This window comes from Zingiber officinale, chromosome 9B (genome assembly GCF_018446385.1).
Source record: "Zingiber officinale cultivar Zhangliang chromosome 9B, Zo_v1.1, whole genome shotgun sequence".
Lineage (NCBI taxonomy): Eukaryota > Viridiplantae > Streptophyta > Magnoliopsida > Zingiberales > Zingiberaceae > Zingiber > Zingiber officinale.
Genome location: NC_056003.1, coordinates 39,865,056 through 40,009,234, shown reverse-complemented (window position 1 = coordinate 40,009,234; position 144,179 = coordinate 39,865,056). Strand labels below are relative to the sequence as shown.

The window sequence follows — 144,179 nt, the reverse complement described above, 5'->3', positions numbered from 1 at the left end:
CAAAACCAATAAATGTTTTAACTTATTGTCATATTGTTATTATCTTTCTTATATCTTAACTTATATGTTACTCCATCAAATCAATGACATTTCCAACTCTCGCCTCTACCTTACAATGTACTCAAAGGAGTGTAGTCAACTCCTAAAAGGGTAAATCAACTACCTGAAGATGTGTGTTAACTAAGTTTGACAACTACGCGTCAAAGATGATGACATAACTATTCAAAGGGGTGCATTTAATAATTAAAGAGTCATCAACTACCCAAAGGTGTATCTTTATATCGAAGGGGTGCGTCTGCACAAAGTGGTGCCTACTCTACCCTAAAGGGGTGCCTAGATTACCCAAAGAGGTGTCTCTACCCAAAGGATGTCTTGACTACTGAAAGGGTGTTTGTACTACCTAAAAGGATGTCTTAATTATCTAAAGTTGTATGTCAATTTGATGGGATGCCTTAACTATTAGAAGGGGTAGGTGTACGTCAATTTGATGGGATGCTTTAACTACAGAAAGGGGTCAGTCTTCAAATTGAAGAATCATGATCAATGTTGCCAACCCATCAACCCATTATTCCAAGACATCGACAAGATAATGAGCTCACCATTTGAAGGAGTTAAACTACATAGATACAACTACTCAAAATACGATAAAAATTCTTTTCTCGTAACTCATCCTTTGATTTCATCTATTGGTCACATGAAGGAAATGACACCCTATAAAAGAAAGGGAGGGGAAACATCAATTGAAGCACCAGCAAAGAAGAGTAATGTTAAACTTAGAGAAATTTTTATAAATATGTTTATTCTATTTCCAACTATGCCACTGCAAATCCAACTCCCATGGTTCACTTAGAAATGTTTATGGAATTGTAGAGTAATTAGTTCAGATATAAGATGTTTTTGGAGCATTATTTAATCTACATCTTAAAAAAATTATGGGTTCATCGCACTAACATGCTACATAGTGATGATACAAAGAAGGGCAAAACTCAAAAGGGCGCCATTTTTTATTGGAATCGTCAAAGGGGAGCCTTTTTTGATTTATTATCAAAAGGGCGTCCGATCTCACCTCTATACACTTTACTTTCCAAAACTGCTCTTATTTTTTGTGCTATTGTAGCAGCTACAAGATCATATCTATTACGCAATTATAGCATCTGCGATTCCATAGCTACTACACAATTATAGCAGTTATGATCTCTTAGCAACTACAACTGCACAGTTATAGCAACTATGATCCTATAGTTGCTACAATATAATATTGATCGGTATTGATTAGAAATAATCTTTATATGTTGTAGTAGCTATAATTTGTAACTGCTATAATATGATGTTGACCTATGCTGATTAAGTTGTCCAGAAATGAAGCGTATATATTATAAGAGCTATGAATTGTAGTTGCTACAATAGTGTCATTAGTGTCGATCAGATTCGAAGTGTTGTTATAACATAATATTTACCAATGTTGACCAGATGAAGTATTGATACAATACAGTTTATTAGTATTGACTAGAGTTGAAGTGTTTGTCGTAGCTATTAACTATAACTGCTACAACACAATTTTTTTTTTGTTGATCAAAGTTGAAGTGTCCATGTTGTAGCAGCTATAAACTTGTAGCTGCTATAATAACGTCAAAAATAAAAGAAATTTAGTGTACAAAGGCGGAATGGGGCGTCCTTTTGATAATAAATCAAAAAAAGGTGTCCCTTTGACGTTTCTCGTAAAAAGGGGCATCCTTTTGATTTTTACCCAAGAAGTAATGTTTTTATGTGATGCACAATACTTATTTTATATTATTAAGTTCCAATCATAACTCTGATAATTGTTATATTTTTATAACTTAATTATTATCACCTGCTTAGATAAGAAAAACTGGCTCATCAACTTTTAAGGCTTAAGAAGGAATCTAAAATTGCTAATCTAAGCTTATAAAAGTTTCTTTATTAGTACACCATCCACCGTACAAAACTAATCATGCTGAGTTTCAACATTGAAACAATAGCATACAATTCCGACCAAAGACCAACGTGGAAGGATGCCTTGATAATTAGATTTCACTTAAAAGAAAAGTTGAAGAAGCATTGACTGGACTTTTGCAATGGGTGAGGTGTCGACATACTTTACAGTTTTTCTTAAAAGAAAATAGTATACTGCAAATTTTAGATAACCAAGTAACATGTGCAAAATTTTCAAGGCACATTAGGAAGTAAAAATATTCAAGCTGAATAAAGGCAAGCAACCACTACAGCAAACATGAAAAATATTGCTATGCTAACAAGAGCAGGTAGCATATAAGACAAAATTTCTTGCTTGTGTACCTGGATTAAATGCTTGACTATTGCTTAAGATGCCTGAAAAAGCAAGTTGTGTAGCCATTTGTTTGGAAGAGCCTAAACGGGTATTCTTTCGTGCTAGACAAGTGGTTAAATTGTTGCACCATCCTCCTCCCTGAAAATTAGAAGAGAATCTTTTATGGTCTCAAGAATGAAAAGTATTCCTTTGATAACAAGATAAATTTACTTACAAAAAAACATTGCTTGTTACTGAACAAGATTACTTTGTGTTTGGTCTATATGCTTATTTTATTAACTTGAAGTCAAGATTATGACGGCATTACGAAATACAAAGATAATGTAAAGTATGAAGTCCAAGGAATTTTCTAATTCAGATAAGCATACTTTTAGCTAGTAGTCTTATAAATATTAGCGTAAGGTGTTATGGCATACCTCAAAATGGACCAACCAACTATTGTTTCCTGATCCAGAACCTCTAGACAGATGATAAGCTGGGGGACTTCCATCCAAACATACTACAAAAATATATCATAGTGAATAATAGATGAGACCTAACTGCTCGATCTCGTATGTGATGGCAGATTGAATGATGTGAACTGCACACAAATAAAGAGGAAGTCCAAGATGCTCTCACCTGCACCTGCAGCTTTGGCTACACCACTTTCGACATATGTAATATTTACAAACTCTGCTTCTGCTTTAAATGGTATCAGTACAGCAACCATGCAAATCCAACCATATAATATAACATTTAACATCTACAAAACAAAATAGATTTATCATCACAACATATACCCTGCTTTCGTAATTGGTTCAACAATTTTTCTAGAAAACATCACAAATCCAATATAGCTAGATAATAATTATTCAGATGGGTTGAAAAAATTGGTATGAAATAGTTCCTAAACCTGAGATCAAACTGAAACGATACAGTTACACTGAAGGGCTTTTGAGTATAATTTTACATGTCACTTGGCTGATATAGGCTTAGAAAAAATCAAAATCTTACATGATAATGAAAATCTTACTTAAATACCTTGCAAAGGTTTGATTTAATCCAACTTGCCAGGAAGAGAAAATCTATCTGAACCAAAGAATTTGATGGATACGAAATCAGATTTCTAGAATCAAGTGGTAAGTTGTAACATTGAAATGTATGATTATCTAATAATAAGTATGGTGCATAACTAGGCGGGAAAAGAAAGGAAAAGGGGGATAAAATCCTACTCATTGAGAAGGAAGGGAAGTTAATTCAGTCCAATTTCTTCATTTTATCTTCCTTTGAATCCCAGCGATATATAAAGTAATTCCTTTCTTTCCTTTTCCTACTTCCTTCTGATTAAACACAGAAGCAAATAAAGTAAGAACTTTAACTCAAACTCCAACACACAATTTCCTAGCCGACAGCTATAGTCAGTGTGTAAGAAAGCAAGTTTCTACTTTAAAGAAAATTTCATTTTACTCCTTATAGATTAGTGCCTTTTCCTAAATGCCTCCTGCACTTTTAAAGTTATCATTTTACCACTTATACTTTGAAATTCTCATCGAAATGTCTCATAATTCATTAACTTTAACCAAAGCTGACAGTTTGCACATGACAGAATGTACAGCAAGTTGATTTGAAAATAAGTTTGCTAAGGAATTTTTATTAAAATATTTTTTTTTGGAATGAAAAATATTAGTATATTTTTCAAGTGGAGTTAACAACCTTAAACTAGCTAAAACTGTTGATTTTTAAATCAATTTACACCATAAAAAATCGAGCTAATATGACTTATTAGTGGTATCGAAAAGCTCAAAGTGGCCAAAATATTTAATTTTTAGGCCACACATTAATTTTTCAAATCAGCTTGCACCATTATAAATTTCATCACAAACTATTCTGCAAAGCAACTAACAAGGAAATTAACTTTTTTCGAGTAAATAAAATTCTAAATATGTCCTGTACGTTGATTTAGCTTATTCTTAAACCGACTTGCAGTATATTCTGTCACGTGTAGTGTATACGATAGCTCAGTTTTAAATTCTACGGCATAAAATAACAATTTTGAAAGTACAGGGACATTTTTAAAAAGTAAGCAAACTACAGGTGGTAAAATGGCAATTTCTTTAACAAGGAAGGAAAACAAATTTTCTTTTCTTCCTCAATAGAGATTCTAATACAATCAGAGAAGAAAGGAAAACAAATTTAGCAGAAAAGCATGAAATCTTAGCGTTGAATGCTAAATATCTCAGATAAACATCGAATAGTTTCACCCAAAACAAGGGCAAAAGATCTGCATTCACATTTTCTTCCTCAATCAAGCAGCAGATAGAGAGTCAGAAATCACCTGAAAATGGCGGAGTATGCCGTGCCCCTTGTGGAAATCCGCAAGGCGTTACTTCCGATATAACTATGAATGAATCTCCAACCCAAGGAATCCAAACAACAACAGCAAGGAGACAAACAAACAAGTAAAAAATTGGATCTTTGAAGAAGACGTTTTGTTTGCAGGCAGCACAGAACAGGTGTAGTGTTAGGTATTCGATGAACAACAATGGGAAGCCAGAGAGCTGCCGGTCCTTTCTCGGGTCTCGCGAGTTTCAGCAGCAAACACAGCGAGTCGTGATAAAGAGCAATCTGGGGGAAAAAAATGCAAAGAGTAAATTTTGATTAGACAAATTTTATAATATTTTATTATTATTAATTAAATCTAGAATATTTTTGATGAAAATTATTATAACATCACTAAATAATGATATTATTTCTTTAAAAAAATAGATATGTGTTCTTTGATATTGTTTAAACATACAGTGTGCTTTTGATAATAATAATAAAAATAATGATAAATAATATTTTTTAATTGATAAACAATTAAAAGAATGTTTTTAATTATCTATATTGTTAAAAGATATCTTTTTAAAAAATTATCAAAATAACATTTAATCTATAATTTTTTTCAAATTAAAATTATTCTAAATTTGTCATGTTAATAATTTGTTTTCCTAATTAAGAATAAAAAATATATTGATGGATATTATTTTGATAATTTTTAAAAGATATACTTTATTGACAATATAAATAATTAAGACATTTTTATCTTTTTTTATTTTTACTCGACTAATTTTAAATACTTAAAGGCAAAATACAAGTGCATTAAACGGGAAAAGGCCAGAAATTGTTTGGAGAACACTGTATTTAAAATCGATATTTTTTTTTTTTGCCTTGACATTGGTATAAAATTTGATCGTTCAGCTAAATCGGTCCGATCTCTGCTTCATAGATTGACCGCTATAAATTAATAGTTAGATCCTAACTTTATGTAGATCTTGATCTAATACTACATTTGGAAATACATATATTGTAACACTAAGGGTGAGAACTCTCATTCTAAAGCCCCTCTAAGGTTATTCACGGAGGATTTTGTTTAAGTCAGATAATCCGTAATACATTTCGCACATACTGAAATTCGATATTATAATCTATTACAATAACGTCACATGCAAGTAACTGTATCAGCCTGTGGGAGCTAGAAATATATATAAAGAGTTTTATTACCCTATACATTTATCTATGTGCAATCTATAAACATCTAATATTAAATTTTTTTAAAAAATCACTTCTTTTAGTCCAAACCCTAAATTCTAAATCCTACATCATAAATCTTACTCTAAAAAAAAAAAAATGAGGTGCTCATGGTTTGTTCATAGATGGGTGCGCAGAGTAACAAAACTATGAGTTTTGTTACCATGTACACTCGTTTACAAGTAACCCGTGAGCACCTAGTATTAATTTTTTTAAAAAAATCATTTCCTTTAGCCTAAACACTAAACTCTAAATCTTAAATCATAAATCTTAAACTCCAAACTAAAAAAAAAAAAAAATGAATAATAGGTGCTCATGAATTGTCCATAGATGAATGTGTATGATAACAAAACAATAGAGAGAGAGGGTGCGTGAAAGAAAGGTTACACTGTGCGCCTGAGTGCATGTGGGGTGCCCAGATCAGTTCCAGGCACCCTACATGCACTCAAGCGCCCATGCAGGGTGCGCACACAGGGTGCCCAGCAAATCATCTGCTTATATAAGGTGGCGCACAGTGCGATCCTGTGTGCGATTATGCATCGCCAGTTTTTTTCTTTTTTTTTTAGTTTATTTATTTTTCTTGCACTTAAGCCATTTAGGTGTAGGGAGATTGTTGGTTCAATTGTTTTCAGGTCAAGGTTGACCAATTTGACTAAGCTCGAGTTGATTCGAGCTTGAGTTTCGATCTTTAGACAATATATTTAAAAAATATTTGAAAAGGTCAAGTAGGTCAAGGTAGACCGGATACTTGACGATATGTGAGAAGAAAGTCAAGTAGGTTGTGGAGGATCGGATACTTGATTGATAAAGTTCTAACTAGAGGTTAGACAAGGCAAAGTAATAACTCGAGGATTAGGCAAGGGCAAAATCCTAAATGAAGGTTAGGGAAGGTAAAGTCCAAGTATGTCAAGGAGGATCGCACGTTGGCAAAGAAAAGTTCTAATTATGGTTAGGCAAAAGAAAGTCCAAGTGGGTCAAGGAGGACCATATGTTGGAAAGTAAGTCCTAACTACGGTTACCGCACGCTGTCAAGAGAAAAGTATTAACTACGGTTAGGCAAGAGGAAAAATCCAAGTGGATCAAGGAGGACTGCACTTGGTGATCAGAAGTCCTACGGGAAGTTGGCAAATTCCAAGTGGGTCAAAGGTTACACTTGGTGAGGAAGTCCCAACAAGTCACGGTTGACGAGATGTTGGATAATGGAACCCTAGACTTGGATCAAGCAAGTTAGGGTTAGACAATCAATTAGGACAATAGATTAGGTTGAGTCTCATCGATTAAGGTCGATCCAATCAATTAGGATGTATTTCTAATCGATTGGGAGCTTCGCGAAGAGAAATCATGAAAATAATGGTTGGATCGATTGACCCAATAGATTTAGCCACTACTAATCAATTGAGTCAATCGATTAGGTAGCATTTTATCGCGAGAAGGAATAATCGATTGAGACAATCGATTAAGAAGTCTTAATCTATTGGGCTAATCGATTAAGACATTCTTGCCAGTGAAAAAAGAGTTACAGAATCGGTTGGGTAATTGATTAAGGCTCTCTGAATCGATTGAGATGTTTGGCAATCGATTAGGGTTCGAAAAAAGAGTTGTTCTACAGGTTGAATAGGTATATCTTACGTGGTAATCGATTAGGAGTGAGCCTAATTGATTTGGAGACGTCGAAGAACCCTAGAAAAGAGTTTTCATGGATATTTTGAACCAATTCCTTCACACACACACTCTCTATCAATTCTTGAGCAAGTGTTGTTGCACTTTTCAAGATTCAAGAGGCATCTACAAGCAACAAGAGATCAAGCAAGTAAGGTTTTCATTGTATTGTGTATTACTTTCTTGTTTTCTTTATATTCTTGTTGTGAGCTTGTATAAGGCTTCTCCATCTCTAGTTTGTTTCCAAGAAGTGATTTCATAGTGGATGAGATTGTGATGAGAGCAGACTCTTGGATTAGTCACCTTAAGAAGATGGATACCAAGTAAAATCCAAGTGTTAGCATTGGTGAGTCTTCACTTCAAGATATCTACTGTAAATCATCATCGATGAATCAATTGAAGTTATTCCCCCCCCCCCCCCCCCACTCGAGCTCCCAAACTATTTTAACAAGTGGTATCCGAGCGAGGTCGCTCTTCATTGGACTAATCACCAAGAGAGCAACGAGTTAGAGGAAGAAGAAGACATTAAAGCTTGAAGCCCTAATTTCAAAGTCAAGAAATTATCATTTAAGAAACTCAAGTTCAAAAATAGAGTGTCAAGATGGATTCGGATGTGATATCCGAGCACCTCCACCATTCGGAATTGAAACCTTCAATCTTTGGAAATCAAGGGTCAAAAATTTCTTTATGATGGAGATAGAGCAATGGTTTGCTCTAATAAAGGAATTTCAAGCTCTAATAGATAGCAAAGGGAAGCTCCTTTAGAAAAGAAAATAGACCAAGGAGTAACTAAGAAAATATGAGGCAAATGATAAAGTAACCAAAGTTTTGGTTAATTTATTGTCTAACAATATTTTATGTAAAATAGGATATTACAAGAGCGCAAATGAATTGTGGAGCAAATTGACCAAGCTCCATAAAAATCCCTCCACTTTGTCAAATGAAGACAAATTCAAAGAGGGAGACTCTTTAAATAAAGAACAAGAGGATTCAAAAGTTGAAAGGTGCTCAACATTCGAGAAGAAAAGTAAAGAAGCGTGCACCACAAGAATTGAGGGGAGGGGGGGGGGGGGGGGGGGACAGATCATTGACATTGGAACTAGAAAAAGCACCATCATCATCCAAAGTCAATGAGGAGGAAGAAAGTGGCAACCCTACAACCATAACTTGTGAAGGTATATCAATTCAAATTGCAAAAATAAAAATCACATTACATGCTTTAAGTGTAGGGAAAAATGACATTATAAGAGCAAATATCCAAAATTGATTAAGAAAAAGGGTCAAGTGGTATCCAAGGGTAAGGAGAAGCCAAAAGAGGTTCGCTCCATGGTATGAAAAGGTAAGAAGCACATTGTATACTTTTTTTGAAATTAGAAGAGATATTATCAGAACCAATATCCAAAGGGAATAATTTCAGCCAAGAAGAAAGGAGGAAGCTTAAATCAAGGGGGAGCTTCCAAGGGCAAAACTAAGGTATCATTAGCTAATGATACTTATTTATATAATGATAAAAAGTATGCTAGAAATAATTTCTATCATTTTAATGTTATTTATCATGAAAATAGAAAACATGAAAAATCTAAGGATAATTACAAGTCATTTTATGCTAGGACTAGCATACCTAAGGGTAGGAAGGTAGATAACAGTTTAGGCAAGAAACCGCAACAAGTTAAATATGTGCCTAAATAGAAAAGTGTCCAAGAAAATAATAGAAAATCCACATTTGAGGATTTAAGGATAGAAAATCAAGTTTTGAAGTCAAGGATTAATAAATTAGAGAATACCCTTAAGAAAATGACAATTAGTGTCCAAGGGTCTGAGAGGCAAAACCTAGGTTTAGGAAAACAAGAGTCTTTCAATGGCAAAAGAGGTTTGGGATGCACACCAAAAGCCAAGGAGAATGTGCCTTTGTACTATAGAGTTTCATATGGTTATGGAACTAATCATAGGTCTAAGAGTCAAGCCAAGGTTATAAGGGAGGTTACCCCTAGAGTTATACTTAAGGAGATTAGTGTAACCAAGGCTTCTAAGAAGCCTAGGAGGGTCATTAGGAAGGTATTAAAGGAAGTTATCCCTAGCAAATATCTAGAATACTCAAAGAGCACCAATGGATTTTAGGTTCTTAAAAGTGTGTTCTCTATACCCTATATGAGTTTAGAAAGTGTTAACTCTACATGAAAGGGTGGTTAACCCAACCATGGTAAAATTGGCACTTTAGGATATTTTTAAGGTAATGTTAAACCTTGAAAATGAAGGTTTAATTTTTTACTCTTGAAAGGGTAAGAATGTGCCAATAAATTTGAGGAATTGATGATTAAATTAGCATAATTAGGAGAGAAGTTGAAGAAACATTAAGTTGGGATTTTTCACATTGAGAAAAATGACAAACTTAGGCTTATTTTAAATTTTACAATTAGTTAGTGATACTTGGATAGAACATCAAGATATTTTGGGTATATGTTCTCATGACTTTGTTCTTGGGCTCTACCCAAAAGGCTTCATTCCAATAGAGATACCTTATATTCTTTTAAACTTATGATCTTTTCTATATCTTTCTAATGTGGAACTTTAATGTAAAATGCAACACCTAAATAATAATTAAATAATAAGGTTAATGGGCGAATAACCTTATTGGAATTTTTAGGAATTTTTAGAAATTTTTCGAGATTTAATTGGAGCTCGTATGACGTAGTTAGAGGGGATGCATTAATGGGCTTGAGAAAAGCCGGTTTGGAATACCCGGAGGTGGGAGTTGATTGAGAAATTGATCTAGGGTTTGATTGAAAATCCCTAAGTCATAAAAACACATCCCGTACCCTAGTAATTCCACCATCGATCCTCTCCTCCTCACGCGAACACCTCGCGACGTCGTCTCCCTTCCTTCACCGAAACCCTTCCTCCCCTCTTCCCATCGCCGACCGACTTCTCCTCTTCCCTCCTCGAGCCACACGCCGCCCGGTCTCCTCTTCTCTCCCGAGTTGCACCGTCGAGCTCTCCTTATTCCCCCTCTCATCTTTTCCGCAAACCTGCTTCACCCGGTCGCCACGGCCGACGCCAACGAATGAGAGCCACCCAAGCGCCACCGAGGGTTGTCTCTCCGGTCTTCTTCCTCCTTCCTCCACGTGCCTCTGCCTTAGTGCGATCGCTGCCTTCTCATCCCCGCCCCCGATCTCCTCTTCCCTCTCGAGCCGCACATCACCGCCACCCTCTCCGACCACCATCTAGTGTCGAGCCTTCCTCTCCCGATACTCTCGATTTCTTCTCGCCTCACACCGTCGATCCTCCCTTTGCTGAGTTCAACAGCTGTGTGACTTAAGCTCTGTTGGAGAGGGAACTGCCAATTTGGGTAAGTTTAGTTTAAAGGTTGTTGAATTCATTTTTGATTTGGATTACAAGGCCAATTATGGATTCCGTATTTGGATTGTTAGGGTTACAGGAGAAGTAGAGGATAGTTGTAGATTGTCGTTGTTGGCTGTAAGCCACTTCCAGTGCTACCTTGTTGCCAAATTTGGGGTAAGACATGTTGAGATTTGATTTTATTTATGCATTAGGTTCGCTAATTAGTTGATGATGATTAATGGATGGATTTGATGAGTATGTGGATAATCCATTATAAATTGGGTATGTTGGATTGTTAGTTCATGTCCTTCTTGGATTAGATTGAAGCATGTGAAGGAAGAGTTTGAAACGGTTTAGATTGATTAATAGTTGATACATTGATTATAGATTCTTAGTTTTGTCCTGTATCTTGTATTTATAGGATTTGAGTTGGATGTGATCTTTTGGATCTTGTTGAAGATGGTTGACACGAGCTACGTATAAAGGCGGGTACTTCTTGCTTTGTTTCTTTTAGTACTTTGACCTTGGTGCATGAGCTATTTTTGGATAAGGATTGCTTTACCTTGACTCCATTCGTATTTTTCTTATGCTTGATACTTCCACTCAAACCTTTGAGTTATTTGTTTCTATATCCATATAGTCTCTTATTATCATCTATGATATTTAGCAGATATTAGATACCAACCTTGTATACTTTGATGGTTATTTATTTATATACCGTATTGAGCATGCTGGCTTCATATAACATACCTGATTCCTGTTTATATATATATAATGACTGTTGTATTTGCGCATCATATCATTACATGCATGTCAACGATAAATTCTCCCTTGCGGTCAATAGAGTCGTTGACTAGGGCAGCACGCTCGACCACTCGAGAGAGTGGTAGCTGGAGCAGATGTCGTTTGTCCTGTCGTGCCCCCACTCACTTACTCATGAGTAGAGGAAGCTGGAGTTGTGAGCAGCAGGGACCCCCATCACAGATGTAGCTAGTTAGCTACTATGCAACTGTTCACTCGACCACTCGAGAGACTAGTAGTTGGAGTGTAGTATAGTTTGTCACTGACCCGACCTCTTGACCATACAGGGGTCATGGTGCAGAGGGGTGGACGGGAGTGATCATCAGTGCATATGTTGTTATTATTATTATACCTGCCTATGCTGTTGTTGCCTATGCTGTTGCTTTCTTATATTTACAGTTGTTCGTTTTGCCATGTGATGCATTTATACTTGTTGAGCTATATATGCATTGATCGTATGTTGTTCGACTCCGGTTTACTTATTGATAGAATGTCTTTACCTCACATGATACCTTTGTAGTGATGAACAGTTCAATAGTCGATCGATATTACTTCTGATCTTCTATTACCTAGCCTAGGATATGGTTTCAGGTATGAGCATATATTATGGTTCTATTTTAGTATCTGCTATTTTCCTTATGAGACTGTATACTATTAGCACTCTCTATTTGTATATTATGTTCATGCACTATCTTTCCTTTACCCACTGAGTCCCAGTACTCACCACCCCACCAATTGGTTTTTTCCTTCGCCAAGTAGCAGGTACATGAATCGAGGATGCTTGGAGAGTCCTGGCTGCCAGTTCCGCGTCACATTCGAGGGCAGTTTTCTTTTTGGTCTTATTTCCATTTGGATGGTATATTGATTTTGCGTATTTGCTTTTTAACCAATTGATGTGGATTTTAGAGTCTAGTCTGGTGATTTCAGGTATTTTGGTTAATGACCTTGTTGGTCTTACATTCGATTTTCCCTTGGAGTTTATTATGTGGAGTTTGTATTTGTGTTGTTGTGGTTGTGGTATAAAGCCTAGCCGGCTAGAAGTGTGTTATTTTGGTTTGTATGGGCTCCCTTTATCATTTTTCCGTTGTGTTGGTTTTTAGTACAGCCGAGTGAGCTGTTTATAACTGTGTCGTTGTGTTTATTTTATTCCAGCCAAGTGAGCTGAGTATATAACTACGTGGTTGTGTGTAAATCCAGCCGTGTGGGCGGATGATTATTTTTCTTATTTTGAGTGTTGATATATATGCTTATATGGTTATGTATGTATGATTTAGATTGTCACTAATACAGGGGAGATGCTGCTAGATTTTCGTCTGGCAGGGACTCCTCTGGGGCATGACAATTTATTGGTATCAAAGCATGGTTCGAGTCAAATGCTGGATTTTGTGTTTTTGGGATTTCGATCTTGTTTTGATTTACGATTTTTTTGAGTTTTGGGACCAGGCAACGACAGGATTTCTCCAAGCTATAGGAGGTATGTTTATGTACTGTTATCATACACTTCTGTTGGTACTTGTCTCGTTATTTGTAGTATATATGACATGTGTGAGTCAGCCACTGTTTAGGTCTATCAGTTCCTACTAGAGATTAGGGATTACATTCTCATGGGAATTCTTTTACCTTACCACCAGTACTACTAGTTCCTGCTATTACTATTTGGGTAGTGGATAGTATCTACTAAATATCATGTTGACTCGGTCAGTAGAGTATCGATTTACTCGTGTTGGTTCGGTTAGTAGAGAACCGATTTATCTTTGTTGGTTTGGTTAGTAGATGATTGATTTACTCTTATTAGCTCGATCAGTAGGAGACCGACATATTCTTTTATGGATCTAAGGCTCTTTGTGTATAGCAATTATGGAATGGGATTGAGTCGTTCTGAGATGTACATGCCTTCTAAATAAGAACTGTTGGTAATGTTAGTTGTCATTCTAAAAATAAATTTAAATATGAAGAGGTCATCGTTAATTTGATCTTGAGTAGCCTTGGTTTTTATAAAGTGAGTTTATCTCTTATTCAAATTTTCTATGAGTTGACCGTGGGCCTTGACTTTGCATAAACTGAAGAAACAAGCATTACTCATGTTATAAGATAGAATGGTGAAGGTAGATAAATACATAATCAAGATTCTCATGATACACCGTCAATATAAATTTGCAGCTTTCTGTATGAGATTGCTTGAAAAAATTGTTCATGGCGTGGATCAATGTGATGGCATATGCATACAACCTTGGTTGAACAATCAATTAGCCAGCGCTCCTATCTTATTTCTCTTGTTTTGATTGGATGTTGAGATTTGGATTCACAAATTAGAGACTATCATATATATGATTATGGGCTTAAGTAGGAAATGCTAACACGTGGTAAGGCTAGTGGTATACCTCATGTATGGACCTCCTCCTATGTTGTCTTAGTTTGCTTTAGTTAAGGATGATTTTGTTTAGCCATCATGAGGATGTAAATCTTTGTAGGTGGAATATAGTGACATCCAAATATAGTGCCTCATTAGAAGCAGGAAAATATGTTTTTTAGCTTGATGATTTGTTAGCATTTTGCACATGGTTCTGTTGGTGCGGTTAGCACTAACGGTCTAACTCAAGTTTTGATAAATGACAAATTAGGTTAAGTTAGGTTTGTCGTTGTCTAACACTCTGATCGAGTGTGCAGGCGAAGTCCAGATAGGTCAACGGGCTGACCGGATGTCTGGCACGAAGCCCAGCTAGGTCAACGGGCTGACCGGATAGCTGGCGAGAAGTCCAAGCGGGTCGACGGGCTGATCGGACGCTTGACACGAAGTCCAGCTAGGTCGACGGGCTGACCGGATAGCTGGCGAGAAGTCCAAACGGGTCAAAGGGCTGACCGGACGTCTGGTAGGTGAGTAAAGGTAAGTAACTAGAAGGGAGTGACTGTGAGGACGCATTCCCGGGAAGGGAACTTAGGCGCCGATCTGACTTAGAACCATTTCGAAACTCTAAGTCGAGATCTTGACTAGATTCCGGTCTCGGAAAGACGGAATCTAAGTCATACTCTTTATGTCAAATTATAAACTGTGCTAACACTTTGTTTTGCAGGATATACATTGTCTCGAACTAACCTTGTCTTGCAAGAACAGGAGCTTCTGGAGAAAGGGGGTCCGGGCGCTCGGAGGGGATCCGAGCGCCCTGAGGTCCAGGCGCCCAGAAGGGATCCGGGCGCCCAGAGGCAAGTTTATCCAAGACGCGGCGTCGACACGTGGAGCTCGCTGGTTAGGACTGCTACATCACACCAGGGCGCTCGGAAGGGATCCAGGCGCCCCGAGCATCCTATAAAAGGAGGGTCAATGGCGGAGCTCAACACACAACTCAGAATTGACGATATGCTCTCCTGTGCTCCTGCGACGTTGCGACACTACTCCGACAAAGCTCTGTTCCTTTCTATTGTTTTATATTTGTCGGTATTTTCTTTCTATCAATTCCTGTACTTTAATCTTGTAATTCTATTTTCGAATTGATAGTGATTGCCCATCGAAAGCACCCTCGTGTGTGGGCCTTGGAGTAGGAGTCGCCAAAGGCTCCGAACCAAGTAAATCCTTGTGTTATCTTTGACTTATTCTTTCTTTTCCGCTGTGCTTACTCGCCTTCGAATGTTTTTCGATATTCACCCTCCTCTATCGATTCTTCACGATCCAACAAGTGGTATCAGAGCAGGTACCGCTCTGATTTGGTGCAACCACCAATCAGACAAAGGGAGCATCTGTTTTAAATTTTTTTCTTCTTCTTCTTCTTTTCTTCCTCTTTCGGCTTTCAGTTTTTTTTGTATAATTCCAAACTGGTATTATTACCTTTTTAGAAGTTTTTTTCGTTGCAGTTAATCTAAATTGGTGCAACACCAATTTAGTTTTCTTTATTAATTCTATTCCCTCCCGCACTACTAAATCCAAGACCAAGTCTTGGAATTTTTTGTCGCTACTCTCTTGTATGTAGAATGTCTCAGATCGAAGGCTTCAGCACAGTGCGACCTCCCCTATTCAACGGGGATGATTTCCCGTACTGGAAGAAGCGAATGGAAGTGTATCTCAAGACGGATTTCGACCAGTGGCTTAGCATCACAAAAGCTTACAAACCGCCAGTTGACAACTCCAGAAATCTGCTTGATCCAGAACAATGGAAAGCAGACATAAAGAAGAAGGCGTCAACGGAGAACAAGGCGATCAATACATTACAATGCGGATTAACAAGAGAAGAGCTGAACCGGGTCGGACCGCATCAGAACACTAAAGAGCTATGGGATAAATTGATCGAGCTGTACGAAGGAACTAGCGACGCTAAGGTAACAAAAAGGGATTTATTATTAAATAAAATATTTAATATAAAAATGTAGGAAGGAGAAACAGCGAGTCAGCTGCACACGAGGATCGAGGATATCCTCGACGGGCTCCACATGATAGGCCACCGGATGGACAACAGAGACCTAATCAGGTATGCATTAAACGTGTTTCCACGCAATAGTTTGTGGGCATCCATCGTGGATGGCTACAAAATTTCTAAGAATTTAATTAAACTTAAATTAGATGAATTGTTTTGTGAATTGGAGTTACATGAGCAGGCTAACGCCGGAGCCGAGAAAGGTGTTGCTTTATATACAGGTTCCTCTAAGAAGAAAAAGCCTGAATCCGAAAAAGACTCTGACCAGAGCTCTGAAGATGAAGAGCACCTGGTGAACCTGGTAAGGAAGATGTTCACCAGGAGGAAGAGAAGATTCAACAAGAAGGATCTACAAAAGATCAGTTCCAGAATGCAACAAAAAGGGGCACTACAAGAACGAGTGTCCAAAACTAACCTATCCGGAAGGGTAACTCAAACTAATCTACTCGGCAGGGTACTCAAGGACTAATTAGGAAGGGGACTCAAGTTTAACTTGAAAAATGGTACTGGTGAAATTTTGGATGATAGTACATTAGGGAAGCTTAATCTATGCATGTCTAGGAAGATATGACTTCGACCTGGTGCATTTGGCTAAGTAGAACTGACCGAAGCTACCCTTTATGGATCCTAACCAGTTATACAAAGATTTTGTACTAAGTCCAATGGATAGGATTATTTGGAAAACTTCGAAGGCATAGTTACTTTAATGATATCCAAGTGACTCACCATAGCCCATAAGTTTATCCAGAGAACGCCTATTTGTTGAACCTAAAGCTAAACCTGAATCTAACACAAGTTAAAAACAAACCCTAAAATTGAACCTAATTCATCTCACAAAATTATAGGATTCCCTGATTGAAAACATAGATCGGGTGAGATGACTAAGAACATAAAATAAAATGAAATTAATTTAAATTAAATTAATTAAAATTAAAATTAAATTAATTAAATTAAAACTAAATTAAATTAATTAAATTTAAGTTAGTTAAAATTAAATTAATTAATTAAAATGAAATTAATTAAAATTAAATTAAATTAATTAAATTAAGTTAAAATTAAATTAAATTAATTAAATTAAAATTAAAATTAAATTAAATTAATTAAATTTAAATTAAAACTAAATTAAATTAATTAAATTAAAATTAAATTAAATTAATAAAATTAAATTAAAATTAAATTAAATTAAATTAAATTAAATTAAATTAAATTAACATTTTAAAATTAAAATTAAATTTTTTTTAACTTAAAAATTTTACATTAAAATTAATTTTTGTTAACTTAAAAATTTTACTTTAAAATTAATTTTTTTTCAACTTAAAGATTTATTTAAAAATTAAACTTAAATTAATTTTTTTAACTTAAAAATTTATTTAAAAAAAACAAAATTAAACTTAAATTTTTTTAACTTAAAAATTTATTTTAAAAATTAAAATTAATTTTTTTTACTTAAAAATTTATTTTAAAATTTTAACTTAAATTTTTTTTAACTTAAAAATTTATTTTAAAAATTAAACTTAAATTTTTTAAAAATTTATTTTTAAAAATTAAACTTAAATTTTTTTAAAATTTATTTTTAAAAATTAAACTTAAAATTTTTTAACTTAAAAATTTTCTTTAAAAATTAACTTAAATTTTTTTAATTTAAAAAATTTATTTTAAACTTAAAAAAAAAATTTATTCAACTTGCTCTTATCAAATCTAAAGAATGTCTATAAGTCCAAAATTTAGACTAACCCCAAAATTCCTACCTATTGTAGGAAACTAAGTGGATCTTGGACAGTGGATGCTTCAAACATATGACTGGAGATCACACCAAATTCACTCAAGTTACCTACAAAAGCCTAGGAACAATTACTTTTGGAAACAACGTCAAACTCAAGGTAATTGGTATAGGTAATATCGAACTAAAAATTGACTTTATTATCACAAATGTTTTACTTGTTGAAAATTTCAAGTATAATCTCCTAAGCATTAGTCAATTGTGTGATACTAGATATAAGGTTAGGTTTTTATCTACAGAATACCTAATCAAACACCTAGACAACCCTAACATAAGCCTAAAAGGGTTTAGAAAAGACAACATCTATGCAATCAACCTAACCACTTCTTCAATTAAGTGTTACTTAACACAAAAAGAAGAAACCTGGTTATGGCATAGAAGAATGTCATACACGAACTTCAGAAACATAAGCAGACTAAATGGATTAGTTAGAGGACTACCAAAATTATCTAACTTAGATTCAACGATATGTAATGCTTGTCAATAAGGTAAATAAACAAAATATACCCACAAACCAACTAATCAATCACAAACTAATCCAATATTAGAACTTTTACACTTAGACCTATTTGACTCCCACGGAGTCAAATCAATAAATGGAAACTTATATTGTCTAGTAATATTAGATGACTATTCTACGTTCACTTGGGTCAAATTCTTAAAAAATAAAGATGAAACCTTTGAAATATTTATAAATTTTTGTAAACAAATTGAGAATGAAAAAGATATTAAAAATAAAAGAATTAGAAGTGACAATGGGGGAGAATTTAAAAACCATAATTTTAGTAAATTTTGTCTTGAAAACGGATATCATCACGAATTTTCGTGTCCGAAAACCCCCCAACAAAATGGAATTGTAGAAAGAAAAAATAGAACTCTACTTGAAGCTTCCAGAACGATGCTAAATAAGTATAATCTACCTAAGTATTTTTGGGCAGAAGCTGTTAGTACAACCTGCTATGTGTAAAATAGAACAACACTAAATAAAACTCACAATAAAACCCCTTTTGAAATTTACTATAATAAACAACCCAATATAAAATATTTTAGAGTATTTGGGTGCCCAGTCTTCATCCTAAACACAAGAGAACATTTAAGAAAATTCACTTCTAAAGTCAAAAATGGAATCTTTATAGGCTACTCCCTAAATAGTAGGGGCTACAGAGTTTATAATAAGGTTACCTTAAGAATTGAAGAGACTACCAATGTGAAATTTGAAGAATCTAATCCAAACCTAGAACAAACTCAACTACAACAAATTGAATTTATTCAAGAAAACAATTCTGAAGGAAACAACTAACCCCGAAGTCATGAAGAAGAAGATCAACCTCAAGAAAATCAACACCCTAGAACTATAAGAGTCAACCCTAATCATCCAACTAATCAAATAATTGGTGACCCAGACCTAAGGGTTCAAACTAGGTCATCCTTTAGAAATCTAAGCCAAATATCCTTAATCTCAAAAATTCAACCCAAAACCATAGCTGAATCCCTACTTGACCCAGACTGGGTCATAGCCATGCAATAAGAGCTAGCTCAATTTGAAAGAAATGAAGTTTGGGATTTAGTGCCACCACCCAAAGATAAAAAGATAATAGAAACAAAATGGGTATTTAGAAATAAATTAAGTGAAAATGGGGAAATCACAAGAAATAAAGCTAGATTAGTGGCTAAAGGGTTCAGTCAAGTAGAGGGACTTGACTATGATGAAACTTATGCCCCAGTGGCTAGACTAGAGTCCATTAGAATGCTACTTAGTTATGCAACCCACAAAGGATTCAGACTCTACCAAATGGACGTTAAGTCAGCCTTCCTAAATGGACTAATAAAAGAAGAAGTCTACGTAGGACAACCACCTGGGTTTGAAAATCTAGAACACCCTGACCATGTCTATAAATTAAAAAAGGCCTTATATGGACTTAAGCAAGCACCTAGGGCATGGTATGAAAGACTTACGTCGTACCTAATTTCTAAAGGGTTCAACTAAGGTCAAATTGACCCAACCTTATTTGTTAAGTCGATACAAAAAGATATTTTCATAGCCTAAATTTATGTGGATGACATAATTTTTGGGTCAACAAATTTAGAATTTTTAAATGAATTTACAAGCCTAATGGAACACGAGTTTAAAATGAGTCTAGTAGGTAAATTAACCTATTTTTTAGGATTACAAATCAAACAAACGAATGAGGGAAATTACATTTATCAACAAAAATATACTAAAGAATTACTCAAGAGATTTGGAATGGAAAATACTAAAGAAACAAAAATACTCATGGCAGTAAACACAATCTTAGATGATGACCCCAATGGAAAACCAGTTGATTTAAAATACTATAGGAGTGTCATAGGTAGCCTACTATACCTAACTGCAAGTCGACCAGATATCTTATTTGCAATTAGTATATGTGCTAGATACCAAATCTGTGCTAAAGAATCTCATTTGACTCAAGTCAAAAGAATCTTTAGATACCTTAAAAGAATAACAAATGTAGGAATTTGGTATCCCAGAACCAATAATTTTGAACTTATAGGATATTCTGACTCAGACTATGTCGGATGCAAATTAGACCGCAAAAGCACAAGTGGTGGATGTCAACTATTGGATCCATCGCTTGTCAGCTGGTTCAGTAGAAAGTAACACTGTGTTACTCTATCCACAACTGAGTCAGAATACATAATTATAGGAGAGGGTGTTGCACAACTATTATGGATGATGCACACCCTAAAAGATTTTAACTTGAACCTTACAAATGTGAAAGTTTTAATTGATAATATTAGTTCAATTAACCTAACAAAAAATCCAGTGCAGCATTCCAGAACTAAACACATTGAAATTAGGCATCACTTTATCAGGGATCATGTTACTAAAGGAGACATTGAACTCAAATACATTGAGTCCAAGTCTAATTTAGCTGACATATTCACAAAACCACTCCCTGAAAGTGAATTTAGCAATCTGCGTAGAAAATTAGGGATGTGTTTAATAGGCTAGGATTTTCAAAATTCAAAACTATCTTCAAAAATGATTGTTTTAAATTCTAAGGCAAAATACTTTTATGTTTTCAAAATTTCCTATTTTTAGAATTTCAAAACAATTTTAGCCTTAGACTAGGTCAATCCCTTAGAAATCATGTTCCCTTAGGACTAGTACTTGAGCATCTCACCAACACCCTAGGTTTACCTTGCTTGTGATTGACAAACATAGAAAGGGGTGAGATGCATAAGCAGATTGCCTGAACTTAAGATGCTTATTTCAATGCATCGACATAAGTTTGGGCGTTAAATACCAAACAGACATTGATCAAGTTAAAGTTATTCAGTTTAGTCAAACGCTAACTGGTTACAATACACTTAACTTGACTAACCAAGTGAAAGCTACTATCTTCTGATAGTTAGTAAGTACCTAATTGGTTAGACAGCTATTTTGAATGCCAAGTTTAGGGGGAGGATTAAATCATCTTTTTACACTTAGCACCAAAATTATTTTCTCAGCTTTAAAAATAATGTCTTCTCTTAAAATTTCTTTCTGATCTTAAAATTTTGGTTTTGAAAAACTCATGTTTGAAAAGTATTTCAAAGTTGACACTTATTTTGAAAATTTAAAACCTTGATCTTAAAATTTTGGTTTTGAAAAACTCATGTTTGACAAATGTTTCAGGGTTGAAACTTATTTTAAAAATTCAACTTGATCTTGAACTTTTGAACTTATACACTTATGTTTAAAACTTAAACTTGAAAATTAGCTTTTTAATTGTTTTCAAGATTGCAAATTCACTTTGAAGATTAAACTAATTTGGCAATAATTATCTTTCAAAACGCATTAAGTTATCTTGCAACAATTAGCTACTTCTCAAAAACTTAGTTATTTTCTAAAGGCTAAAAGCTAATGCTTTAAACAAGTTTTCAACAGTTTAAACTCCCCTGAGTTAACTTGACTTCATTTCTCAATTTTTATTTTTTTTTCTCTGTATTCTGTACTTAACCTATGTTCCTATTTGATGAATGCCAAAGGGGGAGGGATAGGTGGTTAAGTTAGAGCAACAAAAAGACAAACTTAAAAACTAACTTAAACCTTAAATATCATGCTTGCTTTTTTTTTGCATATTTTTTTCACTAACTTAACCAGGTTGTCATTCCATCAAAAAGGGGAAGATTGTTGGTGCGGTTAGCACTGACGGTCTAACTCAGGTTTTGATGAATGACAAATTAGGTTAAGTTAGGTTTGTCGTTGTCTAACACTCTGATCGAGTGTGCAGGCGAAGTCCAGACAGGTCGACAGGCTGACCGGATGTCTAGCACAAAGCCCAGCTAGGTCAACGGGCCGACCAGATAGCTGGCGAGAAGTCCAAGCGGGTCGATGGGCTGACTGGACGCTTGGCACGAAGTCCAGTTAGGTCGACGGGCTGACCGAATAGCTGGCGAGAAGTCCAGAAGGGTCGAAGGGCTGACCGGACGTCTGGCAGGTGAGTAAAGGTAAGTCACTGAAAGGGAGTGACCATGAGGACGCATTCCCGAGAAGGGAACTTAGGCGCCAATCCGACTTACAACCATTTTGGAACTCTAAGTCGAGATCTTAACTAGATTCTGGTTTCGGAAAGATGGAATCTAAGTCATACTCTTTATGTCAAATTATAAACTATGCTAACACTTTATTTTGCAGGATATAAATTGCCTCAGACTAACCTTGTCTTGCAGGAAAAGGAGCTTTTGGAGAAAGGGGGTCCGGGGGCCCGGAGGGGATCCGGGCGCCCAGAGGCAAGTTTTATCCAAGACGCGGTGTCGACACATGGAGCTCGCTGGTTGGGATTGTTACGTCACACCAGGGTGCCCGAAAGGGATCCAGGCACCCCGAACATCCTATAAAAGGAGGGTCAAAGGCGAAGTTCAACACACAACTCAGAATTGACGATCTGCTCTCCTATGCTCCTACGACGTTGCGACGCTACTCCTTCAAAGCTTTGTTCCTTTCTATTGTTTTATATTTGTCGGTATTTTCTTTCTATCAATTCTTGTACTTTAATCTTGTAATTATATTTTCGAATTGATAGTGCTTGCCCATCGAAAGCACCCTCGTGTGTGGGTCTTGGAGTAGGAGTCGCCAAAGGCTCCGAACCAAGTAAATCCTTGTGTTCTCTTTGGCTTATTCTTTTTTTTCCGCTGTGCTTACTCACCTTCGAACGTTTTTCGATATTCACCCCTCTCTATCGATTCTTCATGATCCAACAGGTTCTAGACTATTCTTTAGAATGTTTCTATTTTCTTGTCTACTTTAGTTGTGAATTGTGACATTGGATGTCTAAAAGCTTACCATCTTTGTAGATGTAGACAGTAGGCAAATGTAGAAGACGTTGGAACATTTTGATTGATATGAATCTCTTGTTTTCTTGGCTTCTTAAGCTACATATGATAGATTGTTTATATTTGGGATTGGACCAGTTTCAATTTGTCATATTGGTTCAAGGCAAATTATTACTTGTTGCATTGGGGTGTCTGGCAAAGTAATTTTTTTAGCACATTAATGCGGTAACATAAGAAATTGATCAAGAATAGATTTCTAGAAAGGGAACATAACATTGGAGACATAGAGAGGGAAGGATGGGTTACCTTGACCAAGCGAGAGTAGGATATAATAAATTTTGTTGTGGGATTACCTAGGATATGGAGAGGATATGATGCTTTGGGTAATCATTGTTGGGTTGACGAATTTACTCTTTAACTATCGATTCGTAGGACGGATTCTTTGGATTGAGTAGCAGAGTTATATTGTAGAGAGATTACCCCACCTTAGGGTATATCTTTGAATATTGTATCGGATGGAGATCCGCGATTTCACATCATGGTTTTGACCTTAGGTAGGTTGTGCCTAGTTAGAAAACTTGGAGGGCAAATTTGAGTACATGATTTGTATAGATATAGACACGGTTGAATTAACTGCATATTATTTACGGAATTAGGTCGTACTTGAGGAAAATTGTCGAAGATGATATTGTGAACTTTGAAGTCCGATTCTTTGTGTGTTGACAAGTGAAGGCAGAGTATTAGAGTGGTGTAGCGGAAGTGTGGATGACCCATAACCCACGAGGAGCGTCAAAGACTAGCATAATACGATGATCTTTGGAGGGTTTATGATTTGATTTGGATGATTATTGATCGATTAACCAAGTTCATCCATTTTTCTACTGACATGCTAAATGAGTACTCTTCGGATCACTTGGCAGAGTTTCCAACGAGTCATGTGAACAGAACTTTATTTGTGCAGGATGTTAGACAGACAGATGGAGCACACCATTTACTAATTGGAGGACTTACTTCGAGCATGCAAGACAGACATCGAAGGCGGCGAAAAGATTATTCATACCTAGTGGATTTTATCCACAATGGTTAGCTTGATGGTAATGTGAGTGTAGCTACAGCAGATGAGCTCGTAACCCATAGATTCATCCCTTACGGTTAGAAATTTATTCATGATACTTGGATGGAGTGGTATATGAGTATATTGCATGGTGGTTATCTTTGGATGAGGATCCCTAAGTGAGAAGTAAATTTAGGGATCAAATTTTAATTAGTGAGGGAAGAATGTAAAATACGACACCCAAATAATAATTAAATAATAAAGTTAATGGGCGAATAACCTTATTGGAATTTTTAGAAATTTTTAAAAATTTTCTGATATTTAATTGGAGCTCGTATGACGTAGTCAGAGGAGATGCATTAATGGGCTTAAGAAAAGTCTGTTTGGAATACCCGGAAGTGGGAGTTGATTGAGAAATTGATCTAGAATTTGATTGAAAATCCCTAAGTTATAAAAACACATCTCGTGCTCTAGCAATTCCATCGCCGATCCTCTCCTCCTCACACGAACACCTCGCGACACCATCTCCCTTCCTTCGCCGAAACCCTTTCTCCCTTCTTCCCATCGTCGGTCGTCTTCTCCTCTTCCCTCCCCGAGTCGTATGCCGCCCGGTCTCCTCTTCTCTCCCAAGCCACACCGCCGAGCTCTCCTTCTTTCCCCTCTCATCTTTTTTGCAAGCCTACTTCACCCGATCGCCATGGCCGACGCCAGCGGACGATAGCCACCCGAGCACCACCGAGGGTCGTCTCTCCAGTCTTCTTCCTCCTTCCTCCTTCCTCCTTCCTCCTTCCTCCGTGTGCCTTTGCCCTAGTTCGATCGCTGCCTTCTCATCGCCACCCTTATCTCCTCTTCCCTCCCGAGCCGCACACCGCCGCCTGACGCAGTCAGCCTCTCCGACCACCATCCAGTGTCGAGGCTTCCTCTCCCGATGCTCTTGGTTTCTTCGCTCCTCACACCGTCGATCCTCCCTTTGCTGAATTCAACAGCCGCATGACCTAAGCTCTGTCGGAGAGGGAACTTCCAATTTGGGTAAGTTTAGTTTAAAGGTTGTTGAATTCAGTTTTGATTTGGATTATAAGGCTAATTAATGGATTCAATATTTGAATTGTTAGGATTACAGGAGAAGTAGAGGATAGTTGTAGATTGTTGTCATTGGTTGTAAGCCACTTCCAGTGCTACCTTGTTGCCAAATTTGGGGTAAGACATGTTGAGATTTGATTTTATTTATGCATTGGGTTCGCTAATTAGTTGATGATGATTAATGGATAGATTTGATGAGTATGTGGATAATCCATTATAAATTGGGTATGTTGGATTGTTAGTTCATGTCCTTCTTGGATTAGATTGAAGCATGTGAATTGTCTTGTATCTTGTATTTGTAGGATTTGAGTTGGATGTGATCATTTGGATCTTGTTGAAGATGGTTGACACGAGCTACGTATAAAGGCGGGTACTTCTTGCTTTGTTTATTTTAGTACTTTGACCTTGGTGCATGAGCCATTTTTGGATAAGGAATGTTTTACCTTGACTCCACTCGTATTTTTCTTATGCTTGATACTTCCACTCAAATCTTTGAGTTATTTGTTTCTATATCTATACAGTCTCTTGTTGTCATCTATGATATTGAGCAGATATTAGATACCAACCTTGTATACTTTGATGGTTGTTTATTTATATACCGTATTGAGCATGCTGGCTTCATATAACATATCTGATTCCTGTTTATATGTATATAATGACTGTTGTATTTGCGTATCATATCATTACATGCATGCCAACGACGAATTCTCCCTTGCAGTCGAGAGAGTTGTTGACCAGGGTCGCACGCTCGGCCACTCGAGAGAGTGGTAGCTGAAGCAGATGTCGTTTGTCCTATCGTGCCCCCACTCGCTTACTCATGAGTAGAGGAAGCTGGAGTTGCGAGCAGCAGGGACCCCCATCGCAGATGTAGCTAGTTAGCTACTATGCAACTATTCACTCGACCACTTGACAGACTGGTAGCTGGAGTGTAGTACAGTTTATCACTGACCCGACCTCTCGACCATACAGGGGTCATGGTGCAGAGGGGTGGGCGGGAGTGATCATCAGTGCATATGTTGTTATTATTATTATACCTACCTCTGTTGTTGTTGCCTATGCTGTTGCTTTCTTATATTTATAGTTGTTCGTTTTGCCATGTGATGCATTTATACTTGTTGAGCTATATATGCATTGATCGCATGTTGTTCGACTCCAGTTTACTTATTGATAGAATGTCTTTACCTCACATGATACCTTCGTAGTGATGAATAGTTCAATAGTTGATCGATATTACTTCTGATCTTCTATTACCTAGCCTAGGATATAGTTTCATATATGAGCATATATTATGGTTCTATTTTAGTATCTGCTATTTTCCTTATGAGATTGTATACTGTTAGCACTCTCTATTTGTATATTATGTTCATGCACTATCTTTCCTTTACCCACTGAGTCCCTGTACTCACCACCCCACCAATTGGTTTTTTCCTTCACTAGGTAGCAGGTACATGAATTGAGGATGCTTGGAGAGTCCTGGCTGCCAGTCCCGCGTCACATTCGAGGGAAATTTTCTTTTTGGTCTTATTTCCGTTTGGATGGTATATTGATTTTGCGTATTTGCTTTTTAACTAGTTGGTGTGGATTTTGGAGTCTAGTCTGGTGATTTCAAGTATTTTGGTTAATGACCTTGTTGGTCTTACATTCAATTTTCCCTTAGAGTTTATTATGTGGAGTTTGTATTTGTGTTGTTGTGGTATAAAGCATAGCCGGCTAGAAGTGTGTTATTTTGGTTTGTATGGGCTCCCTTTATCATTTTTTCGTTATGTTGGTTTTTAGTACAGTCAAGTGGGTTGTTTATAACTGTGTGGTTGTGTTTATTTTGTTCCAGCCGAGTGGGCTGAGTATATAACTGCGTGGTTGTGTGTAAATCCAGTCGTGTGGGCGGATGATTATTTTTCTTATTTTGTGTGTTGATGTATATGGTTATATGGTTATGTATGTATGCTTCAGATTGTCACTAATACAGGGGAGATGTTGCCAGATTTTCGTTTGGCAGGGACTCCTTTGGGGCGTGACATTTATTGTATCCCAACAATCCTCCCGTCAAATGAAGGACCACAATTACTCTCGTGGTTCGAGCATCCGGTCACTCTTAACCTTCTTCGAGTCTTCCCTGCGAGCATCCAGTCACCCTTGACCTGCCTTGGGCCTCCCTGCGAGTATCCGGTCACCCTGACCTTCTCCGGGCCTCCCTGCGAGTATTCTGCGTCCGATCATCCTAACCTGCTCGGGCCTCCCCGCAAGCATTTGTTGGAACCTCAGGGTGTTTTAATGTGATCAAACGAGTTAAGTTAGGTCCTGTTTTGTCTAACCCTTGTGTCTAAGTGTACAGGAGCTTAGGAACACAGGAAGTCGAGCGGAAGACACGGTTAGCGAGAAGGACGGTACGGGAGAGAGCCGACGGGCTCGGTACGTCCGAGGGACGCGGTGACCGTGGAAGAGTACACCGGCGGACGAGAAGAATGTACGCGACGTTCGAGGGACGAGAAACCAGGAAGGAAGGCTACTCGAGGAGAAGGTCGGAACTTGGGTTCGGGTGAGCCCTATTCCGAATGGTCGAGATCACCCAAGCTAGCGGAGCCGAAGCGAAAAGACCCGGACCGAGACGAGCTAAACCGGAGAAGAAAAAAAGTCAATTCCTGTTGACTTTAGGGCTTCAGGTGCCCGGAACCATTCCGAGCGTCTGGAACAGCCCGGGGCACCTGGAACCCTTTCGGGCGCCCGAACCAAAGATATTGACCAGATCGAGTCAAACTCGATCTGAACGTTGGGGGATAAAGTTTTATCCCCCCAGGGCACCCGAAACCCCTTCGGGGTGCCCCGACCAGTGCTATAAATATAGCACTGATCTGCACAGCTTATTAATTCAACTTGTAATCAGTCTCTTAGTGCTTTACTTTTCTGTCTGTACTCTCAACGTTGTAAAGAGGCTACTCCGCCCGAAGGAGATCGTCAGATAGTGCAACGTATTCGTCTTGGATTAGCAATCCTCTGATTGCAAACCAAGTAAATCTTTTATGTCTGATTTATTTATTTAGTCTCTGTTTCTTTTATTACAAATGTCTGTTATTAAGTTGAAAATCTAAGAAAGGTTTGTGTTTATTTTTGAAGGGCAATTCACCTCTCCCCTCTTGCCGGCCTCCAAAGGGACCAACAACATCTGGTCACCTTGACCTACTCCGGGCCCTCTCTCAACTTCGTTCAAGGCCACTCCACATGGCATCTGGTTTGAACCATGACTCTGATCTCATTAATTGTGCCCAAAGGATGTTCACATATCTCTACAACGGCATGATATTATCCACTTTGGGCATAGACTCTCATGACTTTCCTTTTGGGCTCTACCCAAAGGGCCTCATTCTAATGGAGATATCTTATATGCTTTTATACCTATGATCTTTTTCATATATTTTCAATATGTGACTTTGATTGTATCCCAACAAATTGGGCATGAAGTCCTGGTCAAGGGAATTGGGTACGATGTTCTGGTTGAGTGGACTGAGCAAAAGACTTGGCTAATCAAGGACATCGAGCAGAAGTCCTAGGAGTAGCAAACATCAGGCAGAAGTCTAGGCAGGTTAAGGATCGGACTTCTAGCGGAAGTCCTAGAGTTAAGGTTGGAGTTGAGCAAAAGCCAAACAGATGTTTGGTAAAGATAATCTCTCCTGAGAGGAGTAATTGAGGATACAACAATAGACATTGGTTCAACCTAGGATTTCAGTGAAATCTAAAGTCAAAACCAGACAGTCCCGAGACTGTGAAAATTATTATATTATGTATGTTTTTTCTAACTTTGTGGTGCAGGAAATTGAACATGAAAGTTGCCCAAAAAAGGGATGTCTAGGCCTCCGGGAAGGGTCCAGATGCCCGAATTAGATCCAGATGCCTGGATTGGCTGAACCCAGGCACCCAAGTATAGGAGTCGACACATGTTGATTGGCCAGCATAAGTCAGAATCCAGGCAGCCAGATCGGGTCCGGGCACCAAGAGATAGATAAACTTTGGCGGATAGACCTTCATTGAGGTCACTCCACGTTAGCTTGATGGGGGGTGCCCAGACAAGGTTATGAAAAGAGGATTTGACCAGAACCTAGAACACATCATTCCAAATGACTTCCATGCTTGTGTGCTACTCTAAAAAGCTCTCCATGATACTGAGACGTTCCTCCGACGATGGCAATTAATCTTCTATTCTAAAGTCATCAGTATATTTATTTTTATTACTTTCACTTTAAATTCTGAATTCTCTTGTAATATTCAAGCTATTAGTGGATTTACCATCAAAAGCTCACCCCCCCCGGCACTAGCGTGCTTTTACGATTCTACAATTGGTATCAGAGTGGGGACGCTCTGAATTGGTGCAACCACCATAAGAGCATTTAGTTGCTTTTTTGAATTTTTTAAAAACAAAGAATATATTTCATTTATTTTTGTTTTACGAGAATGATTATATGAAATGACTCATCAAGAAGGCTACAATACCGCTCGTCCGTCTCTTTTCTCCTGCGAGGACTTTGGCTACTAGAAGAGTTGAATGAAGTACTATCTGCAGACCCAAGTTAAAATATGGAGCATCATTTAAATATGCTTTTCACTACTAGTCGATGGTATTGGAACATCGATGGCAAGCTAAAACTAGGACCCACACATGATAAAGAAGGTCAAGGTTGATGATAAAGTTACTCAGACCCTATAGTATGACTTAACCAAAGAAGAGCTAAACTGGGTCAGTCCTTTCAACTTCGCTAAGGAACTATGGGAGAAAATGATTAAGTTGCATGAGGGAACCTCTGACACTAAGGTATCAAAAAGAGATTTAATTTTAAATAAATTATATAATATTAAAATATAGGAAGTAGAATCGACAAGTTAGCTGCATACCCAGATTCAGGATTTGCTTAACAACCTCCACTCTATTGGTCAAAAGATAGAGAACCATGACATCATAAGGTACACTTTGAATGTTTTTCTAAGGAATACTTTGTGGGCATACATGTAGATGCCTACAAAATTTCTGAGGATCTTTCTTTAATTAGATTAGATGAATTATTTTTTGAGTTTGAACTTCATAAATAATCTAATGCTACTCCGATTGAGAAAGGTATTGCCTTGCTTACAAGAAAATTTAAAACTAAGGAGTCGGAGCCTAAAATCCGACCCAAACCCCAATCCAAAGATGAATCGAATTCTAACAATGACGAGATCATCGTTGAACTAGTAAGTCTAGTTTAAGAATTGTGCAAAATGAAGAAAGAATTTACCAAACACGAGATAAAAAAGGTGATCCAAACAAAAGATAAGAAGTCAAGTCTGAATACAAGTGAAGAAGGCAAATCAGACGTAATATGCTACCATTATAACTAGAAAGGGCACTTCAAGTCAACATGTCTGAACCTAAAAGGAGAAAAGAAGTAGAGGAGAAAGAAGGTCTTGAAGTCTACATGGGATGAATCATCATCAAAAGAATCAGAAGAAGAGGAACAAGCCCAAGTGAGCTTTCTTGCACTACAAACACGTCAACAAGTAATTAACTCCGAGTCTGAGATTGAAACTAAAGTCGAGTCCAAGTCAGAAGCCGAGTCTGAGAGAAGTCACAGATTTGTGTCTGTTTTCGAAGGGCCAAGCAACACTATAAGTTCTCCTCTAGTAGATAAGTTGTATAGTTTAATAAATTGTTTAATGCGCAAATTAGCTATGTCACGCCCCGAGAGTATACTTGTCCTCCAAAGTGGACGGTACCTCCTAGTGATAATATATGAAATAATCGATATCAAATCACTTAAAGACAACACAACAAGCTAAAAATGATAATGCGTGTATGTATGCATGTACCTATGACTATACTCAAAATTCGATATAGAAAGAAACTACAATCATAAGCAACAAGAACAATAAAATGAAGCAACTCAATGGAAAACCAACTCAAGCGAGACTGGCAGCCAGGACATCTGAGCGACACACATCCTTTATCTACTAACCTGAAAGTTAAGGAAAAGTAAAGGGTAGTGAGTACAATAACTCAGTATATAGAAGAAGATAGTGCATAAATAATATACTATCAAGAGATCAAAGGATGCAGTCTTAGGTAAAATACTTACTAACCAATGAAGATGCCCCAACATAATCACCAGCTAACCAAAAGTATAATCAATAACATAGCACTTCACTAACCTGCTCAACCAAGTGTAACTAACAAATTGGGAGTACATACAGTACATCCAAACCTGCACGAACAAATACAGGACCGACATATAGCAAGTATATAACAAGCACTAACTGTAAGAGAATGCTCTACCACGGATGATCCCATGGAAAATCAGGGTAAACAAACAGTCACTGTATGCAAGCGAACTCGCTATCACAAATGAACTCGTGGGCAGACAGGATAAGTAAACAGTCACTATCTACGGGAGAACTTGCTACCACGAATGGTCTCGTGAGCATACAGGGTCTAGACGTAGCTGTCTTGCTATGGACTGCATATAAACTTGCTACCACGAATAGTCTCATGGGTAGTCGTATATATCATGATTGCTGACGACTCTCTCAACTATGAATGAGAAACAATGGTCGACAGGAAATATTAACGGTCATTGACGACTCTCTCAACCACGAATGGGAGATAATACTCAAAATATTACACTATGATATTATCTTACTAATGTATAGACATGAGCCTATATAACAAGTAAGGGTCTACTTGGATACTCAGTATCCTATACAACGATATAATCCTACTAAAATATAGGTAGAAAATAGACAAACAAGTTCTCAAGATACTAGTCAACCAATCTCATCAAGAGAATACTAGTCATCTTAGATTAATATCTCAACTAATTCTATGGTATCATCACACATATAATAACCAACGGGATCAAGATCAAGTAATCATAGGGGTTGATTCGAAGGGAAAAGCCTAGTGAAATACGCTACCCCTCTGCTAGGGAGTGATTTTTATCAAATATAGGTCAGCTCCATCTCACTAATATATATGCCCTCACAAATATACAACTATACTACATATAATATCAATACCTTGCAGGCACGAGCCTAAGTATAATTATACTATAATATAAATGCACGAACATAAGCCTACAACTAGACTATGGTATGATACTATCATGCATATATATATAAACTGAATCATACTGCATAGCTATCAACAATAGATCAAAGTATAAGGACAAACAATAAGATATCTAGCTTAGGAGCAATATTAAACAGATTTAAGGTAAGCGAATAAATGCGACATAATTAAAATATGTTAGTAAACAATCATGCACTATAATCAAAATTCGTAAAAGACAAATAGAATCTACCCACCTTTATCGTATACCATCTTATCTTTAAGTCAAGGGTCTGCATCGAACTTGAATCCTACATGTATCGAAAACGAAGCCCAATCTGAGCACTAGAGTAATCCTAGTAATAAAATCAAATTAGTTTATCAACTTGTTGATTAGCATATATGTTAATCCACTTAATCAATTGATTACTAATTAATCCATATTAATAAATCAACATAATAAGAAGGTTTTCTAATTAGCTAATTGCCAACCTTCTTATCAATTAATTAACCAGTGCATTAATTACTAATTAATCCAGCGACTACTCAAATTAAGGCACTCAATCATATATACAATTAATCACTTCATAATTACATAACGTTGCTTAATCCTCTACCAATCATACTAACGAGTAAATAAATTCATAATGAATTTATTTACTTAATCCTATTAATTGAATCTGCTAATAATTTTATTAGTCAATTAATCGACCTATACTTGTTAATAACCAATTAATCCATTAATTAATCCACTACTGATTAATTAACCCTTAAACATGTTCTTACTTAATTACCTATCATGAAACACAGTTAATTTAATTATCTTAATAATCGTGGTGACATTGAGGCCATTGGTCGACGGGAGCAAAGCGGTGGTTGATGGACGTCACGTGATGGATTATTGCTTCCTCTCCGATGACGACTCACGATGGCGACTAGCCATCAGTGGTACACGGTTGGTGATAGGAGATGGGGTCGATCGGGGGCTGCAACAGTGGTGGTGGGCGACGCGCACTAGGCAAACGGAGCAAGTGGATTGCGATAGGCAGTGGCGAAGGCGGCGATGGCGACGTCGACAACACTATGGACCTGTGAGCATGGAATAGGAAGTCAAATGTCGAAGGAGTCATTATCCGGGTAGCCGTGTGTTGAGCGCTTAGGCACGGACAGGCGGCGATGATGGGCTGCAACAGCAACGCTCGCAGCTGCTCATGGAGGAGGGGAGGAGACAGGGCGATGACTGATGATCCAAGAGACAGGCAATCGGTGTGGCGATCTGGTCACGGTGGGAAGAAAGGCGGCTTGCACCGTTGATCTCTCACGACAAGGATTGTCGTTGGTCATTCTTGGCAACGGAGGAGGGGTTCTCCGATGGTCGGGGAAGGACATGGACACGACACCAACATTCTTGCCTGTGAAATTCTTACTATAGCTTGATTGTAAGTTTCTTTCGACTTGAGGTATACAAGTCATCTTGGTCATGGAGACTTATACTTTACCATCTTAAGTAAACATCTCTTGTAGGTGTGGACCCAAGATGATTAGGTATAAGTTAAAGTGCCCGAAGGTATTTGGATAGCCCACAGAGGATTCACCACTCCTTGCGAGGAGACGTATACCCTATAATCACTCGTTAGGATTATTACTCAAAGTCTTTGGCCAAAGTATCACATGTTAAGAGTATAAGACTCTTGTACACATGTGTGAGTAATTTGAATCTGTAGAATGAGGAAGTATTACTTATGCTAGGTGTGATGTAGTTAACCTAGTGGGGGCAGACACATAGACCATGTCTTGAACCAAGTGGTATAAGACGAGCGAAAGGAATGAGGCACGACTAACTGTAGTTGCTGAAGGGTTCAAAATTAGTTCTGAGATCAACTATGATTTTTTGGTTAATTGGAGATCATGATGTATTACTAGGTGTCACTCATGATCATTCCATAATTAAGTAGTTAATTACAGACGGTCAAGATATGCCGAGACCACTATGAATCTCTAAAAGATGTAAAACAAGTTAGATAATAGGATTCTCATATCAAGAGATAAATATTTGGTTGGACCATACATAAAATAAATATGTAAATATTTGTCGGAACGAAAGCATAGATGGGTCACATCTCTTATGAAAGAGTTGAACCCTATTTGGATTAGTTATGAACCAATTTGGTTTAGTCATGAACTAACTTCATTTAGTTGTGAACCAAACTAAGGGGTTAATGTGCTAATTTTTTGTTAAGGCATAATGATTAGATTTGAGCTTTTTAATTCAACTCATTAAAGAGAGCTATATATTGATATGGTTAAGAGAGAATTAATAGACAAATCATTATTGTCTTGATTAGCTTTTGAAAATCTAAATTCAATACCTCTCGCTCCTTCTCTCTTGCCACCGACCACAACAAGAGGCTCCTCTTGTTACCGTGAGCCACCCAAAGGAAGAAGATCTTCCTTTTGCTTTTTCTTTCTCTTTTTGATCCTTTTCCTTTACTCATGGCTAGTACCTTCTAAAGGCGAAGCTTGTTCTCTTGGAGTTATCTTGAAGAGCTCAGCGTGGATATGAATAGAGGTGAGGTTCGATAACGTTGCAAAAGGTTGATGCCCTTCTCATTATAGGTCATCCGTAAGGTATACCTAAAATAATTGTTATTCAATTTAGTTTTATTTTATGATCTTGTCTGCGTGATTGTATTTTGCATGCATGTGGTGTGTGTGATGTAATAAATCAGTTTATTTATCGTTAAGTCTTTTGCTGTGCATGTTTACAAAATGTATTTTTAGCATACCACATTGGGCATATCCTAATAAAACGTTCCTCCAATGACGACGCTCAATCTTCTACTCTAAAGTCGTAGGTATATTTGTTTTTATTACTTGCACTTTAAAATTTTGAATTCTCTTGCAATATTCGAGCTATTAGTGGATTGCCCATCGAAAGCACTCAATGAGTACAGGTTTTGGAGTAGAAGTTGTCACAGACTTCGAACCAAGTAAAAAAATATGTTAGTGATTATTTTTTCTTTTTCTTTATTTTCTACTACATATTCTCTATTTTCCCAAAAAATGAAAAAATGACTCATGCTATTCATCCCCACCCTTCTAGCGCACTTTTACGATCCTATAACTTCCACCACCTAGCTTCACTCACTAGGGCATGACTTCACTCACCAAGACTTCCACCACCTAACTTCACTCACTAGGGTCTGACTTCAATCACCAGGACTTTCACCACCTAGCTTCACTCACTAGGGTATGACTTCACTCACTAGGACTTCCTCTTGCCATATTTTTAGTTAAGACTAGTCACTCAGTAGACTTCTTACCTGCCTAACCTCCAGTTAGGACTAATCACTTAGTAGACTTCTCACCTGCCTAACTTTTGGTTAATACTTACCTTTGTTAGTCATCCTGGTTAGATTAACTCTTAGTTAACCTGACGCAATATTAGTATATTATCAAACAACAAAATCCTAAAGGTTGATTATATCAACAATAATTTTATATCTAATGATAAATTTATAAGCTTTCATTTTTGTTTGTTTGAATTCAGTTGATTTATGAAATATTACACTCTCGACATAACACATCACAAAAAAACATAATCTAACCTATAAGATAAAGTTTTTTTAACTTGTAAGAATCTAGTTGCAATTAGGAATATGACACATAAACAAATACTTACCATTTAACTTCTTTGGAGTCATTTACTTAAGTCGATTTAAACTCTCTTGAGGAAATATGTGCTAACCCTTGATGTTAGATGTGAAAGTATGGCCAGTTTAAACTCTTAAAAAATGGCACATGCACGTAAATGACATTAGTAATCAATACATATCAAAAGCTTATTATATAGAATATAGAACTCAATACTTACATTTCTCAAACATAAAAGTGTAATTTTCTATGGCGCCAAGAAAGTTATAATGAAAAAATTGACTTTTCTTAAGGTCTATGACCAATGGATGTCATTGATTATTTTTATTATTAAAATGATAGAAGATATATCTCATAGTTTTATCTTTGTCTTCACATTTTGTTGAAATGCTTAATTATGCATCATTGAAAACCTATCCCGTGTAAAGAAGAGCAATTATTAGTAGAATATATGCAAGAAAAAATAACATTAGTTCAATTAGTTAAATATTTACAACAAACCTAACTCCGCAAAATATGGATGAATACTATTGTGTGACGGATGTTTTGACTTCATTTGTTATAATTATAAAATAGACATTTATACAATTACCACGTGTGTATTGAGTCTAATCAAATACTGTTATGAAATACTACATATTTAATGCAAAAGGAGAGTTGGACCATACTAGAAGTAGCATAACCATACATAAACAAACAAAAATATTATGATAAATTATAAAATAAAGAAGAAAACTATCACTATTATTATTATTGAATAATATTTACAATTGCTACATTTGTAGCAGCTACAAAAATTATATATGATATAGTAACTTCTAAACATATAGGTGGTTTTAGTAGGTTTTTAATGTTGATAGTAAAATTTAACATTCAAATGTATTATTCTCAATACAATGTTACGATACCATAAGTTCACTGTTTCATCATTAGTAATAAAAGATATCTAACCCACAGGGACTGGTTATAAGTACTAACGATGTCTCACGAAGAATTAGCTAAATGGTTGTCTAAAATAAGAAGGGTACTAAGTAAAGAAACAAGACTTAGAATAAGAAAAGTAAATGAGGAGCTTGGTTTTTGTGAGAGTTCTAGGAGTTCAGTTTCATTATGATATTCATCAATATAGCATGGTTCACCAATTCATATCCTCAATCTACATGCATATATAGGAAGTTGTCGGTTCTCCCCTGCAGAGGACAACCAGCAAGGGACTTAGATCAACATCACTATCAATCAAATATGTATGATTCTTATAAAGTTCGTTAGTGGGATCTGCCTGTCATTAGCATTCCTCGGTCATACAACACAGAAACACATGCACTACTCAATGTACATAGAGATGAAGGTGATAATTGCATTCAACCATCCCACTTCCTTGTGGAGACCTACTTCACCTTTCAAGATGACATCCTAGATGTCCATTAGTGGAATCTGCCTATTACTAGCGTCCCTCGGTTATACGATCTAGGTCATTCCTCTACAGGATCCATAAGCACACACAAACATTCAATCAAACATGATAATTGAGTTCAAACACATGAATTCACATAAGATCAAATAGATACAAAATATGCTAACATCATTTAGATAGGAAATTGACATATCCATGAGTTTTCACATCAAATCACATCACAATTACTCCCTTAATCCTAGAACAAAAGATCTACTCCATGACACTAAGATAGAGATCCAAAGACATAAAGATCACAAGTATTCAAATTCCAAATTGAAGAGAAGAGAAAAGAAATGCTTATCCAATGGCGTTGAGTGATCTTTGGATCCAATCCTGAGCTTTCGGAGTTAATGCGGAGATGGAGATGGCCTCAGATCATCGGATAAAGGTCGGAGAGGGTGAAGATTGGCACCAAGATGGATCTCCCAAAGGGAGAGCCTTCCTCCCTTAGAAAGGGGAAGAAATCCCCTATTATAGAGCAGGGCACTAGCACCACATGACCTCCTTCTTCTTGTTCTTAGCCAGGGTGACACGGCTGTGTGGGTTTGCACTGCCGTGTTCTTCTTTGGCTCTGGATGGGCTACACGACCATGTGGATTCACACGATCGTGCTCTTCTTCTCTTCTGCTTGGCCGCACGACCATGTGGATCACACAACCAAGGGATTCTTGCTCTCTGGAAATGTTGCACGGTCATGTGGGTCCACATGGTCATGCTCTTTGCATGACCACACCTTACTCCTTCTCTAGTGAAGCCACACGGTCATGTGGCTTCACACGACCAGAGTCATCCTCCTCCTTCCTTTTTTGACACAACCGTGTAGGGTCACACGACTAGGGTCATTTGCTTTCATTTACTGTCCGGATCGACCACAAACGTCGTTTTCTCTTCAAATTTGACTCCTATCAATAGAAAATGCACAAAGAGTAAATCTCCGAACAAAAAAAAGTAATTATGCTGAAAGTAAGACAAGGGGTATAAAAATACATAGATAAAACATGCATAAAATATGTGAATGTGCATCAAAACATACATAAAAGTGAATATAATCTACGCACATCATACAACATGACGTACATGAAAACATATTATTCTTATTTTAATATTACACTTATTGAGACTTCAACAAATTACTCATCATTGTCGTAACAATACATACTTATGTAATTGCGCTACCAAGCAATTTACTTTAATTAACTGAGCTTCAATAATGCATCTGCTACCACAACTTTTTTATTCTTCTTAAAGCATGCTTTCACTTGTTGAACAAATATAACATGCCATTGAGGAAAATACAACAAAAAGAATTAACTAGTCAACCATACCTTCAAGACTTTGGATTTTTCATTGTCAATCTTAGCATAATGTTATTGATTTGATGAGACTGTGATAGATTTGTCTGATGGGACAGGGACTTCTACATCTTCATACTGAACAATCTCTTTCCCTTTCTCTTTCCCCTTAGTTGTCATTTCTGTAGGCATAGGTATTGTAATTGTTTGTTTACTACTAGTTCTCTTTCTTTTAGGGACTAGTTCAAATTTATGAGTCAGTAGTGGTCACAAACTCTTTCTAGTACACCTTTTTATCCTTGTATTTGTTGGCGGATTAGGCTCTATGATCTCTTTATTTGGGGTAGGGGGTGCACGTGGCTCTTTTGATACCTAGCTCTGTAGACTTTGGAGCTCTGCTATTTTAATTTCTTGTTTAGCTATGATTCTATCTTTTACGATTAATATTTTATCCTTTTCACCTATAGTCTTGTCCTTCTTAATAATGCTAATTTCAAAATTGCTAGCACTCCTATCCAGTAAAGCAACAAGTTCCTTTTTTTTTTGTCTCCTCTTAAATACCCTTACTCAACTCAGCAACCAAAATTTGTATCTAAACAAGTTTATCATCTTTTACTTTGCAACATTAACATTTAACTTGCTCTTGAACATCCTCTATAGCTTGATCCAAAATATCTTCTTCTACATGCTCTTGAACTTCCTCTACTACATGCTCTTGAACATCCTCTTCTTGCTCAAGAAAAGGCATAGTGACAAAGTTTTGTGCAATTTGATCATTAATTTACTCTACAACATATGCTAGGAAATTAGTTGATAGCAAATCTTCCACTAAATCTGATGAAATTAAATTAACTTTTATTTTTTATGAAGGTTTAGGGTTGTCCACTTCCATCTACATATTCTTGGAATGACAAAGTTCTTGCATGACTCTATGATTCTAACATGTTCACACATCCAAATCTGTAATACAATAAGTATGATTATAAATTTTGAATCAATGAAGTTGCAGTAACATTTAACAACTTACAACAAGTAGGTGTGCAAATCCTTTTAGCATTAGAGTTTGATTTCCCTCAAGGCCCATTGCTTAGGTTTCTATGAGAGCATCACACCAATGACTTCCATCTGTGGGGTCATATAGTCATATACAATCTTACACCAATTATATCTATCTAAATTTTTAAAGTCAACTACATAATCAAGTAGTGATTATATTGGTAGTCTAAATATACTGCTAGTAGTAGTAAATAACATGCAAATACAAAAAATACAAAATAACAAGTTAACAAAACAAAAATCAGATTCAGGAGATGGTTGTTTGCTGATGTTGATTAGCTTGTTCTCTACTTCATTCTTTGAACAATCACGATCCATGAAATGTTGAATGTAGAGTGAGTTGGAGGCGATATCCAAATTCAAGAGAACTTCATCGTCATGATCTGGAAGTTGGAAGTCCTAGAATCAGTGCAAAATCTTTTTTTTTTGTAAATCTAATCTTCTAATTTTGAAAGATGAAACACTTAGCATGATGATCCCAATTGTCAAACGTATTTTGTACAAGGCCTCTGATGTTTGCATTATGTGATATGTTTAGGGCCTAGCCAAATAAGCTTCTACTTCATTTGATTGTATTGATGATATGAAAGACTTAAACTGAACGATGTTACTTTTTATTGTATTTTCTTACGATATGTATGAGAAGTAGAGCTTCTGTGGGAGGTTGAAGCATTAGACACCATTTAATTCAGTAAAACAAATACTTAATATTTTAGTGATATATTACAATGTTAATTTTGAACAATAAAATGATATTTCAGCTAGTTTTGACTTGAACATTATAGCAGCTACAAAATCATAATTACTATGAAATTGTAGCTACTACAATATGGTAAGATCAGAATGTTGTAGCAATTACGTTTTTGTATCTTCTATTGAAGGATTGAAATAGCGATAGAGGGGGGAGGGGATGTGAATATCACTCATTAAAAATCTTTTTTGTTTTGTAAAACTAAATCAAAGTATAGCAGTAGAAAATAAGATAGCAAAAGAAATACTCAAAAGACATAGATGGTTACTTGGTTTGGAGTCTATGTTAACTCCTACTCCAAAACCCACGACCCTTAATCACACCATTGGATAATTTACTAAAATTTCTCTTTATGAAATATTTGGAAAAGAGGTAATTTATACAATGAGATTTATAAAGAATTATGCAAGCTAAGTAAATATACCGACAATGAAGATATAAAATGAAGAATTATTGGAGCTCTTCGATGTTGTAGCTTTCACACAAAGTTGAAGCGTAGAGCAGTAGCAACATGAACATAGAGGAAGAAGATAAGAAGGTTGCACAAGAATTGTTGTCGTCGGCTTGGATCTCGAGGTCTTTTATAAGCTATGCTCGATCGACTGAAAAAGCCTTTGGTTGACTGATTCTTTTGGTCGATTGATCTCCCTATCAATTGACTAATCACACAAAATTCCTTCTTTGTCAAGATCTGATCGTTGCTTCATTAATATCATTTATTGTTCGATCAACTGATCATGCTCATCGGTCGATCGATCTGGCTGATTTCCTTATTCACTAAGATTTGATCTTATTCATCATTAATGCCTTTTAATGTTCGATCGACCGATCCCTGGGTTTGGTCGATCGATCCGCTTGACTTCCAAGTTTTGCTCTACGCGATCTGAACCATGCCACATCAACTAGGTTTAGTCGATTGAACCTCCTATTTGATCGACCGATCCATTCAGCTTCTGTAAAATAGAGTTAGTTCTATAGTATAAAAAATATCCCTACAACACAAAGTTAGCACAATAGTATAATGTTGTATGAGTAAGAAAAGATAGCAAGATTTATCTTGATCTCAACTTGGAAACCTCCTAATTTTTCAATTGGACCAACAACCTAGGGTTTGTCCCTTCCCAGGACATGACCTCCCCGTCTCTCCACTCTAGTTGCTTAGCTCAACCTACCTGCCAAACATCTGGTCATCTAGACCTGTTTAGACTTCGGCTTAGCTTCAGATCGGCTACTAGTGTAACGCCCGAAAATTCTCAAAACTATATTAGAAATATGGTATGATTTTTCTGGAATTTTTAGGTATTTTTCCGAAATTTTTAGAGTAGCGGAAGTGGCAAAAACAAATAGAAAACAAAAACGGCCTAAGCGGGAATTGAACCCGAGACCTACGGTTTACGGATAATGTTAGTAACCAGTTGAACCCAACAGGGTCGTGCTGAAAGGAAAGGGAGGCAATTAAATTTATATTAGAGTTGGGCTAAAATTACCCACTTAATATAAATAGAAATTTAAGTGGGGTTTGGTTTATTTTTAATTGGATCGGCAACTTTCCTCTCCTCACCCTAACTCACGCCGACCCCCCCTCTCCTCCTTCCTTCTTTCGGCGCCAACACCCAAGCAAGCCGAGGGTTTCATCCCTAGGGCCAAAGGAGTGCCTTCCGGTGACATCTCGGACACAAGGACGTTCCCCTCCGCGGGTAGAACACGTGGACGTGAGCGAATCGTCGAGAAGTCGTCTCCACCGGAATTTCTAGCGATTAGATTTGTAAGAAATCTAGCACACAAGGTAAGAAACCCCTCACCTGCAGTATAAGTAGCTTCCGTTTGGTTTTCTATGCATTAGTTTAGTTATATGCAGAGTTTTCGGACACATAGGGTGTATTTAACCCTCCTCGCAGGTTTAGAGATTTAGTGAGTACCTTTGGATGGGCCGGACACGTCTTTCCCTTCAGTTGGAGGTTTAGATGTTGTCGGGTGCCTAGAGGTAGTCTCCCTAATAGAGGGGAGAGTTTAAGCACACTAGATGTTCGATTAAATGATTAGCTCAGTAAAATGCAACTTAAGTATTTTTAATAACTCAGTAAATGCAATAGAAGCATTTGAAATAGCTTAGTTAGCCTTACTACAGCTTACATGGGACTACGGTCCAATGGGTGGGCTCCCACAGTCGCCTCTGGGTTCAGACAACCTAGTTCTAGGTTCAGATAACCTAGACTCAACAAAATAGTAATAGCTATTTCAGTATTTTATTTTCAGTGGCACTGTACTGGATCAGATATCCATTGGGTTGGACTCCCACAGTCTTCCCTAGGTTTAGATAACCTAGTTAACCCTACTAAATTCGGGACTTGCAAACCCGGGTCTAGTTAGGGATGCGCGCACAGCAAGTACAATTGCCGGGCCCAAACAGAATGTTTAGTATTTTCACTTACTATATGTATATGGTTTTCAACCTTTCACCAAGTAGTTCGTGAATTCAGTACAGTCCTAGCAGTAGCTCAGTTTTAGTATCAGCTTAGTTTTTATTGATACCATGTGATTGATATCATGTTCAGCTTTAGATATGCCATGATTGTATGCTTATATGTCATGCCATGTTTAGTTTATTCAGTATACTTAGCATATCCTTTCAAACAGCATGATTTAAAATCATATTTGCATCGTATGCATGTTTTAGTGAGGTAGATGGTTTCTTACTAAGCTTTTTAGCTTATAGATACTATTTTCCTTATACTGCAGATACAGGTAAAAGGAAAATGGACTAGCAGAGGAAGCTGGAGGCCAATGCAGAGATGATGTGTGCAGCTGGAACTGGAATAAAAGATTCTTAGGGGACTTAGCAAGTTTAAACCGTAGAACTCTTTAGTGTTTTACTTTCATGCACGTTTAGTTGTGTAATGCTATGAATCAGTGAACTATGTGTCAGGTTAAGTTTAGAATACTAGTTTTATGTTATTAGAATGTTTCTCATGTAGTGTATAACTCATATGTGAGATTTTGGCACGCCCAAGTGCTGAAATCAGAGTTTCAGGCTGAAATCATAGCTTAACAGCAAAAATCAGAAACCCCAATCGATCGGTGGATCGATTGGGGGGTCCCAATCGATCAGCGGATCGATCGGGCAAATTACTCCGCGAACAGTAAGTTTCTGGATCGATCCAGCGATCGATCCAGCAATTTCTGTCGCGAACAGAAGGTTCAGGGATCGATCACTGGATCGATTGGTCGGTCTGGATCGATCAGCCGATCGATCCAGAATATCGTCCCGAGCACAGTAGCGTGCTGGATCGATCACTGAATCGATCCAACCTATGTCCCGCATACAGTAGCCGGCTGAATCGATCCCTGGATCGATCCGACATTCCAATCGATCAATGGATCGATTGGGAGGTCTGATAACAGCTGGAAAACATTTATTTCAGTTCCTTGACCATAGGGGATGTAGTATATGCTAGGTATACTTTAGATTACACCCTTTAGCATGTACAGAATCAAGAAATGTTAGCAGCTTAGAAAATTTTAAATTAGTACAGCTTTCGCACCTAGATTTTATGATGGTCAGGGAGTAGTTAGCACAGCATAACTGTAGCGATCGGCCTTACAGCCTAGTTAGTAGAAGGCGGGTCGTTACAGAGTGGTATCAGAGCAGTGTTCCATACTTCCTACACACACATCAGCATTGAACCTACAGCTTCCAAGTAAGAATACCTCTACTTTATTTATGTTTCTTGCTTTCTTGTTATAGCTCATGTTTATAGATAAATTGATGCATGATAGTATGTGATAGTAAATAACATGATAACGATAGTTATACAATTATGATTGTAATAGTTATTCATGTTCTGTCCTCTATGTCTTTAGCAATGGCACGAGGACGCCCAGCTAAAAGGGCACTAGCTACTGAGCCCCAGCAAGAGGCAGGCAGTTCAGTGCCTCCTCCCCTCAGTTACAGCAGCAGCTAGCTGAACAGCGACAGGAAATAGTCACCTTAAAGGCTAATCAGCAGAGTACCCCCACAGTCACCCCGGAACCGAACTTGACGACTCCAGAAGTCTTAGAGGTTCCACCAGCCCAGCCTGCAGCGCCAGCACCAGCAGTCCCAGCAGCTGAGCCAAGAAAGGAAGCCTATCTGATCCAGTGGCAGCGAGTCAAGCCAGAGAACTTCTCAGGCACTAATGAACCATGGGATGCACAAGCCTGGTTCAAAACACTGGAGAGCACGATGGAGCTTCTGGACTGGCCAGAACACGAGAAGGTGAAGTGTGCCTCCTTCTGTCTGACAGGAGACGCACGCATGTGGTGGGAAAGAATCAGAACGAAGCGCCCAGTGAACCAGATGTCATGGGCTGATTTCGAGAAGGAATTCTTCGAGGAGTTCTTTCACATACGGGTTACAAACCGCCACTACGATGAGTTCACTGAGTTTCGTCAGGGCAACCTTTCAGTTGAGGAAGCCGTGAAGAAATTCAGCAGGTTGGCTCGTCTATGTCCAGAGCTAGTCAGCACAGAGAAGGAACGAATCCGGTTAATGCTCAAGATGCTGAGGCCAGAGATAGCAGTGAACGTGGCTGGTGGCATACATAGGCCACAAACCACAGAGGAGTTGGTGAGCAGTGTCTTGACCACAGAGCATTACCAGAACAGCATAAAGCAGCAGAAGCAAGTCTCCTCAGAGTCCAAGGGCCAAGGAAACTCTCACACTCAAAAACAGCAAGGCCACATCTCTAACTGGAAAGGGAACTCTAACAACAAGCGCAAATCAGGGAGTGACCCAAAAGGAGGACCATCTAGCAAGCGACCCAGTTATCCAAAGTGTGCTACTTGTGGGAAATTCCACCCAGGGGTTTGTCGCAAGGGCACACGAGGATTATTTGAATGTGGACAAGAAGGGCACATGGCCAAGTAGTGCCCGAACAAGACCGATCTTCCTCAGCCACAGCAGATTCAGTATGCAGGACAGCCAGCTCAGTTATATCAGATGCAGGCCGCTCTAGAAGTTCCACTTATCAGCCAGGGCAGATTAGAAGCCCCTCCAGCGACGGCGAATGCGAGGATCTACTCACTAACCAGAGAGGACGTAGCCAATGCCTCGACAGTTGTCACAGGTCAGATTAGCATTTTACAGTATAGTGCTACTGTTCTATTTGATATTGGGGCAACCCATTCATATATAGCCAGGATGTTCTCCGAAAAATTAGAAATACCCTCAGAGGTACTCAGTGGTCAGTTTTTGACGGCACTACCTTCAGGAGGGATCATGGCATCCACGCACTAGCTCAGAGCAGTGCCGGTCATTATAGAAGACAGAGAGCTCTTTTGTCATCTGATAGTGCTAGAGATGACCGACTATGACGTTATCCTTGGAATGGACTTTCTGATCAGATACAGCGCTACCATAGAGTGCCGTAAACAGAAAGTCATCTTCCAACCCGAAGCGGCAGTGCAATTCGAATACAGCGGGGAACCAAAGTTCTCTCAGCTATGAAAGCACAGAAGCTACTGGATTCAGGATGTACAGGATTCCTAGCACACGTAGTCAACGCCAGCCAGGACAAGAACCAACAGCTAGCCGAGGTTCGAGTCGTATGTGACTACCCAGCAGTCTTCCCTGAAGAGTTACCAGGCTTAGCACTAGACACGGAGATTGACTTTGAGATAGAGCTCATTCCCGGTACAAACCCTATCTCCAAAGCGCCTTATCGCATGGCTCCAGCAGAACTGAAGGAACTTCAGGAGCAACTACAGGAGCTGTTTGACAAGGGTTTCATACGCCCAAGTCATTCACCATGGGGAGCGCCTGTATTGTTCGTGAAGAAGAAGGATGGAAGCATGCGACTGTGCATAGACAACAGATCACTGAACCAAGTCACGATCAAGAACAGGTATCCCCTTCCCAGAATCGATGACCTGTCCAAAGGGAGCAGCAGTGTTCTCTAAGATAGATCTCGGATCAGGTTATCATCAGGTGAAGGTTAAAGAAGGGATATACCCAAGACAACATTCGGAAATGGACACTACGAGTTCGTAGTCATGCCCTTTGGCGTGACCAATGCTCCAGCTACATTCATGGATCTCATGAACAGAGTATTCAGGGAGTATTTAGATAAGTTTGTTATTTTGTTTATCGATGACATTCTTATCTATTCAGGAACTCAGGAAGAACATTCAGAGCACCTGAAACTAGTGTTGCAGACCCTTCAGCAAAACCAGCTATACGCCAAGTTCACGAAATGTGAATTTTGGCTAGATCAGGTGTCCTTCCTAGGTCACATCATCTCAAAGGATGGTATCATGGTAGATCCCAGCAAGATAGAAGCAGTAAGTAACTGGAAGAGACCTAAGAACGCCAGCGAAATCAGGAGCTTTCTGGGATTAGCAGGATATTACAGAAAATTTGTAGAGGACTTCTCCAGGATAGCCTCCCCACTGACAGCTCTTACCAGAAAGAACAGGAAATTTCAGTGGACAGCTTCAGCGAGCTAAAAAGGAGATTGACCAGTGCTCCCATTTTGGCTCTACCAGACAACACCAGCAGCTTTGACATCTATAGTGATGCCTCTAAGTTGGGACTAGGAGCAGTACTGATGCAAAACGGCAAGTTGATCGCCTATGCCTCCAGACAACTCAAGGATTATGAGAAGAATTACCCTACTCATGACCTTGAGCTTGCAGCAGTAGTGTTCGCTCTCAAAATTTGGAGACATTACTTATATGGAGCTTAGTGTAGAGTGTATACAGATCATCAGAGTCTGAAGTACTTCTTCACTCAGAAGGATCTGAACATGCGACATCGCAGATGACTTGAGCTGGTCAAAGACTACGATATAGACATCCTCTACCATCCAGGGAAAGCCAATAAGGTAGCCGACGCACTTAGCAGAAAATCCAGTGCTACCTTATTATCTCTTACAGCCATGTCACTGCCCCTATAGAAGGAGATCGTAGATTTCGGTCTCGAACTCATTGTTGGACAGCTCTCTACTATGACCTTAGAGTCTACCTTGCTTGGTGATATTCAGTCAGCTCAGGAGCAGGACCCTGAAATTCAGAAAATCAAGCAAGGGCTAGCAGAATCAGAAAGTAGAGAATTTAGAGTGTCCGATAACGGGGTGTTGTATTTTGGTGACAGACTCTGTGTTCCAGGTCAGGAGGAGCTACGGAGACGGATTTTAGATGAGGCTCACAAGACTCCCTATGCGATGCATCCAGGTTCCACCAAAATGTATCAAGACCTGAAGAACCATTTTTGGTGGCCCGGGATGAAGCGAGACATCGCCAGATATGTTAGCATCTGCCTCACCTGTCAGAGGGTCAAGGCAGAACATCAGCGACCAGGAGGAGTCCTGCAGCCTATACAGATTCCAGAATGGAAGTGGGAGGATATCTCTATGGATTTCATAGTGGGACTGCCCAGAACCACGAATGGTTTTGACGCCATCTGGGTAATAGTCGACAGGTTGACTAAATCAGCCCACTTCTTAGCTATCAAGATATCCTACTCCATGGAGAAGCTAGCTCAGTTGTATCTCCAGGAGATCGTCAGACTACATGGAGTCCCACAAACCATCATTTCAGACAGAGACAGCAGATTCACATCACACTTCTGGGAGTGTGTACAGTCAGCGTTGGGCACTAAGTTAAAGTTCAGCACAACATTCCATCCTCAGACAGATGGTCAGACGGAGTGAATCAGGTACTCGAAGATATGCTCCGAGCGTGTGCCCTAGACTTCAAGGGAAGTTGGTGCAAATATCTGAGCTTAGCAGAATTTGCATACAACAACAGCTATCAGGCCACTATCGGCATGGCACCTTACGAGACTCTCTATGGGCGGAGGTGTAGATCTCCAATCTGCTGGTATGAGAGTGGTGAACAGAAAGAACTAGAACTTCAGACAGATCTAGTAGCAGATACCACAGCAGCTATACAGCAGATCCGCCAGAGGATAGAGACAGCTCAGAGCTGCCAGAAAAGCTATGCTGATACACGGCGCAGACCCTTAGAGTTTTCAGTCGGGGATTCAGTGTTCCTCAGAGTAGCTCCCATGAAGGGAGTAATGCGTTTTGGGAAGAAGGGCAAACTTAGTCCCAGATATGTGGGACCATACCTTATCAGCAGAAGAGTGGGCAAGGTAGCATATGAGCTAGAGCTACCCCAGGAAATGTCAGCTGTCCACAATGTATTTCATGTCTCTATGCTGAAGAAGCATATCCCAGATGTCACTCAGGTGATTGAGCCCCAGTCGGTACAGATCCGCGAAGATCTCAGCTATGATAGTCGGCCTATTCAGATAATAGACCGAGCAGTTAAGAAATTACGGAACAAGGAAGTACCATTAGTCAAAGTCATTTAGCACAGTCACACAGCAGAAGAGGCAACATGGGAGACAGAAGCCAGCATGAGACAGAAGTACCCAGAATTATTCTAAGTTCGAGGATGAACTTTTTATAAGGTATGGGGGATTGTAACGCCCGAAAATTCTCAAAACTATATTAGAAATATGGTATGATTTTTCTGGAATTTTTAGGTATTTTTCCGAAATTTTTAGAGTAGCGGAAGTGGCAAAAACAAATAGAAAACAAAAACGGCCTAAGCGGGAATTGAACCCGAGACCTACGGTTTACGGATAATGTTTGTAACCAGTTGAACCCAGCAGGGTCGTGCTGAAAGAAAAGGGAGGAAATTAAATTTATATTAGAGTTGGGCTGAAATTACCCACTTAATATAAATAGAAATTTAAGTGGGGTTTGGTTTATTTTTAATTGGATCGGCAACTTTCCTCTCCTCACCCTAACTCACGCCGACCCCCCCTCTCCTCCTTCCTTCTTTCGGCGCCAACACCCAAGCAAGCATAGGGTTTCATCCCTAGGGCCAAAGGAGTGCCTTCCGGTGACATCTCGGACACAAGGACGTTCCCCTCCGCGGGTAGAACACGTGGACGTGAGCGAATCATCGAGAAGTCGTCTCCACCGGAATTTCTAGCGATTAGATTTGTAAGAAATCTAGCACACAAGGTAAGAAACCCCTCACCTGCAGTATAAGTAGCTTCCGTTTGGTTTTCTATGCATTAGTTTAGTTATATGCAGAGTTTTCGGACACATAGGGTGTATTTAACCCTCCTCGCAGGTTTAGAGATTTAGTGAGTACCTTTGGATGGGCCGGACACGTCTTTCCCCCTTCAGTTGGAGGTTTAGATGTTGTCGGGTGCCTAGAGGTAGTCTCCCTAATAGAGGGGAGAGTTTAAGCACACTAGATGTTCGATTAAATGATTAGCTCAGTAAAATGCAACTTAGGTATTTTTAATAACTCAGTAAATGCAATAGAAGCATTTGAATTAGCTTAGTTAGCCTTACTACAGCTTACATAGGACTACGGTCCAATGGGTGGGCTCCCACAGTCGCCTCTGGGTTCAGACAACCTAGTTATAGGTTCAGATAACCTAGACTCAGCAAAATAGTATTAGCTATTTCAGTATTTTATTTTCAGTGGCACTGTACCGGATCAGATATCCATTGGGTTGGACTCCCACAGTCGTCCCTACGTTTAGATAACCTAGTTAACCCTACTAAATTTGGGACTTGCAAACCCGGGTCTAGTTAGGGATGCGCGCACAGCAAGTACAGTTGCCGGGCCCAAACAACATGTTTAGTATTTTCACTTACTATATGTATATGGTTTTCAACCTTTCACCAAGTAGTTCGTGAATTCAGTACAGTCCTAGCAGTAGCTCAGTTTTAGTATCAGCTTAGTTTTTATTGATACCATGTGATTGATATCATGTTCAGCTTTAGATATGTCATGATTGTATGCTTATATGCCATGCCATGTTTAGTTTATTCAGTATACTTAGCATATCCTTTCAAACAGCATGATTTAAAATCATATTTGCATCGTATGCATGTTTTAGTGAGGTAGATGGTTTCTTACTAAGCTTTTTAGCTTACAGATACTATTTTCCTTATACTGCAGATACAAGTAAAAGGAAAATGGACTAGCAGAGGAAGCTGGAGGCCAATGCAGAGATGGTGTGTGTGGCAGGAACTGGAATAAAAGATTCTTAGGGGACTTAGCAAGTTTAAACCGTAGAACTCTTTAGTGTTTTACTTTCATGCACGTTTAGTTGTGTAATGCTATGAATCAGTGAACTATGTGTCAGGTTAAGTTTAGAATACTAGTTTTATGTTATTAGAATGTTTCTCATGTAGTGTATAACTCATATGTGAGATTTTGGCATGCCCAAGTGCTGAAATCAGAGTTTCAGACTGAAATCAGAGCTTAACAGCAAAAATCAGAAACCCCAATCGATCGGTGGATCGATTGGGGGGTCCCAATCGATCAGCGGATCGATCGGGCAAATTACTCCGTGAACAGTAGGTTTCTGGATCGATCCAGCGATCGATCCAGCAATTTCTGTCGCGAACAGAAGGTTCGGGGATCGATTACTGGATCGATTGGTCGGTCTAGATCGATCAGCCGATCGATCCAGAATATCGTCCCGAGCACAGTAGCGTGCTGGATCGATCACTGAATCGATCCAACCTATGTCCCGCATACAGTAGCCGGCTGAATCGATCCCTGGATCGATCCGACGTTCCAATCGATCAATGGATCGATTGGGAGGTTTGATAACAGCTGGAAAACATTTATTTCAGTTCCTTGACCATAGGGGATGTAGTATATGCTAGGTATACTTTAGATTACACCCTTTAGCATGTACAGAATCAAGAAATGTTAGCAGCTTAGAAAATTTTAAATTAGTACAGCTTCCGCACCTAGATTTTATGATGGTCAGGGAGTAGTTAGCACAGCATAACTGTAGCGATCGGCCTTACAGCCTAGTTAGTAGAAGGCGGGTCGTTACAACTAGAGCCTTCCCTCGATAAAAGGTCATCCAGACCTATCGAGTCCAACTTCCTGGTGTCAGGTCCTCGCCCTACTGGGATTTTACTGCCTGGCTGCCATGATCTACTAAGACTTCCCTGTCTACCTACACCTAGGGCTTTCCCGATTGTGTAAAATCCTACACACTTAGTCAGTTCATCAAATTACAACAAAACTTAACTTGAATCTTTGATAACATCAAAACTCAAGTTCGATTCTGGTGTACCCTACACTAACAATCTCTCCCTTGTTTATGTTTGATAACTAAGGTTTATTGTTAAGTTTAAATATAGCATATAAAAATTATGGCACATGAATTTTATTAAAAGAACTTTTAAAAGAAGAACTCCCCTTTAAGTAAAACTCCTCCTGAATTTATACCTTAATATCTCTCCCCCTTTGACGCACATTAAAAACTGGGGTAATAGCAGACACCAAGTCTGAAATATTCCAAGAGGAAAACTAAGGTTTGGAGTTAGAAAATTTGCTTGGAAATTTTCTAAACAAACTTTTCTTATCCGAACATGCATTGTAGGTTTGAAAGCAAAGTTTTGAAAAAATATTTCAAGAAAATCTAAGAAAATAGATTTTTGAAGAGAACATCTTGAAAATTTTCATGGATAAGTTCATAAAATTTTCAAGAAAGCATAAAATGAGTTTTGCAATTTGTCTGAAATTTTCTAAGGGAAACAGTGAACCAAAAACTAATTTTTGAAATTTGTCTTTAGAATTTAGGAAACTTTTTTAAGGGAAAATAAGTTTTGAAATTTTCTAAGATAAAAATTTTAAAAGAAGGAACTTTGAGTTAAAAATTAAGTTTTTTTAAAAAAAAATTAAGCATATTTTTTCAAAAGAGAACATATATTTTTCTGATAAAAAATGCATTAGTGTATAATATTTGTAATGTTTCTTAAAGAGAATTTTGAAACATATTTTAAAAATCCACAAGTCTTGAAAAAATTTTAAAGAAGAGAAAATTTTGAACCAATAAGTTTTGAAATAAGAAAAGGAAAATAAACTTAGTCTTGAAATAGATTCAAAAATGATGTTAATGCTCCCCCCTTAAATTTATATTTTCCTACAAGTCCAAGCATCTATGAAATGCATAAGTTTTATAAATATTTTAAAGAAAGAAAAAATATCTAGAAAATAGTTCTTAAAGAAATGTTCAACCTTCATACTTAGCTGACTACCACAAGATAGCAACTAATGACTCATGTTAGTTAATTTGAGTTTTGGTCTCCAACTAGTTTGTTACTAATTAGATTACTCAAATTAATAATGTATTTGTTTAAAGCTCATATTTATATCAATGCACTAATATAAACATCTAAAATCTTATGCTAAATCTTAAGCATCTCACACCATTCTATGATTCACAATACATAAGCAAGGGATCCTACTGTACTTATAAGATGATGGCTATTAAAACTATCGGATCATATTATTCTATGGTAGAGCCCATGCTAGTTCCATTTTGCCATATTTTGAAATCCTAAGTTTTGTAAATCATGGATATAAAAAATAAATAAATTTTGGGAACTATTAGTTAAAAACAAAAAATTCCTATTCTACAAAGCATACATAGAAAATAAGACATAGTTTGAATATAAAAGTCATAATGCTAATTAAAGATCATAACTACTGTCATCAAAAGTTAAGTATCAAATATTGATCAAAATACAACCAAATTCATAAAATTTGGGCTTTCAAACTATTGTAAATGCAATAAGTCATGCATCAGATAAAGGAGGTGGAGGATTATATGTAGCTCAAAAATAGTCAAGCATCTTATTCTGCTCTGCCTCTAAAGTATCTACTCTTTCAGTCATGTCCTGACGGAAATATGCAAGCTACCCTTGGAAAAAGTGTACAGATCTTGAATCATGGTTTGAAGAAAGTCGAAGCGATCAAAAATGTCATCTCGAAATTGGCTAAAATAATCACTAGTATGTGGAGGAGCAGTAGATGATGTCTCCTGAGTTGCATCAAAGTATGGAGTCATGGAGAACTCCCGGGCCATCTGTGGAACATAGGACTCCTCAACAGCTATAGGTACATCCTCAATAGTAATCTCCTCTCCAGCAGGCTGAACATAACTTAGATAAGTGCGCTTATATACTAGACTCTGATAACTAGCCTTAATCCCAGCAAGGGACATTTGACAGATACCCACTAAGTCAAAATCAGATAACTCTATCAACTCTCCACGTTAGACTCCTACCCCTAAAGATGCTCGATCGATCGACTGATCTCTTAAATTTGTCGAAATATCGACCAATCAGAAGGAATTGATCAATGTTTGGTCAATCAATTAAGGTAATTGGCCGATGGTAAATTGATGATAGGTCGACTTTTTTCTATATGCTAAGGCCAAATTTATGTTATCGATCGACTGAACTAAGTTTTCAGTTGACTGATAACTTAAAGCAAGTTATCCATTTTGCAATGTCTACATTGTGGGGTTTGGTCAACCCAACCTAGGTTTCGATGGACTAATAGTTTTTTAAAAAAAAAAATTAATTAAGTTTTATTTAAGTTAAATTTGTTTTGAGTTAATTTCATATTCTTTTAAATTTATTAGTTTCAATTGGTTCAAATTTTAAAGTTAATTAAAGATTGATTAAGTTATTTGAGTTAGGATTTAACGGGTTTTAATCTTAATTATGAATCACTTAAGAATTATTTAAGTTTTGATTAATTAAAGTTGATCAAGAAATTAGTTTATTATTATCTTTAGTTAATGATTCATTTAATTTAATATTAATTTGAATTAAAGTAATTAATTATTTTTTAAGTTAATGTTAAGTAATTTATTAATTAATTAATTCGGAACTATTTTTTTAAGCTTAGAATTGAATATTTATTAAATATTTTTTTTATTAATTTTATTATTATCTGAATTAATCATTATCTTGTTTAATTAATTAAGGTCACTTTTTAGTTTAACTTAGATTCAAATGTAATTATTTGATTAAAGTTTATTATTGTTTTGAGTATTGATCAAGGTGAGTTTAATAAGTATTAACTTGAAATTAGATTTAAGGTTGAGTTTAATTAAGCGTTTTTGTATTAAGTTAAAGTTAATTAATTGAGTATAAGATTAATTTTTTCAAATTATGAAGTTAAGTGGTAATTAGGTTTTATTTAAAATTTTAAATTAATTATGAAATACTTAAAAATTGTAAGGCTGTTTTGGATTAATAATTATTTTTGGACAAAGTTGATAACATATTTATGAATTTAATTGATTGCATATTAGTTAAATTAATTTGTTTTAATTATTTATGATTAATTTTTATTTAAATGTTTACTTTAATATTTATTTAGATTAATTTAGATAATTATTTAATTAATTTCCAATTAAATTAGAATTAATTAAAGTAATTTATTAATTAAAGTTCAATTAAAGTTATTAATTAATTAATTAAGGTACTTTAATAATTAGTTAAATTTTAAAGTAATTGATTGATTAATTAATTAATTAATTTTGAATCTAATTAATTAAGGTAGATTTTAAATTGTTAATATTAATTCAGTATTAATTTCAAATATTTATTAATTTTGAAGATAAAGTAATTTATCAATTAATTTCAAATTTAGTTTATTAATTGAATGAGTTAAATAGTTGATTTATTTAGAATTGATTATTAGTTTTAAATTTGATTATTAATTTTCTTAGTTAAATTTTTATATTAATTTAATAAATTGTTTTGAAATATTAAGAATTATTAAAAAAAGGTTGTTTAACTCTTGTTATATTCAAATTAGTTTTGGATTTTTCAAGGAGTTTATAGGGTAAGTTTCTAGACTATGGTGAGTCACAACGAACATCATTAGAGTTACTGAGATAACTTCCCCAAAACGACCAACTCAAAGAACTTAATGCTAGATTTTGGTCAGCTAGCTCATGTTTGACTGGGGTAGCTTCGACCGGATCTACTAGGTTTAGTGCACCAGGTAGAACATATATAATTCAGCCTAGGCATGCCTTGACAAAGTTTTCTTGACGTACTATCATCCCAATCCACTCCAATGCTAAGTTATTAAGATTTATTAAACCTTTTTAACTAATCGTTCTAAGTTAAGCAGAAAAATAAATCTAAATTTAAGCATGCATATTCAATCAATCAAGTAGGGTGAATAATTTTTCTATTTGCCCCTCCTGAGTCATAGCTTAGCTATGATGTATCTAAGACATGAATTTGACTCTTGGGGACACAATACTAATTTGGTTCATTTTGTTTAGTTAAACATGATTTAGGAAACCATGCTTGGATTTAATGTCTAACGTTTTGACTAAGCAAAGATAAATACAATTTGTTGGATGTGTTTGGTTTGTAACCGAGTCTGGATATATTGTACACGGCTCGTTGCGATTCAAATACTATATTTATACACTTGGATCCTAATTCAAACTTTTCCAACGTCTTCTTGAGTTGCTCTACTTGACTTTTCATGTTAGAATTCTCTTCCTCAAGATTTGCAACTTGAGTTGAAATTTAAACTTGAACTTGATTAGTCGAGTGACTCAAGCTAACTTGCTTCTTAAGGTGGTCAATTTTCTTAAGTAATAAGTTATTTTATTCCTAAGACTTGGTTATTTTTTTAAACAAGTATTTTACTATTTTAAGTAAATTAGATTTAGAAGAAAATGTTACCATATTGGGACCTTTGGAAATGGATGAAGATCCATGGCTTCTTTCGGACTTGTCGTTGGACTTGGACTCATACTCGTCCTCGTATTCAGAATCGGAATCCTTATTTATTGCCATAAGTGCAAGGTGGATTGAGTGCTTTGGTTCTTCCTTGTTGGAGTCCTTGGAAGAAGACTCGCCCCAAGTCTCTTGGAGAGATTTTTTCTTCTTGTGGGCTTGGACTTCTCCTCTTTCCAATTTGGGTATTCATGTTTGTAGTGTCCCTTCTTGTTGTACCAGTAGTAAGTTATTTCTGATTTGATTTGATTTGAGTTAGGTGGCATCTTCTTTGTACTCCTTTTGAATTTCTTCTTGTTGAATATCCTTTTGACTATGTTCACCCGTAGCTTTGTTCGGGATTTCATCTCCTTGCTTAATCCTGTATACAATGCAATTCCTTTATTGACTTAACTCAAGTTAGACTGTTCATGTAATTATAATTCACAAAAAAGTTTGTTTAATTTAATAATTGAAAGGTCCCTTGAAACTTTGTAGGCATTTACTATTGATGCCCACAATGAATTTTGAGGGAAGACATTTAAAGCATACTATATAACGTCGTGGTTTTTCAGTTGATGTCTGATTAGATAGAGACCGTTGAGGATGTCTTTGAGTCATGCATGCAGTTGAATTGCGATTTCTCCAGGCAACATTTTTATATTAATTAAATTATTAAGTAAAAGATCTCTTTTTGTTACCTTAGAATCGTCTGTTCCCTCATGTAGTTTTACAAGGAGATCCCATAGTTCTTTTGTGTTCTTGTATAGTCTGACTCAATTTAGCTCCTTCATGGTTAAGCCACAATGGATGGTGTTTATAGCTTTGTAGTTTACTTGTGTTTTCTTCATCATTTGGGAATTACACTTTTCTGAGTCAAGCGGTTCCTATTCTCCATGGGTAGTGTGTATCCCTTCAGAATTGTGAGCCAGAGTTCGTTATTGGACTTGAGGTAACATTCTATTCTTTTCTTTCGGTAATTGAAATTTTCACCGATGAACAGTGGAGGACGAACAATATTGTAGCCCTCTTGGTAGGAATTTGGCATTCTTGCAAAAAAGAAAATAACCAAAGAAGATTTCTAAGACCTTTGTCTTGGGATTAACAGTGTGAGATAAAGGAAAAAAATAATATAACAAAAATAAGATTGAAGTCTTTTTAACAAAAAGAAAAGAAAAGATTTTTAAAATGCTTGAAAAATAGTTAAGTTAATTCGGAGCTCCTTGCTTTTGCTCTGATACCAATTGAATGATTGAAATAGTGATAGAGAGGGATGAATATCGCTCGTTAAAAATCTTTTTCGTTTCGTAAAACTGAATCAAAGTATAACAGTGGAAAATGAGATAGCAAAAAAAAAAAATACTCAAAAGACACAGATGGTTATTTGGTTCGGAGCCTATGTTGACTTATACTCCAAGACCCATGATCCTTGATCGCACCATTGAGTAATTCATTAAAATTCCTCTTTCCGAAACCTTTGGAAAAGAGGTAATTCGTATAATGAGATTTACAAAGAACCATGCAAGCTAAGTAAATATATCGGCAATGAAGATATATAATGAAGAATTGTCAATGCTCTTCGATGTTGTAGCTTGCACACAGAGTTAAAGCATAGAGCAGTAGCAGCATGAACAGAGAAGAAGAAGATCAGAAGGTTGCATAAGAATTGTTGTCGTTGGCTTGGATGTCGAGGTCTTTTTATAAGCTACGTTTGGTCAACCGAAAAGGCCTTTGGTCGACTGATCCTTTTGGTCGACCGATCTCCATATCGGTCGACTGATCACACAAAATTCCTTCTTTGTCGAGATCTGATTGTCACTTTATTAATATCATTTATTGTTCGGTCGACTGATCACCTTGATCGGTCGATCGATTTGGTTGATTTCCTTCTTCGTCGAGATTTGATCTTTTTCGTCATTAATGGCTTTTAATGTTCGGTCGGCTGCTCCCTAGGTTCAGTCATATGATTCACCTGATTTCTAAGTTTTGCTCTGCGCGATCTGAACCCTGCCACATTAGCTATGTTTGGTCGATTGAACCTCCTATTCGGTTGATCAAACCCTTTATCTTTTGCAAAACAGAGTTAGTTCTATAGTATAAAAATATCTTTGCAACACAAAGTTAGCACAATAGTATAATGTTGCATGAGTAAGAAAAGACAGTAAGAACTATCTTAATCTCAACTTGGAAACCTCCTGGTTTCTTCAGTTGGACTAGAGACCTAGGTTTTGTTCCTTCCGAGGACATGACCTCCCTGTACTTCACTCCAGTTGCTTATCTCAACCTGTCTGCTAAACATCAGGTTCTCGAAACATGTTTGACTTCGGCTCAACATCGGATCGCCTCACCAGAGCTTTCCCTCAATATCAGGTCCTCCAAACCTATCGAGTCCAACTGCCAAGTGTCAGGTCCTTGTCCTACTTGGATTTCCACTTTCACAATCTGCTAAGACTTCCCTGCCTAGCTATGAGGTTGAGTAAAATCCTGCACAGTTAGTCAGTTCATCAGATTACAACACGACTTAACTTAAACTTTTGATAATATTAAAACTAAAGTTCCATTCTAGTGCACCGTGTACCAACATCTATAACATGGTTAGACCAAAACATTGTAACAGCTATGAAATCGTAGCTATTACAACATGGTTAGACAATAATCTATAACATTTTAGCAGCTACAATTTCATAGCTGTTACAGTGTGGTTAGACCAAAACATTGTAACAATTATGAAATCATAGCTTCTATAACGTGATTAGACCAGAACATTATGAAAGCTGTGAAATCGTGACTGCTATAATGTGATTAGTAAAAGGAGCATGCAATCAGCCACGTCAATGAAAAGGAGCATGCAATAAAACCTTGTTATTTTAATTTCTAAAAATTAAAATCTCAATATATATATATATATATAATAATAATAATATTATTATTAGTAGTAGTAGTGATATATATAAATAAATAAAATTAGATAATATTTTTTATTTTAGAATTTCTTTGGATAATGTCATTGTTCTATAGATTAAGTTTATTTAGTTTATTCCAACTATAGTTAAGTTTATTTAGTTTATTCCAACTATATATTGTTAAGAGTTGATTGGTTTAATTTAATAAAATTTTAATTAAAATACTAAAGTTAAAAATAATCGGTCTTCTTCCTCCCAATCCTCCGATCCATTGACAATCGCCCGCCGACCATCTTTCGCTGATCGCTACCTATCGACTGTCGCCCGTCACCCACTGTTCACCACTGCCACCCATCGCTTGTTGTCGCCATCCGACAATCTACTGCCACCTTCGGCAGCGTTTGTTACTGCCCGCCAACCATCGCTCGACACCCGTCGCTCACTGCCGTCATCCGACGATCTGCTACCATCTCCGGTGACGCTTGCTGCCATCCACTGACTGCCACCCTTCGCCTGTTGTTAACGTTGCGCTCGGGTGAGATGGTTGTGAGGATAATTTTAGAATTTTTTTTACTTAACCTCTGGAATCGAGAAAAATCAAGGCAACTCGAGGTAAAAACTCAAATCAAACATCGTTATTATGGATAATCCTAGATGGATAATCAAGATTATCCGTGATAATCTGGAATTAAACGTGCCCTAAGAGCATATCCAATGCAAGCTTTGTCAAAGGTTTGTAAAATCTAAAAACCTCATTAAAAAAGTTTTTATGATTGCGGAGGTGAGGTTAGGGGTTTTTAATTTAAGAACAGGTTTGAGTTTTCAAACTTGCTTTTTCTCTTGAAGGTGGAGTCAATAATTAATGTACATGATTGATCCTTTTAAAATAATTTAAAAATAAATTATTTGATGAGCTAATTATAATGTTTCAGTTTATAAATAATTAGTAATAATTAAAATTATATTTTTTTCTTTTAAAAATAAATATATTTGAGATAAGTTACAAAAATATACAAATGACTATAATTAAATTAAATTTATAAAATAATTAAATATTAAATAAAATGATAAATTATATTAAATTTAAAATTTAAAATTAATTAATTTATTAATTATTAATTATAAATAAATTAAATTAAAGATTATAATTAATTAAAATATCAAATGAAAATTATATAAAGATATTAAATGAAAAAATTGTATGCTGGTTTTTTTAATTGTAGAGAGAATAGTAGATTTGTATTGAAATTGATATAATATGTATGGAGCATGCAACTACATGTGGAGATAATTAAAAAAAAAAGCTCACTCAAAACTTTAAGGATTGGAAATGTTTCAATGAGTTTTTATAATGTTGATATGGTATGTTAGAATTTAAAAAAAATTCATTTAAAATTTTAACGATTGAAGATGTCCTAAGTATATTGAATTTTTTCCCTTCCCAGTCCGCAACCTTGAACCAATTTGAAAACTAACCAAACCCAGACTAACAATCGAATTGGGAGAAAGGGCAAATGTACGAGCGCTCCTGTTATAATAAATTAAGAGCAATGATATGTTTAAGGAAAAAATCTCAAAAAAAAGTTCAAGGATAGACACATAAATTCATGGGGTCCATAAAAAAAAATAAAATGATGGATCATAAATTTATATGTTTATTCTTGAGATTTTCATTGAGATTTTTTACTTGAGCATATCATTTTTCATAAATTAAAAGCTTTTGATTTTGGCCGTGTTGACAAGTCTACCACCGACATAAATAATAATGTTTCAGGGGTTTGGATGTCAATTACGCAGACGGCCGAGTCCGGGCGCTGCGAGGAGTGCCGCCGTTGACCTAATCACCTCGCCGTTCTCTGCTCTCTCTCTCTCCGATGGCGAAGATGGTGAGAGATGGAAACGGCGGTGGGCAACTTACTGAAGCCCTCCCTCAAGCACTGCTACTGGAGATCATGGCGAGGCTCGACCTGGAGTCTCTCTGTTCTCTGGCTCCCGTTTGCAAGTCCCTCCACTCCTCGGTCTCCCAAAGGATTTCGGTTCTCTCCACTCTTGATCTGTCCGTTAGTTACTTGATCCTCCCTTGAGTAGTCTTTATTAAAGTTAGAATCTTGTCGCCATTTTACGGTTTTTGAGCAATTCTTCTCCTGAATACTGGCAATCGAGTTTAATGGCCGAAATTTTGATTATTTTAGTAACGATCTTTGCTTTTTAAAATACTGGTATCAATGTTTTATAGTTTCTGATTCATTGCACAAGTTTCTAGCGCAAGTTTTCCATGTTCTAGGCGGAGCAATGGATTTAAACAGGAAAGTAATTTTCTTCAACGGTACATGTATGAGTTATTTCATAGGCATTATACATAATTACAATCAAAACAAATGCACAAATTGTAAGTTTCATCTCAAGCATTTGGGTTTGGCTACATGAATTTTATTCGATCATTGAATTTGATGCAATACTACATTACTACTGATTTCCATATATTTTGAATCACTTGGATTAAATAGAGTTTAATTTTGTCTCACTACCTCATGCACCTTCAATCCTAGTCATTTTTTTGCCTTTTCTAAATGGCGCACTTGTAGACACACCAGGTGGCTGCCTCCCACATTGGATATATGGTTGATTTAATATCAGGCAGTCTACATGGTCTGTAAATGTGTGATATGCAGCTTACATATGTGGAGTGAAAACTGAAACTAGTAGTTTTTTTTTTCCATTTAAACCCATTTGGTTTTTGTACTAAATCAAATGAAGATCTTAGTTGTTACATGTGTCTGCACCTTTTCAAATAATAAAGGTTTTTATGTTGTTATTTTTTTTTGTCTTGGTGAGTGGTGGCTGGGTGTAGTACTTGTAAATCTTAACTTGGACATTTTTACTGAGAATTAAGTTATATACATGTTACTTTTTTTAATCTATTGTACAGTGTTAACTAAGATAAAATGCTTACGTAATACATGTTTAACATCTATGGTTGACACATTTTTATGTGGAACTATGAAAATAATCCTTTGAGATAGGTAGATGATTCTTTTACACTTCTTAGGTCATGTCATATCGATAATTCGTTTCACATAAAATAGCCCTTTTAAGTTTTACCTCTTAAAATATTTATAATGTTTGAATTGGGGCTTTGGAATTTCCTTGTCAATGGTTTTTTTTAATCTTTTCATTTCCAAGTGATTGAGGTGAACTTTTCCCTTTATTGGAAAAGAAAGGATATTAAGAAGGATTTTTTTTTTTTGCACTAAACCAATAAATTGGTTAACAGAATTTTTCTGTTATGTGATGTTAAAGGAATTTGTTGGAAATCCTGTCATCATTAAAATCAAAGATATACAAATCAAGAAAAATAGGAAAGGATCATTTGTCAATTATTAGCTTTAATTAGTTTTAATTAGTTTCTTTATTATTTAATTTCCTTTTCATTAGTTTCCTTTCTATTGTAAAATCTCTCTATAAACAAGAGAGTCGTGTACCTATTCTTTTGTATAAGAAATTATTTCTTCCTCATTTTCTAAGATGGTATCAGAGCGATGTCAGAAGTCACGTCCGAAACCACTACAATCCCTGCCACTATGCGCAGGTCCGATGATAAGCCTCGGGTTTGGTGCGATTTCTACAACAAGCCTCGCCATACACGTGAGACATGTTGGAAAATTCATGGCAAACCTGCCAACTGGAAAAATAGCAAACAAGGAGAGAATAATCGTGGAATTCCTACTACAAATGAAGCCGACACAGGTCCCTTCAACAAAGAACAGATGGATCAACTCTTGAAGCTGATAAAATCCAACTCCTCATCTCGTATTCCTAGTGTTTTCTTGGCACAAACAAGTAGCAATCCTAAAGCTCTCCACATGTCTAAAGCTCTCTCTTGCTTAAAATCCTCTCCGTGGATCATAGATTCTGGAGCCACAGACCACATGTCTAGTTTCTCTCACCTATTTGATACTTATTCCCTTTGTTCTGGAAATGAGAAAATTAGAATTGCCGATGATAGTTTTTCACCTATTGCAGGCAAAGGACTTATCAAACTGACCGAACAATTTAATCTCAATTCTGTTCTTCATGTTCCTAAATTAGCCTACAACCTCTTGTTTGTTAGCAAACTATCTAAAGATTCTAATTGTCGTATTATATTTTTTGAATCACATTGTGAATTTCAAGACCAGAACTCGGGGATGATGATTGGGCGTGCTAGGATGATTGAAGGTCTCTACTACTTGGATGAAATACTTGTTAGTAATAAAAAAGCTTAGAGCCTTAACAGTATTAGTTCAAACTCAGTTCGAGAAAAAATAATGCTATGGCACTATAGACTATGACATGCTAGCTTTCTTATCTAAAAATCTTATTTCTAGAATTATTTAAAGGCATTGATTGTTCTTCTTTATATTGTGAAACTTATTTTTTTTGCAAAATTTCATCGTTCAACTTATTTACCAAAAAATTACCAGACCTCCAAACCTTTTTACTTATTCATAGTGATGTTTGGGGCCCATCTAAAATCACTACTCTTTCTGGAAAAAAATGGTTTGTAATATTTATTGATGACCATACACGTTTATGTTGGATTTATCTAATGAATAAAAAATCGGAAGTGAGAAATTTGTTCAAAAATTTTTACACTGATTGAAAACCAATTTCAAATCAAAATTTGTATTTTACATTCTGATAATGGAACATAATATTTTAATGAGCACTTGGGTGATTTTTTGAATGAAAAAGGTATTTTTCATCAATCCACTTGTCGAGATACCCCTCAACAAAATGACATTGCAGAACGAAAAAATAAATATTTACTTGAAGTAGCACGTGCCATGATGTTTTATATGAATGTTTCTAAGTATTTATGGGGTGAAACAATTTTAACAGCCTCTTATTTGATAAATAGGATGCCTAGTAAGGTGTTAGAGTACAAAACACCTCTTGATTGTCTTAAAATTTTTTTTCCTGAAATTAGATTGTTTTCTAATTTGTCTGTCAAAATTTTTGGATATACTGTCTATGTTCATGTTCCATGTCAATTTCATTCAAAACTTGAACCACGTGCTATAAAATGTGTATTCTTGGGTTATTCGTCGAACAAAAAGGGGTATAAGTGTTTCGATCCTTAAAAAAATTTTTTTTGTAAGCATGGATGTGTCCTTTTTAGAAACAAAACACTATTTTTCTAAAAATTCTCTTCAGGAGACGACAAGTGAAGAAAAAAATAATTTTTTGGACATTTCTAACCCACTTCCCAATATCATTTTTTCCTACAATCTTGAAAATAATCACCCACCTCTAGTGCCTAGTGTTGGAAACTCTCGATCAGGGGGAGAAATACTACAACCTGATCATCATGATTTGAATTCTGAACTTTAGGTTTATACTAGGAAGAGATTTCATCTGAGGAAATGTCAAGCCTGCACAACACGCGCTTGAAAAACCGAGCTCTGGCTTCGAAATTTCAGGTAACCCTATCACAAGTTCAGCTTTGATTCCTCTTACTGTGTCTAGTTCTTCACCTACTATTCCCGATCTTGATGTTCCTATAGCAATTAGAAAAGGTGTTCAAAATTGCACTAATCATCCTATTGCAAATTATCTTTCCTGCCAAAGACCGTCAAAAAACCATAAAGCTTTCACTTCTAGGATTTCACACTTGTTTGTTCCAAGAAATATACAGGAAGCGTTGGATGATCCGAGTTGGAATTTAGCAATCATGGAAGAGATGAATGCTTTAAGGAGAAGTGGCACTTGGGAGATAGTTGATATACCCAAAGGCAAGAAACGAGTTGGGTGTAAATGGGTGTTTACAATAAAATGTACAGCTGATGGAAGCATTGAAAGGTACAAGGCTAGACTGGTGGCTAAAGGCTTCACTCAGACTTATGGGATTGACTATCAAGAGACCTTTGCTCCAGTTGCTAAGATAAACTCTATCCGAATTCTGTTATCTCTTGCAGCAAATTCAGATTGGCCTCTACATCAACTTGACATTAAAAACGCATTTCTCAATGGTGATCTAGAAGAGAAGGTGTTCATGAGTCTACCGCTAGGATTTGAGAAGGGACTTGGCAGTGAAAAAGTGTGCAAATTAAATAAGGCATTATATGGGCTTAAACAGTCACCAAGAGCATGGTTTGAACGCTTTGGAAAGACTGTTATTAGTTATGATTTTTTGCATAGTCAAGCAGATCACATAATATTTTATAAACATTCAAAAAGGAGTAAAGTTGTTGTTTTAATTGTTTACATTGATGACATTATCTCAACCGGTGATGATGAAACAAAATTAGCAGACCTAAAGAGGAGACTTGCAAAAGAGTTTCAAATTAAAGATCTAGGAGCCCTTAAGTATTTCCTCGGAATGGAATTTGCAAGGTCCAAGGAAGGTATATTTGTTAATCAAAGAAAATATATTCTTGATCTCCTTAGAGAAACAGGTTTGCTGGGATATAAAATGGTTGAGACTCTAATTGAGCCTAACTTGAAGTTACAAGCTGCTAGGGCTGAAGAAGTAAAGAATAGGGACCTTTATCAAAGACTCGTACGAAAATTGATTTACTTGTCTCATACGTGGCCTGATATCGCTTTCGCAGTTAGCATGGTAAGTCAGTTCATGCACTCACCAGAAGCAGAACGAGGCCGTCTATAGGATATTGAGATATTTGAAAGGAACTCCAGGAAGAGGTATTATTCAAGAAACATGGACATCTTCAAGTTGAAGTCTACACAGATGCAGATTGGGCAGGGAGTGTTATGGATAGGAGATCAACATCAGGCTACTGTTCCTTTGTTGGTGGGAACCTAGTTACGTGGCGAAGTAAAAAACAAAATGTGATAGCCAGAAGTAGTGCTAAAGCAGAATTCAGAGCTGTTGCCCATGGAATCTGTGAGGTAATGTGGATCAAAAGAATTCTTGAGGAATTGAAGCTTTCTTTTTTTAACTCCTATAAAGGTTTATTGTGACAACAAAGCTGTTATTTCCATAGCTCATAATCCTGTTCTTCATGATCACACAAAGCATATAGAGGTGGATAAACATTTCATCAAGGAGAAAATCAACACTGGAGTAATATGCATGACATATCTTCCAACAAATGAACAATTAGCTGATGTATTAACGAAGGGACTACACAAGAAACAATTCGATAAGTTGACTAGCAAGCTGGCTATGGAAGATATCTACAAATCAGCTTGAGGTGGAGTGTTGGAAATCTTGTCATCAATAAAATCAAAGATATACAAATCAGGAAAAATAGGAAAGGATCATTTGTTAATTATTAGCTTTAATTAGCTTTAATTAGTTTCCTTATTATTTAATTTCCTTTCCATTAGTTTCCTTTCTATTGTAAATTCTCTCGATAAACAAGAGAGTTGTGTACCTATTCTTTTGTATAAGAAATTATTTCTTCCTCATTTTCTAAGTGAATTCAAAAATGGGAAAAAAGAAAAAAATCACAGAGAAAAAGTATGAAGAAAAAACAAATAAAACTGAGTTACGAGGAAATGAAACAACTGCAATAGATGATATGAGTTCCAAAATGTGCTCATGTCGATAGCCTTTGATTCATTTCTGAACATATAGAGATTATTCTTTACCAAATTGATATGACTTTCAGGTCGAGTAATGTTTTATATTGAACTCCAACCTTTCAGCTATGATTTTATTTCACATGTTTTTGTTCCCTGAAACAAGGTTATTATAGGTAATCATTTATGTTAGAGATGAATAATTGTGATGCTTCTACTTATCACTCATGTAGTTGTAAACCTGTTTCCAACTCCATTCAGATAATAACCATTTTTATGGGGTACAAGAGAACCAATGTAGATTGATCTCTTCTATGCTGACTTCTCTACTATTATAATTTACTTTTATGCTATTTATTAGTTTTTTTTCATACTATATTATAAAAATAGGACTTTCATCCTATCCCGCTTGTTTCTCCCTTTCCATTTTCTTTTCTTTCTTATCACTTGTTTACTGGCATTGTCTTTGAGAAATTTTAGTTTGGCCTCTCTAGAGTCTCAGTTTCAAATATGACAGTTTAGCTCATAAACTTTAGTCAAACAATTTAGACAAAATTGCATCAAGGGAAGTCTGATGGTTTCAGATAAAATTGAGATGTCACTAAATTCTATGTGCTAAAATGAACTTTAGATGGCTCACTAAAAATATGTAGTTCCGCTAGATTAAAGGCCCCCTAGTGTCGGCCCCATGGATGTGGAGGGAGGTAAATGTAGATACACAGACGTTAGGCGCATGGTGGGGTATACCCTAGGTCGTCACTTTCTGAGAATCGACCCTTGACAATTACACCAGAGATGTCATGCGCCCACCGTCTGCGCTACGCCCTGGGGGCTTAGATGGTTCACTAAAGTCAACAGGCTAGGTTGACAATTGGAACACAGAAGCCATACTGAAAGTAAATCTAAATTTGGATTGATATACTCAAATTCACCCTGATTTGACTGTTCTGTACAGTCAAATCTTTGCATGGTGTTAAACTCAAAAGTTGATGTTACAGTCTAACTGTTGGTGTCTATTGCAGGACATTTCCCCAACCAACTGTTCTCTTAGAAGAATCCTTACTGATAATAAATCCCTCCAAAATCTTATTCTCAACTGCAGATGGCTTGATGATTCTTCAGTTGAGGTTTTTGCAAAAGAAAGCATCCGAGAACTTGTTCTGTTGAGGTGTACAAGGTTCTCTTCTTACATATTCACTGCAATTGGAAAATGTTGCCGGAAATTGAGGTAAGTATCTATGTTCCTAAAAATTTCCATATTTCTAATAATTTTTCAGTACTATTTTCAACCTAGCAACACTAAAAAGATGCAAATTACACTTTATGTTATTTGTGGTTCATAAATTTATTTTGTTCTGATGAGTTGTCCTTGAAAATCTATTTCCCACCAATTCGATTTGTCTAGTTGTTTGGTGCTTCGAGATAGACAACCTTTTAAAAAATGACGTAGGCAGCCTAAGCATTCTGCTTTAGCAATCCAATCAGGTCTAAGGAAAAAAAATAAAATCTAGAAGTTGCTACTTCATTTGATATTAGAAAATATTTCTAATTCTCCTCATTAGCCCACCAAACACAAATACTCCTTGTTTATCCAAGCCTCCCACCTCACATGACTTCCATCTCTCTTATTTTGTACAATGTCAGCGGCCTACACGGTTTTTGATCATTTTTCAGCCATCTTTTCTTCTTTCTCTTCCTTAGGTGTGATCTCCCTCTTCTCTTTTTTTCCCCCTCATTTATTGTTTCGTTTTTTATTCATTTAATTTCAGCATGCTTAGAATCTTTTTACATTTTTTGGCTGATTTTCTTGGTAGCAATTGTAAAATATAAAATCTTTCACTGTTGTTGCCTGTTTAGCGCTTGCTTATCAATTATGATTTGTTTATTTTATTTTATTTTATTATTATTATTTTTAAACTTATTTTAATTGCTTAAAATAGTGTCATACATATACATTTAACTTTACTTATTTTTAATTTGATATATTTTTCTTATATATTTTAATGTTAATTGTCTAGGCTCCTACCTCAGTGTATGTCTACTGCCATGGCACTAGGTAATGGGCCAACTACCACTTGGAACCGCATTTTAATACTTTATTTTAGCAAAAGACCTATGGTTTCCTAGGCAAAAAGTCTGCATTTGAAAAGTCAATTTATATCTAGACTAAAGTTCAGAATTAAAATTGCTTAACATTCAAAATTAATATAATTAGAATTAAAATTGATTAGTACAATTGAATTAACCTAATTTGATTTGAATTATATTTTAAACTTGATTTAAACAAAACTAACTTAATTTTATGTAATTTACTACTATTTTTTATTAATTCAATTTATTAGTATTATTATTTTAAGTGATAGATGGCTAGTTCAAAGAAAAAACGCTAGTCAAAGACATAAAAACACTATAGACTACTACACTTGGCTCGAAAGATAGTAAAATACGAATGGTGTGGAAAAGCAATACATGTTGGAGTATCATGATTGAAGGAACATGTAGTTAGATTCGGATGAAAGCTTTAACAAATTGTCCTACCAAATAGCATATATATATTTATATTCTACTCCATTCTTGAATAATAACTAATAGTATTTCTTGTTATTTTCATTCCATGAATCAAATGCTCTATTAAGGTTCATATACTTTGAACATCTTCTCAAAAGTCTCAACTCGTGATTCCCTTCCTTTTCGTACATGGCATTGTAAGAGAGAACATTGAGAAAGTAAACTTAGATCACAGTTATGAAATCTTCATTTATATTGTTCTCTTAACATTTAATTTATCTATCACTGTTTTTGTGTCAGAATGTTCACAGTGGAGATGAAACAAGTGAACAATGAACCAGCTGCTTCCTACAATAAGTCTGTAGGACAGATGCTTGATAGGTGCTTATGCTTGGAGGTAAACATTTAACTAATAGTTTAATTTTTTCCCCTGATCATTAGTAATCAGGTTGCCCATATAACGACAATAAGTGAGTTACTAAAATGTGATATCTTTTGCAGTCTTTCAGTGTAAAATTATATTCTGATCATGATTACTTTTGTAATCTTTGGTCCTTCCAATTGACCATCCCCCAAACGATAAAAGTTTTGCTGCTGCGGCCTATATCAGATTTGCATGCAAAGCAGTTTATTTGCAACCGTGGAGTTGGTGGATCAGATGCATGGTTAGCCGGTGTGAGTATGCCTTCTTCAGGTCCCATGATTTATTCCCTGCGATCATTAACTCTTGTTGTAAGCCAAATAACAGATGAACTTGTCTTTAATATCACAAGCAATCTTCACCATTTGGTTGAGTTATGCCTTGAAGATAATCCGAGGGAAGGACCTTCTTTACAAAATGACTTGACTAACAGAGGTCTTGAGTTACTTGGATCTTTTGGAAAGTTGATCAGTCTCTCTCTCACACGGGGTAAGAAGTCTCTAACCAAGTTTAAAATGGTGAATGATGTCGGTATTCTCTTGCTTGCCGAGGGATGTGGAAGACTTGAATCATTGAGATTGGGAGGGTTTGCTAAAGTTACTGATGCAGGCTACAGTTCTATTCTTCAGTGTTGCAAGAATCTGAAAAGATTGCAAATTTGGAACGGACTTTTGTTGTCAGATTTGACATTTCATAATTTTGCACCCACTGGAAACCTCACCGAAGTGAGACTGGTATCCGGCAAATACATAACCAGTGAAATTTTAGAGTATTTTTCTTTATGTGAAAATTTACAGGTGTTGGACCTCTCGCTCTGCAGAAACATTGCAGACGAAGGATTGAACTCAATATCAAGATTGTGCAAGATGACAACATTGAATCTCAGTGGGGTTGACATTAGTGATGAGGGCTTGTCCACACTTGGTGGTGGAGCTTCCCCTATAGAGACTTTGAATCTTAGAGGTTGCAAAAGAATCACAGATAGGGGCATAGTTATGATGCTGTGTGATAGTATTCTCCGCAAAACTTTGGTTACGCTTGATCTTTCTTACCTGTCCTTATCGGATATAGCTATTGTTGCTGTCGCAGAAGCTTGTACAGAAATCAGTAATCTGTGTATCAGGAACTGCTTTTTTATCAGCGATGCATCTCTATCCGCATTAGGTTCACCTGAAAGAACTAGAGGAAAAAGATCACTCAGAAAGCTTGATTTGTTCAACTGCTGCAGATTGTCTGCTAATGTGTCAAGAATGGTCAGTCATCCGTTCTTTTGTGGTCTCCGATGGTTAGGTGTAGGGAAAACAAGGTTCTTCTCGGAAGGCAAAGATGCGCCCGAGGAACTTTTGAGCACTAAACCTGGTCTAAGCATTTGCGCCATTGGTTGTGAGATCGGCTGCAAGGATGGTTGGCAACATCATGAAGGCGGTGTCATTACCTAAATTACTTCATTCACGTCTAGATTATTTGAATTTGCTTGTTCAGAAGCTCAGTTTTTTTTTCTTTTGATCAACGGACTTGTACCTTTGTTGAAACTTTATCATGTTGGCGAATTGTCCAAGCATCACCAGCTCATTCTGAGTGTATTGTAAGGTTTTTGGAATCTCAGGCGGCTTAAACCATGTTTCTTATTCCACACTGCCTCTCCCCTTCGATGCCTGAGTTTACAGCTTCACTAGTTGATGACATTTTCAGAGGAAGTTATTGTACAACAGTTCATGTGCAGTTCGTAATTGTTGGCTTCTTTGCCAAGTAATTGTCTTAGAGGATTCCTTAATTCTAGATGTCTTGTTTATTCCATATCTGTGATTTGCCTGTGATATTTAGATCATTTTCTTAATGCATATCAATCTAGATCGCCTCAATGATTTTGACAAGGAAAAAAAAAATATCATGTCTATGTATTTTGAATGATTAGTGCTGGTATGAGAATCTTCTATCATCGGGAAAAGAAATCATGGTTAGAGGTAGCCGACTTGCTTATTGTGGTGTATCCTTCTATAGGGTTTTATTTGTGAATTCATTCTGTACTCCCTTTGTTCCTCATCAAATTGCGATGCCACAAGGAACAAATATCGTGTTGTAGTATAATTTTCATGGAGGAAATCGACCATAACAAATAAATCTCCATCTAAGAGGGGATTTAAGAATCTTTATGAAGGTGAAGTTTTAGTGTCTCTATGGGCGGGGCTAAAGAAGCTTTTGCAACGAACCAATGCACGTCGAGTTCAAGATGATGAGATATTTTTGTGGAACAATCCCTCTGATCATTGTGTGCTACAGAACATATATCTACGGAAGTTGATCGACTTACGGCCTTGCAATAATTAGGATGATCTTTTGTCAAACTTGATCAAACGTATCTCCGAAGATGATCAAACCGTATTAAGGATATGTTCACACTCAAGGATACCCTACCGCCTTACAAGTTGGTATTTCTATTGGGAGAAGCTTACAAGGACATACCTCAAAATGCCAAGGTGAGTAGTTGAATATACTATTATAGATAATCTTGTGACCTAAGGTCTGAGCGTATGGTAAGAGAGGATAGAGGAGAGTCAAAATTATAGCCCATGGTTCAAACCTTCCCTAAAGTCTAAGGGCATCTGACTCGTTTAGACTGTAATGGTGTATTTGATTGCCAGTCATTATTGATAATCCTAGTTATCAATTAAGATTATGTTATTTAATCTTATTTAATTTAAATAATGAATAATTCTTAGATAATGGAGTATACCCGTCACGTCAACAAATGACAGATATAATCTGAAATGTTAACCTTAAAGTGTATATTATGTTTCGTTTAAGTTATCATGTATAATTTTAATTATATAAATTTGGATAAAAAATTATATATTTTTTTATTAAAGTCCAGAATCACATAAAATCTCAAACTTCCAAGATAATCACATTCCGAATTATATTCCTCATTTGATAACTGTCAAGCATGATCTATTACTTAGGAATCACTTATTACTTGAATCAAATAAAATTAAATAATATAATTTTAAATAGATAACTAAAATTATTAATAATTTTCCATAGGGATAACTTAATAGTATTTTTCCTTTATTAAGGAGATTGCACTAATATTAACATTTATAATTTTTTTAATTCTATTTTCAAAATACCCATCCTTAAGATTAATTTTTTTATATTTTAAAATTATTATCCAAGTCACTTGCTTATTAGTCTTATAATAGTAAAATAAAATTACTAAAAAGTATTTTGATATTAAAAATATTATGCTTTTAAGAATTCTGCTAAACTTGGAGGGGCATTTCAAAAATTAGATTCCCTTCCCAATTCCCATACGAATCAGTAGAACAATCTTCGTCTCGAAGATCTCCGCAAACTTCAGGGAAGTTATGGGAGACGAAGAGAAGAAGATCGCAACTGCGCCGTTTCCTTCCGATCAGATCCAGAGAGGCTGCAAATCCCCTCTTCGATGCATCGTAAAGCTCGGTATAGATCTTTCTGTAATCTCGTTTTTTAGATTTTTTGCCCCCTTTTACTTCGTTTCTTACTTTCCTTTGTAGGCGGTGCTGCGATCACTTGTAAGAATGAGCTGGAGAGCATAAACGTGGAAACTCTGAAGTCGGTGTGCGCTCAACTGAGGGAAGCAATGGCCGCTTCCACGAATTCTTCACCAGGAAGTGTTCCTTCCATGGACTGGAGCACGCAGATGGGATATGCAGCCGTTTCCTTTTCGGAAGAGTTTAAAGATGGCCGAGCATTGGATTTGGTTAGCAATTTCATTGTTGTCCATGGAGCAGGTTAGTTGGAAGAGCCCCATTTATTTGTGTTAATGTAGCTGATAGATTGTCAATTGGCATTTTGGATAGAAAAATCTCAGTTTTGTATTAGGAGAGAAATGATAAGTAATTGATATGGTCAGGACACAACTGATAGTAATTGCCTGTGAAATTTTATCAATAATTAGTCTCGGACTACAATGTGCTACCACGCTGAGGGTTGTTGGGACTGCAATGCGCAGCTTGTAGAGGTCGATATTGTCGAGTGGAATATGTAAGACCACCAGTGTGCTACTTCTCAAAGGTTTGCTGGGAAGACTTGGTAGATGAGGGCACCCAGACTAAGTATGAGGATATTTGTGCATTAAAAGCCTGTATGTGCTCTGATGGGCACTCATCCATTGTTAGGTGTCCATACTGAGCACCTAGAATCCTCTCAGGATTGGTTTCTCCTGGAGGTTGAAGGTGAAGGGAGTCCAAATCTTTGGTCTGGTGCGTGTTTCCATTGGCTTAGACTGCTTTTCATGGATAGGCTCCTTGCCCCTAGATGAACTCTGAGTGTGGAATGAACATTCTCCATCACTTAAGATGGATGAGACTTGTCCTCAGACTCATAGCTACCTTTTGTATTCTTCCATCACAGTTCTTGATCTTGATAGCCTCGGTCTTCTCTTCTCTTGCTCATTTCTCTTCCCCTTGTATTGTTGTATTGTTCACTGCTGGGATTGATGTATCTGTGCATCACTTGCATTTTCTTTTTTACAATTTTCCATATCTTTTCTGATTGGACCATGTTGCCATCACCTCTCCATTTCAAACACTTTCCTTTTCCTTACTGAGGAGAAGGGATTATTTTCATCTTTCTGTCTTGATTTTTGGTGTGTTCTTTTTCTTGGGGCTTTCAGTGGATCTGCTCCTTGTCTATTATCCTCTTTCCTTGATTCCATGCCTAAGTATATGTTCCCATAGACAACGTCAATATTTTATGGTAGGGACACAACAATTAACTGTAATCTTCAAATTTTATCAGTTTAATAGTAATCAAGCTTGAACTACAATGTGGGCACGTAGTTGTAAGAATACAATTAGAGAATGCTATGAGATCAATGACTTGGTTAGATTCAGTTAAGACTGCTATAGTTTGTTCTAGACTAGAAATTGGGCTCGATCTTTGTTGAGGTGTTTCGATGTGACTTGTGGTTCAGTTTGAGGTAGGCTGATACTTGGAAATTTGCCCAAGGGTAGTATCTTTTGGTCCGAGGTGGCTCAAGTCTTGTTAGAACTTATCTGAGTTGAGATGTCTTACTATGACTAGTTTGAAAGGTTACGGATGGTGTGGCTCCTCCTGTCTGAGCCTTCCATGGTAGATTTAATCATTATCAAGCTCTTTATGTTTGGCTACAAAATTCTTCATGATATTGACATGTCCTCTCAATGGATCTGAGGATTCAGATTCCTCCTTGGGTTTGGCTACAACATTCTTCAAGTGACCTCTTTTGATCAGCTTTTTTATTTCCTCTCTCTCAGTTTTCAATATTCTTTTATTTTGTGGCCACAATCTCGATAGTATCGACAATTCTTATGTTCTTGTGCTCTGGCAGAATTGGAAGCATGTTCCTTCCTTCAAGTACACAAGTACTCCTTTCAAGGCTCTTTATGGATGCTTTAATAGCACCTAGTTTCTCTTTTCTCCACCTTTATTGTAGTTTTTGCCTGATTAAACCAATGAGGCCTTTATAGAGTGACTTGTGGTGAATTTCAAAGTCAAATTGATGTTGTTAGCTTAGGCCATGACAATAGTCAGGAAAACTTTTGAAAGTACATCGGACATTATCCAGACCTCCAAATAAAATCTTTGAATCTAATCTCTGGCACTTTCTTCTTTTCAGTAGCAATAGTGTTCAAGATCTGTAGGTTCTTCAAAGTGTTTTGTGAACCTCCTTTCTAATCGAGCAAAACTCGCTATTGAATCATGAGGGTGGTCGAGATGCTGCTGTTTGGTCACTCTGTGCAAAATGATCCGAAAAGCTTGGTTGATCAAAACATTGACTAGTTACAAAACCATTTTGAGTATCGGAACATACTAAGCTCTCAATTAGATCAGTGGATACTTCATAGAGTGCCATTGTCAAAGGTCGAAGGTTGTGGAGAATAGAAGCCTTCTTAATCTTGGGTGCAAATGGGATTTTCACATCCCAATAATCTATTCTTTGAATTTCAAATACAAATTGATGTTAACTTAGGCCATACCAACAGTCAGGAAAGCTTTTGAAAGTACATCAGACATTACCAAACCTCCAAATAAAACCTTTGAATATAATCTCTAGCACTTTCTTCTTTTCAGTAGCAATAGTGAGCAGGATCTGTAGGTTCTTCACAGTGTCCTGTGAACCTCCTTTCTAGTCGAGCAAAATTTGCAATTGAATCACGAGGGTGGTAGATTTGCTTCTGTTTGGTCACTCTGTGCAATGTGATTCGAAGATTTGGTAGATCAAAACTTTGACTAGTTATACAAAGCCATTTTGAGTATCAGAATAAAGCCTCCTTAATCTTGGGTACAAATGGGATTTTCACTTTCACATCCCAATAATCAATCCTTTGAAGAGTTTACTCCCTTCTATATTCTCTATCAATCCTTTGAAGCCATTTTGAGTGATGACTTGCTTCATTCACCTTCAGCTTCAGTAGATGATGAAAACATGAAAATTTTCAGTAATGTTTCACTATCTAGGTTTAAAGTCTAGTGCTTGAAAATTCAAATTCTTTTCTGCATGCATTTTTCAGAATTTTGTATTTGCGCGGTGTTAATTTTTTAAAAAACTTTTTTAGGGTCATTTGGGCACTTTCAAGCAAGTACATCTGGTGTGCATAAAGGTGGATTACATCTTCCGCTCGTTAAGGCAGGTTTTGTGGCTACACGAATCTCAGTAAGATTCATCTTTTTCTTCACCTCTTAGTGTTAACTAATTGAGCTAATTTTATCATTTTCTAATATTTGTAATTTTTATTATAAGATAACATCAAATAATCTGAATCATATATGATGCTCTGTTTAGTTCCTGTCCACTGTTGGCCAACATGGAACAAATGCATTCATAAGAGATGTTCAAAAAGTCTATCGGAAGCCCCCTTCTCACCCCCACCCCATTCCCCTTGTGTACTAGCTAGATGTTATAGCTCAACTGAATGAGTGGGACTGCTAGAAATATTCATGTCATGCTTCACCTGTTCAATGTGAGCCCTGGTTGAGATCAAGCTTTGAGTTTTGATTGAGTTGTGAAATTGATTAGTAAAGACTGAAGAAAGTTAGTAGAGGTACGATCTTAAGGTGAAAGGTGAGATTCTCAGACCATAGGAAAGTTACTTCTACCAACTTTCATCTGTTCCTCATAATATGGGTAACATTTGAGTTTTTTCACATTGGACCAAGACAACTTTGATAGTAGGTTCTTTCAGATATATGTTAAGTGGCTACTCTCAAAAGCTTATGCATTTAATAGTCCATATTGGTTGTCATTGAAATACACAGATACAACATTTGCTTTCTACTGATTTTCTTTAATCAAGAATATATGAGCATATGAATTACTCTGTGGCTGGATATTTATATCAATATTCACGTTTCTAATTATACATCTATAAATTGCTATTTTTTATCTGTCTTAATTCAGGTGACATCCCTCAATCTTGAAATTGTGAGAGCCCTTGCCAGAGGTATGCATTTTTTCTTGGATGCTGAGTTGCATGCCCTGTGCTATCATGTTTGACCTTTGCTAATATTTTATCATTATTTATGATAGTTTTTATATTCAACCCAATGACCTACACATTTTACACATTTTATTGCTCCCTACCAAAACTTATATTCAACATTTACTGGGCGTTGCAGCATCAATCTATTAGGATCAAGCTAATTTCTTAAGCTCATAGTGGCTTCAGAGTCATGTGTACTAACATGACTATCTATAACTACTCTCACTTCTATGATAAAAAGAAAAATTAATTAACTCCAGTTAATCTAATCTTGGACAATGAGTTAGAAATTTCAGGACTTAATCTTATAAAAGCAAATAGGTGAATAGTGTGGTGGTCACATCGGCAAAAAATACATAAAAAAAAAGAGGGCAGCCCGGTGCACGAAGCTCCCGCCATGCGGGGTCTCGGGGAAAGATCCATTGTACGCAGCATTACCCTGCTTTTTGCAAGAGGCTGTTTTCAGGATTCGAATCCGTGACCTTTTGGTCACATGGCAACAACTTTACCGTTGCGCCAAGGCTCCCCTTCTCATCGGCAAAAAATACATACAGGGCATAAGCCTGCCTCAAATAGAAGAATAGTGTGGTGACCACATTGGCAAAGGATACAAATACAACATAAGTGAGCTTGCCTGCTTGCCTGCAAATTAAATTAATATCGTATTCTATTGTATGTTTATGAAAAAGATACAACTATTGATTTTTTTTTTAAATATAATGACTATAGTATGTGATGTAATTTTCTTATCTATAATCACTTCCAGAAAGAGTCATGTTTCTTGCATTAATATGTGCATAGTTACATAGTTAATCTATTATATGGAGGCGCAGCACTGATGATACATTATTTTCCTTGCAGAAGGGATACCATCTGTTGGAATGCCACCATTTTCTTGTGGATGGTCAACAAATGGAAGAAATGTTAGAAGCTTACGACAGTATTGTCATAATTTATATTTTAGTTCAAGTATTGAATTAACAGTTAGCTGATTATTTACTGCCCAAGAATTATCATTTTAATTTAAAATCTAAACCATTATTCCTTGATACTTTCCTCAATATTTCTACTGGCACAGCTTATAATTTCTGCTTTTTACTAGCATTCCCTGCTACTTTTATGGATTTATTTGTAGCATACTGTTCTTTATTTCAGCATACATGTTTTACCAGTTTCATTCATGCTGCTGATCTTTTTTCAGGTCGCTTCAGCTGATGTTTCTCATGTCATTAAGGCAGTTGATTCAGGTTTTGTCCCTGTAAGCTACCAACATTTGATTTCTGTTACAGTACTTCCATAAACTATAATCTATATGCTATCTCCATTAAGAGAGGACACAAAAATTAGCATAGGTGAGTTGTATTACTTTTCATGGATCAGGGAGGTATTATTTCTTCAACTTTGATGTATAAATTATTTGAATATTAGTTGAAAACCAATGAAAATGTTAGATGGTAGGACAATAGCCAAAGTTTTCTTCTCTTAAATCTATGTATATGCATAGGCAATATAGCTTTTGTTTTACTTGCAAAAATGAAAGAGTAACAAGCTAGTGGCCCAAATTCTAACTAACCTTTTTTTACAGATTTTGCATGGAGATGCTGTACTCGATGAGTTACTGGTTAGTTCAGCACTAACTTTGCTGAGTTTCGTATAGCATCGAGTGTGCAAAAAGGATAATTCTAGTCTTGGGGGAAATGCCATTTTTCCTATTCTTTGATCCAAACTGACTGCAGGTCTAAATTGTTCAGGATTGCACTATACTTAGTGGGGATGTGATCATACGCCATCTTTCGCATGAATTAATGCCCAACTATGTTGTATTTCTTGTATCCTTGAGAACTTGCATTTAGAAGAGTTTAGTCTATTATTTACTGCCCAAGCATTTTAAACTCTACTTTTAAATAAAACAATATAGCCTAAGAAGCAAGATGGATTTCAATCTTTCTCTTGAAAATTACAATCTTCGAATTCCGTTCACTTGCTCTCTTACTATTAGCATGAAGACAGATGTTCTAGGAGTTTATGACCGCCCACCAACAGACCCAGATGCCATTCTCCTCAGGAAAATAGGTGAAGATTGATTTGCCATGCATCAATTTTTCATCTTCTGTTATGCAAAGAATGAATCATGCTTCTTATGCATCAATGTTCTACTTTTGTTAACCAACAGGTACATATTTTAAAACGCATATCGTCAAGATTGCAATGCTTGAAGGCTTTTCTGGAGCCTCCCCTAGTGCACCATGTTTACTTTTGTCGCTAATCTATTAGCTCTTTTTACTGCTTCAATATATTCCAGTTGTAATATGTACCAGCCATCTGACATAGACATAACAGCTGTAGATGAGGACGGGACTTGGTCGATCATGAAGCCCTGTCTACAGCTTAAGAAACTAGGAGGTATGCTAAGACTTCTGATAATATCGTGTATCAAAAACACCAATAGCTCCATTCTTCATGTATCTAATTTCTCACTAGTCCTAAGCTACGCAATACTTGCAGTTAAGATCACAGTCGCTGCCCATGATACAACTGGTGGAATGGAGACCAAAATAGCTGAAGCTGCAATGATAGCTAAGCTTGGAATCAATGTCTACATTACAAAGGTAACAAGAATGCAACAAAAGAACTCCAAATCATCAATTTCAAACTAATCTTAGGCATCCTTTCGGGTTAGTAGGCTGGAACACCCCACTCTCTAAGAGCTCTAAGAGGAGAAGTTGGTGATGATGCTCCAGATGATTGGCTCGGAACAGTCATCTACTCCTCCAAGCACAAGTCTTTAAATCCATGACACCGAAGAACATAGTCTTTGATTCGCCCTGTCTTCGCTAGTTAACATACAGCATGTTTCCTTGCAATAATTTAAAGAATAGGCTGGATAAACTAATAGCTTTCACGGTTCATTTGAAATCGAATCGAATTTGTGGTATATGCAAAACTGCAATATTAAAGTTTCAATTGTCATAAATATGGAAGAAATAAGTGAGAAAGCTTGTGGTTTATGTATTTTTGATACATTTTTTTGTCATGCTTGAAATTTTTTTACTTGGAATTCGATGGTGTCATTGTTAAACATTTTTCATATAATTTTAATAATAATGAGATGTCATATGTTTGTTCTAATTTTCTTTCTATTTATTTTGTTATGTTGCATCTAAGTTTTTGATGGCATATGAAATTAATTTGGTATTTTAAAATGTTTACCCCTCATATATTTTTAGAATGTTTCTTTCAAAAACTTGCCAATGTTACAATAATGTAGACTAACTGATCATTTATATGAATTTTAATTGATAATATTATTCTAAAAATAAACATATAAAGAAACATCCAATCACTTAAAACTAATTATTATAGTAACATGTTTAAGTTAATGTTTGGATTGATACAATTAATTGATGATAAAGTTTAAATTGATCAAGACTAGGCATCATCTATTTTAAAATATTTAAACTTGTGCAACTCTTCTTATAATTGTGTAATTATTTATGCGATTGAACAACCCTAAATTGGGGTAAGGGAACATAAGTATATACCATGACATACATCATTCTTAATAGATCTATGATATAAATTTTATTATGATTCTAAACAACGATTCATGAGCTGTAACCTAATGGCGTACCCACTAGCCTGTTAGCAAACAGGGGTCAAGGAGGCAGCGCCCCTCATAGGGGGTCGAGGCAACGCCCCAAAAGTAAACTTATTTTTTTATTAACTCAACAAATTAGTTAATAAAAACTTGAGACCTCCCTCATAACATACTAATATATACTTGCGATAAATATTGTACAATCTGTTCACAACAGTTCGTGAATAATTTTTCACAAGTTGTTCCCAACATATTGACGCAACCACATCAACCATTATGAAAACTATAGGTCATGAAAGATTTGTCAAAGACAATTGGACTATAACACACGTTCATATTATATATGAAGATGCTAAAATCCTTTATTTGATCAACACAAAATATTTCATACTAGAGAAAAATACTAATACAATCATACAAATCATAATAAATACATGTTCGTTATCTATATCACATATAAAATAGAACTAAAACGATGCATATACATTCACAAGCGGCTCTGATATCACTATAGGGATCTTTTGCATAAAATAACACATATACGTAGTGGAAAAAAATTGATCCTTCCAGAGACTAAGCGAATGTAGAATACATATTTGATCGAGTTGTTACCTTTGTTGCATGAATGGTACAATCTCATTAGCAACTTTAATTCGGTATATCTCAGCATGATCAGAGTGGACACGCCTCCTTAGTATCCACACGAACACATCCTTCATTCATTGTACAGACTCAGTCTTCGGAGATAACAACCTTCGTTGTGCTAGCAACAACAAGGTATTCGACCAAGAGAAGAAGAGGAAGAAGACTAGAAAATGATCTTCTCCAAAAATTCATTGCAAATGGCTTTTGTACTTATCCAATGAATACAAAAGGTTTTTACCCTTTGGTCTCCCTTTTCATGAATACTTTATTAATCTCTATTAATGGACATTAATCCTCTTTAGTGGGTTGGATGTTAATATATTGAATTAACCATTAATCAAATAAGCCATTAACATAATAAGCTAATGAGTCTAACCCATTAATCCAATGAGTCTAATCCAAATTCATTTGAGTCTAATCCGGATTCATTTGGATTAATCCACTAATATTAAGGTCCATAGTATTTTAGTCAAACTAAAATAAACCTATCTCTAAATCAACATGTTCTCTATATATGTGACCCAATAGGTTCTTGTAATGTTGGCACTATTTATAAAACCATTTTAGATACATAAGTAATAAACGACATCTAGCAATGTATCATTGCTATTCAAGTGACGAGAGTGTCGAGAGTTGACCTAATCTTTCTATATCTATTATCTTGTATAACTCAACCATTCTATTCTCGATATTTAGATTGATTTATGAGGTATAGATTGTGTTATCCTCTTATCAATCTTTGTGTTTCTTGATCTCTAAGTAGACTCACTTAACCAAATGAGCTCAATATCTCATATTGACTTATTTAAGTATGGTCATGCATTTTAGTAGTCCTACTTAATCAAGGGACTCACAGATATCACTTCCATCATGTGGAAGGGATAGATCCCATCTACATTACTCACATCCCTCCGCATAATTTATTGCATACCTAGTGATCGACTTTATAATCCACCTTGTTACAGGTGACGGTTGTCGATGCCAATGTACATAACCTCTTATGTAGGGAACCGTAGTGATTTCAAGTCTAAGGACTATTCATACCAATAGTCACTCTGAAAATGTTTATAATACTCATATAATGATCCATGAAACATTCTCATGATGGGTCAATCAATTCAGTACATATTCTCTAATATATACTCATGTGTCAACTTAATATCTTATATCTATGACTTGAGAGATTAAGTCATCAATTGACCTACATACTAGTCTCAACGCATTAATATTACCCTTGTATATTAATGCTTATTTAGGAATAGTTAAGAGTAGTATTATATATATATCTACAACCTCCCACTATTAATTTAACTAATTAATATACTGTAAACTAGAATTTACTACCATAGGACATTATTATACATATTCATCTGGTACATAGCTGAAGTAAATATAATAACCATAAATTTTGTCTTTTATTAATGACATATGATACAAAAGTTCCCTTGTCAATCATCTCATAATTGACTCTAATGGCTAATACTAATATATCCCACTAGTACTAATGCCAATCACTAAAATATCTAATACCCAGTGGCCTAATGTGATAATCATGTTTCCTTTGTACCAAAGTGTTGGTCAAAGGATCTGTAATGTTAGTATTGGTCGGTAATCTACATATCCTCATATCTCCTCTATCGATGATCTCTCAAATGAGATAGAACCATCACAGTATATATTTGAATCGCTGATGAGATCTAAGTTCCTTAGCCTGTGCAATAGTCATATTGTTATCACAATAGAGGTCTATTGGGTTCACTATGCTAAGAACTACACCAATCTCTGTAATAAATTTTCTGATCCAAACAACCTCTTTTATTGCATCAAAAGCAGTAATATACTTGACCTTTGTAGTAAAATCAACAACTGTGTCTTGTTTTGAACTATTCCAACTCACAGCACCACCATTTAAGTAAAATACATACCCTGACTATGATATGGAATTATCCTTATCAGTTTGCAAGCTTTTATCTCTATAACCCTTTATAGCGAGCTCCTCATCACCTCTAAATATTAAGAAATATTTTTTTGTACTTTTCAAGTACTTAAGAATATTCTTAACTACTATTCAGTGACCTTCACCTATATCTGACTGGTATATGCTCATCATGCTTAATGCACACGAGACATTAGGGTGAGTACAAAGCATGACGTACATGATAGACACTATAACAGATGCATAAGGAATCTAATCCATATGATCTCTTCTTCCTTAGAAGAGGGGCATTAAGCCTTTGAAAGATTCACATTATGTGACACCGGTAGAAATCTCTTTTTAAAATTCAACATGACAAAACAATTAAGGATATAAGGTTCATTTACTTGATCTAAAATGTAGGCTAATGGCCCTCTTCTAAGGAAAGATTCATTTACTTGATTAAGGATATAAGGAATCTGTTAAATCAAGTAATCTGTTATATGTTTCTCAATATATGTACTCTGACTTAGACCAAGTAATCTGTTAGATCTATCTCTATAGATCTTGATGCCTAAAATGTAGGCTGTTTCACTTAAGTCTTTCATTGAGAAACAACTCCTAAGCAAAGTCTTGACAGACTGCAGTATAGGGATATAATTTTTAATGAGAAGTATGTCATCTACATACAAGATGAGAAAGATGACTGTGCTCCCACTAATCCTTTGTAGACACAAGGTTCATTTTCATTTTTAATAAAACCAAACACCTTGATTGCATCATTGAATCGAAGATTCCAACTTCTAGAAGCTTGCTTTAAACCATAAATAGACCTTTGCAACTTACATACCTTTCCAACATCTTTTGGATCTACAAAACCCTCAGGTTGTGTCATATACACATCCTTGAGTAGAGTTCCAGTCAGAAATATAATTTTGACATCCATTTTCTCTATCTCATAATCATGGTTAGTTGCAATAGCAAGCATGATCTGAATAGATTTAAACATTATAACTAGTGAAAAGGTTTCATCATAGTTTATACCATGAATTTGCTTGAATCCTTTAGCTACCAATTACCCTTTATAGGTATACATATGACCATCCATGTTAGTCTTTCTCTTAAAGATCCACTTACACCTAATGGGTTTGATCCTTTCCGGTGGATCAACCAAAGTTTATACTTGGTTAGTGTATATGAATTCTATTTCGAACCTCATGACCTCTAGCCATTTTTTAGAATCCGGGCTCATTATAGCTTCTTGATAGGATGAAGGCTCATTGAGATCAACAAACATTACATCACCATGGTTAGACATGATAAAAGAATATCTCTTAGGATGATGATGTGTCCTATCAGATCTGTGTAGAGCTTGTTCTGCTCAAACAAGTTATTGCTCTATAACTTCTTATGGTGTAATAGATTTATGATCCACAACACTTTGTCGTATTTGTTCAATTACCATCAAAGACTTAGTACTAATTTGTGTATCTTAAATTTCCTCAATATCAACTTTACTTCCACTGACTCTTCTAGAAATAAATTCTCTTTCTAGAAAAATACCATTTCTATTGATAAACACTTTGCCTTGTGTGGGATTATAAAAGTAATATCTTTTCATTTCCTTGGGATATCCTATAAAATATCACTTATCTAATTTGGGTCCAAAATTCTTTGAGACTTGATGTCGAACATAAGCCTTATAACCCTAAATCTTCATAAAAGACATCTTGAGACTCTTCCCTATCCATATTATATATGGTATCTTTTGTTGGAGTTGCAAAGTTACAAACATAGTCTCACATTGAAAACACATGGGAAAGATCATGAGTTTATAAGAGAAAAGATATCTCTATTGGTATGAGGCATTTTGGGTAGAGCCCAAGAGCAAAACCATGAGGGCTTAGGCCCAAAGTGGACAATATCATGCAATTGTGGAGATATCTAAATTCTTTTCAATCCTACAATTGGTATCAGAGCTCGGACTACCAGAAGGTTTAATCGTCGACTGTGCACAAGAGATATGGTCTGATTGAGCCATGTGAGTACAATATTGACCTCAAACAAAGAAAGTGGGGACTCCTATGTTCGGATCAAGAGGACCAGACACCAGGCAAGAAGTCCTAGTTGTGTCTAGGTAAGGAAGTCCTAGTAGGTCGGGTGGGCCGAGGGGCAGGAAGACCTGGTGGGTTGAGGATCGGACGTGGGAAGCCTGTGGTCCTTTATTTAAGGGGGATTGTTGGGGTTGCAAGGTTGCAAATATAGTCCCACATTGAAAACACATGGAAAAGATCATCGATTTATAAGAGAAAAGATATCTCCATTAGTATGAGGTATTTTGGGTAGAGCCCAAGAGCAAAACCATGAGGGCGTAGACCCAAAGTGGATAATATCATGTAATTATGGAGATATCTAAATTCTTTTCGATCCAACATCTTTATGATGGATTTAGATGGAATGCGGTTAAGTGTGAAAGCAGCCATTTCTAGAGCAAGTCTCCAGAAAGAAGTAGGAAGATCCGCTTGACTCATCATTGATCATACCATATCGAATAAAGTATAATTTCTTCTCTCTAATACACCATTCCACTGTGGTGTTCCAGGTGAAGTGAGTTGAGATATAATCCCAAACTCAACGAGATGGTCACGAAACTCTTGGCTAAGATATTCCCCACCTCGATATAATCCAAGTATCCTAATGTGCTTACCAAGTTAGTTTTGTATTTTATTATTGAATTCTTTGAACTTTTCAAAGGATTCTGTACTTGTGTTTCATTAGATACACATAGCCATATATACTAAAATCATTAGTAAAAATAATGAAGTATTGATAGCCTCCTCTAGATACTATATTGAAAGGACCACAAACATCAATATGTATGAGTCTTAACAAATCATTAGCTCTTACATTGTGTCCACTAAAAGGAGTCTTTGTCATCTTTGTTAGGGTTGCAAGGTTGCAAACATAGTCCCATATTGAAAACACATGGGAAAGATCATGGGTTTATAAGAGGAAAAGATATCTCCATTGACATGAGGCCTTTTGGGGAGAGCCCAAGAGCAAAACCATGAGGGCTTAGGTCCAAAGTGGACAATATCATGTAATTGTAGAGATATCTAAATTCTTTTCGATCCAACAATTGATATCAGAGCCCGGATTGCCAGAAGGTTTAATCGCCGACTGTGCACAAGAGCTATGGTCTGATTGAACCATGTGAGTACAATATTGACCTTGAACAAAGAAAATGGGGGCTTCTATGTTTGGATCAAGAGGACCAGACACCAGGCAGGAAGTCCTAGTAGGTCGGGTGGACCGAGGGGGCAGGAAGACCTGGTGGGTCGAGGATCGGACGTGGGAGGCCTATGGTCCTTTATTTGAGGGGGGATTGTTAGGGTTGCAAGGTTGCAAACATAGTCTCATATTGAAAACACATGGGAAAGATCATGAGTTTATAAGAGGAAAAAATATCTCCATTGACATGAGGCCTTTTGGGGAGAGCCCAAGAGCAAAATTATGAGGGCTTAGGCCCAAAGTGGACAATATCATGTAATTGTGGAAATATCTAAATTCTTTTCGATCAAACAATCTTACCTAATAGACAATATTTGTACCAAATGATTGAGCATTTTCAGCTTGATAAGTTGGTTTACTGCAGTAATGCAGTAAATTAGAACTTATGTGCTCAATTCTATAACAACCTTGAAAGGGTTGATGACCTGACCTATTCCACCAGAGTTGATGGAAAGGATTTTCAGCTTACCCCCACCTTATTATGTACTAGTCTAGGTCTTAGACCCTCTACATGTCCATTTTTGTGCTATTCTAGTAGGGATTTGTCATTTGGTGAGCCCTACTCCCACATTACATTGGATACACTCTATATGTATTTTTTGGGGGAGGAGAGACCACTTGGAGTTTTTGACTTTAGGTCACTCTCTCTTAGGGTTCAGGACTACATTATGTATAGAGTCCTGATTGCATGCATTTTACCTATCTCATCTCGGGATGTCCTGAAGATGCGTCCATCTCATTCCTTATTTTGTATGCATTATGTCATCACTTAGATATAGACATCGCATTACACATCTTTCATAACATCATTCATGCGGCCAGTCTCGTTACGCCCCTTGTAGTCCACATGACTTACTACCATGTCTTGACATATATCTTCTCGACTATAGATGGTATAGATATGACTCAGGGGACGGTTGCCCACCTTACACCACATGATGAGATTGGCCAGAGTCATCTTAGGTTAGCATATATAGACGTCACTACTCAAGGGGTCCTTGCATGGAGAGGTGAGCCGTCGCTAGCCGATCTAGTCGAGGATGAGCCTGTTGCTCCAACCGAGGGAGCTGCTCTAGCCGAGGGGTTCGGCCGATCCCCAGACGAGTACTTTCAGCCAGCCAAGGGACAGGAGGAGTTATTTGAGTTCACGGATGTTCAGATATTTGGAGAGCCTCTCGATCCATCACAGCCCTCGACGTCAGCCTAGCCTTCCACTTCCTTATCTATTGAGGATAGACTCGCTTGTCTCGAGCTGTCTTCCGTGCAGACACGACAACTCATCTCGGACGGTTTTTGTACACTACGGGCTGAGATGACCACTCTTCGAGAGGAGATTCTTCGTGCACTACATGCACCCGAACGACCTCTGTCACCTCCTCCAGCTGATGATCCTTCTAGTTGATCATATTTTGGACATACATTGTAGCTATTGGACTTACACTTACTTGTTGTGTAGATAACTCTCTTTTTGTTTGTCTGGACTTATGCTTGGTAGAATAAAATTTACCTTTATTATTTTGTTTTCCAAAAAACTATGTTGTTTGTTTTAAAAATTCCAAGAAAAATAGTTTTCAAAATCCCAATTTTATTAGTTTTTCAAAAAATTTGGATTTAGCCTAGAAATTTACCCCCTAGAAATCATGTACCCCTAGATTTTAGCCAGAGAATCTCACAAGCACACTAGATTTAACTTGCTTGTGTATGAAACTATTTAGAATGATGTGAGATGTATAAGATACTGCCTGGACTTAAGAATGTTTATATCTGTGCATCGACATAAGTCTGGGCAATAAATACCATTTTACATTAATCAAGCTAAGTCATCCTATCTTAGTCAAATCTAACTGGATCACTGACTTAACTTGACTAACCAAGTGAAAGCTATTGCCTTTTAGATAAGCAGCTAGTAACTAATGGTTAGACATTTGGCTAAGGAAACTAAGTATTTTACTCATGCTTAGACTTTAGGACTTTACAAAACTAAATTTTTCTTTAGCAAAATTGACTTTACTCTCTGTTTTAAAAACAGCTAGAATGTCTTTGGTTTTAACTAGAAAAAGACTTTAAAAAAAAATTTTAGCATTATTTTTCTTCTCAAATTTAAGTTAAGTACTTTACAAATAAAATTAGTTTTTGAAATCCTAAAAATTTTATCAAATATTTTCTCACATTTTTTAAACTAAATTTTTCTAAAGTCAACAAACTTAGATAAAAACTTCCTTCCAAACTTAGTTTCTGAAATTTTTTAAGGAAAGGGTTTTCTAAGTATTTTTTTCTAAAAGCTAAGTTTTTATCAAAATATTTTCTATCAAAATGTTTTCTATCAAAATGTTTTCTATCAAATTTTATTTAAAGCCAAGTTTTTATAAAACTAAAGTTTTAAATCTAAGTCTAAGGCCTAAGTTTTAAGCTAAGTGTTAAAAGCTGAAACAGTTATTAGTTGTATACTTTTCAAACTAAGGCCTATGATCATCTTCTCATACCCTATTTTTGCTGATTTTTTTTTATATATGACAAAGGGGGAGAGTATGAAAATTCAAATATGAAAATTTTAAATATAAAAAAAAAAACAAAAGTATATGAAAATTTTAAAAAGAAGAGCTTTAATTAAGGGGGAGCGAGCTTTAACTAAGGGGGAGCCTTGTATTTAAAATTCACTTATACTTGCACTGTTATTTTCTGTTATGCTTGTATTCCTTGAAAAGTTCTTTATAGAATTATCTTTACTTAACTTTGAATTTCGGTTGCCATAATCAAAAAGAGGGAGATTGTTGGCGCGGGAAACATCCGACGATCGAACCTGAGTTTTGATAATAACAAAGGATTCAAAGTTAAGTTGTCTTGTTATCTAATATAGTTGAATGTGATTGCAGGAAAAGCCCTAAGGTTTCTTAGGCAAAAGTCCTAGCTGCAGTTAGACAGGTGAAAAACCCTAAGGGGCGGTAACCCTAGGTCTTAAGGGGTAGTAATCCTAGGCGGAAAGTCTTCGCGGGTCGAAGCTTGGGCAAAAGTCCTAAGGGGCGGTAACCCTAGGTGAAAAGTCCTGGTGTCGCGAACCAGGTGAAAAGTCTGGGCGGGTTGTGGAGCGGACGTCCAGCGGAAAGACCTGAAGAGTCGGGCGTTGAGCAAAAGTCCAGTCGATCTGAAAGACCAGACTGGTAAATAGATATACTCTCCTGAGTGGAGTAGGTGAGGACGCGTTCCTCGCTAAGGGAACAGTAGGCGTCGGTTCGACCTAGGGCTTCCGAGCAGAAATCCGAAGTCAGAACTGGACAGTCCGGTGACTATCGAACATCCTTTTTATATTCATTATTATGCGCTAACTTTGTGTTGCAGGGTATCTGTGGGACAAATATATCTTGCAAGGACAAAGGAGCATATTTTACCTCGGATGAACAATACCCGAGGTGCCCTCCATGGAGCTTGGAGGCGCCTCGGGTACAAGGCTGAGGAGTCTGCACAGCGGAATTGGAGGCGCCCTCATGGAGGCTTGAGGCGCCTCGGACAGCCTTGAAGGCACCCTCAAGGAGTATGGAGGCACCTTCAAGAGGATAAGTGGCGAAGAAGTCAGGCCTTATCCACGTGCGGCTGACTCGGAGATTGGAGGCGCCCTCAAGGGGCTTGAAGGCGCCCTCAACAGCCTTTATAAGGCAGTCTCGACCAACAGCTTGTATCAAGACATTCCAAGCAATCCTTCTTCCGTGTGCTGCTAAAGAGACGATCTAGAATAGCTGTAGCAACACTCCGACGACTAGGAGCTTCAAATTTATTATTTTTGTTGTCGGTATAATAATTATTGTTTTATTTGTACTTGTAATTTTGCGCGATTATAGTTGTTGCCCAAAGTAAACACTCAACGAGCGTGGGCCTTGGAGTAGGAGTCACCCAAGGCTCCGAACCAAGTAAAAATACTTGGGTCCTTCTGTGTTTGTTTTAATTTCCGCTGCACTTACTCGTTAAGTTTTTCGAATACGAAAAGTGAAAGTCACGAGCACTATTCACCCCCTCCTCCCCCTATAGCGTGTCTCAATCCAATAGATAGAGGATTGAAGCTTGAAGTTTAGATAACACACATATTTAATTCACTTGCTTTCAATTCTTTCATTTAGTCTTGTACTCAACTATTGTAAGGGATTTCTCTACCTCCAACTTGTATTCGAAAAAGGAGATCTTAGTGGAACCTTTCATAATCTTGTAGTAGCAACCTCCTAGATGCAGAGTAAGTAAATTAGACCTCTTCCTTTTATGTTGAAGTTATTTTCATATTAACTGTGTGTCCTTGCTATTAGCAAGAGAAATTAAGAGAGCATTTAGTTTGTATGTTTTTCATTTTCATTTTCTAGAAAATACACATTTTTTGAAAAATAGTATTTGGTTTATATTTTCTACATCTATTTTCTAAAAAAGAGATAGTATTTTCTAGAAAAGTAGAAAATGTCTAAAAGTCATTTTCTAAGAAATAGGAAAATGCGTGTTTTTTAGAAAATGAAAATAGAAAATATGCAAGCCAAACCCTCTCTAATATTTTATTTGTAGATTGGTATTCACCCATCTCCTCTTGCAATCCAAACCGCTGTCGTTGCACCTTCAAAATCTCCTCAAAACACTTCTTTTATAGTCTTTAGGTTGGGCTAATTTTTTCCTATAGATTCGAACATTGCTATGACCTATCAGCTCAATGAGTTCATCCATCTCAGCATCAGTCGACTGTTACCTAATCAATCAAATCTTGTAATCGAGTTTTGAACATTTTATTCGCTAGAATAATGACATCAGTCGACTATTTGTAGTCAGCAGAGTTTTGAAACTTCATCTTATAAAACACATCAATTGATTATTACTGTAATAAAATACTATAGAAAAAATATTGTTCACAGTTACTATAGTAGTATCGTAGCAACACTATAGTAGTACCATAACAACACTATTTTGTTGGATCGAGATCGCGCTAGAGGGGGGGGGGGTGAATAGCGCTCGCGGCTATTTTTATCGTATCGGAAACGTAAGACTATCAAAGTAAATATACGCAGCGGAAGTAACGAATGCAATCACAGAAGGACACAGATAGTTTTACTTCGTTCGGAGCCTAGGTCGACTCCTACTCGAAGGCCCGCGATCCTTGATCGCTTTCGGTGGGCAACACTTATAAGTACGAAAAAGAGTACAAGATTTACAATCAGTACGGTAATTAAAAACAAGTTTACCGACGACAGAATCGTAATCTCGAAGCTCCTGGTCGTCGTGGACTCGTAACAGCACTTCAGGGTCGTTGATTGAGCAGCACGCAGCACAAGGATCGCTTGTTCGTCATTGTTCTAAGCTGCTGGTCGAGACCCCTTATAAAGAGGGTTCAAGGCGCCTTACACTGTTCATCAAGGCGCCTTGAACGAGCCGAGTCACTCGTGTGGATCAGCACGGACCTGGTCGAACTCTATCTGGTCTAAGGCGCCTTCAGCCTATCCAAGGCGCCTCCAACCTCCGGTTCAAGGCGCCTCCAGTCTGCTGCGCTGGCCTTTTCATGGCTCGCACCCGAGGCGCCTCCAAGCCCCATGGAGGCGCCTCGGACACTGTTCATCCGAGTTCTTCTTTGTATTTTTGGTACCTGCAAGTATATTAATCCAAAAATACCTGCAACACAGAGTTAACACAAAATAATAGTATGACTATGAAGTTATGACAGTCTCCGGACTGTCCGGGTCTGACTTCGGATTTCCTACCGGAAACCCTAGGTCGACCCGACGCCTACTGTTCCCTCTACGGGGAACGCGTCCTCACCTACTCCACTCAGGAGATTTACCTGTTGCCAGTACGATCCTCCAGATCGACTGGACTTTTGCTCGGCACTCGAAGCTTCCGGACTTTCCGCTTCGCGACACCAGGACTTTCCACCTAGGGTTACCACCCCCTAGGACTTTTGCCTGAAGCCTTCGACCTGCCAAGACTTTCCGCATAGGGTTACCACCCCCTATGACCTAGGGTTACCACCCCCTAGGGTTTTACCTTGCCTAACCGCAGTTAGGACTTTCCTGAAACACTCAGCAAAAGCTGTCAGATAACAAAGCATCTTAACTTTGAATCCTTTGCCATTATCAAAACTTAGGTTCGATCGTCGGATGCTTCCCGCACCAACAATCTCCCCCTTTTTGATTATGGCAACACGTAATTCAAAGTTAAGAAAAACAACATATGTAATAACTGCATTAAGTTAACCAAGCTTAAAATGAACTTCAAATGCAATAGCAGTTAAGCTGGAAACTTTGAACTTTGACATATTAGACTCCCCCTTAATAAAAGCCCTCCTTTTATCAAATACTTTGAATTTAACTTTAATTTACCTACTCTCTGCTTTTATTAAATACTTTGATTTTTCCTTTAACTTTAAATCTACTCTCCCCCTTTGCCATATATCAAAAAAATAAACCAGTTTGAAAGTAGATTTGTATTTTTCTGAAGGAAAAATTTTCAGAGAGGGAAAAAGATAAGTTTTCTTCTTAGCAAAACTACTTAGCTTTTTGAATTTTGGATTTTGCCAAATTTGAAAATAGTTAGCTATATATTCTTCTTTGAAATGATTTGTATTGAGAAAGTATTTTGCCAAATAGCTAAGTTTAGAGTAAAATCTAACTAAGTCTAGTAAACATATTCTTAAAATTAACTAAGTTTGAAAATATGAGTATTTGAATTTTCAATAAAATGTTTTCAATAAAAAGTTTTGCTTAGAAGTTATAAAATTTGAGGTCACTTTAAAATGTTATAATAAGTTTACTAGATTTGAAAAAAAACTGTAAATGAGTTTTGAATACTCATTTTGAAGAAAATTAACAAAATATTTATTTTTAGGACAGAGGGAGTAGTAGGAGTTTGTTTTCTAGTCCAAGCATGAGTCAAATTAAATTATTAAGTTTAATTTGATTAAGTATCAGAGCCCTAAAATAATCAGGTAAAGTAATTTGATTAGAACCGTAAAGTATAATCATGCTTAAATTGAAACACACTTTTCCCAACTGTCTAACCTTTAGCTACTTGCTGATTGCCTAGAGGGCAGTAGCTTTCACATGGTTAGTCAAATTAAGTCCATTTGGTCCAGTTAGATTTGGCTAGAGCTGGAAGACTTGACTTGATTAATATTTATGATGTGTTTAACGCCCAGACTCATATTGATGCACAAACATAAGCATTCCTGAGTCCAGGCTGTACCCTATGCATCTCACGCCATTCTAAGTTTTTCAAACACAAGCAAGGTAGACCTAGGTGTTTGTGAGATGCTCTGGCTTCATTCTAGAGGTACATGATATCTAGGGGAAAACCTAAGCTAAATCCAAATTTTTAAAAAATCTAACAAAATTGGAGTTTTGAAAACTGTTTTTCCTAGAATTTGAATGAGTGATAATTAAACTCAGATTTTGTGAAACTGAATAAGCATGCAAATGAGTATATATTACTACCAGTAAGTCTAAACAAGTGAGACAACAATCTAAAGAACAATGCATAACAGAATCATATCAAATAGCAGGGTCATCTGCTCGCGGAGAAATAGCTGGAGGATCATGGGGCTGCTCAGGTGCTGGCTGACCTAGTCGCCGTATCTCGTCACGAAGGGACGTAAATCCGGCAGCCATCTCGGATCGTATAGAGAGAACTATCCGTCGTGTCTGGATGGATTCGACCTCGAGTCGAGCAAGTCTGTCCTCGACGGAGAGTGAGGAAGAGGTCGAAGGTCCAGCTGAGGTGGATGGTCTGGCAGACGGAGAGGGATCTGCGAAAAGATCCTCGGCTAAGAAATCAGCCCACTCCTCTCCCTCGCCTGGTAAATCCTCGGCTGCTGGAGCGATAGGGGCAGCTGCCTGCTGTGGTCGGCCTATCCATGCTAGAACTCCATCAGCTGTGATATCGGCACTGGCTAGTCTACAACTACGGGATCCTAGCTCATCATATATAGTAAGAGGAATGACTGCTCCTCTGGTCACATCTATACCCTCTATAGTCGAAAAGAAGCGTGTCAGAATATGACAATAGGGCATGTGGACTATCTTGGAAGTGACTGTCCCAGATGCACAGATAATGTTCTGGAATATATGCAGGGCAATATCGATATCAAATCGATGACACAAGGCGTACAAGAAGGATGCGTGTGAAGATCTCATCTTCGGGACATCCCGGGATGAGATCGGCAGAATACATGCTGTCAGGACCCTATACATCACGTAGTCCTGAACCCGAAGAGTAACTGACCTGACCTCAGTCAAGTCAGCAGGTCTCGCTTCCCCAAGGAAATACGTATAGATAGTATCTAACGTAATGTGGGAGTAAGGATCGCCAAATGGCAGATCCCTACTGGGGTAGCATAGAAAGGTAGACTCAGAAGCCCTAAGTCCTAGGGTGGTGCGTAGCAAAGTGGGAGTAAGCTCAATGTCCACGCCAGAGACTCTAGTGCTGTACCTATTATCATCAACCCTCTCAAGGTTGTGATAAAACTGTGCACATAACTCCTGGTTTACTGTATCGGTGCAGTAAACCAATTGATCCAGTTGATAGTGTTCTATCATTTGAATAGTTGGTTGACAATACTGGGTAAAAAAAGTCTTATTTACATATCTAGGTTTGATAGGTTCAAAGGTGTAATTGGCAAAGGTATCCCTAAGATGTATAGTTGGGAATCGGATATCTGCTGATGGAATTCTAGCTGGATTAAGGTCAACATGTCGGCGTTTCCTAATTTTTAACGATTTGACCAAAAAATTGATAGAAATAAGCAAAAATTCTAAGTAAAATATGATTGAAAGGGATTAGGAGTATACCTAGGAGGCATTGTCACGTAGAGAGGAAAAAAAAAACCGGTTGAGGGCGCCTTAGATGGGAAGAAGGCGCACGAGTATCGTGTGCTCGGCGTCGGCAGAAAACGAACAGAAAAGCTTCTGTTCGTTTTGATATAAAGTGTTGAAGGCGCCTTGAACCAAGGTTTAAGGCGCCTTATACACGTTGGAGGCGCCTTGGTTTGATCCGAGGCGCCTTAAGATGAAGCGGCGGGAATTTTCCCGCCGCTTGCTAGGGCGCCTCCTTTCGATGGGAGGCGCCTTAGATAAGCTCCACGTTTTTTTTTTTTTAAGTTAGTTAAATTTGAAAAAAATTTTTAAGAAATTTTGAAATTAAAAAAAATAATTTTGAAGTTGAGTAAAATAATTTTGAAATTGAGTTTTAAAATAATTTTGAAATTGAGTTTTAAAAATAATTTTGAAATTGAGTTTTAAAAATAATTTTGAAATTGAGTTTAAAAATAATTTTGAAGATGAGTTTTAAAATAATTTTGAAATTGAGTTTTAAAATAATTTTGAAATTGAGTTTTAAAAATAATTTTGAAATTGAGTTTAAAAATAATTTTGAAGTTGAGTTTTAAAATAATTTTGAAATTGAGTTTTAAAATAATTTTGAAATTGAGTTTTAAAAATAATTTTGAAATTGAGTTTTAAAAATAATTTTAAAATTGTGTTTAAAAATAATTTTGAAATTGAGTTTTAAAATAATTTTGAAATTGAGTTTTAAAAATAATTTTGAAATTGAGTTTAAAAATAATTTTGAAATTGAGTTTAAAAATTATTTTGAAATTGAGTTTTAAAATAATTTTGAAATTGAGTTTTAAAATAATTTTGAAATTGAGTTTTAAAATAATTTTGAAATTGAGTTTAAAAATAATTTTGAAATTGAGTTTAAAAATAATTTTGAAGTTGAGTTTTAAAATAATTTTGAAATTGAGTTTTAAAATAATTTTGAAATTGAGTTTAAAAATAATTTTGAAGTTGAGTTTTAAAATAATTTTGAAATTGAGTTTTAAAATAATTTTGAAATTGAGTTTAAAAATAATTTTGAAGTTGAGTTTTAAAATAATTTTGAAATTGAGTTTTAAAATAATTTTGAAATTGAGTTTTAAAATAATTTTGAAATTGAGTTTTAAAAATAATTTTGAAATTGAGTTTTAAAATAATTTTGAAATTGAGTTTTAAAAATAATTTTGAAATTGAGTTTTAAAAATAATTTTGAAATTGAGTTTTAAAAATAATTTTGAAATTGAGTTTTAAAAATAATTTTGAAATTGAGTTTTAAAAATAATTTTGAAATTGAGTTTTAAAAATAATTTTGAAATTGTGTTTTAAAAATAATTTTGAAATTGTGTTTTAAGAATAATTTTGAAATTGTGTTTTAAAAATAATTTTGAAATTGAGTTTTAAAAATAATTTTGAAATTGAGTTTTAAAAACTTAGTCATCTCACCCGATCTAAATTTTCAATCAGGGAATCCTATGATTGATGTGAGATGATTTATTGTTGAATTCAGGATTTTGGTTTAACTTGTGTTAGATTCAGGTTTGGCTTTGGGTTCAACAAGTAAGCATTCTTTGGATAAACTTCTGGGCTATGGTGAGTCACAAGGAGCTCATTAAAGTAACCATGCATTCGAGGTTTTCCAAATAGTCCTACCCATTGAACTTAATACCAATCCTTGGTCTAACTAGTCAGGATTCATTTAAGGGTAGCTTCGGTCAGTTCCACTTGGCCAAATGCACCAGGTCGAAGCCATATCTTCCTAGACATGCGATGCCCAAGCTTCCCTAACGTACTATCATCCAAAAACTTCACCAGTACTGTGGGTCAAGTTAAACCTAGCCCGTTTTAATCTAACCTTAATTACCCTGCCGGGTAATCTACTCTTGTTTTACCCATTTCGGGTAGATTAGGTTTAATTACCCTGCCGGGTAGTTTAGTTGGGGGTGCCAGCGAGTCTGGATCCTCCATTTTTATTTTCAGTGTTAACTTAATTTCGACTCTTGAATAACTTAACTTGATTTTAATTTTGAGTTTTGAATTGATAATTTAATTTTGAATTTTGAATTTAATTTTGATTTTAAATTTCGAATTTTGAATTTAATTTTTAATTTTGAATTTTGAATTTTAAATTTTTAGGATTGTTTTTCGTTTTGCTCCCCCTGGATCATGGCCTCGATATGGTCTATCGAGGTAGTATATTTGATCCTTTGGAACCCAGTATTGGCCAGGTCTAACTTGATTGACCAAGTTAGACTTGGAGACCCATGCTTGGACTGATTTAACACTTTGTTTGTTTATTAATGATAAATAAGATCTATATTTACTTTTGTATCCCAGCCCAGTTCTGTTGTAGACGGCTCTTTGTGTCCCAAGAATCAAGTCCAAATTCTTGGAGCCCAAAGTAAACCGTTCTAAGGTATTTTCTAAATCTTTAACCCGATTTGTTAGACTTGAATTTTCTTCCTCACGTTTTTGAACTTGAGTTGAAAATCTGACTTTGGTCAGGTAAGGGTTTGGTGTTAGCCACTTCTTTAAGGACACTTACTTCCTTTAGAAGTGACTTAACCTTCAGGTTTGACTTAGCTAATTTGCGCAATAAATAGCTAACTAAAGTGTTCAACCGGGAGATACTTACAGCGGGGTCTGGTCCTTCGGAAACGGATACGGATCCGTGGCTTTGCTCGGACTCTGCCTCAGACTCGCTCTCGCATCCGGATTCGACGACTTGGTCCCGAGCCATTAATGCGAGTAGACTCGTTTGTTCAAGCTCGTCGTCGTCGTCCTCCGATGAAGATTCGTCCCATATTGCCTTAAGGACCTTTTTCCTTCTTTGCTTTTTGACCTCCTTCAAGTTAGGGCAGTTGGATTTGATGTGCCCCTTTTGGTTACACCCGTAGCATGTAACTTCAAACTTCATCTTGGTATTTTGTGGGCCTTCCTTTGATTTTACTGCCTTCTTTAGATCTCTTTTGTCGAATCCTTTCGTCTTGTAGAGCTTCTTCACGAGGTTTACCAGCTCGGTTGTAATGTCATTTTCTTCATCCTCAGAGTCTGGTTCAGTTTCTGATGCTGGTTCGGTTCTCCGTCGTGGTCTCGGTTCCCGGGTTCGGCTTGTACCTGCAACCAACGCAATACCTTTCTCGGTTGGCTGTGCATTAGTCTGCTCATGAAGTTCAAATTCACAAAAAAGTTCGTCTAGTTTTAAAGAGGATAGATCCTTGGAAACTTTGTAGGCATCTACCATTGATGCCCACAATGTATTCCTTGGAAACGAGTTTAGGGCATACCTTATTACGTCCCGATTTTCTATTTTCTGGCCAATTCCGTGAAGAGAGTTAAGGATGTCTTGTATTCTTGCGTGAAGAGAACTCGCCGTTTCGCCTTCCTGCATTTTTAGATTATATAATTTATTAAGTAAAAGATCTCTTTTACTTACCTTGGCGTCATCAGTGCCTTCGTGGAGTTCGATGAGCTTTTCCCAGAGCTCCTTTGCAGAGGCAAACGGGCCAACTCTATTGAGTTCTTCCTTGGTAAGACCACACTGAAGGGTGCAGGTAGCTTTGGCGTCGGCTTCTACTTTTTTTATTATAGGAGCGTCCCACTTCTCGCAGGGTGTGGTTTTGCCGTCGTCATCGACTGGCAGTTTCAGTCCCGTCTTTATGATCATCCATATTTCAAATTGTATCTTTAGATACGTTTCCATTCTTCCCTTCCAGTAGCCAAAATCCTCTCCGGAGAATAGCGGGGGGCGTACAGTGCTGAAACCCTCTTGTTGGGCCATTTATAATATGTAACAAAAAAAAAACAGAATGTGTTCCAAGACTAAGTCTTGGATTAGTAGTGCTGGAATAAAGGATAATAGAAACGAACTCGAGTGGTGTTGCACCTACTTCGAGCAAAAAGTCGATTCGAGGGAAACAAGAATTAGAATATAGCTATAAGGCTAAATTCTAATTCGACTCCGAAAACGAAAAAAAACTGCGAAAAATTTGTTTTGAAAGGTGGTTGCACCAATTCAAAACGACCCCGCTCTGATACCAATTGTTGGATCGAGATCGCGCTAGAGGGGGGGGTGAATAGCGCTCGCGGCTATTTTTATCGTATCGGAAACGTAAGACTATCAAAGTAAATATACGCAGCGGAAGTAACGAATGCAATCACAGAAGGACACAGATAGTTTTACTTCATTCGGAGCCTAGGTCGACTCCTACTCGAAGGCCCGCGATCCTTGATCGCTTTCGGTGGGCAACACTTATAAGTACGAAAAAGAGTACAAGATTTACAATCAGTACGGTAATTAAAAACAAGTTTACCGACGACAGAATCGTAATCTCGAAGCTCCTGGTCGTCGTGGACTCGTAACAGCACTTCAGGGTCGTTGATTGAGCAGCACGCAGCACAAGGATCGCTTGTTCGTCGTTGTTCTAAGCTGCTGGTCGAGACCCCTTATAAAGAGGGTTCAAGGCGCCTTACACTGTTCATCAAGGCGCCTTGAACGAGCCGAGTCACCCGTGTGGATCAGCACGGACCTGGTCGAACTCTATCTGGTCTAAGGCGCCTTCAGCCTATCCAAGGCGCCTCCAACCTCCGGTTCAAGGCGCCTTGAACCCCATTCAAGGCGCCTCCAGTCTGCTGCGCTGGCCTTTTCATGGCTCGCACCCGAGGCGCCTCCAAGCCCCATGGAGGCGCCTCGGACACTGTTCATCCGAGTTCTTCTTTGTGTTTTTGGTACCTGCAAGTATATTAATCCAAAAATACCTGCAACACAGAGTTAACACAAAATAATAGTATGACTATGAAGTTATGACAGTCTCCGGACTATCCGGGTCTGACTTCGGATTTCCTACCGAAAACCCTAGGTCGACCCGACGCCTACTGTTCCCTCTACGGGGAACGCGTCCTCACCTACTCCACTCAGGAAATTTACCTGTTGCCAGTACGATCCTCCAGATCGACTGGACTTTTGCTCGGCACTCGAAGCTTCCGGACTTTCCGCTGAACATCCGCTTCACCGGCCAGTTCAGACTTTCACCTGGTTCGCGACACCAGGACTTTCCACCTAGGGTTACCACCCCCTAGGACTTTTGCCTGAAGCCTTCGACCTGCCAAGACTTTCCGCATAGGGTTACCACCCCCTATGACCTAGGGTTACCCCTAGGGTTTTACCTTGCCTAATCGCAGTTAGGACTTTCCTGAAACACTCAGCAAAAGCTGTTAGATAACAAAGCATCTTAACTTTGAATCCTTTGCCATTATCAAAACTTAGGTTCGATCGTCGGATGCTTCCCGCACCAACATATTTTGTTGAGCTTTTGCGTTCATTAGTCGATTGATACATTCTACCAATCGACTAATATGCCTATTTCAGTCTTACTAAAGTTGAATTTTTATTTTGCTTGATATTCGATTGACCTCAACCTACCAAAGCTTCCTTTGCTCAACATGTGCTCACCCTTAACCTATGGAGACTTCACGCGCCTAGAATCCGATCACCCTTATCTACCAAGACTTCATCCACGCCAAACCTTCGATATTCTTTTACTTGTTTAGACTTCCTATTACCAAGTATTCACTCAATCATGACCTACTTTAACTTTTTGTCTCATATCAACTTCATGTTGAACTTTCGACTGCCAAGTGTATGGTCACCCATGACTCGCTTAGGCATCCCACTTGTGAACTCCCTGTTGAACTTCCAATCGTCAAATGTTCAGTCAACCATGACTCATTTAAACTTTTCGTATTATGCCTACTCTATGTTAGACTTCTTATCACCAAGTATCTGGTCAATCATAATCCACTTGAATTTTTTTACCATCAAGTATTAGGTCAATCTTGACCTACTTAACTTTTTCTCAATTAATTAATATATTAATTAAATATTAAAATCTAACTAAGTTAATTCAAATTTAGTCAATCTTAAACTGATATCGATTGCATCAATAATACAAATAAGGAAACAAATATTATAAGAAAGTAATTGAAGATAAATTTAAGATTAGTTCATCGAAAAGAAATTAAAAGCCTTCGAAGATTAGAAAATATTAAAATTTTGCACGTTTATAATGAAAGAAAATAAATTTAAAAAATTTTGGAATAAAAAATTCAAAATTTACACATTTATAATAAATAAAATTATATGATAAAATATTCATTAAGCATCTTTAATCAATTAATAGTTACGTGCACGTTACATGTGTAATATAATATATGAATACAAATAAATTAGTATCCAAAGTCCATAAATTAGACTTAATAAGGATAACGTTCGAGAACCTTAGCAACAAGCTATTGTGTTACTGTAACATACTCTCTCTCATAAAAAAATTAATTTAATTTTGTATATAAGATATTAAACTGATAAGAACAGATACTATACTTGATTTTAGCCGAATGGTTGAGAAAGACATGCTTTCTAATGTTGTCGACCTAAGATATTTATAGAAATTTTTCTACTCGTGTTGTTGTCAATCTTAAGATGTGAGACTAAAGATAAGAATGATAATATATTTTTTTATATAAAAATAATTAGAGAAAATTACTATTAAATTTTAAAATTATTTTCACATATTTTTAGTGTGAAAAGAAAAAAAAAATATTAACGTAATTTAATTTTAAATTTTACTAAAATTAGTTAGTGAAGTTCTAAATTCTTAATTAAATAATAAAATTATTTTCGCTATTTGAAATATTTATGTTCATAATTACTATTAAGTTAAAAAGAGTTTAGAGTCTTTTTAAATTTGATTTTGGGGTTGCATTGGGCAGAGAACAAATTAGACTAAATAGAATAAAAATATTATTTAAATGTGAAAATAAATAAATGGAAAATGAAGAAATATAAAATAAAAATATTGGTTAAATTACAAGATGAAGCCTCCGATACAAAGAAAATAAACGTTGGCATGGACAACCAAACGGCAACCCAAGTCATCACCGTCACCGTCTACTTCACCGCCGGCCTCCTCATCCTCCTTGTCTACGTCGCCTACCTCAAGCGCTGGTGCCGCCTCCGGCAAGATCTCCAGAACAGCGGCGGCAGCGACGACGCGGAACCAGCCATGGATGTGGCCGTGGCGACGCCAGAAACGTTGGCTGAGGCCGAAGCCGCTCGTCGTCGCCGTCAGATCCTGGAGGCGATTAGGGTGGTGGTGGTTGGCAGCAGTTCCCAGGGGAATGGAGACGAGGAGGAGGCGGACTGCTCGATCTGCCTGTGCAAGTACGAAGCAGGGGAGGAGGCGCGGGTGCTGCCGGAGTGCTGCCACATGTACCACAAGGCCTGCATCGATCCGTGGCTCGTCGTCTTCAACGGCCAACGCTGCCCTCTTTGCTGCGCGCCGGTGGTGTCGCCGGCGGAGAAGCCGCAGCAGCGGCGCTGATTCATTAATGAATGACCAAACGAACTCCTTTCACAGTTCGACTTTAATTTCCTTCTTTTTTAAAAAAATATTTTTTATTGGTAATGATTCAAATTTTTTAGTATTTTTTACGTTTATTTCATTAATTTTTAATAGAATTTTTTTTAGAGTAGAATATATTTTTTAACTTGGAATGACAGGGCATACTGCAGTTATAAAAAGGCAAGTAATAAAGGGGTAACAAAAGCTTCTCTTAAATAGAGTTGATTAGGAGTAGGATTAAGAATGATTAAAAGTAAAATTTATAATATATTATCTCAAGAAAGATTATTTATCTTATCTTTAATCTTGTCCTAATTAATTCAATCCTATCTTATTATACATACCAAACCGAGCTTAAGTGTTAAAATTCCATCAACTAATCTTTCCATCCTAATTTAAGTGTTAAAATACTGTCCTCCAAAATATTCATCCTTTTCATTATTACAAAAGCATATTTCATTTTTTTAAAAATAGATTAAAAATATACGATTTGATCAAAACTATTTTAATTGAAATATCAAAATTACTTTAAATAAGTTCGATCAAAACTGCTTTAATAATATAAAGTTAAATTAATTTTAATCAAATTAAAAATGCTCCTCTAAAAAAATGCCTTGATTTTGCATATACCATTTAAGTTTATTAAATTGTTACATTTTACCTTCTATAATTTATTACATAAACACAGTCCACTATAATTTTAAAATAATTTTCTTCTTTATTATTGTATACCCTATCAATAAATTGAGAATATATTTGGCATTAAATTTAAATGGTCAAATTAAATAGGTAGAATAATATAATATATTTTTTTCTCCATAAATTCCTTTTATCCAACATCATACATTATTACCACATGATAAGTGAGTGAGGTGCACAGCCAACAGAACAGTTCTAATCAATCAAAATACGAGAAGGCACGGAACAAAACAATCACACTAATCATAATACTTGTGAGTTTAAACCAGGTCACTTGTCTAACTAAACAAATTTATCTTGTAGTGTTTTCTAAACAAGTTATCAGTAGTTCTAGATTCAGTATCCGTCATCCAAAGAGGTGCATCCAATATATAATAATAAGAAAGCTCGCCGATTTCGAGTGAATTGGCTGTAGCCAGCCTTGTGTAAAGCTCTGAGATTCAATAGTGTTCCTAAACTGAAATAGCTATTGCTCGCCCAGTAGCCAATGCATAATCTAGGTTCTAGTATCCAAATCAAGATTAGAAGGGGCATGGCTTCCATGATCGGTGTAATTAGCTGCGCAACTGGATTGACCTCCTCTCCCTTTTGGGTTGTAATAATGTTTGGAGTAACTAGAGTCATGATACCGACTCCGTCCGTTCTGGTAGCCACCATTCCCACCTCGGCCACCACTACCACTGTCATGGTAGCCCCTCCGGTTGTCAGGACCACGAATGCCACCTTGGTTGTTGTGGTAAATCCTGCGTGAATTATATTGGTGCTCTCTCTGCTCCACCTCCCTCAGATTTAGGTCTTCTAAATCTACTTTCTGATTTTCTTGCTCCTGGTTGGAGGCAACAACTGCTCCATAGCTTACAGGAGGGTCTGTCGCACCCTGCAAGTGAAACAAGACAGAAACAATTGAAGATCAATTTTACTTGGATAGAAAAACATCGAGTTGTAATGGTTACCATGTTTAGTTGTTCGTCAACATGGCTAACTTCATGATCAGGGTGAACTTCACTTAGTTGAAATTCTTGCTGTTCATCCTCCTGTATCAAGATAAAGAGAGAATATATGAAGCTAGGAATAGGAAAAATTCAAGAGGAATGTATTGTCAGGATATATAATGCATTTGGAATAGATATCATTAAGGATTTAAGAGTAATTGGTGCAGTCCGGTTGGTTTGTTTGTTTGTTTATCCAATGTCTAGTCTATATAATAATGTCATAATAAAGGCAACAACAATACGACATGATAAAGGAGATCCGTTCCAGGTTGTCCTACTCTCAAATTCAAGACGAATGTATTGTCAGGATATATAATGCATTTGGAATAGATCATTAAGGATTTAAGAGTAATTGGTACAGTCCGGTTGGTTTGTTTGTTTGTTTATCCAATGTCTTGTCTATATAATAATGTCATAATAAAGGCAACAACATGATAAAGGAGATCCGTTCCAGGTTGTCCTACTCTCAAATCTTCACGCCTCCTTCCTTCCATCTCTCCCCATTTCTAATCCTTCACTTGGTATCATAGCAAACTGATCCTATACTTCTTTCTCACTGTTTTCCTCTTCTCTTCTCTTCTCCTATCCTATTACCACTTTTCTTTCGCTTCCCTTGCTTTTCTTCCTCTTCTCTTGTACATTCTATACTTTCTCCAAGTCCTCATTCTTCATCTTTTGATTCTTTCCTACATATACAACCACCTCTCTATGCAATTGACAAGCTCTTGGGCGTAACATAGACAACTCTGCCAACTGCTGTTTGCCTTTCTTATCCTCGCCATAGCTCATCGCCAACCTTCAAACACTTGGTATCAATCTTCAAGCACATGGAAAGAACTCTATATAGGCTGAACTCTATATAGGCTTCTCCAAGTACAGATACCAATGCCATGTTAACTCAAATTAGCTACACTGAAGTTTAAGAGAAAGAAAGATAAATTCCATCCGAAGAACCTAAAAAAACATCTAATGACTGCAGAAAAAGGCTCCAACCATATACTGCTTGGAAATTCTGATCATTGCCAAAAGGTTCTCACAGTTACAAATGAACTTTTAAGTTTTACTTCTTTATATATGCAGTTTTAGCTTCACTTAATTCATTACTAACTGTTACAAGATTGAATCAAAGGCCCTATTTCCTTGAATGGATAAGTTGACCCCTGACAAACAGAAAAAGAACGAGACATAAGTCAATAGTTAGATCATCCTCTAGTTGTTTCCTTCAACAAATAAAAGATGAAGACCAGCATTTAATGGGATAATTTTGGGCATCCATCCTTTGTAACTCATCCACCAACATGACAAGACTAATTAAAATTTGGTGAACACACAAAATTATCCATTGTCTATGTATATATGCATTCAAGGAAATAACTCAAAGGAAAATCTCTTTTTCATCCCATGCCACCATTCTTCTGTCTCTCATATGTCTATTTTTTTTTTTTCTTCGGATGAAGGAAAGAAACTAGGAACTCATTCATTAAACTAAAGGATGATATTTTTTATTATTGGATTTCTTAACAGAACAAGAATTCTAACAATATATAGAATAAGGTGCTGCAAAATATTTTACAATCATAGAAGTATAAATTATTTCTATGCTATAAGTTTTCAGTTTACTGGCTCAACTGTTAAAACCAATATCCTAGTAATCTTACTGGTTCAATCTCCAGTCCAATTTTCAAAAGATTAGATGGAGGTGCTAACCATATTATGTTTCTAAAGTATAAGAACATGCTTAAATGAAGGAGACTAAAGTTTTGCAGGTTGTACTAAAAACCTCCCATCTGACCACATTATTAACACGGATCAACCATGGATAAAGAGAGATTCTCTCAATTGTTTTGCACAGCTTCAACCACTAATACTGAGTCACAGTTTTTTATCATTAATAATATTTACTAGAGCTAAAATTATAGGCATGATTTTTTCCTGGAGTGAACTTAGTTATCAAAAAATACTCCCATTCCATGAGCAAAACCTCATGAACCCTTGATAAGAAAATCTGTTCCATGATCTTTATCAAAAATTATAAGGTAACCTACCCATGTCCAACACAGTCTTAACTCGAAAGAACCTAGAAAATCTGCAACAAGAAAGTCCTAAATAAAAAAGAAAGGTTTTCCAGATACAAATTGAAAGACATCCTTGAAGGTTAGGTCCACCATGAAACCTAGAGCCTATAATTGTTTCCTTAAGAGTGATGAAATGGAGAGACAGAACTCGAGACTTGTACATTAGATGTACTGATGCAGCAATCAAATGAATGTGTCTCCAATTACTAATCTCATGGGATAGATCTTGCAAGAGAAAAAATAATCACTGAAATAGAAACATTGCATTATTGCTTTAATGAGAGGAGCCTCTCTTATAGACCTTGTAACAGACAAATCTCATAAGACTCAGGCATGCTAACGTAGGTTTACTAGAAATAGAAAAATAAAAAAATAATAATAAAATTATATCCGAGTACATACAAAACAAAATTTATATTTTAGACCCTCCAGAAATAAAATAGTATTTTAGGCCCAAAATTGGTTTGATTTTGACTAAAGGAGATTTAGCTTAGGCTATTTTATTTACAACATTCTCCTCAACAAAAACTTGACATGATTAGTTGTTGCCATCTTTCTCTTGGTTATCCTCTCCAATAAATGAAACATTGCAAATTCTCAAAATATGGAATTGTTATCTGCATCTCAACTATCAGTCCAAAATGTCTGGAAATAATGCTGTTGAGAGTTGACACCAAAACTCAAGGAAAGCAAGCTTAGGAAAATCAACAGCTAAAAACAGAGGCTAAATTTTCCTTAATAGAACTATCAAAAAAAAGTTTTATATTGGTACAAAAGAGCCTCACATGCTCGATTTGTCATCTTCTTTGTTTTAGTTTAGTTTGATGTTTTTGACTCACTGTTGTGAAGGATTCAATAACTATGAGTTCAACTTATGATAAATGGCATGTTATAAATTTCTTGAAGGGCGTATGTCCACAGAAGGTTTTCTAGAATTACGTCTTGGAACTCAATTGAAGATTTATTTGTCTTAGGAAAAACGTCTCCAATTGAGGTAGGAATAGTGTTGATTATGTGATTAGTAGCATGTTTGATGTGAATCACTTGTCTTTTTTTTCTCAGGAAAAGGCCACTAAATGACGTAGGGACTTTGATTATCATCTCTTTAGGTATTGAATTTGGAGTCTTCTGGATCTGTAATTTCTTTTCAAGTTAACAGAAGTCATCAAGTGACTCATCTAAATGATTTTTTTTGAAAAATTTAGAAGTTATTTAATCTTAAAGGCTGAAAATTGCATCAGGCAGGGACTCCAACAAATATCTCTTGGGATACCAAGGTAGGCATTACATTGAAACTTTCAGTTCCCTATGAAGTTGCATCTGAGTGGGGACATTAAGGGTTTGATTTGTTTTTATGACTAGTTTCTTGAAGGTTGGTTAAATAGGTTTGCAGATTAAGCCTGATAGTCCTCTCCTTATGTTTAAAGGCATATGTATCTTTCCTTCCATGGTGTAAGAGGTCATACAGCCAAGTTAGAGGCAACATTCATGGGGAAGTCATCGCACCAAATTTTGTCAATAATCACTTATTTGGATGAACACTAACAACCTATCTGTGAATCATAAAGGGGCTTGATCCACCTAAGAAGTTTTGTATGAGTGAGACTTGGGCGAGGATGTTGTCAAAATGCAAGTTGTATCTTAGTGATGGAGGTAGTGGAGATTGTAAGTACTCCTTATGATTAAGTAAATGTAAAAGTGCCTAGATGTAATAGTATTAATCCAATACTTATATATGATACATGTGTATAGTTAGAGGGGTTACCTAAGATGTAATACTTGAATCTACCCCCATAAATACATAGAATATGTTTATCCGACTTCCACCAACTTTGACAATTTTACAAGTCTTATTCCCATATTTAATCAATGTATCGAAGATGATCATGCATTCCCACATGTCATCTAAAGGATGAGGCACTTCATCTGGTGAGGGTGTCAACAGAATACAATGCACGTTATGTATCCTAAACTTATATCTCCAATGATTCATCTAAAGCATTAACGTCTTCCTCTACATCTTCCTCCATTCAGTTGTCAATGAAGAATGCTATTATGAGTTTCCTAGACGTGCACTGATGCAATTGCAATCAGAATGCACGGTATAATTTGGAATGGTATTATCTAAATGATATATTTGTGTTGGGGTTTTTCCTTAAATAAATTAACAAATGGTTTGAAGAAATTGATTAATCTGCAAAAGACACCTATTATTCAAACTTTCTATGTTGTCTAATCTAGTCCCAATGGATCCAAGCCCCCATTACTAGCATATATATTTCTCTGTGTTGATGATGGTTACTTGGGTGGATAACTAGAAGAGGAATAGAGGGAAAGCATTACAAAAATGCACTAGTCATTTTATGACCTTTCCCCTCCTTATCTCCCTCCATCTCCTATCCATCCACTCGAGTGAATAAAGTTTTAGTTTTCCACATGCCTTATAACTGAATTGAAGAAGAAAGAAATGAATCTGAAGATCTCCAATATGAATTTTTTTTTCCGTTTTTATTTTGAGGAAAGGGAAGACCAAAAGCCTGACTATCATGTGTATGTTCATAAATATGAGGTCCATAATAAAATAAAATATTAGAGATCTCTCATGTGATCAGTCCACAAGAATCAGAAGCAGATGTACAAATTGAACATAATCATGAAGATTAAGCCAACATAAGCTTGCCTACATGCCAACAATGTTGACACCACCCTGTGGATGCAACGAATTTTTAAAATTTCATTTTCAACCATTCACTTTCTACATCATTCCTTGCACAAGGCCATGATTGTGAAAATAGACATGGCTAAACCCAAATGTTATAGCTGACGATTGAATAATTGCAAAAAGTGGTGAACTGTAATTCAAATATCAATTAAAACTTAGATATCAGAAACAGCACAAATAAAAAAATCAAAATGGCCTTTTAGTCAAAATTCAAATATCCACATTAAATCCACACATTGCAGAATCACAAGTATCTCATGGGAAAAATGCAATTTGGTGGAGCTATAGGCCTGTAGTTACTACAACTACAACAACCAAGCCTTTTCCCACTAGGTGGGGTCGGCTGTATGAATGCTTTTACGCCATTGAGCTTTATCTCCTACTATATCATCATCTATATTTAAATAAATTTTATCTTGTTTTATTGTTGCTAACCAAGTCTTTTTTAATCTTTTTCTTCCTCGTTTGATATGCATGTTTATCATAGTTTCACATCGCCTAACTAGAGCATTCATTGGTCCTCTAAGTACATGTTCGTACCATCTTAAACGTATCTCTCAGAGTTTTTCCTCAATAGATGCAACTCCGACTTTCTCTCTAATGCTCTCATTTCTTATTTTGTCCATCCTCGTATATCCACACATCCACCTTAACATTCTCATCTCTACAACTCTCATCTTCTGCTCATGTGCTCGAGTCATGTACTCAATCCCTCCATCATTTTGCAAAAATAATCCTAAATATTTAAATCTCTCGGTTCCGAGCAACTCATCCTCTCCTATCTTAACAATTGTCTCATTACTTTTAATATTGCTAAACTTAAATTTCATATATTCTGTTTTTAATCTACTAAGCTTAAAACCTTTCCCTTCCATATATTCTACTAAGCTATAGGCCTGTAGTTGATGTAACATTATTGCCCCAGCTCTCTTTTGTACTACAAATGTGTATTAGATCTCCACAATGCCCACTCTCTTCAATCACATAATTGTCAAGATTTAGGTTTAAAACCATATCAGAGAGCTTCCAAAAGTAAGGGTTTTGGAGTCATTTTAACACGCATACTAATGCTTAACCTGTACACTTTGATGCACTAGTGGGAATCAGGGGTCAAATATGAATAACTGGAATATGTAATGTAGCAGACCCACAAAAAAATGCAAGAAGAATTTGCTCTTTTTCCAGCATAGTAACTATCCTACATTCAAACGAAACCATAGAACTAATGGTCGAGTAAACCTGCTGCCTATACTGTTTGATTCCTATGGAGTATTGCAGGTGATATATTCATTCAACATTAGTTGCTCTACTTTTCCAACATAAGCCAGATATCGATAGTCATCTTAGAACTAAGATCATTACTTCCTGATGATTTAAGGATGATTATGGCAATAGAACAATAATCCATAGCTATTAGGACCTATTTTGTCCACAATTGGTGCATGCCAAAAACCTAGTTGATGAAAAATTGAAATACTTAGCACTGTTTCTACTTTAATAATTTCACTTCCCACGGTATCAGTTGAACCATTGGTTAAGCATATGAATCACAAAAACCTGACAGATAGGTTGAATGAACAAAAAAAAAAAAAAACAGGTGTTTCACATTCACCTGAGGCACAATGGGAACTTCCACATCTTCAGATTGAACCATTGATGAGGGCACATTCGTTGACTCACTAAACTGAACCTGACAAGAAGCACCATACTTTCCCACAGCAGCTGCGAGATCACCAGGGGCCTTCATCTCTGGCGTCGTGGTGAAGTAGTCTGAAGCCAATATCTTGTTCAACTTTTCTCTCAATCCGGCATCTGAATCGTCCACGAGATGTAAGTCAAAACCAACAAAGGAAGTAGAAAAAAGAAACCTATCAATCCCATAGCGGAAAAACACGAACAGGTAAGAGATGCCCCAGAGTGGATAGGTTGATCAGCGTTGACAAGCCAGAGCTTCGCGTGCTGAAGGCAGGCCTGGAGAGTGTCCTTATGAGAGACGCCCGAGTAGACCGACCGCGAGGTGACAAGGGAGGCAAACCCCGATATCGCATCAAGATCATGCTCTCTTAAAAGGTCGGTGGCATCATCCGTCACGTAGTCGTAGGTCAAGCAGCAGCCACGCTCGTGCATCCTGGTCAGCATCATCGCCGCGAACTCGCTCTGCGGCTTGACATCGAACATGCACCCGAAATAGACCAAGGCCAAAACGTCCATCACGGCCCGATCCCGCTCCTCCTTGACACCGGCGGGGACAGGGATTTCTTCTTGAGGGATGGGGGCAGGGGAGGCGGCGGTGAAAGCGGCGCGGTCGAGTTCCTCCTGGACGGCGGCGGCGAGGGGCCCCCGGAGCTTCTCGTACTCGTTGATGAGAATGACGATTGTGGGTTTGGAGCGGAGGAATTCTTTCTGCTCCTTGTTGAGCAGCTTCCCTTGGGCGAGGGTATCCTCCATCTGCAAGATGCGGTTGAGTTTCTTGCGCAGGGAGCGAAGGCGCTTTTTCATCATGCTCATCACAGGTCCGTGGGCCAACGCCGATTCTGCCACCGACGACGCCATCACGTCCTCTCTGCTTCGCCGCTCCCCGGCGTGATACTACCAGAGCAATCTATAACCTCTTCCGTCCACTGGAAGTTGCGGAGGCGGCGGCCCTTCGCGATGGCCAAACAGGGGCGGTAAAGAGCAGAGCGGCGTCGAAACGGGAACAGGGGAAGAAGAGGTCGCATTTAGAGATCTGTTTACTTGGGCGGAAATCTTTGTTGGGCAAATATCTGAACGCCCATTAGTTGCATTGTTGTCAGATGTGCATCCGTTTGACTTGCTTTTTGTTTTTTGTTTAAGAATTTGAGATTATGAACCGGAATTTGATATTATGAACCGGATTAAAGGGTCTAGGGTTTTAACTTTGTAGCCCAATCAGCTGACTAATTCCAAAAGGGCATTTTTTTTTTTCAGAGATCACAAGCCGATGTTTCTCCTTTCCGCTTCAACTCTCGCAACTACTTCAATTTTCCTCTTCAAATATCAAAAATAAATTCAAAGGTATGTAAAAGGATCTTGAATAGAAGATGAAATCAATGTAATATTATAGGGTTTTTAAATTTTTCAGCCCGAAGCTTTCATTTATGAGTTTAGAGTTTTTACAACATTTAGAATTTGCTAGAATCTTGTAGCAAGCAGCAAAAGTTATACAGTGTGTTAGCCGTCTAAATTCTTTAGATGTGAACATTAGCTATTACAAAGAATATAGAAGTTATTAGTTTCTACATGGTGTAAAATCTAACAGAAGCTAGTAGCTAACTTTTATACGTAGTAGAAACTAGATAATAAATTCTATTTGAATACATTGGTAATTGATATAAGTTCAATTCACCTTATTGTATCTAATGGAGTTTGCTTAATTTCAATATTGTGAATAAGAAATCTTGTATTTGTGTTGTAGGTCCGAATGATTTCAAAGTGATTTTAAATCTTTAAGTGATAATTATAGAAGTGAAGTCTTACGGGCATAAAAAAAACAAATATAATGGAAAAGTAGTTTGATATAGTTCAAGAACTTTATAAAGTTTATGGAACCTAGTGAGTAGCCGGTCTTACTGTTTAAAAGAACTTCATTTGCATAGGGCCTAGACATTCCAAACAATTTACACATAAGAGGATTACATATTTCATAACTGGAATGTTGAAATTAGATGTTTCATATTTTAAAATATAAGGTTGAGCTTCTCAAGAAAAGATATTTCTCTAATAGTAGCACTACATGACTATGGAGATATAGTTCCTATAGATATATATACTTCCTTAGGATATTGAAGCTCATTTTAAAGATGGAGAATGTTCAAAAAAGGATATTGAAAATTTGCTTCAGAAAATTAAAAGAAAAGAAGTTATTAATGTTGACATTCTGTATTGTCAATTGTTCATATTGTATTTTTTTTTATGTGTCTATTTTTCCACTACTAGCAATAGATATATACTATCTACCTTATTACTAATACATTATATAGATGATTTCGATAATATAAGCAAGTATAATTGGTGTGAGGTCATATATGAATACATTGGTGGTAACATGACCCTTCAAATAGAAGCCATTCGAATCATTCTACCATTGAGGCAATCTAGAGGGTCTGGAGAACACACAAAAACCAATGCTCAAAGGCTTTGTATAAATTAATAAGTTTGAGCATTACAACTATCGTTTGTGTGATTTAAATCCTTAATCAAGTATTTTTCACTATAGGTTTGGATGTGTGAACATATCACAATTATAAAAATCAATTAGTCCAACTGTCTTTTCGAGAATTGTCTGTGGGAAGTGGCTTATCACACGTGCAGCATTAATAAAGAAGATGATAGAGTAGACTTGATCATGGTTCGGAATCATCGGTTCGACGATTCCAGGTAGGTCGACCCTTAACCTTAATCGCCCAAGACGGTTACGGTTCAGAACTGCCGGTTCATGGTTCGGTTCACAGTTCGTCACGGTTCGTCACGGTTCAAGATTAATATGTTAAAAAAAATTAAAAATTAAAAATTAAACATTAAACATTAAAAATTAGAAATTAAAATTTATTAAAAAAATGGCTTGCACTTATTTAAGTTGCCTACGTATCCCTTTAGGGGAATCAAAGCCCACGTAGTTCTTTTACATTTTTATCCTTTTACATTTTCATTCACTTCCATTTCCTGTTCCTGTCGTATTTGTTCCTTCAGTATCAAAATCTTCAACTTCGTCATCTGAAAGTTGCATTCCTTGGATTCTTTTCTCAGCTCTGGTCCAATCGTCCAGTAATGCTTGGGCTTCCAATGAGTCGGGAGACAAAGTTGATCGTCGTTCATCTAATATGTTGCCGCCGGCACTGAACGTCTGCTCCACAGCAACAGCTAAAATTTCTTTTGCGATCACGGAGAGAACGGAAAGCTTTGAGCCTTCTGTGACCACCACTTTAAGATATCGAAGTTTTCGCTATCTGCTTCATTAAAATCAAAAGAAGTCGTAAAATAATTCTCAAGTTCCTGTGTGGAACTTGAGGATCCCCGTGGACGTTTTGTCCGTTCTTTTAATAAGAGTTGTGTTTTTGTAAGTTTTAAATTACTACTAGTAGTTTGTTGAATTTCAGAAATATTAATTTGTGTTCCATATTTTGTATAATATTGATTATAAATATCATATAAATAAATTCTAACATTATATATAATATTAGCTGGATCAGGGGAAGAAGAATCTTTAATTGGAATTAAAGCATCATAATATAAAGTTAACATTTCTTGTAAAACTTCTAATTTAAATCTAGGATCTAAAGCAAATGTAATTAAATAAATTTCAGGAATTAAATAAAAATATTTTTCCCATTTAGTTTTCATAGCTAAGATGCAAGGAGATAAAGATTCATTATTAATATGTTCATTTAAAACTAATACTATATTAGAGAAATTTTCTAAAACTAATTGAGCAGTGGGATAATAAACACCGGAAAGTTGTTCGGTTGCATCATTAAATACTTTTAAAATTTCACAAATACTACTACAAATATTCCATTGTTGTGAAAATAAATATATATTAGTATTAGTATTTTGTGCAATAAATGAACATAATAATTCTTTATATTGAAATGAATCTTGTAATAATTGGTATGTTGAATTCCAACGTGTTGGTACATCACGTGGAAATTTTTTAGGTCTCATTCCATTAATACAAAATCTACCCCATTGTTTCATTATAGATGGATGAGACCATAAATAAGAAATTACAATTCTAATTGGTTTAATATAACTTTCTAAAATTTTTAAACCATCTTGAACACATAAATTTAAAACATGGCATACACAACGAATATGAAAAAATAAACCTCCAATAATAGGTTGATAAACAAATTTTAGATCATCTATACAAGTGGTATTAGAACTAGCATTATCTAATGATATTGAAAATATTTTATGAGTTAAATCATATTCTTCTAAAATTAAACATAATAATTGTGCGATATTATGAGCATTATGTGATTCATCAAAAACTCTATAAGCTAATAATCTTTTTTGGAGGCTCCAAGAGTTATCGATCCAATGGCAAGTCACACCCATATACGAATGTGTTTGCCAATGATCACTCAAAATATCGGAACATAAAGAAACTTTATTATCTAATTTACTAAATTCATCAATTAAATTCTTTTTTCCTTGTTTTACTAATTTTTTAATTGTACGAGTAAGTGTAGTCCTAGGAACACGTTTAGCACATGGATTAAAAGATTCTTTACAAAAATCTTCAAATGTGCATTTAGATCCAAAACTAAAAGAAAGATATTCTACGGAAACAAATTTAGCTAATGATTCTCTTAATTTATTATCCGAATATAAAAATAAACCGGAATCGGTACTACTGCTAGTTGAAGAAAATCTTGATAATTGTGTTTGAGAACGGTCGAGTCCATATTCCGTCGGGTGCTTCGTTTCTACATGTCGTTTCAACGACCCATACCCGCCGCCGGCTTGGAATTTGTAGGAAGCATTGCAGTGCTTACATTTTGCACGCATTTCTCCCGACGGAAGAGTGACCTTCTCAAAATGTTTAGTAAAAATAGAAGACTTTAGAGGAGGAAGTTCCCGAACCTTAGAAATAATTGCATCGGTACTTCCTTGTGTGTCGGGTGTCGGATTCGGAAGATGCTCGATCTCATCATCGGTGGATTGAATGTTGGGGTCCTCCTCCCGTGGATTTATTATTTGCTTTCCCTTCCGAGCTCGAGATGATGCACATCCGCGGCCTCCTTCCATTGTAATTGAAAATTGAAAACGAAAGCGTATAGAGATTAGAGAATACGAAAATGAGATTAAGAGTAGAGAAGATGTGTGTGAAAAATGATGAAATAAGCTCTCTATTTATAGAGTTTTGATAGTAACGGACACTAAATCATAGCCATTGATCAAAAAACGGTCAAATGATCCTAACCGTTGAAAAAAATACCTAAAAAACCCTCCCAACGGCTACGAACCGCCGATTAACCGGCGGTTCAAGCCGTTTTAAAAAAAAAAAATTTTACGACTGAACCGCCAATTCAACCCGCCGGTTAACCGGCGGTTCGCCGGTTTTTACACCCAATGAACTGAAACCGGCCCGGCAACTTGCCGGGCCGGTTCCGGTTCGACCCGGCGAACCGGGTCAACGGGCAACCGGCCCGTTGACCAGGTTACGGGCCCGAGCCGGGTCCGGGCCAGACCCGGCCCGGGGTCGGGTCTATGATAGAGGCCCTTGTATTAGAGAAAATACTTATTGAATTAAGTCCATCAATATCAGAATTGCAATTTATATCTACTGGTCTCTTGCTATCTTTCCCAGTTGACGAAGAACCTACAAGAGATCCAGAAGGAGTTGCAGAAGCAGTCTTATGCTCAGACTAAAAAATAAAAACAAAATGATTAAGGACGATAAGGATGCATATATAGAGTCTCTCCACAAGCACAAGGCAGAAGTGGTTGATTTATTAGAAAGTGCCAGCACTTCTAATGAGAAGCCCATTAATAAGAAGGATAACAGTATAAAGGAGCTTCTCGATCTTTTTTGGAGAGGACCGTCAAGAATAATGAGTTAGTCATTATTGAGAAGGACATTATAATTGCTCAAAAAGACAAGTTGATAGCTGTAGGGGTGGGCATAATTCGATTCAAATTGGAAAAACCGATCGAACCGAAAAATTTTGGTTTTTTTTGTTCAGTTTTTTCAGTGTTTCGGCCGGTTTCGATTTAAGTTTTTTAAAATTCGGTTATTCGGTTCGGTTTCCGGTTTTGACTCCCAAAAAACCGAAAAAACCGAACCGGCCGTATTATACTTAAAATATTATTTTTATAGATATTTGATCATATAAGTGGATTAATTTCTAATTATTTATAATATAATAGCATAATCAAATTATATATTTATATTTACTTATTGTTACCGGATAATAAAATTTTAATATTACTTTAAATTCATAATTATTTTAATAAATTGATACTTTTTCTTTGTCTCTAAACTAATATTTGTAGTAGCACAAAATCAATTTAATTCATTGTATAAACCGTATATAACCGACTGTATAAACCGGACCGTATTACATAAAAACCGAACCGAACCGTAATAAAATGGTTTGGTTTTGGATCAAAAATCTTTAAAACCGAAACCGAAAAAATAAAACCGTAGTAGAGTAAAACCGGACCAAATCGGCCGATGCCCACCCCTAGATAGCTGAGTTGCAAAGTCTTATGGTACAATGTCATAGAAGAGACAATAGCAGCTCCCAACATGACAAAGGTAAAGAGCCCCTAGAGGCCACACTAATCCTGAGCCACCAAAACTATATATCCAAGGATAAAAAGGTGTGCCATGAAGAAAACTAGGTTGCCTATGGATGTGAAGGCAAGGGGAGAACCATCATCACCCACTTGGTTCAAAGTTGTACCCAAAAGAAGAATGGTTGATATTATACTAATATAAGTTTTTAGTGTAAGTATTCTGTGATAATTTTGATGTGATCAACTAAGTCAAGTTAGATCCTATTATTATTTTGATGTCTTGTGTTTAAGTGTGTGGGAACTTAGGAACACAGGAAGTCGAGCAAAATACGTAGCTAGCAAGAAGGACGGTACGGGAGAGAGTTGACATATTCGGTACGTTCGAGAGACGAGACACTGCGGAAGAGTACGCTGGCAGACTAGAAGGAGGTGCGCTGCATTTCTGAGGGATAAGAAGCTGGAGCGGAAGACTGCTCGAAGGCTGAAAAATGGATTCGGGTGAGCCCTATTCCGAATGGCCGAAATCGCCCAAGTAAGTGGAACAGGAGCAGAAGACCAAGACCAATGCGAACGAAACTGTAATGACCTAGCCCTTTGGCCTCTTAGGCAGCCTTTGTGGCGTCCCAACTGGCGGCCCTTATGTCGTCGGCCCATTTGGCGACCTCTAATGTCGTCGACCGACGACCCTTTGGCCGTGCCGTTACTCACTAGGACTTTCCACCCCTAGCAATGGATTTTTGTCTTCCCCAGGATTCGAACTCTAGACCTCCAGGCTTAAGTACTAGAGTTTATGAATCCGGGTAGCCAAGTGAGTGCTCACTTGGCTACCAGGATTCATAAACTCTAGTACTTAAGCCTGGAGGTCTAGAGTTCGAATCCTGGGGAAGACAAAAATCCAGTGCCAGGAGTGGAAAGTCCTAGTGAGTAACGGCACGGCCAAGGGTCGTCGGTCGACGCCACAAGGGCTGCCCAAGAGGCCAAAGGGTCGGGTCGTTACAATAAAAAGGCGCCTTTTATTGTAACGACCCGACCCATTTGGCGGCCCATTTGGCGACCCTCGGGTCGTCGACCGTCGACCGTGTCGTTACTCACTAGGACTTTCCACCCCTCGCCAGTGGATTTTTGCTTCCCCCAGGATTCGAACTCTAGTACTTAAGCCTGGAGGTCTAGAGTTCGAATCCTGGGGGAAGCAAAAATCCATTGGCCAGGGGTGGAAAGTCCTAGTGAGTAACGGCACGACCGACGGTCGCCAAATGGGCCGCCAAATGGGTCGGGTCGTTACAGAAACCGTAGCGGAAGATTAGGACCGAAAGTCAACAAAATGTTGACTTTTCGATTTGAGTGCTCGAACCTGGTCCACGCGCCGAACTCCTAGCGCCCGGAACCCCTCCGGCCGCCCGGACCTAAAATCTCAGTCAAACGCAATGTGGCACATTCCGTTGTGACGGAGATAAAATTTTATCCTCCTCAAGGTGTCTGGAACCCTTCTAGGCGTCTCGACCAGGGTTATAAATACAGCCCTGATCTCAGTAGCTTAGAACAATACTTATAAATGATTTCTCTTTAGTTTTGTTCTGTAATTAAGTGTTACTGTAGTAAGAGATTTCTCCTCCTAAAGGAGATTGTTTAGTGAGTTTCAACTTCCTTGGATTAGCAATCCCCTTATTGTAAACCAAGTAACCCTTTTGTGCCTCTTTTTTATAATCAACCTCTTATTTCTTTTATGCAAGTGTCTATTTTAATCGAGATATAAGATCGAGAAAGGGGATCTTGTTTGTTTTTATTATGTAAGCTATTTACCCCCTTCTAGCCGGTTGCCAAAGGATCAACAAATGGTATCAGAGTCCAACAACTTCTGGAGGACTAACCACTAAACGAAACACAAGAGATGGTCGGACCGAGCATCTACCCATCGAAATTTGAGGGGGAATTCGCGAGTTGGAAGAAAAAGATGGAGGTATTCTTTAAGATATATTTTAATTTACTATTAATCATGAAATTTGATTTTGTAGCACTAGAGGAAAAAGAAGAATATCAATGGATGGAAAAGGAGCAAGTCGACTTCATGTTAAATGATGAAGCAGAGTTTCATCTGCTTAGCGTCTTACCACCTCAAGAAGTCAACCAGATCATAGTCTACGAGTCAGCCAAGGAGCTCTGGGAGAAATTTTGAGAACTACACGAAGGGACCTCGAAAGTAAAACTCGCAAGATGAGATCTACTCCGGAACCAGATAAGTAGCCTCCAATTAGAAGTAGGCAAAACCATTACACACCTTCACTCTAGAATAAAGAAACTCATCACTGGACTCACGAATCTCGGAGAAAAGGTAACCAATCGAGATTTACTAAGGTACGAGCTTAACGCATTCCCTAGGACTACTGAATGAGCATCATTAGTAGATGCTTATTATATCTCTAAGGATGCCCCCAGGGCGTAGCGCAGACGGTGGGCGCATGGTATCTCTGGCGTAATGGCCAGGGGTCGATTCTCAGGAACTGACGACCTGGGGTTTACCCCGCCATGCGCCTATGGCCTGTGTACCATGAACCTCCCTCCATATCCGTGGGGCCGGCACTAGGGGGGCCGCTAAGGTAGCGGATCTACCTTTTTTTATTATATCTCTAAGGATCTAGAAGTAAGTACTTTAGAAGAATTATTTTCAACTTTTGAAGTTCATGAAATGAGATGCGCATATCTGGAAAGTAGCCCAACCACAACATTACCTTAAAGGCGAAAATGGACGAACCAGATTATGAAACTTCTCTCTCGATGATGAAACGATGTTTATGGTAAGGAAATTTAAAAATTTATTTAAAACTAATAAATTTAATCAAGTACAAGATAAAAGAAGAAGATGCTACCGCTGCAATGAAGAAAGACACGTGAAAGATAAGTGCCCTAAATTGAAGAGCAAGGACAAAAGCAAGGATAAAAGACCAATCCAGACAAAACATCGAAATCTAAAGGAGACGTGGGGCAAAACATCATCCGAATAGGAGATCGAAGCCATCGTCGGACTTGCTCTAGTGGCAAATCACCATGAAGATGAAGACAAAGTAAGCTCATCCTCAATGAGCATCGAGAGCATCGATGAATAGGGAGCATCGTCGAAGGAAAGCAACACTGCAAGAAGAGCATTAGAAATCGATAAGGTAAGTCAAGTACGGTCCCTACCTCCTGACTAATTGTTTAAATTTATAAAAATACTAAAAATTATTAAAATAAAATGAAGAATTAAAATTAACCTTAGCAACATCTTGTCGATTAGAGGATTTCAATAAGATAAAAATAGAAAATGAAAAATTGAAAGAAGAAATTAAAAACAATGTATACTCACAAGTTAGAAAGTATAATGGACTAAATTGATATTTTTGATACCATAAGGGCCAAATTTGAAGAATATCACAGAGATATATTTCTAAAATTTTTTTAATTAACCCAGTTAGAAGGAATCTATTTGGGTTCCAAAATCATGTTTAAGTTAAAATTATCGTTTTGTGCATATTTTTTTTTTCTTTTTGAAAGTTAGACCAAGGGCTTTCAGAAAGAAAATTAAATATTTAATTTGTTTAAGAGGCTTTGTTTAGAAGTGGTTGTTGCTCCAATAATCAAGAAGACTTAGTGCCTCACCACATCGTAGAAGCTAATTACTGAAATGAATATTTAATTGAATAATTGTTAAAGCATTTAACTGTTATAAAATTATCTAATGTTTTCACTTAAATTGGTCTTCCAATGTTATTTTCTGTAATTTTTTTTTTGAACTTTATCATTTTCTCTATCTAAGGGAATTTTTTTTCAAAACTAATTTTTTTTTTCAAAACTGAAAGTTTTTTTTAAGTTTCCAAACATGGTTTAGAAAGTGAAAACTCTAGATTTTCAAAAACTTAAAAACTTCTTGAATTATTCCTTAGACTTTGCATAGACTATCCCATTTTAATATGATCAAAGGGGGAGAACTAGATATTAAGCCTAAGGGGAGGGTACATTTTTTGATTTTTGCACATGTTTTTCTTATATACAAAATATATACTTACTATTTCTATTATTTAGTTTTGGTTTATCCTAACTTAACTTGGGTTGATCCATATCAAAAAAGAGAGATTGTAAGTACCCCGTGATGGTTTTGATGTGATCAACCAAGTCAAGTTAAGTCCTATTGTTATTTTTGATGCCTTGTGTCTAAGTGTGCAAGAACTTAGGAGCATAGGAAGTCGAGCGAAAGATATAGCTAGTGAGAAGGGCGGTACGGGAGAGAGTCGATGGGCTTAATGCGTCTGAGGGATGAGGTACTGCGAAAGAGTACGTTGGCAGACAAGAAGGAGGCGTGCGACATTTTCAAGGGACGAGAAGGCGGAGTGGAAAACTGCTCAAAGGTCGGAAAATGAGCTTGGGTGAGCCTTATTCTGGATGGCCGAAATCACCTAAGCATGTGGAACTGGAGCGAAAGACTGGGACAAATACAAGAAGAACCAGAGCAGAAGACCGGGACCAAAAGTCAATAAAATGTTGACTTTTCGATTCGGGCACCTGGACCTGGTCCAAGCACTCAAACTTGGTCTAGGTGCATAGACTTCGGGCGCCCGAACTTGAAATCTCAGCCAAACGCAATGTGGCGCGTTTCATTGTGACGGGGATGAAGTTTTATCCCTCTTTAGGTGCCTGGAACCCTTTGAGGCGCCTGAAACCCTTCTAAGTACCCCGACCAAGGTTATAAATATAGCCTTGATCCCAGTAGCTTAGAACAACACTTGTAAACGATTCTTCTTTAGTTTTGTTTTGTAATTAAGTGTTTTAATTACTATGAGAGACTTCTCCGCCTGAAGGATATTGTTTAGTGAACTTTAACTTTCTTGGATTAGCAATACCCTGATTGTAAATCAAGTAATCCTTTTATGCCTCTTCTTTATAATCAGTCTCTTATTTCTTTTATGCAAATGTCTATTCTAATTGAGCTATAAGATCGAGAAAGGAGATTTTGTTTATTTTTATTATACAGGTTATTCACCCCCTTCTAACCGGTTGTCAAGGGACCAACATCTAGTGCTTATGGGGCTGGAACAGAAGCTAGAATTGTTGATGAGGAAAAAGGAGAGAAGATTGCAGAGACAACAGAACAAGAAACAACTCCCTCTTCTCATGCAACTTGCACTAGTGTTTTAACAACATCAAGTCAATGTATTAATAATCTTATAGCTATGAAAGACCAAATCTTAAAGCTAGGAATGATTGTAGGTTGTAGTTAACTCCAATATTTTTAATAGTTTAATAACATGCTTGCTTGTTAATTTCAACAAACAAGTTCTAATTTCAAGAAGAGTAAAGATATTTTAGTAACAGATACAATATTGAAGCTTAGCCAATTAAAGTGAATTTAGGATTGTACTATTGATACATAAGTATATTCAAAGATTGGTTAGTATCATTTGTCTAAGGAACAAAATAAGATATATAATATCATATTTAAATGAATTTCTATATTTAAAATCAAAGACATGGAGTTTTCATATTAAAATTAAAATAAATTATTAGTTCCCTTTAAGAATTTTCTAGCAGTTATGCTAGACTCATATATATATGTTATAGAAATGGTATTATATATAAAATTTTCATAGTTGCTACAATTGTAGAAGCTATTTAAATCTTCTATTTTCATAGTCATCACTTGACAAGTTAATTTTCTTATAGGCCCACATTATTACCCATCGGGTCTGACTCATCAAAAGCATTAAGCATGAACTCATTTTTAACAATATTTAATTGGAAGAAGTACACTCATAAAGATTGCATAAAAGCATATTTTTCAATTTTAAAAAATGAGACTAAAAAGAGAGGAATAGCTTACTACTCATCAATCTTTTGTAGTGGTGGATTTGCAATTAGAAAATTTCACCATATAACTATAGTAATTTATTTTGCATAGATTTCATTAACATTTGATTTGGTCAACACAGGACATGTTTGGATTAATGTATATGCAAGCATTTATGCAGATAAAAAAATAGATGTGGATAATGTTGGTGATGGATGCACAACATATAACCCAGGGCTTTGATATTTAACTAAGGTTAAAATTAGATTAGTTATAATCTAACTAATTGTGTCAAGGTTGTAGATGCAGGATGCTTGACAGATGTTAAAGTTCTAGTTGTGAACCAATCAGTGATCAAGTCCTAGTTGATATAGGCATTTAAGTCTTGGTTGAGAATAAGGCATAAGCTAAATCTTAGTTGGACACAAAGCAGACAAAATTTCTAGCTAGAAGCTAGATGAATTAAGTCCAAGTGATTAAATTTTGATAGACAAAATTTCTAGCTGGAGGCTAGGTGAATCAAATCTAAGCGATTAAAGTTTGGCAGACAAATTCCTAGCTAGAGACTAGGTAAATCAAGTCTAAATATGTGGAATCAACTATATGTTGATTGTTTGGCAAAAAGTCCAAGTGTTTAGAATCAACTGGGAGTTGATTGTTTGGCACAAGTTCAAGTGTGTGGAATCAACTGAAAGTTGATTGCTTGGCAAAAACTAAACTAGACGGGTCAGATCTAGTCAAGTAAGTACGAGTAACTTTAAATTCTATATCACAATCATGACGTATAACAACTGTAGGGAAGTATGTTCAACGGTTCTAGATACACACCAGTGGAGTCCGTGGGTGATTGGATGGTGTTAACTTTCGATGAAGAGATTTAGAGGGTCTAGGCGACCGGAGTGTACGGTCTACTAGAGTGGCTTCTAGGTGATCGGAAAGATGAAGTTATTAGCAACCTAAGCTAGTTGGGTCAAGATGAGATTTGACCCCTCTACAAGTGATCGGGAAGGGTCTAGTTGACTGGGAAGTCAAAGTTAATGTTATTTACTAAATAGAAGTTATAATCATGTCATCACCTACACAGGCGACCGAGAGGCACCTAGTCGACTGGGAGAGTACTATATAAGGAGTTTCAAGGAAAAACTTCAAGACATCACATCTATGTTGGTCCCAGTGCGACCGGTAAGAGAGAGGTGAATTGCCCTGAAATTATGATTATATCCTTCTCATTCTTTCAACTTGAGTTAGACAAGCACTTAATAAATAAAAAATATATATAAATAAATATGAGACTATTGAGATGTACTTGGTTTGCAATCGAGAAGGTTGCTAATTCAAGGCAATGTAAGCACTATTAAAGTCTCCTTCTTCGAGCAAAGTCAAGGCGGAGAAGCCCCATACAACATTTGAAAGCATGATTTGTAAATATGAAAAAACAAAGTGGAAAATGAAGTACAGAAAGTGTTGTACAAAACTCCTAGTACTAGAACTCTCTATTTATAACTTATTGGTTAAATTTATCCGTAGGATGACGGAAACTCTGAGCGCCTGAAGTAGGTCCGGGCACCCCCAGTGGTGCACTCTATTTGCTTCGCATCAGCTCTTCAATGGCTTTAGGATAAAATTTTATCCTCACCTAGGTGCTTGAACCGGTCAGGGCGCATGGAGTGTTGCTAATGTGGACTTTGATGTTATCCGCAACAACATCTCGACAAGGCACTTGTTCTGTACCAAGCTGGTCCAGGCACCCGGACTTGGCCTGGGAGCTTGGAGTCCAGGTGCCTTGACCAAGTCCATGCGCCTAGATAAGTCAACTTCTGTTGACTTATTCAACTTCTACTTTGGTCATTTGGGTGATTTTTTGACCATCTAGAGTTGAGCTTATCTGAACCCACCTCTGGCCTTCTCTTCGACCTGTCTTCCACTTCAACTTCTCATCCCTCAGAAGTACCGCGGACATCCTTCTCATCCGCTGGTGGCCTCCACAGCACCTTATCCTTCGAATGTACCGAGCTCATTGACTCGCTTCCCGTGTCACCCTTCTTACTAGCTACATCTTTTGCTCAACTTCTTGTGCCCCTAAGTCCCTATATATTTAAACACAAGGCATAATAAATGTAGAGCCTAATTTAACCTGGTTGATCACATCAAAACTCATCCGAGGTACTTACAATTTCTCCTTTTTTGATGTGTATCAATCTAATTTAAGTTAGGGTAAATAATACAATAAAATAAGTAGTTATTGTAAGTTAATACAATAATTTGGCAATTATAACAAGTAAAGAAAAATGTAAAGAAAAATAATCTATACCTCCCCCAAAATTTAATTCCTAAACTAATTTCTTCCCTTTTGATCACATGAAAAAATAGGGGTATATATCGAAAAAAATCTGAAAATTTTTCTAAGGGTGATTAAAATAGTGACCAAGTTTGATTTTTTTTTTTTCAAGAATTATTTTTCAAATATTTGAATTTCTAAATTTTAAAACTAGATATGTCAAAAATAATTTAGAAATTATTTTTATTCTTCTAAAATTTTAAAGATTTTTGTCACTAACAAAGAAAATTATCCAAATCATTATTAAATTTTTCATGAGAAAATAACATTTATTTTAATGAAAATAAATAATTTTTGATAGAATATATATTTTTGAAATAAAAATGTCTGAAAATAGATTTTGACTACAAAATTTATTATAATTTTTTTTCAACATTCAAAATCTAGTCATTAGCTTTTGAAAAATCAAAATTTATTATTTAATTAAAGATCTAATTAAATGATCTAAATATGATACTTATTTCTGTATTTTATTGTTGTACATCATCATATCATCAAATACGTCGAATACATGATCTATCATTGATAAGGACAACCTCAATAGAGCTAAGCTCATAGACTGGTACAAAAACTTGAGCATAGTTCTCAAGCAAGAAAGAAAATTGTACGTTCTAGAGCAGCCCATTCCTGAAACACCCCCACTGCTGCCACTAGAGCTGATAATGATGCTTATAAGAAGCATCAAGATGATGCATTAGATGTATCATTTCTTATGCTTTCCACCATCAACTCTGAGCTTCAGAAGCAACATGAGGACATGAATGCTTATGATATGGTTGAACATCTAGACAACTATATCAAGGACAAGTAAGACATGAGAGATTTGAGATATCTAAGGCTCTATTTCAATGTAAAATGCAAGAAAGAAGTCCCGTAGGGCCTTATATGCTCAATATGATCAGGTATGTGGAGAACCTACAAAGATTAATATTTCCACTAGGCCAAGAATTAGCTACTAATCTTATTTTGTAGTCGTTGCCTAAGAGCTATAGTCAATTTGTCATGAATTATAACATGAATGAAATTGACAAACCAGGCTTGAGATGTTGAGCATGTTGAGAACTACTGAACTCAACCTTAAAAAGGCAAAGCCTAGTACCGTTTTGATGGTGCAAAAGGGCAAAGACAAATGGAAGTCTAAAGGTAAGGGTAAGTCTCAAGCCAAAGGCAAGGGCAAGACTCATGTATTGAAACCCAAAGGTGGGGTTGCTAAGGAAGGAACCTGCTTCCGCTGTGGTGAGACCAGACATTGGAAGAGAAACTGCAAGTTGTACCTAGAGGAACTGAAAAAGAAAATAAGTGAGACTTCTGCCTCAGGTATATATGTTATAGAAGTCAATCTATTTATTTCTTTTTCATGGGTATTAGATACTGGGTGTGCATCCAATATTTGTACTAATGTGTAGGGACTAAGAAATAGTAGATTATTGACAAAGGAAGAAGTGAACCTATGAATAGGTAATAGTGCAAGAGTTACTATTGTCGTTATAGGAACATATTCCTTATCTTTGCCCACTGGACTTGTTTTAGAACTAGAAGAATGATGTTATGTATCTGTCTTAACTAAGAATATTATCTCTATTTCTTATTTAGACAAGAGAGAATTCTCATTTATAATAAAGGATAAATGTTATTTTGTTTATTTCAATGAAATATTCTATTATAGTGCGCATCTTATGAATGAGCTCTATGTCCTAGACTTTAAAAACTTAATCTATAACATAAATACCAAATGGTTCGAGTCTAATAATTTGAACCAAACATATCTCTGGCATTGTCACTTGGGTCACATAAATGAGAGTCACATATCACAACTCCATAATGATGGAATCTTGGACTAATTTGATTTTAAATCATATGAGGCATGCAAATCTTGTCTTCAAGACAAGATGACTAAGACTCATTTTAGTGGACACAGTGAAAGAGCTACTTACTTGTTATGACTCATACATATTGATGTATGTGGCCCTTTCAGAATAGCAGCTAGAGGAGGCTATTATTACTTCATTATTTTTATTGATGATATCAGTAGGTACGACTATATGTATCTGATGAGACACAAGTCAGAATTCTTTGAAAATTTCAAAGAATTCAAGAAGGAAGTAAAAAACTAACTTAGTAAGAGTATTAAGATGCTTCGATCAAATCGAGGAGGGGAATACCTTAGCCAAGAGTTTCATGACCATCTTGTTGAGTGTGGAATCATATCTCAACTCACTCCACCTAGAACACCACAATGGAATGGTGTATCAAAAAGGAGAAATCATACTTTATTAGATATGATACGATTGATGATGAGTCAAACAGATCTTCCTACTTCGTTCTGGGGAGATGCTTTAGAGACGACCGCTTTCACACTTAACTACGTTCCATCTAAGGTCATCATAAAGACATCATATATGATATAGACTAGAAAGAGTCCCAATATATCTTTTATGAAGATTTGGGGTTGTAAGGCTTACGTTCGATGACAAGTCTCAGATAAACTAGGACCCAAATCTAACAAGTACTATTTTGTAGAATATCCTAATCAAACAAAGGGATATTACTTTTATAATCCCACATAAGGCAAAGTGTTTGTTGCCAGAAATAGTGTCTTTCTAGAAAGGGAGTTTATTTCTAGAAAAACTAGTGGGAGTAAAGTCGATCTTGAAGAAATTTAAGATACACAAACTAGCACCGACGTCTTGATGGAAACTGAACAGGTACCACAAGATGTTATGGATCATGATTTTATTAAATCGTAAGAAGTTGTGGAGTAACAACCTGTTCAAGTGGCACAAGCTCTACACAGATTTGATAGGACCCGTCATCAACCTGAGAGATATTCTTTTATCTTGTTTGACCATGATGATCTAGTGCTTATTGGTCTCAACAAGCCTACATCTCAGGAAGTTATACAGGGCCCAGATTCTAAAAAATGGCTAGAGGCCATGAGATCCGAAATGGAATCTATGTACACTAACATGTATGGACCTTGGTTAATCCACCTGAAGGGATCAAACCTATTGGGTGTAAGTGGATTTTCAAAGTGAAGACTGACATGGATGGTCATATGCATACTTATAAAAGTAGATTGGTGGCTAAAGAAATCAAGTAGATTCATGGTATATAAACTATGATGAAACCTTTTCACCAGTTGTCATGCTCAAGTTTATTTGGATCATGCTTACTATTGCAGCTTACTATGATTATGAGATCTAGCAAATGGATGTCAAAACTACATTTCTTAATGGAAATATACTCGAGGATGTGTACATTATACAACCTAAGGGTTTTTTAGATCCAAAGCATGCTAAAAGGTGTGTAAGTTGCAATGATCCATTTATAAATTGAAGCAAGCTTCTAGAAGCTAGAATTTTTAATTCAATGATGTAATTAAAGCGTTTGGTTTCATCAAGAATGAAGATGAACCTTGTGTCTACAAAAGGGTTAGTGGGAGCACAATCATGTTTCTTATATTGTATGTAGATGGCATACTTCTCATTGGAAATGATATCCTTACTCTTTAGTCAATGAAGACTTAGCTTAGGAATTGTTTCTCAATGAAGGACTCAGGTGAAGCAGCCTACATTTTAGGCATCAAGATCTATAGAGATAGATCTAAGAGATTACTTGGTCTAAGTTAGAGTACATATATTGACAAGGTCTTTAATCGTTTCGCCATGCAAAATTTTAAAAAGAGATTTTTGTCAATGTCACGTGGTGTGAGTCTTTCGAAGACTCAATCCCCCTCTTCTAAGGAAGAAAGGGATTGCATGGATCGGATTCCCTATGCATCTGCTATAGGATCTATCATGTACGCCATGCTTTGTACTCTCCTAGATGTCTCATATGCGTTAAACATGATAAGCAAATACCAGTTAGATCCAGGTGAAGGTCACTAGACAGTAGTCAAGAATATTCTTAAGTACTTGAGAAAAACTCAAAATTATTTCTTGATCTTTGGAGGCGATGAAGAGCTTGCTATAAAGGGTTACACCAATGCTAGCTTCCAAACTGACAAGGATGATTTCATATCACAGTCAGGGTTTGTATTTTTCTTAAATGGTGATACTATGAGCTCGAAGAGTTCCAATCAAGACATAGTTGATGATTCTACAATAGAGGTCAAGTACATGTTTCTTCAACTACAACAAAGGAGGCTATTTGGATTAAGAAGTTTATTGCAAAGCTTGGTGTTATTTTTAGTATAGCGAACCCAATAGATCTCTATTGTGATAACAATGAGGCTATTACACATGCTAAGAAACCTCACTCTCATCAGTAATCCAAACACAGACTATGGTACTTCCATCTCATTCGAGAGATCATCGATAGAGGAGATGTGAGGATATGTAGAGTACTGACCGATGCTAACATTGTGGATCCTTTGACCAAGACTTTGTCACAAAGGAAGTATGATGATCACACTAGGTCACTTGGTATTAGATATTTCAGTGATTGACACTAGTACTAGTGGGAGATTGTTAGTATTAGTCCTATTACCAAATATAAGATGATTGACAAGGGCACTTTTTGTATCATATTTCACTTATTAATAAAAGCTAAAGTTGGTTATGTTGGTGTAGGAAACATCAGACGATCCAACCTGTGTTTTAATAATGACAAAAGGTTCAAAGTTAAGTTATCTTATGATCTAACAAGTGTTGAACCAAGTGTGTAGGAAAGTCCTAATTATACTTAGGTAAAAGTTCTAGTGGATTCTAGGTAGTGAAAAACCATAGGGGGAGGTAACCCTAGGTCCTAGAGAGTGGTAACCCTAGGTTCTAGAAAGTCTTGGCGAGTCGTGAACTTTGGGCGAAATCCTAGAATCGGGAACTCTAGGTGAAAATTCTGGTGATCGTGAACCAGGTGAAAGACTGGATGGGTCGGGGATCGGACGTTCAGTGGGAAAGTCCTGACGTCTCGGGAGCTGAGCAAAAGTCCTGTTGGTCTGAAGGACCGATCTAGCAAAAAGTAACTTATCCTAAGAGGAGTAGGTGAGAACGCATTCCCCGTTGAGGGAACATATAGGCGTCGGTTCGACCTAGCGTTTCTGGAGAAATCTAACAATCAGAACCGGACAGTCCATAGACTATCAAAAGTTATCTTTTATATTGCTTTATTATTTGCTATTATACTAACTCTGTTTTGCAGGAGACTAACACCTTTAGTAGGGCTAATTCGACCTTTATCGGTTGACCGAATGTCCAAATCATTTGACCGAACCTACAATTAGCAAGATTAGATTTTCAGCGAGTGGACCAGGTTTGACCAGGGGATTGGTCAATCGAACATCAGGTTCAGTCGACCGAATTAAGATAAGAAGCAACTTGATCGAGTTGGGTCAATGGGGGGGGGGGAGATCATCGGTGGATTGGTCGACCAAATGGCAGGATCAATCGATCGAACAAGGACTTACTTGAGCGGTAGAACTTGGATGGGAAACCAGGCCAATTCAGGTAGGATCCGTCGATCGATCCGGGGGATCATTCGACCAATCAGAGTCAAGTCAAACCTAATCCCAAGATCAATGAATCTAGATCAGGTTGGAAGTAGCTATAAAAAGGGATCTCGGCCAGTACTTTGACACAACGAACTGAGAATAACTTCTGCGCTACTCCAAGACGATTTGTCAACATCCAAACGCTGCTTCGACAATCGACGAACAATCGCTATTCATTTATTGTCGGTATACTTTATTTTCTTTAAAACTTGTACTTGCACATTTGTAAAGAATTTTTGGATCTATAGTGATTGCCCAATGAAAACAGTCAATGATCGCGGGCCTTGGAGTAGGAGTCGCCACAAGCTCCGAACCAAGTAAAAGAAACTATGTTATCATTGCTCGTGTTTTCTTTCTTTATTCCGCTGCGTTTATTCTGTGTTTTCTGAAACGAGTGAAAAAGTCACGACTACTATTCACCCCCTCTATCATGCATTAATCTTACAGGTTATTATATTTACTTTAGTTCAGTGCCGAATGAATAAGTATAAAAATGTCCTAAAGTAGGAGGTTCTAGTTTACAACTTATCAATTGGTTGAATTGATAGTAGGATATTATAGATATATAGAATACTACTCTTAACTATTCCTAGTCAAATATTAATATACAAGGATAATATTAATGTGTTGAGACAACCATGTAGGTAAACGGATGTCTTAATCTCACAAGTCATGGATATGAGATATCAGTTTGACACATGGATATATATTGGAGAATATATATTGAATGACCCGCTATGAGATGTTTCATGGATTGTTATATGAGTGTCATAAATATTCTTATAGTGACTATTAGTATAAATAGTTCTTAAACCTGAAATCACCACGGTTCCCTTCAAACGGAGTTGTGTACTTTAGTATCGACAAACGTCACCTGTAACAATGTGGATTATAAAGTCGGTCACTAGGTATGCAATAAGTTATGCGAAGGGATGTGAGTGATGTAAATGAGATCCATCCCTTTCATATGACGGAAGCGATATTTGTAGGCCCCTTGATTAGTAGGACACAAGAATGCATGGTCATGCTCAAATGAGCCAATATGCGATATTATTTGATTGAGTGTGTCTACTTAGAGATCAAAAAACACAAAGATTGATAAGAGGATGACATGGTCTATACCTCATTGATCAATCTAGATATCAAAGATAGAAGGATTGAGTCATACATCATAATAGACAAGGAAATGTTAAGTCAAATCTTGACATTCTCGTCACTTGGGTAGCAATGATGCCTTGCTAGTGCCACTCATTGTTTATGTATTTAAAATAATTTTAAAGACATTGGAAACATTACGAGAACTTATTGGGTTACACACAAAGAACAAGTTGATTTAGATATGAGTTCATATGATGGATCATTGGATTAAGCCTAATCCGAATTAGACTCATTGAGTTAGACTCAATTAGATCCAACTATTAGATTGAGTCCAATTCGAATTGGACTTATTGAGTCAATTCGGATTTATGATGATTAATGAGTTAGACTCATTGAGTGACTTGATAAATTTGAATTTATCAAGGAAGAAGAGTGTTCAATTTAGAATTGATCATGCATTAGATGAAGAGCAAAAGGTGATCAATTTTGAATTGATCATTCATTGGATGAAGACAAATATTAATATCAATTAAGGTAATTAACATTAAGGTGACGTTTGGTACATGGGTATAGGAATGGGGAATTAGATTCATTCCCAAACTTTGTGTTTGGTTGATGGGAATGGAATCAAGATTTTGGAATGAAACAAAAAAACTTTGGAATTGATGAAACTCACCTCCTCTCTTAGGTTTTGATGGGAATGAGAATGAGAATTAAATTTTGAACGAAAATATTCTTAATATATTTGTTTAATTTTTCTTTCATATTACTTTCTCTTTCCTTATTCTATCTCATCATATTTTCTCTCTCCTCATTCTTTCCTCATCCTTTCACTCTCCTTATTCTCTCTCATCACACTTTCTCAACCATTTCTCTCCAAGCGGGATCCTATAGTCCGCAAATTGCGGACCAAAGGATGGTCCACTCACTGTGATTGGTTGATTTTGATGACCCCACTTGTTAGCAGATGACTGATAATTAGCATTTTATGTAATATTTTAGCTCTCATACTTATCATTTTTATCCTCTCATTCACTTAAATCTTGCTTAATATTATGATTCATGAGTTAGGATATATTTATGAGCTTTTTATACTCTTTCCCTAATTTTGCTATTATTTCATGATTTTTGTAGGAAATTAAAGAGGAGTCATAGACATGAGTGGAGTCAAATTAATTGGATCCAATGCTAAGGTTGAGGATGAGCTAATTTGAAGAGCTTGGCTCATTTCATTCCAATTTGGATCAAGAAAGAAGTAGAGCTCCACTCTTCAAGCCCAATCCAAAAGCCCACTTTTTAAGCCCAATTTCAATTCACACTCAATTTCACTTCTCTTATAAAATTCGGATCCAATTTTAATGAACCCAATAACCCAAAATCCGGATTCGACCCATTCCTTGCCTTTTCTCACGCGGACAACAGGGAGGGGGATTTTGATCTTGCGATTTCTCCTGTGCGGCTAGGGCACGCGCGCCTCTCCTCCTTCTCCTTTCTTCTTCCACTAGTCGGCGACTACTCTTCTTATCCATCGCCGCCGGCCGGACTTCCCTCACCATCCTCTCCATCATCCCACGGCCAGGCCTTTCACCATCTCCTGCTCAGATCCAAGCGACGACGACAGCAACAATTCGGCGTGGGCAGCAAGCTTCGACAGCGAGTTCCGACCAAATCCACCTTGTCGGAGGGGTTCTCCGGCAAGATTCTTCACCTCCTGACGTTCTTCCTTCACTCCTGCTTTCTGGGGTTCAGGCGGCAGCAAGAAGAAGGCGGCAAGCGACAGGATCTCCATTACAGCAGTTCGTCTTCATCCCCAGCAAAGGCGCCAAAATTTGATGTGAGCTCGAGTGTCGTGCTATGGGAGCTTACATCAAATTACAATTAAAGTTTACCGAACCCCTCTACAGTAAAGTAGTATAGAGATGACTCGGGTCGTCTTCCAAAGAATGTAACGATAGGATAATAACTTCAGGATTGATTATTGCTTTAGGTTTTTGATATGAAACTGGGGGTTTGGGTTTTGAATTTTGAACTACGATATGAAATAACAAAACAAGTATGAAATTAAACCTAAAGAACAAAAGAGCAATGCAAGTATGAAATCTAATTCTAATTAATGAAAGACATCCTATCTATCCATTAATAATGATCTCATAGCGCATTGTCACTCTACACTACGATTTCACTATCAACAACAGTAAACTAGAGAATGAAATAGCAAAACATTAAATGAACCTAACCTAGTAAATGAAAGACAGTGCATGTAAGAAAATCTAGTCTAACTTAAACTATGATTGCAAGGAAATTAAGACAACATAAAGTAACTAAAGAAATTAAGCATAGAACGTAATTTAGAGCATTAAAGAAATCTAATCCTAATTGCATTCAATCAAAGGACAACTTTCACTAACATTTAACCAAACAAGCATTGAAAGAAATTAAGAAACTAAAATGCATTAATAAAGTTATCAAAGTGTTGGGGGCATTTCATCGAACACATCAAAGGCAACATTTGCTTTAAGCCTAATGCAAGAAATCTAAAACATGAGAAACCCAATTAATACAATCATCTATCAATAAAGATCAACCCACATAACGAACTATTGCAAACAACCAAATATTAACCCAATCAACACAGTAAAGGAATGAATCCAAATGCAATTCGTGGCTGTTGGAAGCTTCAAGTAGGTCTGCTTCAATTTCTGAAACTGCAAATGCAATTGGAAATAATTTATTTACCTCATCAACACAAGTTGTCATCATTTAAATTCCTAGATATTTTCCTGTTAGGTGGAAAACATTTATTCCAATAACTAGACGAAGAAACCCAACAAATGCTTGCATATTGACACCAAAATACCAAAACACTTGTTGAAAATGACCATCATATGAAGACATAATGTGAACCATTGTATGGTTATCTCCAATCTTTAATTATATAGCAAGTGTGTAAACATCAATATAAGAGTCAACATATTCCCTGTATACATTAATCATTGCTTGGGATTTGGCTCGTAATGCCTTCTGGTATGAAATTGTCACTCCAAATCTTTTTTTGAATGTTTGTTATAATCATCCTTGGTGTGTATTTTTCACTAGTAATCACTTTCTCTTGAACCTCTTTAGCAACCCAAGAACTATTGTAGCTTCGATGGTGACTTCCTTTTCTCAAAGACTATAAACAAGTGTGCAGATTGTTAAAAAAAAAAAAAAAAAAAAAAGGATTCAAAATTTTCTAGGTCCTCTAGCAACTATTCTCCAAGCACAAGACTGAACTTTACAAACAGACTTCATTTTCTAACTTCTGATCTCCATGTGTCTAATCTCAAAGTCTTTATATATCACATAATCCTCTAATACTTTTCAAAAAAAAAAAATGCCATTTGGAAACACTTGACTAACTTTTGGTGAATTGTCCCTAGCATCATCTTTGCACTGTGAAATAGTCCTCAATTTATATCAGATGAAATTCTCATCACATGTAGGAGCGTTTCATTCAAATCATTATCAATATCAGATGCGTAGAAATTGATAGTGTTTAAGTAATCATCTTCAAAGTGTTTAAAAATCAACTTTTCTTCCTCTTCTAATGCAGCATAGTAAAAATCATCTTTCTCGAATTTGTCAGCTTCTACAACATAATTTTCCTCATCATGTTTATCCACAAGCTCATATGTCAATTCATCTTCCTCATGTACTGCATTGTTCAAGTTGACCTGTCAATTGCAAAATTGTACAGTCTTCTACAAATTTTGAACTTCTAATATTTGACTTGGTTTTATGTTTGTACTTTATCTCATCGACGAAGAAGACACCCACTCTTGCATTATATTCTCAATGTAAGAGAGAATTGTGGAAGACAAAGGTGGGTCTGTGGGAATAAAAAATCAATTAAATAACATATAAGAGTTTTAGGATTCAGGAATTATTAAATCAACAACACTTTATATCGTATACCCTCATTTGAGTAATATTAACATAATACAATGATAACATGTAGAAGCTAGTTGCTAGCTTTTACCATACTAGCTTCTATCTAATGTAGAAGTTAGCAACTAGCTTCTACAATATGTAGAAGCTAGCAGATAACTTCTACATGTTGTAGAAGTCAACAGGTAACTGTTATACATTGTAAAAACTAGCAGTTAGCTACTACATATTGTCAAAGCTACCTACTAGTTTCTACATGGTCGATTGTGATTAAATAATATTTATTTGAAATGTAGTGGTGTCATGGAATCCCCTTCATTTGTTTTATTCGTTAAAATATTGTTTTAACTAGGTTATCACTCTTAGAAAAGAAAAATCAAAATGATATAAAATTATTATTGTAGAAATTATATACTACCTTCTACACATTATAGAAGTTACCTACTAACTTCTACAATGTGACTCATGTTTAGATAATGTTCATAAGACATATACTCATCATAAAACAACATCACAAAAATATGATATGACCTTAATTCATATAAGAACACAAATAACAAAACACAACTAGTCTTTGAAATTGAACTCATCAACTGTAATAACAAGAAAACATGTATACGAAACAAATTAATAAGTGCAAGAATAACTGTCATACAAATAACATCATACAAAAATTTGAGAAAATAGATTTATTTACATCATAAAACAGGAAGACATGTAGTATGTTTTGTTGTATGCATGAAAAGATAAAAATAAACCCAACATTGCGAGGAAAAGGTAAACCCTAAACTAAAGAATGGAGGAATTTTTAATATTGAAGTTTCGGGAGGATGATAAATAGTATATTAGTTCACTGTCAATTTTTTTTTTATTTACTAAACCTTGAAATCAGGTACGACAGTCGGTCAACTATGGTTCAATGTTAAAATCCTAAATCCTTAAATCAAATTTAGAAACTCAAATTCTTGAATCATAAAAGGGCATTTCAGACAATTCAAGTCAAATGGGGAATCCATTTGACTTTAATTAGAAATGAAGTTCTTCTGATAAAAATACAAATGATGGGTGCCCTTTTGATTTTGTCCATATTTGTCTAGCTATAATTTTCAAATCACAGTCCTAAGGTTTAAAAATATTCAAAACATGTCCAACCATTTCAAAATTCTCAAAAAAAAACACCTTTTATTTGTCTCACTTATTATTGGTTACCTACTCAAAATATCACTAGCTCCATGGTTATTTTTTTTTTTTTTAAATTATCTAGTATTTTTCACCAAAATTACTTGACAACATAATTTTAAAAGGTAAAAATTTTATGATTAATTTATTTTTAAATTATCCAGTATTTTTAGATTTATAAAAGTGAAATTTATATTAAAAAATATTTTTGGGTCTAAGTAAATTATTTTGAGTTATTAAATTGGTTTGACCATTAAAGATTTATTTTACATTTTTTGTATATTTAAAATGAGCTTAATCAAGTATTTTTATTTTTATAAGGAATTACCAGGATAACAAAGGGCTCAAGAGTGTGAAAGTAAATGTAGGTAATTTAGTCGTTAAATTAAAATATTTTTAAATTTTTACCTAAATTATTTTAGGCAAAAATTAAAAAAAACATTTTAAATGTTAAAAATCACCAAAGGACGTTCTTAAAAAAAAAAATCAAAAAAATCCATCAATGATTTTCTCTCTAAAAATATCTCTTACTCTAACGACAATGACAATGATTTACAATTCAATTTATTTAAGTGTAAAATAGATAATTTTTTTATATTGTAATAACTATTCAATAGCGGTCATTGTAACTAAATCATAAACTCTAAAATTTTGAACCTCAAATTATAAAAACAAAGCAGTTGCTACAAATCATAAACAATGATGAGACCTTTTATTTATTTTTTTTTTAAAGAGGCATCCATTTGATCTTTCTATTAATTTAGATTGTCCATTGCTTTGTGCTCGATTATTTTAGATAAAAATTAAAAGTGCATAATTATTTTTGAAAAATAAATAAATATTATTTTAATATATTTTTATTATGTTACTAATTTTACACTAATAGCTTCTAAAATATAATAATCAAATTAATCTAATTTAATGAAAATTATTATATATAAAATACAATTAAATTAAATATTTTTTATAAATTTTTTAAAATTATTTAAGCATGCATTAACAAAATCAATTTAATTTAGTAAAAAAAAAAAACTTGAATTAATCTAAAATAGTTCTACAAGGAAACTAGCTATTCATCAGAATAGGTGGGAGTAATTTGAATGCATCCTCCTCCCTGGATGTTTACCTTGTTTGCGCTCTGCACTCCGATCCTCAGCTTCTCCCAGACCAACTTGACAGTGCCGCGACCTTCCACCTTCAACTTGAAGTTCAAATCCCTGGCCAGAAGGACGATCAGCTTGCACGTTTCGCACCTTTTAATGGTCCGCTCCTTGTCCAGGAACTTGCAGCAGCCGTCGACGCACTGCGGGCAAACGTCGTCCCTATTTCTGCTCTTGTTGGTCTCCTCTTCCTCCTGACGCTTCTTGTTTGTCTTGCTGCTCTTGTTGGTATCCTCTTCCTCCTGACGCTTATTGTTGGTCTTGCTGCTCTTGTTGGTCTCCTCTTCCTCCTGTTGCTTCTTGCGGGCACTTGCTACTCTTGTTGGTCTCCTCTTCCTCCTGTTGTTGTTGTCGTCGTCCTTGGCGTTGCTGTTTTTGCTGGTGCTTTTGCTGCGGGTAGCCTTAATGGATAGCCTGTTCCAGGCCTCCATGACGAACTTGAAGGCGCCGTCGGCTGCCGAGGAGGAGTTCTTGTCGGGGTGCGTGAGGATGGACATCTTGAGGAACTGCTCGCGGACCTTATGCTCGTCGTCCTCGCCAGGGCGGAGGCGGAGGACGGAGTGCCAGTTCTTCTGGGCGGCCGCGAGGTGGACCTCGTAGGCGGCGACGGCGCGGCGGATGCCCGGAAGGTCGCCGAACATGTCGCAGGCCTTCTGGGCAATGCGCTTGGCGCCCTCGACGTCGTTGGCCTTGAACTTGATCTCCGCAAGCTCCATGGCCCTCTTCGCATCCTCCCTGTTACAATCCATTTTGTTCAAATCTGGAGAGGAATAACTTATATATAATCCAGATGATGTTAATTTGATGTAAATTTCCCAGATGCACGATCACATAATGACTCTGCGTTTCCCAACAGAGATTAATTGAAGACGAAGAGACGCATTAAACTTGATGGTGCAACGTTTATTTGAGCAAATGGGCATCACTGCCTTCAAAGATACATGATTCCATACTAACACAAGAATAATGACTCGCATTGTTTCCCCTCCCATATAGTGTTAGTTGTAGCAGTTGTACCATGGCGAGTGGATTAGGACAATCAACCATGGTGTCTCGCTTCTATCGAGTAGTGTTGCCTGAAGTTTTGTAAGGAACATTGATCCTATTTGAAAGTGGGTAGATGGAAAACTGGAGATGTGGTGATTTAACTGACTGATTATAGAACTCGCTCCGCTCTATAAAATAAGTAATGTCAGTGCTAAGCAAGGAATGAAACCCCGACGTTGGCCCTCCGACGCTCAAATTAGTCACCGGAATATGGAGAAAAGTGGAGCAACTATAGAACTGTGCGCAAACAGTAGATAACGCGTACATCTGTTGGTGATGAACCCCCCTTTATATAGAGCTTTGGGGGCGACATGCGCGCTTCTCGAGTAGGGCTGTAAACAAGCCAAGCCGAGCCGAGCTTTGGGGTGTTCAAGCTTGTTTGATAAGGTAATCAAGCCGAGCCAAGCCGAGCTTAAAATGAACCAAGCTTTTGAAATGAGTGTTCAAGTTTGGCTTGGTTTATTTTTTATGAGCTTGAGCTTGTTTGAAGCTTGGCTTGAGCTTAGTTCATTTAGATGTTATCAAGCTCTCAATTCAAGCTTGGCTTAAGCTTGGTTCGAGCTTGGCTTGAGCTTGGTTCGTTTAGATGTTATCAAGCTCTCAATTCAAGCTTGTTTGATTGTTTGAAACCTTTAGTTGTTTGAATTGTTATTGAGTTTGATAATTTAAATTTATTTATTTATTTCATTTTATTTTTTATTTAGCATATTGAAAAGAGTTTTATTAATAAATATGGTTCGTAAACAATGTTCATGAACGTTGTTCACGAACGTTAACGAGCTGAACACATATGTGTTCAAGCTTGTTTGTTTAGCTTAACGAGTTGTTCAAGCTTGTTTATTTAATTAACCTTATATATATTGAATGAACATAAACAAACTCTTACCAAGCCGAACACCAAGCTTGTTCACCAATGCTTGGTTCATTTACAGCCCTATTCTCGAGACATGGACACACTCTCCAATATGTCCTATGAAAGAATATGTCAGGAAAGTACATCTGACATCATACCTTAACAGGACATGCATATCCCTGACAAGACAGTAGAAACTTCTGTCGTACGATCTGCTTGTCGACCATACCTCGTGTCACTGACACTACCTCCCAAAATGCTGTCGAGAGATACTACAGTGTTCCCGTTGCTTGGTCGAGCGGGGTAGCCACTCGGCCGGGACTCCGCTCCGTCCACGTCCAGGTCCCGCTGCTTGACCAAGTGGGGTAGCCACTCGGCCAGGAGCCCTCCGCTCTGTCGACCTCAGTTGCTCTTCTGTGCAGTGACTCTGTAGTGACATGCTCTCCATTCAGACAAGCTATCCGGTCTCCCTCGACATCCTGCTACTCTATATTAAGCGTCGACTGTCTTACGTATCATCCCGAGCTAGACTGGAGGTTTGCTCAGACATGTCTCTTGCCGGTCGGGCCCTGACTGTGCCGACCGACCATTGCAATTGTTCTCCATTCTGCCCCTTGACACTTGGGCGTTGACCACCTTGACTTTAACCTCTATCCTGGCAGTTGAACCTGTGCCAGATGAGCCTTCCCCTATCACCTCATCAAACATGATATCCATGTTTGAATGGTTTAAATGGTTGAGTTTCACCCTACTAAAATTTTAGGATCCTGGTACGATGCATAATGGTGGGGTCCAATAAAATCGAGCAGTTAGAAGTCAAGGGGACGTGACAGTCAAAAGTCAAGGGGGCGTGATAGTCAAAATTTAAGGGAACGTGGCAGTCAGAGATCAAGGCGACGTGACAATCAGCAGTTAGGGAAAGAAGAGGTAGGACCGTCTGACAACATCAGCGACATGGTTCCCGATCGGGTTCTCACATACGAGGACCCCAGATCTGAAACATCCAGGTATGAGACATGATGTGCAGTCGGGGTGATGCCTGACCTGCTCCGATTGATCGGGTTTCCACAGTTTGGCTTTATCCAGGCCTGGTCCTCCTAGTAGGTCAACTACCGACCATCTCGAGCTTCTCCTATTCATACCCGGTCGAGACAAAGGGTGCTACACAACAAGAAGGTCATGGAATCATAACCGTCTGTCAGAGAATAACTGTTGTATGTCAGGGAATATTTCAACAGTCCGCGATCATCTGCGAATAAAACCTTCTTCTAGTCTACAAAAGGGTGTCATGCGTCCTCCATCACCAGACAGGTCCTGACACCTAACATTTCCTGACATTAGTCAGGCTTCAGAGATACGCATTGTCATATAAAAAGGGAGATCCTCTTCCTTGCGTAGGTACGCTCTCTCATACATTCACACTTGTCTTCTACTTTTCTTTCTCCTTCATACACTATTCTTCTGGGAAAAAAGTACTTGACTTGAGCGTTGGAGGGCCTGCACCGAGAACTTTTTTCCTTGTTTCTGGCCTCTAACTTTCTTTGTGCTTGTTTGAGTGTGCGCAGAGCTCAAGTACCGCCGGTTCAGTCATCATTGCCCGTCAGCACCACGTGGGAGTCCATTCTTATAGGTGCATACGAGAAGTGTGTCCTAGTCTCCTCTCCGTCAATGCCAGCAACAACTCATCCGGCCTTCATTTGACTAAGATTCCAGACAGGATCAATTTAGCGTAGTCTGTGGGAATCTCCTTCACCTGTTCTGGAGAGTGAAGATGGAGGAAACTAGAAGAATCAACGTGACCATGATGGTAAGGGAGTACGAACTGTTCAAGGAGGCCAAGAGGTGAGCGACTTCTAAAAAATATACCATTGCTTTACGACCGTATGAGATGCCTGCAGTTTCCAAGGACCCTGTTGGTTAGTCCTAAGAAAACGTACCGGTTCCACTGTACAAAATTTTTTTGTACAAGTGTCGAACCTTTCCTTAAATAACCTATTGTGTTCTTTAGAAGTTAAATTAGGAATCGCAGACGGAACTTAACATCATTGATTCCAAATTTAACTTATCTGTTCTTAATGGTTTAGATTTGAATCGCAAGCGGAACTTAACACTATTGATTCAAATCTACCTAAGTTATTAATTCCATAAATATTAATTTCTAAAATTGGCTTCCAGGACTGCATGGCGAGGCACATGACCTTCTTGGATATGGGAGCAACCACCACCGCCTATGCAAAGCCTTTTAAGGAAAGCTAATATTTATTTCCTTAAATAACTCTAGGTTAACCAAAAAGAACAATCGAATCACAAATTCAAAAAAGAAGAAAACACAAACTCGAAAAAACTATTTCAAAAACTCTAGAATCATATGCCTCTTGTGTTTGGTATTTCCATAAATAACTATACAAAGAAAACTAGTATGATGCGGAAAACAATTACTAGTTATACCTTTCTTTGTAAGCAAAATAACCTCTTGATCTTCTACCGTATTCCTCTTCTTATCTCGGACGTTGTGTGGGCAACGATCTTCCGAGACGAGAATCACCAAGCTCCTTCTTCTCCAAGCTAGATTTGGCCACCAAGAATTCTCCATGAGAAGTAGAGGTCCGGCCACCACCACCAAGCTCCAAGGGATGCAAGAAACAAAACCTCCTTTCTCTCCTTCTTCTCCTAGCTTGAACCGACCACCATCAAGAGCTCCAGGAGGGGATAAAACTGGCCACTAGAGAAGAAGAGAAGAGGAGAGGGAGAACCTCTAAGGGGCGGCCACACCAAGGAGAAAAAGAGAGGAAGAAAAGATTAGAGTTGTTAGCCCTTAAGGCACCTCTACCCCCTCTTTTATAATCCTTGGTCTTGGCAAATAAGGAAATTTTAATAAAAACTTCCTTAATTCTTTTTTCATGAAAAATAAAAAATTAATTAACAATTTTCTTTTTCCAATTACATGGTCGGCCACTCCTTTCCCCAAAACAAGGAGAGTTTTAATTAAAACAAAAATTAAAACTTCCTAATTTGTTTCCGGGAATTTATAAAAATTTCTCCAATAATTTTTCCCTTCATGGTGGGTTATAAAAAGGAAATTTTATAAATTAAAATCTTTCTTTTAAATATGTGGATAATTTCTAAAAAGGAAAGTTATCTCTAAAAATTAAAATCTCTTTTTTAATTTACAAATAAGGAAAGATATCAAATTTTTCTTAATCTTTTGTAGAAACTAATAAAAGAGAATATTTAATTTTTAAAACTCTCTTTTAAATTATGATCATGGTTAAAAAGGAAAGTTTTCTCAAAATTAAAATCTACCTTTCAATGTACAAATAAGGAAAGATTTCAAACCTTTTCTTAATCTTTTGTAGAAAACTATAAAATGAAAGATTTAAATTTCGAACTCTCTTTTAAAACCATGATATTCACATAAGAAATAATTTTAATAAAAATCCCTTTTTAATATGATGTGGCCGACCACCCCTAAGCTTGGGCTCCAAGCTATTGGCCGGTCACCTTAAGGCTCAACCTTTAGGCTTGGCCGGCCCTAAGCTTGAGCTTCAAGCTTAGCTTGGCCGGCCCCTATAGGTTGGGTAAGAAGGTGGGTATGTGGTGGGTATAAATCTCTATATACAAGAGGCTACGATAGGGACCGAGAGGAGGAATTGATTTTGGTCTCCCGATGAAATTAAGCTTCCCGTGTTCGCCCGAACACACAACTTAATTCCATCAATAATAATTCATTCCACTAAAGAACTATTATTGAACTACCACACCAATCCCAAATTACATTTTTGAGCTCCTTCTTATTATGAGTGTGTTAGTCTCCCTGTGTTTAAGATGTCGAATGGCCACTAATTAAGTGAGTTACTGACAACTC

The 144,179-nt window shown here is 36.7% G+C and overlaps 5 protein-coding genes and 1 pseudogene across 6 annotated transcripts in view; 3 read left to right on the top strand and 3 right to left on the bottom strand.

Annotated features, from left to right (window-relative positions):
- The window catches only part of LOC122024238 (pectin acetylesterase 8-like), a 12,539-nt gene extending 7,653 nt beyond the window's left edge, over window positions 1-4,886 (bottom strand). Inside the window, exons 1-4 of the mRNA XM_042582807.1 lie at window positions 4,623-4,886; window positions 2,927-3,050; window positions 2,725-2,807; window positions 2,317-2,446 (exon numbers count right to left, since the gene is read on the bottom strand). Of these exons, the coding sequence (XP_042438741.1) occupies window positions 2,317-2,446; window positions 2,725-2,807; window positions 2,927-3,050 (337 nt within the window). The 5' untranslated portion in view covers window positions 4,623-4,886. The remainder of the gene's footprint in view (window positions 1-2,316; window positions 2,447-2,724; window positions 2,808-2,926; window positions 3,051-4,622) is intronic.
- A 55,920-nt stretch (window positions 4,887-60,806) lies between these two features.
- Window positions 60,807-71,280, top strand: LOC122025428 (F-box protein At-B-like). The gene is made up of 4 exons (XM_042584235.1): window positions 60,807-61,087; window positions 67,577-67,782; window positions 69,363-69,459; window positions 69,564-71,280. The coding sequence occupies exons 1-4, from the start codon at window positions 60,902-60,904 to the stop codon at window positions 70,920-70,922; spliced, it is 1,848 nt and encodes a 615-aa protein (XP_042440169.1). The 5' UTR covers window positions 60,807-60,901; the 3' UTR covers window positions 70,923-71,280.
- Window positions 71,281-72,765: 1,485 nt separating this feature from the next.
- Window positions 72,766-80,117, top strand: LOC122023954 (isopentenyl phosphate kinase-like). Of its 2 annotated transcripts, XM_042582401.1 has the most exons (12): window positions 72,770-72,945; window positions 73,020-73,256; window positions 76,065-76,162; window positions 76,907-76,949; window positions 77,850-77,911; window positions 78,190-78,246; window positions 78,574-78,609; window positions 78,740-78,817; window positions 78,995-79,061; window positions 79,329-79,391; window positions 79,494-79,597; window positions 79,672-80,117. In XM_042582401.1, exons 1-12 carry the CDS (start codon window positions 72,849-72,851, stop codon window positions 79,783-79,785), a joined length of 1,056 nt encoding a protein of 351 aa, XP_042438335.1. In that variant the 5' UTR covers window positions 72,770-72,848; the 3' UTR covers window positions 79,786-80,117. The 2 variants fall into 2 exon arrangements, with proteins under 2 accessions (XP_042438336.1, XP_042438335.1); XM_042582402.1 differs by lacking the exons at window positions 79,329-79,391; window positions 79,494-79,597; window positions 79,672-80,117 and adding an exon at window positions 79,162-79,304 and having other exon boundaries at window positions 72,766-72,945.
- A 21,395-nt stretch (window positions 80,118-101,512) lies between these two features.
- Window positions 101,513-101,666, bottom strand: LOC122026012 (annotated as a pseudogene).
- Window positions 101,667-102,161: 495 nt separating this feature from the next.
- Window positions 102,162-102,635, top strand: LOC122022957 (E3 ubiquitin-protein ligase ATL4-like). The gene has a single exon (XM_042581058.1). It carries the CDS (start codon window positions 102,162-102,164, stop codon window positions 102,633-102,635), a length of 474 nt encoding a protein of 157 aa, XP_042436992.1.
- Window positions 102,636-103,578: 943 nt separating this feature from the next.
- Window positions 103,579-111,885, bottom strand: LOC122024666. Its single transcript, XM_042583334.1, has 4 exons — window positions 111,043-111,885; window positions 110,757-110,956; window positions 104,309-104,389; window positions 103,579-104,232 (listed from the first exon to the last, which is right to left on the bottom strand). The coding sequence occupies exons 1-4, from the start codon at window positions 111,695-111,697 to the stop codon at window positions 103,852-103,854; spliced, it is 1,317 nt and encodes a 438-aa protein (XP_042439268.1). The 5' UTR covers window positions 111,698-111,885; the 3' UTR covers window positions 103,579-103,851.
- Between the last annotated feature and the right edge of the window lie 32,294 nt (window positions 111,886-144,179).

Excerpts from the sequence above, each read along its gene's own strand:
- LOC122025428 (XM_042584235.1), top strand. The coding sequence starts at position 60,902 with ATGGCGAAGATGGTGAGAGATGGAAACGGCGGTGGGCAACTTACTGAA. Across the intron at positions 61,088-67,576 it reads TCTCCACTCTTGATCTGTCC|GACATTTCCCCAACCAACTG; the intron begins GTTAGTTACTTG and ends TGTCTATTGCAG. Across the intron at positions 67,783-69,362 it reads AAATGTTGCCGGAAATTGAG|AATGTTCACAGTGGAGATGA; the intron begins GTAAGTATCTAT and ends TTTTTGTGTCAG.
- LOC122024666 (XM_042583334.1), bottom strand. The coding sequence starts at position 111,697 with ATGGCGTCGTCGGTGGCAGAATCGGCGTTGGCCCACGGACCTGTGATG. Across the intron at positions 110,957-111,042 it reads CTCTGGGGCATCTCTTACCT|ATGCCGGATTGAGAGAAAAG; the intron begins GTTCGTGTTTTT and ends TGGACGATTCAG. Across the intron at positions 104,233-104,308 it reads TTGACGAACAACTAAACATG|GGTGCGACAGACCCTCCTGT; the intron begins GTAACCATTACA and ends TTTCACTTGCAG.
- LOC122023954 (XM_042582401.1), top strand. The coding sequence starts at position 72,849 with ATGGGAGACGAAGAGAAGAAGATCGCAACTGCGCCGTTTCCTTCCGAT. Across the intron at positions 79,392-79,493 it reads ACAGCTTAAGAAACTAGGAG|TTAAGATCACAGTCGCTGCC; the intron begins GTATGCTAAGAC and ends CAATACTTGCAG. Across the intron at positions 79,598-79,671 it reads TCAATGTCTACATTACAAAG|GCTGGAACACCCCACTCTCT; the intron begins GTAACAAGAATG and ends TCGGGTTAGTAG.
- LOC122022957 (XM_042581058.1), top strand. The coding sequence starts at position 102,162 with ATGGACAACCAAACGGCAACCCAAGTCATCACCGTCACCGTCTACTTC.